The following is a 140,909-nucleotide window of genomic DNA, read 5'->3' on the forward strand; positions in this document are numbered from 1 at the left end:
TCACTTCAAAACAACCGGAGTGGAAAAGGGAGGGGGGACATGGAATACTGTAAAATATTGAAACAGATACAGTGACACAAAACCAAGGCTGGAAAGACATCCCAACCCACACAGAAACCAAAGAGCACCCACTACTACTAAACCCGAAAGTCAAGGTGGCAAAGTTGTACAACCTATTCACAATGTGGGAATCCTAAATTTAAAAAAATAATAATACATTTTTAAGAATGGTATGGAGTACAAACTGCCCCACAACATGGTGCTGCAGGGAAGCTCCTAAATTAAAAAAATATATACAGTTATATCTATGGCAAAAAGGAGGAAAAACCTGTACCAAAGAGTGCAGAAACACAAGTGGTATTTTTATATTTGTTTTATTAGTTGTACTCAACAGACTTAGAGAAATTATTCAACTCACTAAAAATAATGTCTCTGTGTGTGACATACCACCACACAGGTAATCAGCAGACTATTCAGGCACTGCAGAGTAGTTCTAAGATACAATTTAAACCTGTATTGGATACAATTGAAAGAATACAGTTTTATAGTTGAAAAACTGATTGAAAAGTCGTATTTAAGTTTAAGCACAACGGCAAGCACAGAACCAGGAGCCCATTATCAGATATGGTCACAGACACTGTTACTTCCTGTCTGGTCCAACACAGCTCTCAGCATTCAGCACTTCTGCAGAGCTAAGAACACAGAAGCATCCATGTACCAACTTGCACATGATCCATGGCTAATTTCATGTGCAAAACCAAATCACCCAGGCCATTTCTACCATGAAAAGAAGCAAAACTCCATAGCCCTATCACAGCTAACACTGTCATGGCTGCATAAACATTTTCCATTAGATGGGTTACATGATTCTAGCCATGCTGACAGACATCATAACGCCAAGCTAAGAGAAGTGTTTAATCTAATAAAAGCCAGCAGTGGATCTAAGGGTTTTGGAAATCAGACTGGAGAGCTGGAGGAAAGTGCAGATCAGATTTGCCAGTACAGCAAGATCTAAAAAGTGCAAACAGTACTGGTACTATACTCAGAAGAACCAAATTCTGTAAAGGCTACATACATAGGGAAATAAATGATTTGTGAAAATAACATATATTGTTTGATGACAAATGATCACTTTTCTTAGCTAACTATGAAATACAAATTATTTAAACAAATCATTTAAATCACTTAAACAAAGTAACTTCCCTCAGAGCTTGGACAGTACATTAACTGCTGTATGTTCAGTCATTACACTTAAGAGTTGAGAGTTGATAGACTTCCTTATTCAATTCCTTTTGCTTTCAATTCTGAGCGAACACGCTGCAGATAAGAAGGATCCGGGTAACCAAAACTAGAAGAAGAGAAAAATTGTTTGGGTTATTTCTGGATGAAGCACTTGACAATTCTACAGAACTATCCCATCAAAAACCTTTTAGAAATCTCTTTACAAATTTTATGCAGTTCTTGCCCTATAGAGAAAACAGACCCATATTACCAGTCACAGAAGTGATACAGACAACATAAAGCTACAAACTTAAGGAGCTACTACATTTTGTTGTCCAAAATTAAAAACTTGATTTTCAAAGGTGCCTGGGTTCTCACTTCAAAATGATAGGGTGTTTGGGTATACATCTTTTTAAAAAGAAACTCAGACCTGAAGCATACCCAAGTGAGCATTCAAATTTGAAACATAATGCCACCTCTGGACTTGAAGTAGTGCAACACCAGAACTGCGTATGAAGCAAGTGATAAACAAGAGAGAGAATTTACAGAGCGGAGGAAAAAGTAAAACTGATGAATTTTGCTCTTTTAATGATCCTAGCCCAGCCAGGAGGATCTGGACACAAGCCTTTAGAGCTTGCAGGACACCACCCACCCCTTAGAGGCTGCAACAAGCTTGGAAGGACTGGTCCAAAACTCCCTGTGGTCTCCGCTGCAAGCAGCTCACACTCAGTACTGGTGATTGCTCCTTACATTGAAGTGCAGCAAGTCCTCAAGAAATAGTGGATAGGGCTGTCATCTACTCAGAAAGTCCTCTGACAGCTTGAACAGCCAAAATGGGGTAGCCTTTTTTAAAGATGGGGCTGGCACTGCGTCCTGACCCAGTGCTCTGACCTGTTAAGTGCTGCACAACTCATGGTTCCTAGCATCTAAAAGGGCATCACCATACCTGTACTACAATCTCACTTCCTGCTATTAGCTCTGTTAAGCAGAATTTCAAATCATGTTTTACAAAGTCTGAGTGCCATCTTTACCAGGATTATAATGGACGAGCACCTCCTGGTGCAGACCAGCAGATACCAGGAGAGGCACAGATCAGGAGTCCAGCCTTAGGTGTCATCAAGAGCTTGTTGTCCTGTATGTTCTAATCAGAACAGTTATTAACTGAGTGCCTTACAAACTCACTGGTGAATGAGTACCCTGAGAGACAACAGAACAATAAACTCATCCTTGTTCCAACTGTCCAAACAGGGGAAGGTGATTAATGTCTGGATCCATAGGACATTCCAGAATCACTGTCAGTGACAAAATCTGAAAGCTCTAAATGTGGAATATATTCAAGGCAGCCTTCCTCACATATCTGAGTAACAACAGTATTGCATAAGGAAACTACTTACTGGTCAGGTCCTCCGTCTATGGAAGTTTTGTGGTGAATATCATTCCATGTGATAACACTTTGTTTGCCAGTGGTACGTGACTGCCCCACCGTGAAAATCAATTTTTGGTTAAAGGCCCTTCTGAGGAGCTGCAGAATTTCTCGTCCCTCCTCATTGTCAGGTAAATATGCTGTTCGTAAAGCTGGCATATACTGCTGCCCTGGGTTTGGATGGCTTTTCTGTTTTGTAGAAAAACAAAACAAAATCACATTGTATATCATAAATCATTCAGAAGGACAGAGCATGACTGATAACTGATTCTGAGATTTTTTTCTCTTTAGATACTTTCTTTCATACAAATTTCATTCACACTTCCTTGTCATCACTCATGCATCCACTGTTATTTTCAAATTTGTTTTTCCCTTTTTTCTCTTCCAAATGCACAGTGCTGCACCTGTGACTTTTTAATTTACTCCATTCTCAGTCCTAGTCACAAATCCAAGCACAGAACATTAGGAGATTTCTCACCTGGAAAGCTCTCACCAAGCCAACCCACTCTTTTTGTCCACTGGTATCCACAGCAAAGACAACACCCCAGAAATGCTCATTATACTTGTAAAACTTTGCTTTATCACTGCATAGATTTCAGTTCAGTTATTCCTAATGTGCAAATTAAAGACAGGTACCTGTGCCCTGGCATATAAAATGGAGGCTGACCATCTGACCATTTCATTTTTACTGCATACACTTAATTGCACACAAAAATATTGAATTAAACATTTGCAGATTAGTACAAAACAAAGAAATATCTTGCCTGAACATGCATTAAAAATGGGAAAATAGTTCATTTTATATTCAATACTGGTTTTGTTGTGGGAAAAATATCTTTAAGAAACATTTAAGTATACTTACAGTTTGAATACCACCTTTCATAGAATATTCAATTTGAATAGTGCCACAACGGGGATAACCAGGAAGAGAGGAATTGTATTTTTTAACTGACATTGTTCCATCTGGCTGGTTTCCTGTCAGGACTCCACAGATAGAATTACAAACAGGACAAGCTCGCTTGTAAGTCATGGCTTTGTCAATGCAAACTTTGCAAAATGCATGTTTGCACTTTTCTAGTGTTTCTTTATTTGTAATTCTGTCCATGCAAATCGGACACTCATCTTCTTTGTTTTCTTCTGCCTTTGCCTGAGTTTGTCCTTCAGAAGAAAGTTTATTCTTTTGCCTAACACTGGACTTCTTAGATGCTCCTGTAGTTTCTTGAGAGCTGAGATTAGAGGACAGTGGTGTACTATTTTTAGTGTGTGCTGAGTCTTCAATGTTAAGAATGCCCTTCAAGTACTCTTCAGCAGCACAAAGATCATCTGGTAAACCACTTATGATTAACTTATCTTCATTCTTCCAAAGTTTTACATTAAGATCTTCAAATTCCCTAGCATTACGTAGCGTATTTAAAATTTTCTTCTGATCTTCTGAAAGCTTCACGCTGATGATTTTTTTCCTCAACATTGCACAAGCACTCTGAAACGCATTGATGAAACTTTCAGTAGCATGTGAAGACATATCAGAAGTTTTGGGTTTAGACCTAAATATTACAACCTTCTGGCCATATGAACCCTCTTTTATTTCTACCAGTGTATCAAATTTGTGATTTATGTTTTCAATTTCTTTGCTTAGTATTTTTTCCAACAATTTAAACATAGAAGCATCAACTTCAATTCCATTCCTGTATTTGTACCTTTCAGATGATATTTTCATATTCTTTTCAGCTTGGCTGTTCTCACCTTCCTCTGCTAGGAATTTTCGGGCAGCTAAAATCTCACTCCTTGGACCACGGAGTAGCAACTGATTCCCTTCCTCTTTCGCAAGAAGATTTCTAAACCTCTCATTTAATTTCCTTATTTTCTCTTCTAATGTGTGACTGTTTGTTATGGGAACTTCTTTCTGTGTCAGATCTTTGGTAGTTTCCTGAAAAGTTTTGATAAAAAAATCACTAGCTGCTTTTAACTTTTCAGGACTTTTATCAGAAGATAGGTATATTAATGTGTTTTCCTCATCATAATCTTTAATTCTTAGACATGCTCCAAACTTTTCCCATAGTTCTTTGATTTCTTCTTTGCGAGTATGATTAAAATACTCATAGAGAGGTGTCACAACTGTAAACTCATTAATTTCTTCGGTATTCAGGCCATTTTCATCTTTCAGGCCATTCTTACATTCAGAATGTGAAAAATCATGGTTTGGGTCTTTGCCTGAAAGGATATCCTCAAAGTAGTGATAAGCTTTTTCAATATCTGTGAAATCCCCTGTCAATTTCTCAGAGCCATCCATGCCAGGGTTTCTTTCTCTCTTTAAGTTTGGACACATAATGGTAATTTTCTCCCTTTGGTCTTCAGTGAACATACTGGTATTCAAAGTAGCAGATACTGTAAGAAATATCTAAAGAAAAGACAAAAATACATCAACATTAGTTTTCTCTAAGATTCTCTGCTTGCTACTTCTGTATTTTCAGTAAGGAGAAGCTCTGTCAGACTACACAAACAAGTTTGTACACACTATTTCTTTTATGTCATGTACACTAACAGTACCAACAGGCAAGTAACACAATATGCTTCTAAGTCAGCAGCAAAAATGAACTGTTTTAATGTCACCAGCAGTGCAGGAGGAAAGAGAGTAACTCTGCTACTTAGGCTGAGACTGTGACCAGCACTCTCTGCTCCCAACCTCTGACAACAGGGTTAGCATAACTAAAGGCAAACAACCTCTGTGGCTGAGCTCATTGTGTGTTAGGTCCTTTTCCCATCGTTATCAGGACCTAAAAGTCCTGCACACCAAGCAGACAAAACAAACAGATTTTTTCATTCCCTCCCTACCATCCTCAAGGTTTCTGGGCACCAGGCTGAGTGCTGCCCTCCTCACTGGCCTTGAAGGTCTCAGGTACTGCCAACCAGGTGCTGTTGACCCCAGCACAGAGCAGGCAGATTTAATGGCACTGCCATCAAACAGTTACAAGTCCTAACTGGGAATCTGGACCACAACTGTGGCTGGCCATGGGACCCCTTGGTGGCCAGGGAGACCCCCACTGCCCTCTGCTTCCTTTGAGGACTGACTGGATGACACATATGCTTTTATGTGTTTTCAAGTCTAGATTGTGATTGTTCTATCAATACAGCAACCCAAGTATTAAGATTTGACATGATTTGCAGAGGGTCCAGAAACCATAAGCTACGCTGTGCTATCAAACACAGTGCTACACCAATTACAAAGCTGTCCTACACTGATTCTGCTTGTAGAAATCCTGTGGTATTCTGATCATTAATTCTATGCTACAGTAATGATAAAACCCTTTTTAAAAGGCAGAAAGCTTTAATTGTAACTACATCTTAGTGCCATTGTTATTCTGCCAAGGATGCCCCTCAGAGCCAGTTTACACAGATACAACATGTTTTAACACAACCCATAAGCTATATTTCATTGTTCTTATTAATATTAGGCTTTTTACTTTTCCCTTATCATCTTTCTTCAAAACTTTCCCAAAAGTCATGCTTTAATAACTCCAAGAGTTAGGGCACAAAACAAGATCCTGAAAAACAACAAACATGTTCGCTTATCTACTTTACACAGACAGAAGGATAGGGAAATTTGCAGTATAGATGCCAGGTAAACATTACATTAGTACATACTATACCTCAAAAGCTACATCTATGTTACCCCAAAAAACCGACATCTGAGCCAGATATCAGTGTTTTGGAAAAGCCACATCCACACCATGTAGCCCTGTCCCATGTTCCTAAACACAGCTGATCTTTTCTGTGTAACTTTTAGTTCAAAGTGTCTGAAATCATGTTTGCAGTGCTACATCACATCACATCACATCACATCACATCACATCACATCACATCACATCACAGCAGACTTTTTTAAGGCTGAAGTAAGGGATGGACATGGTTAGGGTTGCCTCAAGGTGCAAACCATGTTGAAAGAGTGTCAGAAGCCTGTGTAGGTGGAAAGGACCCAAATCTCATATAATTCTTCTACCTTTTGAGAGCAGCCCTTGATGCATACTACCCCCTGAAACCTGTCAGAGTGCTGCTTTGGGGAATAGTGGATGGCATGTGCCAGAGTCAAGCTGGAAAACACACTGCCTGTAAACATGTACAGTTTGACTCTTAGTCCTGCACTCAAATGCCACTCCTTACCCCCATTTTATTGACTAAGATCACATAACTGACTTTTTTTTGGCACGAAATATTGAAGTGCAACATGAAGGACTCATGGAACTACAAGCAGGGCTGGCTGTGACATTGCTCTTCCAGATGTACCTTTTTGGTAAGGTCTTCCTTTGCTGTGGCCCCACGGCCACTGCTGTCCTGCTGTTCCTGCTGGGGCAGGGCAGGGCTGGCAGAGAGGTCGCTGTAGCTGGCAGAGACGTCGCTGTACCTGGGGGAGAGGTCGCTGTAGCTGGCAGAGACATCGCTGTAGCTGGCAGAGATGTCATTGCAGGTGGCAGAGATGTCGCTGCTGCTGGCAGAGACATTGCTGCTGCTGGCAGAGATGTCATTGTAGGTGGCAGAGACATTGCTGCTGCTGGCAGAGATGTCATTGTAGGTGGCAGAGATGTTGCTGTAGGTGGCAGAGACATTGCTGCTGCTGGCAGAGGCCTGTGCTGTCACCTGGTTCTTGCCCAGGTCCCCTTCTCCCGTCAGGATGACTATCTCCACGCATTCTGCACCCAGCTCCAAGGTGTGTTTCGGGCGGGATTCCACGCTCTTCCTGTCTGTGGTAATTCCAGAACGACAGAATCACAGAACTGTTATGGCTGGAAGGAATCTCAGGAGATCATCCCCCCCAATCCCAGTGCCATGCAGGATCACCTGGAATGTCTCCAGAGACAGAGACTCCATGACCTGCCTGGGCAGCCTGTTCCACTGCTCTGCCACCCTCGATCTAAAGAAATTCTTCCTCGCGTTAACGTGAAACTTCGTGTGTTTCAGTTTATGCCCTCTGCTCTTTGTCCTGTCGCTGGCTATCACCGAAAAGTTTGGCACGCTTTTGAGGTATTTATACAGGCTAATGAGATCCCCTCTGGATTTGGACAAAGGCACCTAAGGTCGATAAAGTTTCCTGAACGCGCGATCGCTGCTGGCGGCCCCAGCGGTGCCGGGGCGGCCATTTGCAGTCCCCGCACAGCCCCCCCGGCCCGGCCCGGCCCGGCCCGGCCGTACCTCGCTCCTCGGAGAACTGCACCCAGAAGGTGCCGAGCCTGGGGCCGAAGCGCACGGTGCACTCGCCGCCCCCCGACCTCCTTGCCGACTGGAAGTACGCCTGGAGCTTGAGGATCGCCTTCTCCTCGGCGGCGGGCGCAGGGCTGAGCTGCACCAGCAGCGGTGCTGCCGCCATGACCGCGCTCCGCCGCTCGCTTTCGCTTTCGCCGCCGCTCCGCCGCCCGCTTTCGCTTTCGTTTCCCGCTCCGCCCGCGGCCCCGCGCCCCGCGCCCCGCGGCAGCTCCGAGCGCTGAGGATCCGCCCCGGGCCGGCTCATGGGGGTCGTGCAGGTTAGCGGAGCGGGGCCGGGGGCGCGGCGGGGCTCGGGGTGCAGCGGGAGCTCCCGGCGGGGCTGAGGGGAACCAAACGGAGCAAGAGAGTCCCGTGCTCCGGCCTGGAGTGACTCTGCCCGGCCTCTCGCCGCAGCCAGGGGAAGCTGTGCGTAACTTCACCCGCAGAGCTCCGAGCAGCGTTTTAAAAACCAGAAAACTTCGGGCAGATGTTTGAAAAGTTGGTGCTGCCCGCTTGATTTGCAACAGGATTTCTCCACGAACTTTGTTGCTTGTAACATTTACTTTCTCTTTTTTCTTTTCTCTCTTTTTATTACGATAGAGTTTAGTTTCAAGTTTCTTCGAAGGGAAGCCCGCTGTAGGTAAGGCTCTCATTTATCTTAGCCGTCTGCGAAATGTGTACTTGTATGTAAATTGAAAACTGCCAGCAAACTGGAAAACAAAAGTCAAAAGAAACCTGAAATGCATAATTAATGTTAATAGACACGGTTATGAATCAACATTATTATGAATTACTTCAAGGGACTTGCTTGCATTTCTCTTTTAAAAGCAAGAGCTCAGAAGTGTTTTGATGAGTCGGCATGTATACTTTTATAAGTGCAAAACGCCAGACTTTTTACAGGCGGGTAGCATAGCCTAGAGGAAAGTTCGACTAAACTCACAGAAACTGATTTAACAAGTAACGGAGCTGCTGCACTGTAGTGCTGCTGACATCTGCCAGGAGAGGGCTGTATAGCCGTAGTAATCATGTAAAAACGGTTCCTTAAAAAAAGTGGTTCAAAAAGCCTTTCTGAGCTCATGCAGAGTTACATACAAAGAAGGAGCTTGCTTGTGGGCTTTAAATGCAGACCAGGTAAAAAGTCACAGAATTAAAACTCAGTATAAGATCTCTGTGGCACAGTTAAATGAACCTTCTTCAGTTTTCTAAACCTCTGAAAAGGGGAGAGAAAAGATTAGAGTGTATTAAAAAATATTGTTTAGCAATGACAGTAGGATAAAATTGAGAGCTATAAATCACACTTCTAGATAAAAAAATAAATGTTTTGGTAGTAATAACTTCTATTTCACTTTACATTCTGTATCCTAGGGCCAAGCATGGTAATGGATGAGGTCACTTTGATGATCCCCATCAGTAAAGATGCCTATGAAGCTCTTAAGAGAAGAGACAGCTGTCTAAATGATCTCCTTTTCAAAAAGTTTGCTTGTACATTGGCGTTCAGAAAAGCAACAAAAAGCACTGCTGAAGTATACTGGAAAAAAGTAAGGTCGGGCATTGACATTTGTGTTTATAAGGATGATCTCACAAGACACAAGGTCGATGCTGTGGTGAATGCAGCCAATGAGTATCTTAGCCATGGAGGTGGTCTTGCTCTTGCCCTTGTAAATGCTGGAGGGCCAGAAATAAAAGAGCAAAGCAGGCTTTTTATTCAAAGGAATGGAAAAATCAAAGTTGGCAATATAGTAGTGACAGGTGGAGGGAAGCTTCCTTGTAAGGAAATTATTCATGCAGTTGGTCCAGTGTGGAATCCTTTTGAAAAGGACAGATGTTGTTACCTGCTTCGGGAAGCTATTTTGAATATTCTGCGATATGTTAGTGCTCCAGAAAAAGATTTAAAGTCTGTGGCTATCCCAGCAGTGAGTTCAGGTATCTATGGCTTCCCAGTTGACTTGTGTTCTCAAGTGATTGTAATGGCTGTAAAGGAATTTGTTGAGTCAAGTCCACCAAGCTGTCTCAAGGAAATCCGCCTGGTGAACATTGAAGAATCTACAGTTGCAGAAATAAAGAAGGCCTGTGAAAAGTTTCTGAGTGATACCAGTTCACCTGACATGGTGTCAGCTTCAACAAACCAGTTTCCAACTTACCTCATATGTGGAAGCATTCGCTTGCGCATCATAAGACAATACCCTGAAAATCTGAAGGTAAGTCTGCCCTGTAATTTCTGGAATATGGTGTTGCTTCCGAGTCTTTGCAGCATTTGGAGCCCAGGAGTTCGGAACACGTTTTGTACCAGTCCACTAAATGGTTTTCTTCTCAGTTTGATGAGAATTTATACATGGTAATTAAATCATAGTAGCAAGGAGGTGGTTTTTGGCCAAATGGGTATTGAATTTTAGAATGTTTTCATTTTCATTTTTGTGTACATGCTGTTATAATAGGAAGCAGCTAAAGATTGAACGATTTAATAATTCATCTCTGTGTTAAACTTTATCTTCTTGTTATGTAGGACTTCACACTTTATCCTGCACTCCATAGAAGTATTCTCTTATTTTCTGCCTTGCTTTTTTTTCCCTATAATTTATGTTCTCATAAGTCCATTACTAGAATTATTCAGCAAACATTGAAACAGCAGAAGATAACTTACACAGATGTGCACCTTGCCTTTAAATAGGGCATTACTTAAATTGATTAACTTTTTAGCTAGAAAATCTGGTGCAAAATATATAACCTCAGTCATAGGAATTCAACAGAGCTCTTAGACTGCAAGGTACATCACAGGAATGGCATTTACTTTTAGCAAATACTGTCTTAAAGAAAGTTAGTTTTTTTGGTGTAAGAACAAAGGATTGCAAAATTGACCTTGCAGGGAATTTTATTAACCAATTCTACAGCACTGAATGATGCACATGCCCTCAGTACCGTGAGGAAAACATGTTCTTGTGTCTTTAGATAATATTCAACAATTACGGTTAGAACAATTACTGCTGTTATCAGCATTCTATAAACAAGTTTTTTGTGTTTTCCATATTTGAAATACAGGGCACCTACTGTAGGAATCTGCTTTTTCCACTGGGTATTGAAAACAAACATAGCTTTGCAGTTCCCTTGTGTGTACTGACACCACTAGTTTGGTGATGTGTCCTTGCTACCCTAAGGCTGGGATGACAGCCATATCCATAGCTCTCTCCTGCTGATAGTGAGAGTAATAATTCTGTTCAATACACTCTTGATGACTGGAACAGCTTTGTGCATGTTGTTGGTTTCTGAACTGCCACTGCAAGGTGCATACTTTGATGTATTCCAATGCTGTAGTAGTAAGTAGTAGGAAAATTCAAGCAGCTGATCTGTGGCAGTGAGGCTGTTGTACAGGAATTGTGCTTAGAAAGAATTCTCTATAATAGCAAAGTTTGCAAATAGTCAGTTTGAAGTACATGGAATTTTGCACTCTTTCCTTGCAGAATACTGCCATTGTTAACCCCCTGAATGCAAAGGGTGAGCCTTCCTCTCAATTTTCAAGACAACTGCTGGAAGAAGAGAACAAATTTCAGTGTCGTCTTAAATATTCAACACGTTTTAATGACCCCATGGTAATCAAAAGGCATGAGGTGCCCCCTACCTTTGTAATGCACGTGGCATTGAAATACGAACATCCGGTGTTACAGTGTGAGGTGACCATTGCTTACTTTGGATTTTAATGGATTTCCATGTTGGGTGATGTGAGGACTGAAAAGTTTTGTTTTTCCTGCAGGAACTGAAGGAGGCAGTGATAAGATGTCTGGGCTATATTTGGGATCGGTCATCTCCCTCAATTTCTTTTCCAGTAAATTGGTCACCAGTGCTGCCTGTTGACATAGTGGCAGAGACCATGACTGAAGCAGTTTTAAATTTTGCTAGGGAACATCCTACAGAGAAGAAAGAAGTGCAGTTCGTCATTTGCCCAGATGACATTAATGCCTATGAGGTAACAGATTTGCTGTTAACTACTCATAAGGAAAACACAAAGCTGTAAAAATATTTCCATAGGTGACTAAAAGTTAAGATAGTCTATTCTGTACTAACAAAAGCTGTGAGCAGCAGGTCCCTTTATGAAACTATTACTGTCATTAACAGATACTCAATCTTTGCAAATACTTTTTTTCACTAAACTGGAAGTCTTCAGCCTGTAGTGTGATAAAAAGGGGAGAGAACTTCAAAATTCTCATGTCTGTCAGTGAATGTATAAGAAATAGTCTACTCAACTCATAAAGGAACAAATGTTTCTCCTCAGTCAGTTTTGATTTTTTGTATGGAGCTCCTAAGGCAAAACACTATCAGCAGATTATATGAGCTAACATAATAGAAGGATTTCAAGTAGACAGGCAGGAGAATAGTCTGGATTTTAAAACTGAGTAAGGATGCATCAGCGTTAAACTGCAAGTAATGAACATCTTTATCTTATGTGATTGCATGAGATAATGCCACAAGCACAAGGAGTTGGTGAAGTTGCCACTCAATGTGTAAGGTGTGTTACCTTAGGAGATGCAGAAGAACAGGAATGTGTTTGATATTTTCAGGAATAACATTTTGGGAAAAGCTAACTAATGCCAGTGTTAACAAATCCAGAATTGGGGGTGGGGGTGTAAACTGCTTGTCAAACAGAGTTTTGAAAAGATTAATTTCATATTTGTTTAAGAGATTGCAAACTGCTCCTAAACTTTTATCTTTCAAGGCTGTCCTGAGAAAATTTCATTCAGCAAAATACAAACTGGACAACAGAAGTGATCCTTTGAGTAAGTAATGAACAGAAGGGGCATTTCCAGTAAATGAGTACTCCCAATCAGAGAATCTGTAATCACATTCCTTTAAAATAGGGAATTTAGTATTTACATATGTGTCTTGGGGAGAGGAGGAAGCAAAAACTCATAAGCATTTTGTATTTTTACATTTATAGGAGTGGAACTGTGCAGTCCCTTTTAAGACTTAAAACCCATTGTCATTGCCTAATTTGTTGGAAGTCTCTGAAAGGCAGATAAATTCTCTGTATGTGTGTGTGTATCCTGGAAACCTCCTTGTAGCTAATCTCTTTTTTGAGCATACCTTGTGTTTCTTGCACTGTACAGCTGGGATTACAAGTAGGAATTTGTATCAGCCTTTGAAAGCTCCTCACTCTTTCAATGCACTTGTATTAAAAAAAATATCTTTTTCAGATACAGAGTCAGGCAGTCAGATTGCAAAACCGACTGCAAGCAGTGAACCTGTGATTGAACTTAAAGGGAACACACCCACAGCACTGGAAGCAGCAGAACTGTGGCTCCAAAATGTAATACAAATTCAGGAAGGTCGCCATGCTCGTATTGAAAACAACTACATTTTTTGCCTTGGTAAAGAGGAGTTTGCAGAACTCTCTCTCAAGCAGCCTTCTGGTGTATGTGTGTCAGAAGAAGTGAGAGATGGACAAGCCAGTCTGATATTTCAAGGCCCTCCTGATGTTTTGATTGATGTGGTGCTCGCAACTGAAAAATTACTGCTTCGTATGCAGGAGAAGACTATCATTGAACAAAAGAAACTGCTCTGCTCAATGTGTATGTAAAAATAGTGCCTAAACACTAATTAAGTAAGTAAGTGCCTACACAAGGTCAAGTATAAAGCAACATGTATTGCTGAGAGTGGACAGACATCCATTCAGTTCACAGAATACTGAATATTGCTTTAATTACTGATATCTCTGTACTTTTATCATGTGAGCCCCTGGAAGATCATTTGTTAGCTGTGGTCACTCACTTGGCAGTATTCCATAAACTGTTTATACAGGGAGTGGCCATGATGCATATCCAGCTGTAGTGGAGCTCCCTCCAGGATGCCTTCACTTTGAAGCCTGGCCACTGGAGATTTACAAAATTTGCACTTAATTAACACACGCCTTTGCTGAGCTCTGGATGGCTACAGCTGGACCACTGTTGCAGGGCTCAGCAGTGGACTTGTTCTGCAGAGTCCTTGGCTGTCATGAACAATTGATACAACTAGTAGCATTACAGGAAGCCACTGAGTGATCAATTTTAATTCATGTTTGGATAGTCATTCAATATAGACACCTTTATATGAAAGCTCAGCTGTAGAGAGTTGGGATGGAGAACATAAATTGCTTTTCTTTGGTTTCCTCTCTCCCTGGTTTCTTTATAATATATGCAAAAAAATAGAATACATTTATATACATTTATATATATATATATATATACACTAGTCCCTCTCAATATTAGCCTCTGTCATTATTTCAGAGACTATGTAACATTCTTTGTTCTTAACTAAACCACCAACTAAAGTAGTGGATCTGCCTCCCTTACCTTTGCTTCAGACATTATGATATATAAAAATTCTACTCCCTTATTCATATCCAGGCCAACCAGTAGCAGACCAGCTTTCAGCAGGAGGCTTCCACATGACAAGAACTGCTGACTACATCCACATTTCACAAGTAGAATGTCACCTCCAGGAGTTTAAAGACAGACAGAAAGAGTTTGAAAAAGCTGGACTTCGTGTTCTTCGGGTAAAGAGGATATTCATGGAAAATATGAATCTCAGCTCACATATTTGAACTAACATATTTAATGTTAAAAAATAACATAAGTAAGCTTTAAAAATTCAGATTAACTATTTCAATGCATTGCTTTTAACAATTACGATCAAATCAACCTCATCCTTAAAATAGATCCAGTCTTTAATCCTAATGAAAAATATTTTAAAAGTAACTCAAATAATCACTCAAAAAGGGATTAAATTCTGAGAAGTCTTTTTAATTGTACTGTATGTTCTCCCTTGTACTTCATGCTTCAAATGCCTCTTCATATGACTAGAGAAATACAAGATTGGTAGGGTAAATTAAGTACAATATTCCAGGACACTAATTCAGTGTCTATTTTCTTTTTGTGAGTTTAACACCAAAAATTGCCACCTGAATTTGCCAGAGTCCTGATCTGATTATGTGTTAAAGCTGGAATCATACTTGGGTATCACTGCTTTACTGAAGAGGAAGTGGGCTCAATCTCTTCAGTACAACTCAAGTACTGGAAGTCAATCCCAGTGATTTCAATGGGAAGCATGGGATAGTGGTGCGGTTCTTTTCTTGGATCAGTTGCACACTTCAGATACTCTGTCCACTATGTGGTCAATACATAAAGGCTAATGCAAAGGTTCTTGCATTGAAGAACATAGCCTGAATAAAAGCACTTATGGATTTCATAATTGGTCTCCATCTGCTTATGCTATACTGTTATTTATGTTACAGATTGAAAAGATACATAATAAATTTCTATCTGCTGTGTTCCAACAAAACCAAAAAGAAGAAGATGGTAGCTCCAAATCAACTCACAGGTTGTACCAGGATGTTCCTGCTGAGTTCTGTTGCTCAGTTTGCCAAGTTGGATTTCACAGGATGTATTCTCCATCAAAAGGTAATAACTTGCTTTGGCATCTTTTATCAAAATAAACAATGACTATTAAACTCAGGTTCAAATTAGAAAAAATGTTATTCCTAAACAAGAACTCTTTCTTGTATTTAGATTTATATGAACAAACTTTATTATATACACTAAGGTTTCCCTTCCTGATACTGTAGAGCCAGCAAGGCTCTAGGAAGATAAGCCTGAATTCAAGCCAAGCCCAAATACTGGACAGAATTACTAGTATACACTTAATTCCATGTCCAGATTTTGTTGCATCACTGTAAAGGAAGTCAGTGTCCTTCTGTAGCTGCTGCAAACATACATTCAGCAGTTTGGTGCTCTAAAGCATGTTCAAGGGCATCCCAGAACACTGAGGCTGGAAGGGGCTTCTGAGGCCTCTGCTCAGATCAGGTGTGGTTAGAGACAGCAGAAAATCTCATTGCTTGGGCTGCCATTCAGCATAAAGTACACTTGGAGGAAAGTTGTGAATCCATTAAATATTGTAGTCCACAGTGTAGTAGACAGATGCTTCATCCTGCAGTAAGTGAAGTGTGTGATACTTTTCATGTCAGCTGCAGAATAGGATTTCAGGCAATAAACTGTTCAAAAAGTGGAGCTTAGCCTTTCTTTGTCTGTGCAATGTACATGACACATTTCCACCTTTAAAAGCAATAAAATGATGGTCTAATTTTTTTGCAGTTTTCCAGCTGATACTGTAACAGCACTTCATGTGACATTTTTCATATAAATCTCAAAGCTTTGTTTTGTAGTTTGCATTATTGAGATCTTGCTGCCTTTGTTTATCAGAGTCCCTCATACATGATGATTAAAGTGTGAATAATTTACTTTATATAAATTCTTTAGACCTCGATGATTCAATCTGATTAACAGATAAATCTGAACAGCTAGCACTGGAGCAACAGTTAATTGGAATGACCATCAGCTCAGCTGTCATTGCTCGTGGTTTCAGTGGGATGGCAGTGCAAGCATCACTCCATGCAAATGAACTTCCAGAAGGATAGCACACACTGAGCATCACATCATTGTAACCCTGAATCAAACAGCAGTCTCTTGGAATTAACACCCTGAAAGAACCAATTGCTAAATGCTCTGTCTTCTGAAAATTTTTCTTTTTCTTTCCAGAACAAAAATACGGAGCTGGCATCTACTTTACAAAGAACCTGAGGAACCTGACCAAGGGTAAAGCTGCACGGGAAATGGGTTCTAAAATGTATGTGTTTGAGGCTGCTGTAGTAACTGGCTCCTACACTACAGGCAGCCCATCTTGTATTATGCCACCAGTAAGGGACAGGAATGCCTTTACATTGTATGACAGTTTAGTAGATAATAAGTTCAATCCTGAGATCTTTGTCATTTTCAATGGTTTTGCAGCCCTTCCACTGTATTTGCTGACTTGTTCCCCAGTGACTGAGAGGTATGTAGCTCCTGGAGGAAACAAGCAGGATCCTCACTGGGAATAAAGCAGAACTGTAGCTATAGTGAAGACCCTCTGAGAGCAAAGTCTAGTGCTTAGATTTAAGAGGATGCTCTGCTTAGTAGTGTGCTATGGTCAGGGTGCTTCCTGAAAAGCACTCTGAAATACTAATGAACATAAGAGTAAGTTAATAACTGACGGAGATAAGGACAAAATTACCTTTGAATGGAGGCAGAAGGGAAAGCATCCCAAAATAAAATGTAACATTTAACATTAACATTTAACATACCTGCTCATTTACTTTATTCCTTAAAGTGATCTCAGCTTGTGACTATATGCTTGATGTTTGTGTAGGCTGTCATTCTTCCACGGTATTTACTTAATCTGAGATAGTGCAGATGTCAGGGAAACACAAATCTTGGTTGTGCCTTTTGAGTCTTAAGTTTTCTTTTGACTTGAGATAGGAGAATGTAGTACATGAGAGCTGTTTTCTGTTTAGAGACATGCTATTAAATACAGTTTTGACAAACCCAAGACAATACTTCATTATTTCTTACAGTGGTTGCTGTAGTTTTATTAGTTACTTCAAGCATTGTAGATACACATATTCAAAATAAAAAGTATGAATGTCACTATCTGTTAACTTGTATTTTTCTATAATCTTAAGAATGTGATTTGTACTGTACATGGGCTTCAGATTTCTCAGCAATATTCAATCTCTTTGAAAGGCTACAAAATAGTAGAGAACTGGCTCAAGCTACAGCTTGAAATTATTTTTCAATTAATCTACCTTTAATTACCTTAATCTTTTAAAGATTACATTGTCAGCCTTGTAGCCAGGTATCCCCACATTGTTTCTCCAGTGACCTGAAGCAAATACACAGAAAAGCCTGAGAGTTGTTACAGTAATTCCAGTGTAAAAGGGGATTCAGTCCAGCACCTGGGTACATGGAAACTTCCTCTAGTACAGCCTGCTGATGGGGAGCAGTATGATCTCTAAAACACAGATGAAATTATCATTTATTAAAACTTTTCAAAATAATTTGTTAATGGATTCCCAGGATGCTTGTACTGCACCTGCAACTCCTGAGCTAGCAGATGTAGTGTTAGGAACCACTCACAAGTCCAAAAGAAATTAAGTTATAAAAGTTTATTTCTGAGGTTACAAGTGGAAATTTTCTTTAACCATTACAAAAGAAACTTTTAGATTAATATATTCATATTTTGACTCTTAAAAATTATTTTTAAGATTTTAAGATTGCTCTTGCCAAGGGTAGTTTTGTAGTGTAAGTCTCTATTACAAGAGCTTGTTCTCAAGAAATCCAAAGATTGCTCTTAGAAATTATGCTGCAATTCTGAAAACAGAATTAGTCTATTCCTATCTTAACTGTTCTGTTAAAGTAATAAATTGTTTTACATTACTTTCCCCTTTTCCCTCATATTTCTTGATTCACACATTACTGCCATGAAAACACATAGTGGTAGATCTAAGATTTGTTAGCACTGAACAAAAGTAAATTCTTATGTCAGCATGCTTCAAGAGATGTTATTTTTAAAGGGGTTTCATGGCAGGAATTTCTTTTCCTTCTGTTTTCTTTTTAGAAAAAACTAAGTAAAGAGTTTCTGAACTACAGCATCTGTTTTCAGAACACCTAAAGAAATATTATTTTTGGCACAATGTAACATCTTGCTCCTAGTGGGAGTAAAGAACAGCTTTCACAACTCAGTATTAATTTAATACTGTAACACAAATATTGGTAACTATATATTCCATTATTAACTTTGTCACTCCCCTTAACTGCATGTGAAAAGGTCTCTAGCCAGTTTAATAGAAAAAATAATTATAGAGAAAGCTTTTAACATCTTACTCCTGTGTCCAGTACAGGCTTTCTCCTCCCTTCATATACAGCTGCAGGTAAGAATTCAGTGTTACTGAATATTTATCTTTCATTTTATTACAGCATGATTTTTCCTGATGTATAATTTCTATTTCACCAGTGTTCTCCACACGTAGTGATATGCTATATATTCTAGATATATATATATATTTAAAAAACTGGTAATGTAAGAGGTTGTACCTAATTATTTTCATCTGGTCCTCAAAAAGAATAATTTCATGTACAGAAACTAGAAAATAACCCAGCACAAACTAGATGTACCAAGTAGTACATATTAAAATAATTACCACAGTAATTGAAAATTCCTGATCTTAGTCCTACCATAATCAGTTAACCAGAGGCTATTCCACAGCCTCTGGGATTTCTGTGTTGTCCACAATCAGGGTATGAATAATTCCTTCCTTTCGTTTCCCACTACTGACAGCCTTAATGCAACAGCTGTGATCAGCAACAGTGAAGTGAGTTTCAGTCCCATCTTCCACAAATTCACCCTGGGAGAAAGGAGATTAAAAAAATAAAACAGACAGGTGATATTTTAATAAATGAAAAGCTCGAGTGCATCAATGTCAAGATCACTTGCAGTTCCCACAGTTAGAGCAGCTTTAGGTACCTGTGACAAATAGTGCCTGAAAGCTGAACAAAGCTGCTGAATCTCAGGCAGGGCTCTGTCAAGGTGCCCAGTTAAAGATTTGTTGCCATTAGATGACGATGAAAATTTCACACAATCAGAAATGGTAAAGTTGAAGTTTGTGAATCAATATTACTGATTCACACCAGTAAACAAAACCAGAAAATGGAGCATCCTGTCGAATTGTGCCCCACAGCCAGCAGGTTCCACACAATGCTATGCCCAAGTGGCAGTGAAAGGTGAAGTATTTAGGATGCCTTCTACAGCAGATCCCTGAATCCAGTACAACAATTGTGTATCTTGGATACACATCTCCTGCTGCAGTTCTGTAATTTCCTGTTACAGATTCTGCCAGCATGGCTGTGTTTATGTCATGACTGCAAGGACAGCTCTGAGTGCTTTCAGTACGTTATAGAAAACACTGAGCCATCAGAAGTCCTGATTTACTGAGAGAGGAGGTTTCTTCCACTGATTACTAAGCACACATTTGGTGAATCTTTTCATCCTGCTCTCAGGTATAGCAGAACTGTTGATTTTACAATTTGTACTCATCCAGGGGCTTCCTTGTGGCAGCAGTAACAACTTTGAGACTCCCCTGGTGAAAGCACATCCTTCAAGGATGGGGAAGCCTACCTGGGGTGCATGTTGAGAACCATCAGAAAGACACCAAACAGATTAAACCACCTAGCTGTCAGCCTGCTCTAAAAATTAATGCAGATGTGATCAAGATAAAAGATTTCCAATGAGGCTTTTAAGCCCCAAGTATTAGGAACATCTCTAGATGGAAAAAAGCATGAGTCAGACTATATGTCTTCAACTTTCAGTGACAAGCAGATTTGGATGCAATGGCTCTACAGTCTGCATCAAACTCAAATACTTCCCAATTCCCAGAAAGTTTTCTGCCTAAAAGTCCTGCACAACTGAATCACATTTCTTTTGTTTGTCTAAAAAGGATAAAGAAAAGCATCATTTATCCTTTAAAAAGCAGATGTTTGGCATCTGAACTGAACTACTGCCCATTATAAAATTCAGTTAAGGTCATTTGGAGCAGACCAGGAGCGTCCTGGCTGCCTTGGCCTCTGTAAAGTGAGATAATGTGCCCCTCTGGGGCTTAATTCTGCCATGCTTTGGTTACATATCCATAGCCTGGGAAGAGCCTTTGGAAAGGATCACATACCGCCGTTTCCATTTTTTCACCGTTGCACCACACATCCATAGTGTCCTTTTCTGTGAAGGAAAAGGAAAACAAGGTAGAACAAGGCGGGTTTTTTTCCCTACAAACAAGGATCTAAGGTTTTAAAAAATTGTTACTTTCCATTCCCAAAAGAAGTTCCTAAGTAGCCATAGTACCTGAGCTACAGGGTTTGTTCTCACATTGGAGACAGAGGAGCTCTGTCATCAACTTTGCTTTGAAGATACATTTTTACCCCTCCCTAGTGCTGGCTATTAACAGTGTTGTTCTGAATAGTGCCAGAGATACTCTGACAGTCTTACACTGAAAAAATTAAAAGACAGAAAAGTGAAGCAATTTCTGCTAATTATTTGAGTGCTCTTTATTCAGTCAAGCTCTAACTCTTTTTCCAGGTCAATATAATTCAAAAGCAGCATTATTTAACATTCATCAAACTGTTTGTATTCTTAACATCTGGAAAGCACAAAGTACCACTTTAAATATCAAACTTAGATTTCTTTTTGCATTTGAAAGAGAATATTCTTTTACTTATCCCAGCACATCCTCCTTAAATTACTTTGCTCTAGAATTCCCTTTACTGACACTGTGATTCACACATCATCAGCAGAGTGCTGAACCCTTGCTTGCCTTTCCAGTAAGCATAGGGAGATTAAAATTCTGTGAAGAGACTTATCTGTTTCTGGCACTAAAACTGTCTTTCTTCATTGCTCCCCTTCATCTTAGGGCAGTTCATTCTGTCCTGAGGTTTAAGAAGAAATCATAGTTTGAGATCTGTTGTCTCCAGCTCTAACCATACAGCAGTGCCCAAGAGGAAGTTTTCCCAGTAGATGCCATGGACAAATTCCTCAAGGGATCCCTTCCTCCCACCTGCTTGTAATGTAACTGGGAAAGAGAGGGCAGAAGAGAAGCAATGTATTGCCTTGCTATTAAGAAAGTGAAAGAACATCACTGGAAGGTTTTAGTTTAAGTTTGTAGATAAGAAGCGATGCAGAAGAAAGGATGCTCATCAATGTATCAGAAATGTGGAATAACATTGTTGCACTTCAGATAAAGACTTCTTGACCATGGCTGATGATTTTTTAAAGGAAAACCTGGTTACTGGCTGAACAAACTTAGACACACATGAGGTTTGATGACAAAGCAGGTAAAACTTCTGTAACAGGCTTCATCTGGAGAACTGCCTTGCTAGGGCAGCAGTAATGCCTCCCAACTTTTTTTTTTTTCCCCCAAAATCTAGATCATGCTGCTATAGGCTCAAATGTGTATTAACAAGACCATTATTTTTCAGACTGTCTTTGGCATCTCATTCCAAACTTCCACATCCCCCAGGACTTTATACTGCATCAGAGCTACCCACTGAACTGTGCTTTCTCCTAATTACCAGTTTTTAAATGCACACAAGTTTATTCAAAGGCGGCAACGTGTAGTCACTCAATGTTTACTTACCTAGAACAATTCTATAGTCTGTACCTCCCAAGTTCAATATCCAAGTATTGGTTGTTTTTAACCTATTCTCTATATATTGCTTGAGACTCTTTCCATTGATCTCCAAAGTATATTCATATGCAAAACCACTGACTGCATCAATGTTAATAGCAGCTTTTGTTTTAGTAGCTCCAACAGTGAATGTTTCTTTACCCACTAATTTAAACATCCAGTCTCTTCTTATTTCTTCCTGTAGAAAAAAACAAAGACAGTGGGTATTAATTGAAAAACCTGAGTGCATGTTTTAATATTAAAAAATTGAACTGCAACTCAGGAGATAGCTCAGAACTGAGCTATTCTTTAGGAATGAATGCATACACAGTGCTTTGTATGCAGTGCCTCTGCCCAAGGACAGCAAAGCACTTCATGAATACTCACACCTTAATTGGAACTGAAAAAGAGAATGATGCAGTTTATTAAATTAGGTAGTAAACTGAATATACCTCACTCGCATTTATTAGTCTGTTGTTTGTTGTGATGTGTGTTGCATGGAAGTGCACTTATATAATCTGTATCACAGTGAATTTTGAGCACATAGCAATTTCACCTTTCCATCAACATAGACAACACGCTTTCCTGAAGTGGTCCCATGTTCAAATTCAATCTTATGAACACCATCACTTAAAGCTACTTCCCAAACAGCCACCAAATCTGTCATCTTCTCTAAGTGGCTGTACCGAGACCTAAGGAGAAACCAACAAAGCAAATTAATTGTCATTGAAAGTTCAAGTCCCGATGTCTGCAGTTCAAAGCTTTACTACTTCTGGACAAGTCACTTTTTGCACATAAAAAAATGAGACTTGAAAGAATAAGCTTCCAGAACTGCTTATATTTTCAAGTTTTGCAGACATTCAAATATGACAAAACATCACAAAATACAAACAGTTAAACAGACTCACTTTGCCAAAAAATACAGACACAGCAGCTACCCATCTAACCTGTAAAACTCCCATTTCAGGTGACAGTAGGTAACAAAATTATATTTATTTTAAGATACTCCTAGACAGTTCTGCTATTTCTTAGTTAGCATTAAAATACATTATTAGATTGGTCTCAGAGAAAATGTTTCAGCTTTTTAGACTTGAAAAAACAGTATGACCATTTTAGCTATTTGCTGTGTTAACAGATTTGTCTGTAATCTCATAAACACTGCCTACATCATTTGGATATGCAACTCTGCACACACAGACACAGGGGACGGGATCTGGCAAGATATCCTTTTATTTAAGTAGTTTTTAAAGTTTAGATACAGTCATAAGTGACCACTGGAACTGTTGATCTTTCCAAATCTGCTCATACCACAGTTCTGATTTTTTACCTTACTTCATCGTCACAGACAGTAATCTCCTCACCGGATGCCATAGAAGCCAAAACAGCTTTTAATCCAATTAGCAGCAAGAAAAAATAGAAAAGCAGAATAGTAGCAGAGAAGTGCTGAGGTCTAAACTTTCGTCATATTCTCCAGCTAAGATAAAGGACATTTTTAAAAGCATCATTAACTAACATGCAGTGCTGACGTATATATGATGAAATAAAAACACTTAAAATACAACCTTTTTTCTCTAAGAAAGGCAAGTGTATTTTTAAAGTATTATATTTTATAGAATCGAGTAAGTGCAGTTAGGACAAACTTTACTAGCTGCTCATAACTTTGTCAGTTACTGGACAGAAAAATGATTTGTGAGACAAAGCTTAGAAATGATCAACTTGACCAAAGCAGGAACCCAATCCAGAGCTGCCCATCTCAGTCCCAGACCGTAATGAATTTGGAACTGGGAAATAGCACTGGTAGTAATTTCACATCCTCCCTTTTCTAAACCACTGTAGCAGCTTTCAACAAACACATTAGTAAATTTGACCTGGCAATTCAGTCACAAAATGTATGTGAGCCACAAGGAACTAATGTCTTAAGAGGATTGCAGACCTTAGTGGTTTACAATAATGTATTATTTGCACTCATTAATTTCATCATCATCTCCCTTGTCTGTGCTTATCAATAAACAAACAGATAATAAAATAAGACGTGCTAATAAATGCCGAGGAGATTGCTTTGGCCGTTCCTGAAGTTTCTGGTTCCTGCCAAGGCGGGCACACGGTGGGAGCCGGGCAGGGAATGCTTCCCTCCTGCGCTGCAAGGAGCAGCCTGGGCACAGCCCCGCGTGTCCCCAGCCCCGTGTCCCCGACAGGCACAGCCCCGTGTCCCCGGGCAGGCAGCAGATGCCAGCAGAGGAGTCGGGGACAGCTCCCAGCCTTCATCACCCCGCGCAGGCCGCAATCCGCGGCGTGGATTTGGGCATCATTTGGGATCAGTGCTGAAAGGGCCAGGAAGCATCCCGGAACACACACAGATTATTGTATTTTTTGCCCCCTCAGATCATGATAATGAAGCAATACGCATTTATTTTACACCAAACCCGAACACGGGTTTGCTGCAGGCCAGCCGCTCCCCCGCATCCCAAGGGAAAGCCGTGCGCTGCTCCAGGAGCCTCCGGCCCCGCTGCTGCGAGCCAGGGACACGCAGCAGCGCTGCACCCACCAGCCCGGCAGCACAAGGCCATATTTACTCCTTTACAGCAGGGCCCGTTCTAAAACCAGGCTGGGATTACGGCTCCCAGACCATCCACCTAATCCCGGCAGCGCTCATCGCGGGGCGGCGTACCGGGAAGCGCGTGAACTCCGAGGACCTCCGCAGATCTGCTCCCACCGAGCTTTTTTCCCCCGCTTTCCCCCTGTTTTTATTTTTTGTTTTCGTTAGCCCCGCGCCCGCCGCTCTCCCGCCGCGCCGCCGCTCCTACCTCCGCCCGGTCTCCTCCCCTCGCCTCCCGCGCCGCAAGATGGCGGCGCCCGCGCAGCGCCGCCCCGCGCGCCCCCGCTGACCCCCGCGCGCCCCCGCCGCTGCGCTCCCCACGAGCGGCCCCGGGCCTGAGGAGCGGCCCCTCTGCCCCGCGGCCCCTCTGCCCCTCCTGCTCCGCGGCCCCTCCCGCCCCGCGGCCCTCGCCATGACCCAGGTACTCTGCTGGCCCTGGCTGTCGCTGCGGGGTGGTTGGAGCAGACAAAACGCGGTGGGACGGCCCATGACCCCCCCCAGAGCCGCCGCCGCCGCCCTGAGGGCTCCGCTCGCGGCGGGGCCGCTGCGCCCCGGCTGGGCTGGAGGGACCCGAGGGCCGCTGGTTTGGGTTTCCTAAAGAGGGGAATTTAACTCATTGCGCGTTGTGCTTTCAAATAGGGATCGGGAAAACTGGTCATGGTGTGCGTTGTTAACTATGCTTTTCCCCAGTGTGCTTTGCAGATCTTATTGGAGCTTCTCGTAAGCCTTCCTGTAGTGGTCACTTGTAGTTTCTTGGTTTGATTTAATTTGTGGGCATTTGGTACCTTCTGCTGCACAGCTGATGCGAACAACTCAGGTTTCTGCCTCTTTTTCCCTTTCTCCCAATGCAGCAAGAGAAGGCAGAGTGGGAAAACCTGAACAAGATATTAATGCGCCATGGGTTGAAACCTGTGAGTCTTGCTGCCCACCAAAGCTGCTGCAGAGATACCTCAGGTAAGGAAATGTAATTTCTGTGTGCAGAAATAGTAACCCTAAATTCATAAGGCATTTCCAAAGATGTCACTTCCAAGTGGCAGCAGACAGGCAATCTTCTTTGGCTGTTAAAACCCTTTCATTGTGACTTTGCTTATGTTTTGTATCTCCAGATATGCTTGTCCTAGACAGTCAGTCTTCTCTAGGAATAAGACTTGCATTAAAAACGCTGGTGGAAGACACTGAGCGACAGCAGAAGGTGATGCAGGGACTTATGGAGGCAAATCGATGTCTTAGGTAAGACACAGCGGAAAGAATTTACCTGCAGAATAAAAGCATTATCAGTGTGCATCTCCAGCCTGGTGGAGATCTTACCTCACCGTTGGCCTAAGACCTTTTTCCTGAGGTTATTTTTCAATATGTTGTCCCAGTTCCTTTTGAACTCTTCTATTATTTCATCTGCTGGTTCTTCTCATATCAGTGAATTTCCCGTACCTGCTGCCACAGGATGTTATCAGAGGTCATCACATAATGTCAGGCGTGTGCTTCCTGCACTGTCTGTAGTGAAATGAGCTTAATTTAAAATCAAGGATTTATTTCTTTTTTCCAGAGATGTGGTACGACTGGAACAGGGTCGGGCATCTCGGCAAGAGCAACGGGCTAATGATTTGGAAAGTGTGGTGAAAAGCATTAAGGCCAAAATTTGTCAGCTGGAAGATGAAACAATAGCTAAAGCATGCGAGCAACAGAGCCAAGTCAAGGAACTTCAAAAAGAGCAACAGGCTTCACAGGTAATTCAGATAGTGCTGCCTGAGGATTCAAACTTTTGACTTATAAAAGGTTTCAGAATATTTACATTAATCTAAATAAACATGTGTGTCAGGTCATAGGGTTAGAACACTGTTTATAGCTAAGTTTTTTCGAACTATGCAGAATTTTCTAGAAATAATTTAGAAAAACACCTCTATCTCTCTTCCACTGTCTCTTCAGCACAGCTAAAACCCAAGTGGTCATTTTCTTTGGGACTGTATGTACCTGGGCTTGTACAGTACACTCAGCTTGTGGGTCAGAACAATTCAATAACACTCCCATTGCTTGTTCACAGGTAAAATACCAACAGCAGCAGGAAAAGCTGAAAGAACAGGAAGAGATTATTGCCCGCTTGCAGAAGGAGCTGAGCAGAGTTGGGAGGGAGGAGCAGCAGCGAGCTGCCACTCAAAACAAAATGTTTTGTCACTTTTGCAAAAGAGTTCCCATGTCTCTCCTGAATCACCGGTAAGCAATTCTTTTCTATTGCTGAACCACCTGTAACATTGAATGGAGAGACAGATTTTAAAGTAATGCTTCTTGATATTTATACGTGAAAAAACAATAATCTGCAGACTTTAAGATTACAGAATTAAATATATATTCTTGAGAAGGTACCTCAGTGCAGTGATATTTTTCTTATGTGAAGTTGTAAGCCAGGTAAATCCATGGCAGAAATTTAAAAATTGCCACCCAGTGCCCACACTAGATGTCAGCAAAGGGAAGGGAATGATTCACTCTGCTCTGTAGCTGCAGTGTTGGCTAGGATGATCTCATCCTGGGATTCTAGCATTTAAAAATGTAAGTTAAAAATAAGCAACCCCCCCAGCAAACACCATCCCTAGCCCCCCAAAAAGGAACCTTGTCAGTTTTGGGAAGTGATGTTTGCAAGTGCTGACTGCTGCCTTACTGTGAACCTCCAAGTACTTTTGGGTAAGTTCCCAAGGTATCACAAGGCTGTGTCTCTTGCTGGAGGGATTTCCACAGCTCTGCTACAATCAGACATTTGCCAGTTCCTAGGCCTCAGGTAGCCATTGCTTTATTGTGCTGATATCACCTGGCTTTCTAGGCCTGGACAGCTTTTAAAAGGCATTGTGTGTGCTCAGCTGTTGTCTTGAGTCCTCGCTGTATCAGAGGAAAGATCACTGAATTTGGTTCCCTGTCCTCTCTCATATGTCCCTCCAAACCAGACAATCTCAGAGTGCTCAAGACACTTTATTTTGACTGTGCTTCTCTGTTAATCTTGCTGGGTAACCACAAGTGTAAGATGAGGAGGCTAGTGGGCAGACTTATTTCCCCCCTTGAATATTTTGCTACTTCTAAACTAGTACAGATTCAATGTGTCTACTTTTCCATTTTGGCAAAGTGTGACCATGTTTGTGTAGTGTAAGAGTAACTCCACTGTTTGGAGCAGCCACTTCCAAAGTGCTGACTTGTTCCTCTGGGTTGGTTACAGTATGAGTTTTGTGAGAATATCTGAAATTCAAAATTAACATTTTTCCTTTCTTCAGGTACCTTTGTCTAATTGATTATTATGAATCTCAAATTAGTCAGATTAAAAAGGAGCTGAGGTAGGTCTCATTGAATGCCTTGTGGTTCTACTGTTCAAAATTTTCTTAGGCCTTACTGTTCTTAAATCTTTTAGTGGTAAATATTCTGTGCTCAAGGTATCACTAGGATGTAAGAAACAGCAAAGGGTTATAATGGTCATGGAAATTTGGATTTTTCCAGAGAATAACTGGCAGTCAGGCTAAGCAGCTTCTCAGTCAGGAGACCAGGACAGTTAGGAAGTTTGGGGTATTGAGATACTTGAACTATGAGTCTTTGATTCCTTTTCTTTTTTTTTCTTTCCCTTTCTCTTTTGCTGTGGTTCACAGGCAGAATTACTGCATTAGCCATGCCCAGTTGATTGATCTCCAAAAACTAAAGGTTTTCAGCTCTACCCCACTGCCTGCATGGCACAAAGCAATAAACATATACCTGAGATATTCCTGTATCTTGAGATTACTATTGAGAAAACTAAAATGGGATTTGCTTGTACTGGAGTTTCTCTTCTGCATAAGTGCACTCCATTAGCATATGAAACAGCTTTCCCAGAAATTAGAGCATGGATCTTAGGGCAGAATTTCTATTCTATTCTATTTGCTTCATAGTTTGTGGAAACACTATTATCATAGATAACTGCTAACTAAACCAACTTAAATTTTCGAGCTAATTGAACTGCAGTAAGCTGAACCAATTTATTTTTCCCAATAGGCAATATAAAACAGATGAAGATGAGGTGCAGAGAGAAGTAAAACACAAAGAAGAGTTCTTAAATCTAGATGCTACTCCTAATTACAAAGCACTGCTCATGGTATGGAACTGCCAAGAATTAGTCAGTGCAGATCTCTCAATGGTAACCCTTCAAGAGCCACATAGAAACATTAACATGTTTGATTTCTGTCCCTTGTTCTTCTCATGTCTTCTGAACTTGTAACCTCTGTGGGCAGAGTTCCCTATCCTTGTGCAAAGATTCAGCAAAATGTTGTGAGTTTGCTGAGGATTGCATTGCTCCCTTTAGTCACAGTGCTCCACCTGGGCTCTAATGCACCTGGCTCTTGGTCTCACTCATCTGATTCCTCATCCATGCTGTTTTGCTGTCCAGCCAATTGGGAGCCCTTCTTAAATTGTACATAAATTGTTGAAACTTGTTCATTATGAAATGAGTGTAATAAAAGAAATAACCCAGTCTATGTTGCAGTCTTTCCAGAAGCAGCTTACTGAAACAAAAGCCAAGAACAAACAGCTTTTGCTTGAAAATACAAATCTCAAGAAAGATTTGGAAATAAGGTGAGAAAGGATAAGTATCATCCTTTGTAAGGCCATTTCAGTAGATTTTGCTTTAGGAAGCACCAGCAACTGTAAAAGTGAAGTGTAAATCTGTGATCAGAGAAATGAGATATGGCAGCAACAGCTACACTCTTCTCTTGACACTGTTAATAACAGCTGCTAATGGTGAGTTTGCTCTTTGTTGCCTGTTGTCATGTAGAAATGTGGGAGAATTTCATTTCCAGAGTGATGTTTTGGCACTGGCAAAGCTTTCTTACTTTTTTTGCTTGAATGAATTTTATAGATACCTTCCAATGCAAGACATATAACATGGTACTTTTTCTTTCTAACAGACCAACTGCACAGGAATTAAAAATTTACAAGTACCAAGTGAAGAAACTACAGAAAACTTTAAAGCAAACTACCCAGTAAGTATATTCTTTCAGGGACTTGAATCCTCTGGACTTCTGAGGGCAAAGTTACTCTGCAACCTGTAGTGTAGAGAGTAGCTTATAGAGCATGTACCTTATCAGCATTCTTAGGAGTCTGGTTATGAGCAGCAAGTGCTGCTGGACCTCTAAAGCTCTCTGCATTTCTGAAGTGATGGCAGGGTCTCCAAATGGGGGCACATTTATTTCATTTTGTCTTTCTGCATTTGGTTTGAGTCCTTTTGCTGGCAATATGTACAGGACCATCCATGGTGTTTGCTGCTTCCATGAGCTGTAAAGGAAGCTACTGGTTTCACTGGATTATGAATATGAAAGTGTGAGTTGGCAAAACGTTGCAGCTACTGAAGTTATGTCCTTATTAGTCTTAGAAATTGACTTTTTTCTGAAATATTGCTAAGAAAATACATGGAAGATATGAAAGATCCAATACTAATGAAGTGTTTTTATCTGTAATTTCACTTACTCATTTGTCCATGTGTATACTGAATGTTAAATATTTTATAGCCTGAAAAAGACATCACTTAAACTTTAAAATAAATATGCACATTGTATATATTTAAATGGTCTATTCTCTCATGCAGTAGGTATCATTTAGATGGAGAATAGTAGTGAGCTTTGTATAATAAACCAGGAAAGATGTTGCAGCAGAAGTGGGTAACAGCTGACTTTGGAATTTGAACCTTTAGAGTAAAATTCTGTATTTTAAGTCTTCAGCCATAGCAGAACCCTGGCAACAGAAAAGCTGGTGGTGACCCTTCTAAATCAGCAAGCAGTCTGGCATAGCCTCAGCCTGGAGACTCGAGATAAATGAATGATATTCACATTAGGTGTGGTGGTGTCAGTCTGTGCTGCTTGGGTCTGATGGAATTCTATTGGCCAGCATCATGACATGGATATTTACTTTGTATGTTTAAGTGCTGCACTCCTGGTTCTTCCACCGAGTTAAAAGGTAGCACCTCCTGCTAAGACTGCTTGTGTGACCCACTGTGTGTATTTTTGTGCAGATTTTCAGGGTGCAGGACTGGAGAAAAAAGAGAAGAAAAGAAAGACTCTGGGAGAATTGCAGAGGTGGAATTGCAGGCAGCTTGCCAGCAATACTTGCAGGTACCCAAATTATATCTGTTCTGCATGTTTCTAGCAGTGTTACAATGAAATATTATTCCTGTTCTGTTTAGCTGTGTCAACTGGAGCGTACTGGTCTGAGGCTAAGAATGCCTATCAAATCCTCTGTGCAAGATGAGTCATGCTCTGGATTTGGCAGTCAGTGTAGGCTGATTCTTGTTCTGTCTCAGGGTAAACTACCTGAAAACACAGCAAGACAGCAGACACTGGGCTGGTAAATACGATTTAGCTGAAGTCTGTTCAGGACAGGGCATTTACTCAAGATACTGGGCAACAGTGGCCTTTATTTTTCTTGTAATTAAAAAACCTAAGTATAAAAAAACTTAGCAAAATGTAAACAATGCCTCAAGTGGATAAATGTTAACTATCCCTCAAAGGGAAGTATGTACTTGCATTACTTTTAAATATATTTTAGCTATGTTTTACTATATGTTTAATATATGTTTTATATGTTTTAATCTTTGAGTCTATTCCATGTTGAATGCATGTGTAAAATTCATCGTAGTAATATTGGAACTATTTATGACTTAATTTTAGGCAATCATGGCTGTGATAGAGAGGGATTTTATTGCCAAACATCATGCATATTTGAGCAATAATGTTTGTTATTTGTTGTTGAAGGTTTTGTCCAATATTGATTCTATTTTGCGAAGCCCAAGAGCTCCTTCATTAATATTCCAGCCCAGCAAAGGGCCAGTGCAAAATTACGTTAAAGAGAATGGACAGGGATGTGGATTTGAGCACCTTCCACTCACTATAGAGATGTGGGCAGATCAGCTCATAGCCCTAAAGGTAACAACACATTGTTGTGCTCTGCTTCTTGGTCTTTTCATCTGCTCTGCACTCCTCCTTCCCTCCCTATGAGTAGCTGTCGGGGCTTTTGTGTGTAGCTTTTGTTATTGCCCGACTTGGTGATAAAATTTACAGTAATCTGCTGTCCATGTGAAATATGTACTGGAGATATTTCTCTGTGTAAATATTTTATTTCATTTTATTAACTGAGTCCCTGAAAAGAAATTTGAGCTTTAGAGTCTAAACTTCACACATTAATGATGATGCATTCTCTTCCTTCCTTTTGCCTGACCAGAACAGTGACTTTTTTATCCAAATACAAGTGAAATAGTTTTGTTTAAAGCCAAACTCTTTGTGACCAATACTTCCTGTTTCACTGAAACTGTAATACGTAGCAAATATAATACTTTTTACTCTGTTCTTTTCAAATCAAAGAATGTGAGCAAGACACTGTCCTTAAATTCATAAAAATTAAAACCTTAACCTCTCCAGTGCTGGAATGTTACTGCATATGAGAAACAGAAAAATGCCTTTCTGTAATCAAAACAACTTTAAGCAGTTTCTAAAATAAGTTGGCTCCCCTCCCTTCTTTTAAAAGGATTTGCATAGGTCCTTGAGAAAATTGTCTCTGGAATTGCTGCCTTGGAACACTAAAGATCCACAGGATAACAGAGAATCCTTACGAGTTGAAGACCTCCAGCTGATGGTAGATGCAATTTTGGAAGAATTACAACGTAAGGAAAAGGTAGTTTTTACCAGAGGTTTATAATCACAAGTTACTGTGGAGTTCTTAAATGCAATGTGTGAAATTCTTCACACAGTGATTAGATCAGTGCATTTGAAAGCCTTGCAGCATTTAAGAAATACCTGTTTGAAGAGATTCAATAGTCAAAGATTGTTTTAACATAATGGATAAATTCACCTTGGGGGAGACTGCTTTAATCAAAGGCACTTGACCAGCAGTGAATTTGCATTGCCCTGTAGTCTCAGGAATTATCCTGTTCTGTCTCTCAGGGCTGAGAAGACATAAATGCTTCTCTCAGCAACAGAGAAGAAAGCTTTTAATACAGTATTTTGAGTTTGGTGTATGTTTATCCTTGAAAACTACTGAAATTATGTCTTCAGATTTAAAAATACTTGAAACTCTGAGATTTCATAAGGGAAGTTACACCTGTTCTCCAGACTGGTTCTAAGAATGTTTCACAGCTAAAAGCACCCTTGCCTTGTTAAGCAGTGCCATTGATGAGTTCTTCCTGCTTGCTCCAGAACAGCCAGACACAGTCCTTGCACACCCTGTCTGCCATAGTCTCTCACTTCCAGAAGTTGTTTGATGTGAATTCTCTGAGTGGTGTTTATCCACGAATGAACGAGGTTTACATGAAGCTGGGAGAAATGACCAATGCCATGAGGAATCTCCATGAGCTCCTGGAACTAGGTAAAGACTTACCACCTGCTGCTTCTTCACACCATTCCAAAGAAAGGAGACAAGTGAAAAGTTGTCTTCCTTCATAGAAAATAATGTTGAGCTATTGAGAAATGAATTAACTAGGTGTTTACTTCACTGGGAAGATAAAAATACATTCCTGCCAATTTACAGTTCAACCCATTATTTGTAAGCTTTTAGACTTGCTGAGGATTAGCAGGGGAAATAGAATTATTTTTTTTCCACAAAGCATTTTCTTTGGTGAGCTGACTTCATAATTTTTGTTAATTTTCCACTTGAAAGATAACAAGTTTAAGGAAGAAAATAACTTAGCCTCAGATTTCTACTCAGTAATTCATTCAAGTGTAATTGGGTCCACTCCTCAGAAAGTTCCATGTTATGCTGCTAAACTTAAAAACCAAAACAAGTTGTTGAATGTCAAAAGCTGTCAGTACTCAGAGGTGTAGTTGGTTATTTCCCTTCTTGTGGGAACTTTTGTAGAACAGCAGCTGCTGCTGCTCCTGGGTTAAAAGGCTGGTAAGATGTCTGAGCCTCATTCAAGGAGGGAAGCAGTGTTCCTGCCTGCAGCCAGGATGGGAGATGAGCAAACCTCATCTCCCTCTAATAACTGCAGCTCAGAGGATGCCTTGTCCAAGCCTAGTTCTGCAATTGAAGGAGAAAAGGACAAGGGGGCTGCTGCCTTCAGTCCCAGCACTACAGACAGGTCAAAATTCAATACCAAAACAAGTTCTGGGTGTTAACAGCATGTCTGTTAAACAGGTTCCTTAGTGGCCTAGCCCCCATAGTGTGTCTGCTGTGTCACAAGAACTTAATGAATAAACCCTTCTCTCTATATATAATTTCAGTTGGCTGATTTCCACTGACATTGTAAGGGTGTGCTTTAGTACACCTTCTGCTCTGAACACACAGCTCTGCCAAAATTTTTTGGGCCACTAAAGGATTAGTGAGAGAATCCCCATTCCTAGCTAACATTTGTTTATTTCTGAGCATGGCCACTCTGTTTTCTCTGAATGATAGAATGTGTATGTCCAGATCTATGAAAACCAAATAAAATCTGTGAACCTGCAAGAATTCAACTGTGTCTAAAACACTTCCCTGTTATTACTGTAACAAGTATCATGAGGTGTTTGTTTTTCCACAGACAGTTCAGCTCCACCCACTGTGGTAGTGGATACTGTTGGGAAACTGTGTGACATCATTAATAAGAACGTGACTGAGCAGGTACAGCAGCTTCTGGGCACCCAAGACATCCACAGGTATGTGGAGCTGTTCCACTGCTGACCATTCTTCAAACATCAAATGTAGTAATTAAGAACCGGCAAAAACTGATGCTGAAAGAAACTTTCATCATTTGCTACAAAGTCAGTGAACTGTGACAGCACAGCAGTTGGTTACTGCTGTCCTGCTTGAAACAAATCTTGCATCCTATCAAAAGGATAAAGCTGACAGAGGGAAAAATTGAGGCCAGAAGGTTCCAAAACACCCTCTGGTTTGCATGGATAATGTGATCAAACAAGCCTTAATGGAATATGTGTTTCATCAGGAGACAAATCCTGCACCTGGGTGGGGAGGAGAAAGTGATGCAAGTTTCAGATGTAGTATTGAAGTGTTCTAGTTGCTAAGGCAGGGTTTGCCTCAAGCTGTCTATAAATACTTTAGAAACTGGACAAATCCAGTTATATGTTCAACAGATGACAGCCACATCTAGGTGGTAGCAGACCCTAAGGGCTTGTATTCGGCATGTGCTTCACAGACTAAAAAGGGAGCAGGCAGCAAGTCTGACACATGCTGAGTTAACAATACTCACTCCCTCAGCCTTTCTGCAGTCATTTCTCATGTTTAACTGCAGAACAGCTGCTTATGAAGCATTTCTTGCTCCACCTTGCCACCCCCAGGCAATATATTTAGCATACACAGACAAATGTTCCAGGTGCCAGACTACCTCGTGCCATGTGAGGGGGAAAGGAAGGATGTGTGTACAGCATTAGTAGTGAAATCAGAGATTCTCATGACAGCTCCCTTGTTGGCTGCAGGGTTCAGAACTGGACAACAGAATATTGGTGTCCATAGTTTTATATAGTAAGTGCAGTATTTTCACAAAGTCATGGCACAGAACAACAAAATGACCAAGGGGATGAACTCACCATGTCCTTTGCACCTTTTACCTGATAGTCTCACTTTCCATTGCAGTATCATCAATAAGCTTGAAGAACATGAGTGCTTCTTTCCTCCCTTTCAAGCTCTCATTCAAGATTTGCTGTGTCTTCTAGGTAATATTTGCAACAGTAATTATCTTCATGCCAATGCTTCCTCATAGAACTCTAAGCAGTTAACAACTGTTTTGTTTACTCCTGCTGTGCTAAAACAGAAGGAGGATGTGAGGGAAGGTGCTGCCTTCTGCCTCATTCTCCTTTCCACCTTTCCTCAGGAAGTGACCAAAACACTTTATTTTCATTGGACATGGGGTTGCATTTACTTAAGCTTATTATTTATAAGCTAAACTGATTTTTTTCTGAAAGCATTAAAAGGTCTGAGGAGTTTATTTAATTCACCAGCTGTTTAAGTTAGAATTTTGGTTGAACTCAAAGGTGTTCTGGGTTCATAAGCCTTACCCTTTTGCTTTCCATTCTGTTGCAGAGATCAGTAATGTGGATGATATTTTACCAGCAGTGCAAAACCTGAAATGGGGAGCTGGTAATGGGTGACTCTGCTCTTCCTGAACAAGATTTCTCTTACCTGTGAATGTACCTGTTGGTGCACATGACATTGCAGCTACCTCCAAGCACTGTTACCCTAAGCAACAATTCCAGATTTTTTAATATAAATAAAAGTTGCTGCATTTTTTAAGTTTGGTGGGTTTTTGTTGTTGTTGGGGTTTTTTTTTTTGTTTGGTTTGGTTTGTGTTGTTGTTATTTGTTTTTTTAATTCTTGGTCAATTTATGAAAAAATGTAAATGCTGTCAGCTGGTCTACTCAGTGCCAGAGAGAGAGCCAATATACTCTGTATCAGTCCAGGAGACTGAACCCAGCACACCAGCAGGCAAACTCTAACCACTGACCATTTTCAGTGTTGCTGTAAATATGAGGTAAAGATGCCCTTACTGCCACAGCCATCACCCTTACACAAATGCTCAGTCTTGGTTTTCTGGAGAGCCTCTTTTAAAATGTTCTTCACATTTCCAGATCAGTTTGGGATGGGAACACATTTTTACTCAGTGAGCATTTTCTCTGATTATGGACTGAGTCAGACTGGATTAATGTCATCTAGGCCAAAAATACTTGAAATTTGCTTCAGGTGATGGTTTGAAGTTACCATCACTGTATTTCAAAAGTCAGTTTTAGAAAGGAATAGATCAAGTCTCTTATGCAAGACAATTAGGAGTTTATTGTACAGAAACAAGTACACCAAGCTTCCAAAAATATTTTGCCTCCATATTATTAAGGCTTAGTTTACAAAACTTTGCTGTTCCTTGGACAGAATCTGGGTTTACAAGATTTTGAAATGTACTGTAACAAAGGACAAAACCAGTTAAGGCGTCACAAACTAAAACCTTAATGACATCTTGGTAAATTCATCTCCCTGCTTTTGGAAGCTCATTATTTACATACCTGCAGCCACAGTCTGCTAAGGTACTTCTGAACAGTGGATTACCAACTTCTTAGTTTCTCAAAAAAAAAAAAAACTATTAAAGAGTTTCTCTTTTAACAGGTTCTGTAGCCCTAGAGCTGAAGAATACTGTTTTAAATGTATTATTTTAAAAGTACACCACTTCCATGTTAAAACAACATGAACAAGCTCCTAGGGCCATCAGACTGCCAAGCAAAGTAATGATACTTGGCTGACAGTCTAAAATCTCCCCAGGTACAACCCTTCTTTAAGAGAGGTTTCATACTTAAAGGTCCTTTGAGGGGGGATTTGCCAGAAATGGCAAAAATAAAGGACTTATTCTTTAAGGACAAATTATTCCCTGTGTGGGGGAAAATATGCTTAACTTCAGTGAGAACTAATCCCTGAATAGGATCATTAAATTTGCATGTCCTGAGCTGGAGCCTGCTTCATATTTGCAATGATTGTGCAAAACACATTAATTACAGGAGATATGTACATTCATATAAAGTTGAAAATTAGTAACTTATGTACAGGAGAAGAAATCAGATTTTCTTGCGTCTGCTCTTTGTCAGCTCATACCTGCAAGACAGACACAGTAAGTAATTATAGTAGTTGAAAACTTTTAAAAAAGTTTTAACTGGCACAGTAGAGAGAACTTGGGCTACTTTATTGCTTGTGCTTCACAGGCAGCACAGCAAAAGAGGCTCCAGAGATGGCCTCAGACTTCAGCTCTTCACCAGGAGCTTTGGGTGTGTCCTTTTTTCCTCTTCTCATAATTGCCCTGGGACACACACACACAAGCTGGCCAGGGAAATGTGGTTTTCCTACTGGAATATTGGCTCACTGCCTGTGCAGATGGCAAGCTCCTGGACTACCCACACTACATTCCTTGGGCTCCACTGAAGGAGAAAGAAGGAAGAACTCCTGCCATTAACTAAAGGCACAGAAGTGAAGAAGAACATCCAAGCCTGGTTCTCTGTTCTGCCTCAGACCAGGAACATCCAAACCTCAGAACCACAATGAACGCACAGGCAAAACTCTTAAGTGGCTTATTATAATAGTTTCTATAAATGCTTTGTAATTAAAGTTTTATCATACATATATATTGCTGATCAGAGTATTTAGTTGAGATCTTTATTCAAGTTAAAATTTGTTGCAAGGTTACTTTAATAAACAAAATTATTTTGCTTATGCGCCCCTGTGGCTTTTATGGCAACTTAAAATATGCTGAAGACTATAATTGACACAGGCATCTCATTAAAGCTGTCTGACAGGGCAGGCATTGCACAGCCAATGGATTAACACACAACTTAGATAGAACCACCAGATTAGCTCAAGTTAGTCCTGCCTTTGCAGGTCAAATATTCTCCTTGCTCACCCAAACACAGCCCAGTTACCAGCACTCACTCCCACAGCAGTCAGGCAAGCTCCCAGCAAAGCAATGGGCAGGGTTTGGAAGTATGGAGATGAGCACTTACCATTGTGCAAAGCCTTTTATTAAATCCTCCTGGGACAAGTCAATGCGCACCTTTAAAAAGCAAATTTTATTTGTTTGTAGGTTATTCAGCATATAAATTGATTAGCTAAGCTACCACTCCTCCCAAGTCAGACCCACTTTCCACTTGTGGGGCTGCAGCTCAGGCTCCAGGAACAGTGGAGCTTCCCACATTCCCAGGATGGTGCAGGCATGAAGCAGCTCAGTTTCCTATAGCATTACTTGGAAATTTATCTGTCACTGAAGAAGCAATTGCAGTTTACTTTTCACAGAATCAAAATTGCTCACAGAAAGCTCAAAGCACAGTTGGAAAATTGTGGGGTTTAGTCCCAGGCCTTTCTCAGTGTTTGTGCTCTTGGAGCCATTCCCCATACAGGCAGCACCAGGGCCCAGGAACCAGGGCTTCCACATGATACAGCCTCATTTCAGATGAAAATCTGGCAGGAAAAAGTTGTTTCCAGATTGCCAGTCCTATTACTGAGAATTGGTTACTGGAGCCAGATTTCAGGAATAGCCCAGAGTGTTCAGCTCTATTATATCTGTAGTGGAGATTCTTTAAACTTACTTTCCCCAGCTCCTTCCTCTCCTGTGAAATGAACGGCCTGCTGTTTTTCACTGCAATGTCCAGTGTCCTTTTCTTGACATTTTCCAAAGATTCAAAAAATTCAAACCTTGAAATAAAGTTTAAAAAGAAGAGACTTAAGGCAAAAACTAAAATCCTGTGAGCACCAGTGGGCAGAATATAGTGACAGAGTACAGCATCAATGGCCAGGACTTTAACAGGGAAGGAACACACAGAAAAGGCAATTCTAGAGTGTGGTTTTATTCACATTAGAGGAAACCTGTTCCAGGTCTCATGAAAGATGACAACACCGTGTTCAGACTGTCCACTGAGCCAGGGGAAGGAGGAAAACGTGCATCCATAATGAAATGCCATTTAACATCATTTTCCCCCCTCCATGGAAGATCAGCATGTTTTCCATGCAATGTTCATTACTCAAGAGGAAACAGTCATGAGCCAACCCCCAGGTTCACAGAGCAGCCTTGCACCACACCAAGAACAGACAAAGGCTGAAACCTCTGGCAATTAAATTCTTAATGGCTCTGACTCAAGTCTCTGGCACACATGGCTAATGTCAAGTGAGTTTTGTCCATGCTAAATCACTCCAGTTCTGCCCACCTGAATAGCTTTTCCTCAAGTCAGAGCTGTGAAACAGGTAACATGTTTTGGAGCTAAGCATTATCCTTAATTGAGGATTTATCCTTAATTAAGGATGTACAGGATACGTCAGTACTGAGGATGAGGAAAAGGAGATGCTGTTCCCAACTGCTGGGATGGCACTAAATCAGTGCTGTTATTTAAGAATAGACAAAAGTAGAATCTCAGCTTTGGTGCTTTGAGTGTTAAGAAGAAATATTTTTAAATCTTTTCTCTATTTCTGACTTACACAGAAAGGACACAACACAGGGAAAATATAAGCCACCCAGGATCACCCAAAGTTCATGTATTTTCATGTGTACCTTCCTCTAATTATGGGATTAAAACCACTTCTCAAAAGAGCTCTACTTCTAAGCATTACTGGGTTTGGGTTTATGCAAAACACATTCCATTTCAGTGGCAGAGCTGTGACACTGCCAGCAAAGAGGTGGGAGCATTTTACCCTACTCCCACCAGGTCTTGATGACAACATCCACCTGTGTGCCTAAAGGATGGTCCAGTCTCAAAAGGCTCTGTGCTGCAGCCTTAGACCCTTGGAAAGATGCCAGAATAAGCATCAGGAAAAGCAGTGTGAACAGAGCAGCAGGCCCTGGGAGTACCTGAATGGGCAGATTGCCTCTGCTGTGACAGGGAGTTAAACATGGTGGGAGAATGTCAGTTTGCAAAGAAGCAAATGCAGCCTGGGGCAGGGAAGGGGCAGGGAGGGTGTACCCTTCTGGGGGACTTACAACACCACAGGCAGAGTAAGGCCAGCCCCAGGTACTTGTAAATCACAGTCAAAGTGCCATTTGTTTCAGAAAAGCTGCAAATGTTCACAAGAGAGTCCTTAGGAGCTAGAGCAGTACACCTTGGGAAGTCCTGTCATTACACAGAGATCATAACTATTCCAACCATACTCATAATTTACATTTTCTTACTTCTCATCGTATTGGGGGTTCAGAGTTTTTTTCTTAACAGAAGTTTTCTTCCTGCTTGTCCATCTTCTGTCTGGAAGCAGGTATATACGAACATATGGATCAACTCCACGATTGGAAGAGGGTACCAAGTTTCTGTCAAAAGAAATACAGACAAGCAAGGCAGGCCATTGTGTGTTTTAATACCTTGGCTCTCTTGGCATTAGATCAATCCTTCACAGGCCAAAAACATTCATCTCAGGAGTCGGAACATAAGTAAATAAAACTTTAAGGTTGTTTAATTAAAATTTTTATTCCTGAGGGTGTGGCTGCTGGGGTTCCTAAATTAGCAATTTAGTATTCAGTCATAGGTATCAATCCATGTCACAATGCCTATCCCAACATCCCAAGACACACACCAGTTATCAGTGTTGTTCAGAGAAAATTTTGGGTGGATGACAGTTAAGTATCTCTACTACAGTGAGCACAACTGGCTGGGTTCTGTCCCTGACCTGCTGCTGGCACTGACCACAGCTGGGCACAGAAAGGCTGCACAGTTGGAAGCCAGCCAGTGCTAAGGCTTCTCCTGCTGCACGTGGCTCTGCTCCAGCTTTGCTGGATGACTGACACAGCTCAGAGAGCTCTTCCCTCTGTGAGCCATCACAAGCTTTACCTGCAGCCGTTGACCAGCACGACGAGGCTCTGCCGAATGGAAGCGTAACGCACCGTCAGCTGGATCTCCCCCAGAGGCATCTCAGTCCCGCTGCAAGACATGGCACAGGCAAGGCTTTTAAATACAGCCACTCAACAGCCCACAGGCAGACTAAAACCAGCTTTCAGGGCACCATCCTTCTTCCTGGCACCCTAAGGTTTGCTGTCTAGGAAGCAGCTGGACCACAGAGGTTCCACGGAAGTCCCGTCCCTGCCTTCTCTGCAGGTACCCGATTTCAGTCCCACAACACAAACTGCCAAAAAGACCCTACATGGCCCACTGTAGATAGAGCAGCAAAGTACAGATTAGAGTGTTACACATTCCTTTAGGAATGTCTGTATATGCAAAATGGGACCTTTTTCATATTTCATTTGGCATGTTATTAAAGTGGCTTAAAATCCAAAGCATTGCTTATAAACAGTTTAAAAATGGTTTATAAATTAAGCCCTGTTAAGAGCTAGAGAATGCACCAGTCACCAATTCACCAAACTGCAGCTGGAGCTGAGTTTGATGTTCGAGTTTGTAACTACTCTGTTGCTCTCTTCAGCGAGGTGAATCTTTGTAACCTCTGTTCATCAAGGATTCCACAAGTTCCATTCTTGTGCCCCAGGAGGGACAAATCCTTCCCTCCATCCTGCCTGACAGCGCAGCCTCATTCTGAGCACTGTGGGAAGGACACACACAAGCACATCTATCCACAAAAACTTTGTTCACAGCATTATCAGCCTTAAAATGTGTTGGATAAACACATTCAGAGTTTTAAGCAGCCAGAGGTGCCTATCAAGTGTTTAAGTTATTACAGAAGTGAGATGTTTGGACTTCCAGTATCCTGTTGCTAAATGAGTGTTAGGAAGCACTTTAACAATATAAAGCCAACACATGCAGCATTCTTAGGAAAGCCATAGAGTAAATGCTTTTCCTTTACACCTGCTCTGACAGTGCCTTGTAGTTTACTTTGCTGTTGACTGGAATACTTAGGTCAATTCTTTGTAAGGTGACTAGAGACCCAAGACCCCAAATAGCAGCCTTGAATTCACCTCTATGCAACAGTAATACCTAAACTTTCACAAAAGAAGAACAATTCAGCTGGAAGAAAACTTACTTATGAATGTCCAGGTTGCTGCTACTTAATTCAAAGCATGAAGAAGGCAGGGAGCCCAGTGAAGTGACACTGGGTGCCACCCTCATTTCCTGCAGGACAGGCAGTGTGGGCACGGCCACTGCTCCGCTGGGCAATGCTGATGGCGGGCCATGCTCTGCATTTGGCTTGCCCTCTGCTTCATTAAGGCCAGACACAGTTTCACTTGGTACAGGGGCTCCTGAACTGTCCTTAGTGTCCAGATCTTCTCCACTGTCCTTTTTTGGCAGAGATTCAACTGCTGCAGTGTCTTTGCTCATGGGAGGTACTTTTGAGACTTGTGGTGGAGAGGCAAACTTCTGCTGGCTTCCAGCCTTCTCCGTGACATGCATGGGACCTGGCTTCGAGGCATTGACACCAGCCTTGACTCTTTGTGGATCAGGTTCTTCAACATTCAGTGCCTAAAAATCACAAGGGAAGACAGTGAGTGCTGCTCCCATAGCACTGGGATGAATGCCAGTATTACCACCCAGGAGGAAATTTCACCACAAAACTCTAACAGCAGGAATCTGCCATTAGAGATGAAAGGGGCTCCTGGGATTCACTGTGGTGTTCTCTCCTCTTGTCCTACTGTGTTTGTACTCGGCAATGTATAAACACTAATCCACAGCACCGTGAGGAAACCACTCCTAAGCATCAGTGCTGATTTCCCCAGCTTAGATTTTCTCAGTCCAACTCTTTATTGTTGTAAGAAAATTTTCAGGCATGGCACTGCACTAAGTTTTGGGAAGCCTCAGGGATACCTCTCAACTCCACCATACACTCCTAATTTCACTTAAATACCTTGTCACACTTCTACTTTCTACTCACCTGTGAAGCAAAGCTGCCTTTCTTTGCACTCACCTTTCATCTCTTTTGCCTGGTTACAACTGGAAGCTTCTGCAGGGGAACAGAGTAACTATGGGAAAGAACAACTTACCCGCAATACAAGTTTCATCTTAATGAAGCTGTCTGAACTGGAATGGTCCAGCTGGAATCTCTGATCCAGAGTCATGTTTGGGTCCTTAAGTAAGTGGGAGAGACATACCACTGAAGTTCCCAGGGCACTATCCCGCTCCTTGTCTTTTATCTGGAGGACAGAAGAAAACAAAAGTTTCTATTAGCTGGCAACTGGGAAGCACGTCAGTGGGAACAGCAAAGCAAATAGGTATTTCAGACAGAAACCAAAGTTAGCTTGTTTGCTTCAGTATGGTTACATCCAAATGGGTGATGCCATTATTTCAGGAGTGCAACAAAAAAATCCCATCTCTATGTAGAGAAAGAAATGCTTTAGCAAAAAAACATGCTCCGAGATGTACTTGATTTTCCTTACTTGCTTTGGGGACAGTGTCCTAAGCAGCTGAGATGGCAAGTGGCCTAAATCTTCTCATGTATTTTAAGTAGTAGCTTGTTTAGCCTATTTAACCTTAATAGACCTTCCAAGTTCAATCCCTTTCTGTATCCAAGTGACCAGCCACAGAACTGGCTGTGGCTGCAATGCTACTAATGAGAGAGACAGGGCTACTTAATGAGCCAGAACACAGAGGTGAAGAGGTAGGGCTCTGGTTGAGAATCATGAAGGCTGCAATTTCTGACAGCAAAATATTTGTCTTTGCTACACACAGATCTGTATGAAATGTCCTTTGCACTTTGCAACCAGAAACATCCCACATTGTGAACTAAGATACTGCACATTACATGATGCTAGAACAAAGGTAGACACCAAAAAAGGGAGATACCACCACCTAATACAGAATTGTCTGTGCAACAGGTGCTTCTTCCACCTTGATGTGACAATCCCACACAGGAACAACCAGCACTGAGCTCCATAGAAGAGGTTTCTCCCTACAGATGTGCAGTTGGTTTTCAAAGAAAAGGCTTTTCTCTCACCTCAATGTGGAGTGACTGGGAATGAGCACTGTGGACAAAGAAGGTGAAAGCCTGGCCCCACTTGGGATCTTTGCTGAAATTGCAGGTCTGCAACAAGAACATACATTAGCTTAGCCTCTGAGAAGCAAGAATCCAGTCCAGGACACTGATCATGGGCCTGTAGTGATGCTACAGCTGTATAGAGAGGGTGGAAATTCCAGGTCAGATGCATATGGAAGCGAAGTCTCTGGCAAAACCAAAACAAGTTCTCTGGGGTGTGGAAATGCCAAAGAACAAGTCTGGTGAGCTGCAGTTGGCCCCACCAGCACTGCCTGGACCAGCAGCCTGCCTCACCTACATCAAGGCACGGCTCCCTCCCTCCCACCTTCCCACCCAGGGAGAGCCAGAGCACTGCTTCCAGTCTGCAGCACTCCGAGCCAGCTCCCAAAGCTGCAGTGAGCTGACAGGGAAGGGCAGGAAAGCTGGAGGGGCAATTTCAGGGGTGTATAACTCGTGGGAAGAGTAGGAGGGCACAGCTTCAGCACCATCCACTTCAAAGATGAAAGAGCATGGAAAACACCCACAGGCCATGAGTGCTGGTAGCAAGTGGAAAGGAGCAGGGAAAGCCTGGAAGCCTGACCTAGCTTAGGGTAGGCAGGTGATGTAGTAGGGAAAGGAAAGCCACAAAAAGTAAAAATGCAAACAGAACCCAATTTCTGGGTGGAGCAGATGGAAGGAGCAAAGGAAAATCGGTGCCAGTCCTGTATGCTGATGTGTAGCCAACAGGATTCATTCCTATTTGCTGGGAGTCCAAAAAAACAAAAGGCTCATCCACATCCAGCTGCAGAACAGTGAACACGTCAGCTACTGGGAGAGCAGAGCTCAGCTGCTGCTCATATTCAGGACACAAAAGTAATTTTTAAATAATGAAAAATTAACTGAAAGTGAAGGAGATGCAGATCCATCTTGTCTGGGTTTAAAAACAAAACAAAACAAAACAAAACCAAAACAAAACACAAAATAACCCACAAAACAGTAAAACTGTGATATGCAGGAGCCAGCAAAGACTCTGAGGAAGGAATGAAGGCCAGCTTGATGCAAATGACACCCTGCTCTGAGAAACCATGAGCTGGATTGGAGATTTATAGAACTAGAGTGTCTGGGCCAACATGGACTCTTAGACACAGGAATGGAACAACACATGCACAGCAGCTGATCAGACACCCTCCACCATCATAACTCAGTGATACAGTGGTTCCACTCTGAGGCTCTGCAGCTATCACTAGAACTACAGCTCTTCACATCAGCTTCAGAAGAAGTCCTTCCCTTCCTAGGGGATACTTGGAGACAGTCACCAATAAGATGCAAAGTATCTAATGAAAGTAGAAGAAATAAACAGCCTCACCTTGCTCTTCTGAGTCTTGTTCCCAACTGTGAGCAGGACAAAGGAGGAAGGTTCTCGTTCCATCTTCTGTCATTTATCAAAGGAAGAAAAAAAAAGGCAGAAAAAAACATTAAGAAATTTATAGTTTTCAGGAGGCAATATCAAACCACTACTCTTTCTTGAAGTAAATGCTGGAAAGCTGACAGGATTTTCTGGATGTGGGACATCTGAGGAGTGTAGCACACAGGAAAGCCTCCAGCCATAACACAGCACAGTCGTACCCTCCACCCCCAAGAGTACACAGTTAAGCCAGTTTTATGTATTTAGGTTTTCACAGGTGAGTTGTTAAAAATTTGTCAGAAGCTGGGAGGAAACAGAGAGGAAAGCTGAAAGCTCAGTGGGAAATCTTGATCTTTCCTGACTGAAACAGGACTCTCAGAATTGGTTTCCAAGGCTCAATGTCAAGCTAGAAAAGCTCAGAAAGGGAAGAAAGAGCAGCAGTAGCAGAAAGGATATTATGACTTAGTCTGATGTCTGGAGGCTCTCTTTTGCGTAAGGAAGAAAGAAAAACAACCACACACACAAACATTTCTGTGGTAAATTCCCACTTTGGCCTCCTAGACTTTCACTGGGGTGGGGGCTTTCAGTCACTGTTTTGAACCCCTACTCACTTAGATTCTGACAGTGGAGAGATTATTTCTTTTTAACCACTGCCAGTTTCAGTTCCTATGATATCACAAAATCCAGAACATTGTTTTGCAAGCATGGGAGAAGAATATAAATTTTACCTTGAGGTACTTGTTATTTTTGATCTTCTTTGCTCCACATTCACCATTCGAATACTCAAAGTGGTTTTTCTGAATTAGTGAAAGAATATTTAAAGCAATTAATTTGTTGTCTTCAAAAAAAGGAGGTTAGGAGTGAAGGCTGGTGTCTGGGATTTGTACTTACAGGAAGGTTGAAGGCACTGTCCAAGTAGACAATCAGAATTGCTGTAGACAGACCCTTCTTATCCTGTAAAGGCAGAGAAAGATAAAACAAACCAAAACACAAAGTAGTCATGATCACCCACCAAGGACAGTGCAACTCATAGCAAAATTCCAAGGACAGCTTCAGAAGGCTAAGCAGTTCTCTGCTTTTCTCCTAAAACTTGCAATTTAGAGGAGCCCATGTTAACACAGCATGACACTTCTAAGCAGACCAGTAAGAAGATGTGTAACTCTTTTCAATGCATTGCCTTTAATGCTTGTCAGTCTCTCTGTGCAGAACTGGTTGGGTTCTCCAGTGCAGCAAGACATCTAGAAACATGTTCTACCACATGAATCCAGTGTCAGCAGAACAAAGCATGGGAACAACTTTGTTTACTTCAGTGGAATTCAGATGGTTTTGGTTGGTTATGAAGAAACAGCCTGTTTGGAAGATGGGCTTTATCCAAGCAATTCTGCTGGACAAACAACACATCATTTGGAAACACAGCTCTACCAAGCACCAGTGCTGGGCATTTGCCTGTAACTAGTATACATTATTTCAGAGGTCCAGGATCCTACACAAATCGTAGATTAAGAGGGAGGAGACCAATTGTGAAAAGAAAAGAACCCCTGAGAAACCACTTTGCAGTGAGTCAAACAAAGGTTTGCTAATTCAAGCAAAAAGCACTGCCAGATATGAGTTACTCCTGAATTGCCAAGAGACCTGGGGCAAGCAAATGCCCTTCCTCTGCAGGAGTGGCAGGGAGGGAATCACATCAAAACTTTACCAGATAAAAATAAACTCTCCTGAGTTTGCCTGGGGTTTCTAATTTTACACACTCCTTTGTTGATGACTGGACAGGGATCAGAGTAGCTGAATCCTTTGAGCAAATACACTCACCTCATGTAGCTTTTCTTGGTCGTTTACTAGTGAAAGCCACTCCAGTTTTAAATGCAAGTGTCCACTTGTCGTCTTACTTAAGGGAAACCACTACACGGAGATAACAAAGAGCAACTTGAGAACTGAGAGGCAGAGTAGCTGTTATGTATGTGTTGCAGACTCTGAGACTTACACACAACAGACAACATGAATTTTACTCTGAGCACATTAGCTTGCATTTCTGACACTTAGACTGTAGCATGTCCATCTACTTAGGTACAAGGCAGAAGAAAATTAAAATAAGACACCCATAAACAGGCAAAGCATGTGGTATTTCCAACCAGCAGCAGCACAAGACAGGCACCCTGGCATTGTTTGTAGAGTGCTGGGTTGCAGGATGAACCACATTAAGGTCAGTTAATTTCTTCCCTCAGAAAGCAGGCTGCTTGACCAAACTTTATCTGCAGCTTTGTACAAAACATTTGGTACACATGGGACACAAGGTATCAACAAGATATCCCAGTGCTGGCTCAGTGTAACCTCAGGGCTCTCTGGGATTACCAGAGAGCCATAAAATTATTGTAATGGCTACTTGGGTAATATCTTTTTGTGAAAATACCACAGTGCAAGTGTGCAAGGAAGCTTTAAGTACAAAAAACCAGTGCAGCAGCAGAGAAGCAGCACAAAGGAGTGCATGTAGGCATACACCACCAGCCACACTCAGAAATAAGCTGTGATCTTTACCTCATCAACTGTTCTGTCATTCATTACATCCACTAGGCCTATCAGCAAGCTGAAAGGCAAAAAGCAAATTTCAATACATATAGAGGCATACAGCACAAACCACCAAAAGAGCCCACACTCAAGTCTGTTCCAAATAACAACTTCTCCACACTACCTGTGTGCAGGAACATGCTTATACTCCTGAAGTCTCCCCCTTGAAATATTTCCAAAATTAAAATAAACTTAAAGTAAATCTCAAGTAACTATTACTTCTAATGGCTTTCCAGGATCCCCTGAAAGAGTGTAACCTTGTTCAACATTAGTTGCACTAGGAACTAATTACATGGGATCAATATCTGTGCAAAGGGAATCACTTCCAACAGTATTAAATTTCCAGTATAAATAATTCAGGTGTCCCACAGCAGAGGCTACTGGACCCTGATCAAAGGTCTTGCTAATTTACCTGCCCATAAAATCATCTTTATCTGGATCTTCATCATACAAATCCACTTCTAAGTCCTGACCAGGCACTTCATGAACAACAAACTGGAGGAGAAAGAGGTATCAATTAAAAATAAAAAGCATTCACATACTCAGGTTCAGGCTGTGGACAAGAATATGACACTTGACAGCTGTCCAACACATTAAGGACATTCCCTGTCCTGTCTTATGGTTAAATGCATAACAAATACAATTGATTATAGGTGAAAATATTTCACATTCTTTTTGCTTGTTTTTGAGCTACAAGTTAAACCCTTCAAACTGGTATCCCTAATAAGCAGAGAGGAAGCAATGCTAGAGCAGCCTGCAGCTGCACAGGCTGATGCATTGATTGATATTTAAAGCAGTGCTTTGCACCTCCTCCAAAAACCCACACATGTAAATCAGATCAACCTGAATGACATTCCAAGTTTACAATGTAAATTTGAACTTGGTTAAGGGACACAAATGCCTCAACCAAGAAACAAGGAAGTCCACCTGTCCCAGTGCAGCCAGCTAAGAGAAGGTCCTGCAAGCACAGGGATGTAAATGGCTGTGTATCCTACAGATGGAAAGATCAAAAGGTTCAGTACCTCAAATGTCTCATTCCAAATGGGATTAAGATCTCGGGACACTGTCTTGCTTCGATACTGCACGGTGCCAACGCGGACGAGAGCGTACGGATCAGACTTCCCCCTGATGGCACCAAGGAAATTGTCTTTCTGGACAAGGTTTTCAGCTTCTAACAGATGAACTCTGATTACTCCCTGGATAAAATAAGATACAGAATTGGCCACGAAAATGCAAATAATTTGAATAATTATGATATGCTGCCTCCTAAAACTGTTTATTTCAGGCAGCAAGGGTAGTCACCATGACAGTTCTGCAAAGACATGTCGTTTGATGCAGTACATTCCCAATGACAGCTGTAATAAAATACTTCTTCTACCATTTACCTAGAGGGGGAAAACAGCCCCCTTAAGCAGAGGCACAATTCAATCTAGATAACTGTGTAGGAAATATTATTAAATTTATTTTAAAATCAGAAGTATACATATGCATACAGCATTACAGCCACAGTCAAATCAAGCGTAAAGATCAACTCCCACTGACTGAAGGAGGAACTAAGCACCCATTGGCAGGTTCTTGTTTTATTGCACAGGAGCCATTCCACTTCAATTTAGTGATGCAAGTTTGCAACAGGGAGCATGACTTTGTCACTCATTTATATTTATCCTCGTTAGTAAGTATATTAGGTATTTGATGGATGAAGGAGATTTAAGACTTGGCTACGTTAAGTATTTATGAGATTTTTTTCCTGTAATAGATGTCATCCTCCAAGTTCTCTATATACACCTCTTCACAGCATTAGAAAAAATATTAAATAGCCTGACTCTCATTGCTTATGGATTTATCTTCTCATTTGCATGTACCACAGATCTGTAGTTACAGACTAAAAGTTTAATTGGTAAATGAGCTCAGAGTACAGACTCCTTATGACATGTAGAGAGGGTAGGAACTCCCAGTGCCCATGTCTCCTCCTCCCAAATTATGAACTGTCCAACACTGCTTTTATATTTCTGAAATACTACCTACTGAAAGCCCACAGTTCAGGTTGATGCAGCATCCAAAGACACTAAGCTTGGTGGCAGCTGCACACTTAGGTAGATAAACACTATGTCACTGAAGAAACAACTCACCTGGGGGATGGGGAACCTCAAGTGGGCAATGTTCATGTTCTTTTTCAGAGGCACTGTGATCCTGTTTGGTAGAACCAGCCGTGCAGCAATGAAGTCTTGAATCAGGGAGTCTGACATTACACTGCAGGTGGGGGAAAAAAGCAACCTCAATCTCCACAGACACAACTCAGAACGGAAAAATGAGGGACAGCAGAAGAAATGGGCATTGCAAAGTGAGTGGTGAGGTCTAGCTCCCCCCAAAGTGCTGTCAAGCATTAGAACAGGACATCCAGGGAAATGGTTGAGTAACCATCCCTGGAAGTATTTAAAAGGCCTGTAAAAGGGTTTAGGCATATAGTTTAGTGATGGGCTTGGCAGTGTTAATGTGTGGACTTGGTGAGCTATAAAGGCCTTTTCCAAAGTTTATGATTCTATGAAAGAGCTGCAGAGTGGCCATTCAACTTCAATTTTGTGGTGCAGGCTTGCAATCTGAAGCATCCCTGTTGCAGGGTGTGAATTTGGCTCATCGTTGTAAACATGAATAGAAGCTTAGGCTGTGTGAAATGTTCATATACACACCCAAAGGTTTGACACATTTTAAAGAAAATACAATAGCCAAGTTCGTTTCTCAGAGGAGGTTCTGGATCTCGGCAGATTTTGCGCTAAGAAGGAAAATTTCCTTTGAAGTACCTGGAGATCACACTAGGTGAATTGAGGGCACTATCTTGGAGTTCAAGGAGCTTTCTAGCCTATTTACAACTTGCACATTTTTAGCATTTCAGTTCAAATCTTTTCTTTACAGTTGCTTTTTGTACAGCAGGTACAAAAAGTATATGGCTATCACAGATGTCCAAGTACTCTCCAGGTGATTAATGAGAAGACACCACTACAACCTGGTGTGAACAAAAAACAACATTTAGAGGAAAACCCAGGTATCTGAAAGACTCATCCTCTTGATAGATCTAGTGCTTAGAAGGGTAAGGCTGTGTAATAAAATTGTCCCAATTCACAGAGGAGGGTGGATTCACACATAAAGAGCATAAGGAAAGTCTTCTACTCCAAATGGTAAACCAGGATCCTTGGTCAGGTTCTTGGTTTTCCTGTAAAAAAAAGCCCCACAGGAATGTCCCAGAATTGTCCCCTCTCTCAAGTCTCAGGGTACACCCAACTAAACACAGTTTGTATGTGAGGACAGATGACTGCATCCAGTTTCTTTGCTATCTTAAGTGAGCCAAATTAATTTGACAGGGAGGGCTCTTGTTCAACCTGTACTTCAGCCCATTCATGGTCAGGCATGTTTTGCTCCCAGCTTTCATTGCGCTGCTGAGGAACAAGCAAAGTTTCTGTGTGCAAATCCCTGTGGGAGAACCAGGCAGTAAAAATTTAGGACACCAAATTTGCACTTAATTATATGAGAGGCTGTAGGCTGGAACACCTACATGCCTTCTCCCAGTAAGGATTAGGGAAACCAAGTTAGAAAAGAACAGATTAATTCCTCTGATAAAAACTGGAGCTCTCAGGCTAAACTTCAGGGCAAAGGCCACTCAGGCCTCAAATTAAGAGAAAAAGGAAACTTCCTCTCATTCAACATCAAAGGCCTTCAGAGGATCTTTAATGCATAAACTGGCACCCAAAGTGGCCAGACACTTCCTATGAGTTTGCAAACCATGAGCTGCAGGGGAGCAGAGAACCGAAGTGTCTACATTTGCAGTGTTTTTCTGTTGTGCAACAGAATTTTCTCATTAAAGAACAAGGACAAACTGAAACTCCCATCTGGAAAAACAGTTTGAAACAATACTGAAACACACTAAGATTTTCATCCTTGCTGTGCAAATCTTATGTGTGTAATACTAATCCAAGAAGCACTGGAGAAGAGTTACACCTAAAAGGTGAGTAGATTACATAGAAAGAAGAAAAGAACTTTTCTCCTTATAAATCTGGTGCAGTTCTCTTTATCATGGATGGTACCTGAGTTTTCCAGTTTGGCAAATCTGTGATACCTTGCCTTTTTACACTTTACTGTAAATAAAAATAAGCAGACTGCCAGTCTAAACCTACTTCATCTACCTTTGCAAATAACTGGCACATGGGAATCAGAAGGGCTTGTTTGTTAATTTATAAGTCGTTGTTGGGGAGATTTACTATTTCCATCCTAAGTGCAATGAAGTGACAAACAGTTTTGACAGAACATAAAAAGAACCTTCCTCAGGTTTTGCCACAGCCAGATATGATGGGATGAACATCAGCACAACACCTTGCACATAATGCTCTCAACAACAGCTTTAATGGCTACCCAGGAACTACATCCCAACTTCCAGAGGTTTTTCAGAGAATAAAGTAAAGCAGACACTCACTTAATCCCTGGGACATCCAGAAGGTTGCTCATGCCTGCCCAGTTGATTTCCAAATGCTACAACAAGACCAGGGAGAAAATATTATACAGGTCTATTAAAATTCATTTCAAAATAAATGTAGACTTTAAAAGGGAAATGCTTCTAGAACAAAGTCAGAAGACTAAAGAAAGGAAAACCTGCACCACCAATTGCATCTGTACATTAGAATCAACAGCTGGTATCAATTCCTTTTTCTGTTTTATCTGCCATCCTGAATTAAGGGTATCACTGGAACTTAACCTCCAAGCAGAAGGAAAGTCAGCATTCCATCCATAGCAACAGCCACTGGCAGATGCCCTGGAGTCATTAAGGAAATTCAGCAACTCTAGTAAGACTTGAAGTTGTTTTCTCATCCTTTCACTTAGAGGGTTGGCCTATGTCCTGAGGCAGGGGGATTTACAAATACCACCAGTTTCAGGAGTCTGTACTCCTATTCATACAATAAACAAAAAGAGAGTCTTTCATGTGCTAAAATAATGCTGCTACATCTAAACACAACACCTTATTCAAGATCAAAAATGTATGACTTTCATGAACTCCAGCAGAGCATAAACCACAAGCAAAGCTGTGTGCTGCAAGATAGCTGGTTCTTACAAGACTAGAAGGTTTGTCATATTTTATTAAACCACAATTGAGTACAAGGGACATGACCTGAAACAGGCAAGCTTTCAAAAGGCAAGCATGACTGAATGGTGTCCAAAAATGACTGCATTTAAAATCTATGATGGGAAGATTCACCAGCCAGAAACCTTGCAGCAACAGCTCCTTGCCACCACAAGACAGCCCTCCCATCCCTAGAGTGAAGCGAGTAACTGTTTAGACACTACTACAAAAGTATAGAGAGAATGAATTCACATCCTCCGGACTTCAAGAGGGACACTGAACAACTAGAAGTTTGTCATTGAAGCACCTGAACTGTGAGGCATTCACAGTTATGCAGTTTGGGTTATCAGTGATTGACAGCTTGTGTCCCTCACCAAAGACCAAGCACTGAAGACCAAGAAGCCTGCAGAGAACAGCTCACTCCTGACTCACCGGTTTCTGCATAAAAAACAAGGTCACTGCTCCAACAAAAGGTGCATCGGTTAGGAGAGGTTCCAGGATCACCCTCAGTGTCCCATACAACTGCAAACAGAACAGGAAAGTGTTAAGTTACTCTATGATGCAGCTTCAGAACTGCGAGCTTTTCAGCAATAATTTTAGAAATCCTACTTGAAGTAATTTTATTTAGAATTTAATAAAAAAAGTTTCCCCCCAAACCATTGCTATTGATGTCAGGCAATGCTTTCTGCGTTTGTGGGGTCTCTCTCCAATCCTGTCACACAATGGAGTCATTTGTCTACTAGCTTTTAACATTCTAAGAATAGGTTGTTGGTTTAATCTATACCAGTTTATGAACATCTGAGCTCCTCTGAACTCCAGTGGCAGATGCTGGCCCCCACATGCTCAATGCACTGACCCATTTAAGAGTGTCACTACGAAGCTTCGAAGTGGTATTTAAGTGCTTTCCATGGAAGTCCTCATTTCCCCAGCCAAGAACAAGGAGATAAAGCCAATAATTCCAAGCCTGATAGCTGCTGGTTTCCCAGTTAAGTACCATGACCTCCCCACTGGGAGGTGCTACCCCCTGACTCCCACAGCCTTGAACAGACAGTGTTGGCACTGCACGCACCTGCACGCCTTTCACGCCAAGGTTAAATTTCGAAATGTCCATGTGAATCTCACAGTCCCCTATGTAACTGAAAGAAAATTCTCACATTATTCCACAGTTTGCAATAGTCCCATGAGAAATTTGGGGCTGTACAGAGTATAAATGAAATCAGTTTAAGGATGGACAACATGATCCCACAGGCAGAGATGGATTTTCAAGTGACTGTAAAAGGGAAGTTGAAAAAGGTCAGATCTTTAGCAAGAGAAACCTTGCAGTCAGCAGGGATATTGATGTACCTGTAAAACATTGAAGCAATATCTGTGTTTTCTATTCTTAACACTGGTGGTTGGCTGCAGCAAGCTTGCTCCAAGAAGGGGACCAAGGTGCTCATTCAAAATTCAGATCAGAGCAATTGCTCAATTGCCCTCTTGGTCTCTCCTCTGCCAAAAGCCTGATCCCACCCCAAAACCTTGAGACCCAGGTCCCAAGCTGGTGCAGACCCATCCTGCCATTACTTATGGGGCGCCCACATCCAAAAAACCCATAGATGACCCTTGCCCACAATCCAAAAACCCACCTGAAGGACAAATTTATCACTAAAAATAACCTGGTTTCCTTGAGGCTGAATTCAAAGACAACAACTCAGATCAGATTTTGGTCAGTTGCCATGGAGAACATCAGGCTTTAAATAAAGCAAATGCTGAATGCAGTACTTTGGCAATTTGGAAAGCACCTTAGACTTTTATTAAAGTACAAACATCACCTTATGCAGAAACCAATAGCCACTCCCCATAGAGCATAACCTGTTGATGCCTCTGGCAGAAAACAATTGAAGGGAGCTACCAAGTTCCCTTTCAGCCCTCTGAGAAACAGCTCTGGCTGCAGACACACAAACACCCTGCAGGTAAAGCAGGGTGTAAAGGCACTGCAGCAGTGGATGTGCTGTGCTTGCTGCCTGCATGCATAGCTTCACTCCATAATCAAAGGAAAAGGGTAGGAGCTCTGCTCTGACCACATGTCTATGGGCAAATAGTGCTGCAAATTCAAACTGTAATTTGCATACAGATTCCCTCCACCCCTAAAAAATGTGCCAAGACTGTGCAACCCTGTGAATTTGCCTCCACCTTTGTAAGCAAGGTTCTTTGTATATTTGTTTACAGATAGTCACCTAACAGAATTTTAGGAGCTCATAACATACAGAATAAGAGCATTCTCATTTCTTATTTCCAGCCTCATAAACCATGCCAAAATTAACACAATCTTTCTTAAAAGCTAGTGACATAATTAAACTTATTTTATGTCTGTTAACTTCTACAATTTTGACATTATCTTACAGGTCATTACACTGGGTGCTAATAGAGCATTGTTACAAATAAAATTCTAAATGAGAAGCCAAAATTACTTCCTTAATTTGCAGTAATTAATCCAAGAGGATTTAATTCGGCTTTTGCAAGTGTCTAACACAACAAGAGCTGTGGTGTTTCAATTTGCAGCCTTTCTACCTTTCCACACAGCCAAAAACTCTTCCCACTCAGTCCTAGATGTCTCTTTTCTCCAGTAAAGATGTCAGAGAAATCTTATCAGAGCCTGAGCCTCTAATTAGTCGTAAACCTGCCTCATACAGGTATCAGCCCCCTACCAGGGTGCTTGATAGGAAGGATGAACTCTTTGTTCATTAGTTTATTCCTCATTTCCAGTCCCAGCTGCTCGTGCTTCCATCTGCTCCTCTGTGCAGCATAACCCTGCTGTGCTCTCTGCTGTCCTGACACCTGAGCCAACCTCAAGCCTTGACACTTAAAAGGGTGAGGGCTGAGCCAGCACAGGACTGTGCTTCACCCACCTGTTTCTCTCCTACACCACCTGTTGCACAAGGTGATGCAGTTATGGCTGTGCTGTGGATGACAGCCTTGTTCAAGTGCATGTACCTGTGTCTCCTCTATGTGGTTGGAAAAGCTGGGCCCAGTGTTTATGACACAAAAGCAATGCACTGGCTGAAGGCAGGGTTCTCACCAGAGCTGGCAGGTTTAACTGACGTGGATGTCTGCATGTCCCTTTAGAAAAAGCTCAGGCAATTCCCCCCCTGTAAAGTAACCACCCTGGGTCCCATCTTCCCATGCTGAAAGCCCCTTTGGGACAACCTTCCCAAGTGCTTTGTAACACAGACTATGCTTAGTCTGCCTCTGGACTTGGACATGAACACACAGAATTACACAAAGTAGAGAGATAAGAAAATATAACCAGGCAACACAGGGTATGAGAAAAGCCAGATCACCTCTGCCTTTCCTCTCTTCCTGTCCAGTCAGGCTTCTGGGAACAGGTATCCCTTTTTGCTCAAGACTGACCAGTTTCCAAAATGCTTTCAGTTTCTTTTAAGAGCCTACAAACTTAGTTATCTCAAACTCCACTAAAGCTCAAAGTACTGCTGCACATTTCTTTTGACTTCTTTCATCAGAGACTGTCTTTCCAGCTCTCAAAACTTGACAGGAAGTCAGAGATTCTCTTCTAAGAGTAAATTGCAATCAATGAATTTTTACACATGCCAATTATTTAACTATTCTCCTATGACATCTCATGTGTTGTAAATGCCACAGAAGATCACGCAAAAGAAAATTCAGAACATTTCCAATGAAAAATGCTTGTGAATACTAAGTCATATTAGTGAAATAGGAAGAAACTGGATTGCAAGGTGTTTTTCAGGCAGATAATAATGCCTTCAAGTACTTAGAAACTCTGATGATTTTAGTCTATGATTATATGGCTATGCAACAGCTCATGCAGTTGCAAAATTTCCTGTGGAAAGGAAAGCAGCTGTAGGAAGTCAAGGGGCTGCACTTGAATTTTGAAAAATGGAGTATATAATCCTTTTGCATGACACAGTCAAGACTGTAATAGGACTGTTCTCTATATAACCATTCCCAATGCTCTGGTGCAACAGCTATGTAAGCTGCTGTTAACAGAAGTAAAGCAGCTTCTCAAGTTCTTTTGGTAACTTCATGCAGTTCCAGATCTCTTGCATCCCTGACTCTGTTGACAACTACAGCCCATACAAATAAGGGACGTCTAAGTGTTACTTTTCACATTTCCCAAAGCAAAGGGTAACTTGTGATACCACAAACTTAACACAGAGGAAAGGAAGCTCCTCTTCCCATGGCACAGAACTGAACCACAGCATTCAGTGCTCCTGATCTCACCATCATGTTGGTGAGATCAGCAGCACAGGCAAAGCAAAGCCCTTCACAGACCACATGTCTGTGAGTGGCTAATAAACTACACAAATGGTTCCATACAGACTGCAAAGGAAGGGTAAGAAGAAAAGGTTTTTTCTACTCCTACCCTCTTCCTTTCTTCATGTCAAACCAAAGACACTGGGCTTCAGCAACTTCTTGATAAAATTGGAGGAAAAAAATTAATCTGTCTTCCTGTAGTATTGTGAGACTGAAAGCAAGAAGAATCTACAGAGCACTGAAACCTAACCCAAGAGTACTGCGGTGCCAGCACAGCACAGTGCACCCCACAGGTGCCCACAGCACATCACATCACTCTCTTCTCCAGTGCTGTGATGCCAGCACACAGCCCTGAAAACAGATCAGTCATTTAAACCTCACCAGCACAGTGATCAAGAGATAAAGTGAAAGGCAGCCTCACACTGGGGCAACTTGACTGCATCTCCCCTAAGCAGCAAAAAACCCTGTTCTATTGGTAATCTAGAAAAAAAAGTAAATAATAGCACTGATTTAGCCTCTCCCTGTTCCTGAAAGCAACATACAATCCCCTGCAGACACTGCAGGATGCACAACACAGCTTAGTTGAGACCCTGATGTTAACATATAAACACAAGTGAAGCTGAGGCCTTAATGCAGCCCTAGAGAAGAGACCCCTACCACAGAGGCAAGGCAAACTGCACACTCCTGTGTGATTATAGAAAATACTGGGGTTATCAGGTGGCATCAGCTCAGGTTAGGTTATCAGCATCAGCATGAGGAATGGAAGTGCTTGGCCAGTTTGGAGACGTTGATGGGTCTGCCAGAGGGACAGGAATGTGGAGGTGGGGGAATCCCTCTGCAGGGTATTGTCAAAAGACAGTGAAAATGCGCACGTGGGAGAAGCAGTTTAGCAGAGAACAGCAGCAACCTTCTGCAAGGCTTAACAGGTATCAGATCTCTCAGTCTCAACATGGAAAACACAAATGATTTGCCAAAGGCCCTAACACTGGCCTGGGTATTACAAAGAGCACTTTGCCAACAGCACTGAAACACCTGACTGAAAATCAAGCATGTGAATTTGCAGGGAGCAGTGAAGCTCTGCCAGGGCTGAGGATGCTGCCATGCCATTGCCACATTAAGCAACAAGCACAGCTCTGAGGAGCTCTGTGCTGTTGCCAAGACAGTCCATAACTTCACAGCTTTTTCCTGGCACAACCATGAAAAGGCATTTATACTAGGCAGCTCAGTCACTCACTAAACTTACAAAGCTACAGCAGCATGCAAGTGGTAATTCCCCCAGCAATTCCATTCTCCAGGGCTAAACCAGGAGAGAGTTTAGCTCTGCAATGGCTCTGATGTTAACAAAACATACAAGCTCATTCAAAACAGCCTGGGAGGTATTAAATGTTTCATCTAATTTTGTTGTTGTTGTTGTTAATAGAGCTAGAGGCAGTATTCTGCTCAGAGAACAGCTGTAATCAAAAAAGCAAATGGGTTGGATGGCACATAGAACAAATGATGACTAAAATACAGGATTAATCTAGAGGAAGGAATTAAAAAATATATAGTGCAAGTAATTCTGGAAGAACTGGAGAAGTTGAACTAGTGAGAAACCATGGTGGGCAAGACAGACTGAGCACCTCCAGACCTGAGAGCTTTCCTGAGAACAGCAAACACGGTTTGAAAACTTGGGTTCTCACTGCCATCAATGGCAAAGCCAAGGGACACATGCTTATACCCATGGCAGCTGTGATGGACCAAAATAGGTAACACTTAGAGCTGGGCAGGTTATTTCTGGTCTAGTGGCTGATGCACATTTCACTTCTGTAACTACTGAGGACATCCAGCTGGGAGATAGATTATCTGATGTCATTCTAGGCTCATCTTAGTGCACCATGCCCAGTCAGGATGACACATACACAGACAGTAAGTCAGAACCATCAACATAATCAATGAGGCAATGTTACCAGATCTGCAGGTCCAAGGTAACTTGTCTTCTATCAATTTCTTTGGTGTAGGCTTTTATTCCATTAATTCTGGGGCACTGAAAGAGAGACAAACACGATACAACATCTATCAAGCTAAGCGCAAGTGAAAAATCCTACTCACTTTGTTGAATTTGTGTACAGAAGCATTAATTAAATACTGTACAGAACTGCATGTAAAATATGAGCATACCATGTTAGGTTTTTTTTTCTTTAAAGACAGAACAGCCTTGGCAGTCCTCAAACACAGGGCTAGTTGCAAATAGCCCTAGGCCATCCTGCAAGCCTTAGAGAGCACTGAAAACTCCTGTTGCAAGGGTACAACAGAAATAAATATGGATAGGGTCCTTTTTTTCCTATCTCCACTCCCAGGATACTGACAGCAAGTGGGAAGAGATGTGTTTCTTTCCACCACGATCCTTCCTTCATGGTGAAGATGCTCAAGTTAACATGAGGAGGCAGCAAAGCTATTACAGAGCTGAACATCTCACTCCCCTTGCACCCGAACTTTTCAGAAAAGAGCAAACCACAAGAGTTACAAAAGATTGCCACTACCTTCTCGCCAAAGTGGATCTTGGTAAAGGTGCATGTTTTCAGATGTACACTCTTTGCTCTGATTTTTGGTTCAAGAACTTCTTTAAATGTTTTTTCCATGATTGTTCCAAAGTATGGCCAAGCCTGTACAAGGACCTAAAGAAAAGCAAAAGCAGGAACACACTGAAGATTCTTTGAGTAAGACACCTTTTGTTGAGAAACAGGCACACCCATTACAGACCCCTGGCCATTAATATCTGTCCTTCTAAAACACCAAGCCAACTTTGTGCACTTAAGTCATCCTTATGGAAGGATCCATCTCTGTTCCTCAGAACTGGAATTTGTTTCAGGAACCAAAGGGTGAGTTTTCAGCACCATAGAGACTGCTTCTAACCACAGGAGCCAACAAAGCCCAGGGTTAAATTTCTAAAGTACAATAGTCCCTAATTATTCTAAAGTGTCACAATGTTCCCCAGAGTTAGGTTTGTTTGGAGAGGATTGAGATGAGCTTTTATATAGAAAAGAAAATTTGCTAAAAAAACCCACCAAAAAAGAATGCTAATTTGCAAATTCAGCTGTTTTGCTTTGAGAGGTTGACCACACCTGCTGATGGGAGCATTTGCCTCAATGCTCTCTGGAAATTTCCTGGTAAGAGGAGGTACCACTAGGTTTGCTACAATAATAATAATAAAAATACATGTATGTATCCATATATACAGACAAACACTAGCTTTTTCTTTTTAGTCTCAGAATGAAGTGTTGTTGAATTTATCAGACTTATCAACCAGGCTCACATTGGCTCTCAACCTCAGTGGCAATAGCACACTTAAGCGACTCCATACTTCAGTACAGACACTGATCAAATTGAACTACACTGTAGTCATTTGATAACTCTCAGACTTGTCCCACTGAGTTTGGATGGGAGGGATGCAGCTCAGAGGTGGCCCCATCAGCTGGAGTTCAGAGCTCCTCACCTTGTTCAGCCACTCCACTCGTTCAACATCAGGAAAGTGAACCTGGATGCAAAGAAAAATAAAGTGAGCGCCATGTGCCAGCTGAGCACACTGGAACACATGCAAAACATATCATGGAATGTGGAACAAGTGTTAGAGTAAGTTGAGATTCCCCTGCCTTCATACATACATCCTTTATAATTTACTACGTCGTTGAAAAATTGTAATATGCAAATAAGCCAGTAAAGAATAGTAAAAGGCAAAAGAACCCACGTGCACTGATGTATCAGTATGCCTCTGGGCACATTTACATGATTAAAGCAAGTGTCACATCCTGTTCATGATGTAAAGCAGCATTAGATTTCTCATCCTTCTCTTTGTCATGCCTTGGGAAGCCACGAGAACCTACTTCCCTTTAAGAGCATGAGCTGTGCAGGACCTGTTTCCTGTACTTGCTCGCCTCAGCCAGGACACCACACTCTGGAAAACAAGAACCTGCTTGGGAAACTCAATTTATTGGTTGTGGCAGCATGTCTCTGCTAATATCAACATGGTGCCAGTGACTTCAGGGAAAAGAAGCCCTGTAAGAGTTCAATCCTATTTGCATACAGTCCAGTGTTTTCACCTTTCAGAACTTTTTAAGAAGGTAAGGACAAATTAAAATTAAATAATCACTTATACATCATGTTTTCAAGTTAGACACACCAAATGCCAACAAGAAGTGTATATGCCCATTATAAAACCCCACCATTCCCCTGAAGTGATGACTTGCTTAATCACCATCAGGACAACTGGGTATGAGACCACTCTCAAGTAACTGATCTCTCAGACCCCAGCAAGAAGCTAACCTATTACAAGGTTAACACAAACTAAAGCCTTATGGATGTGATATTTACAGCTGGTGTTACAAGCTGGTAGCAGGTTACTGCAGAAGGGAAGGACACTGCAGCAGCTTCTCAAAAACAAACGAAATCTGACTATCATCTAGCCTGATAACAGTAATTGGGTAGGACAATACCTCCTCCTACAAGAGCTGTGAATTACACTTTTCAGGCAAAGGTTTCATCAGCTTTCAGAGAGGTGCTTAGAGATGTTTGGAGGGAATGGACAGCAGCCTGCTTTTTAGTACAGCTTCACAGATGATTAAAGAGCCCATTTTCCTTGCTCAAATAATGCTTCAAATGATCTCATTAAAAAAATCCAAAGTAGTATTACCATACTCTTTATAAGAAATTTCTTTTGATGCTCTAAATAGCAACTTTTCCATTAAATAATACAATAGAAGTTCACTGAAATGTCAGCCTGCACAGGTCTATTTGCACAATGAAGAGAGAGCTCAGCACCTGAAGGGACAATCAACACAGACAAACTGCTGCTGACATTTTACAGTGAGGCAGATTATGTGAATCAGGGGACCTCCACTTCACCTGCCAGCCTTTCATCTTCCACCTAAAGGTTCTCCACTAGGGCACATAAATCCTGGGTTCTCAGCTCCAATGCAATTGCCAAGCGCCAACATCCTGCAGCACTTGGGCCACAGCTTGGGATCAGATGTAGGAAGGATAGAACAGGGATGGAAGCAGCATGGTGAGCTTGTTCTTCAAAAATCCTTACAGACAGGAGAGGGATGTGACCCAAAAGAAAGGACAGGACAATAGTTAGGCTACCCCTTCCCAGTGAGAAAGTCACAGCCCATAGGTGTAGGGGAGAAATGAGGGTCATTATAAACCATTAAAGTTATCTGGGATTATTCACTAGAGGCAAGGCTCCTAGAGACTTGAAACAACAAAAAGGGGCATCAGGAAAGAGGAAAAAATATGAGAATGAGGCTGTAAGAAAAAGTAAAATTGAATTTATTATTTGTGCCACAGACACCTGAACCACTGACAGCCCACAGCAGACCCATAAAGCAACTGAGATGAATCACAGTGCTCTGTGTCACACCTCAGATGCTGTGATAGCAGACATCTGTGGTACATTTCCACCCCACCTGACACCCCCTCATTCAGGTGTCTGCAACCCAGCTCCTACCCAGACATTTGGTGCCTCATTTTCCTCTGACAGATGGAAGGAATGGTACTGCTGGAGCTCAAAAGCTGGGACCAAGGACCACCAGGTGTTCCTGGGCTGACACAGCTGGGCTTACATCACAGAAACTGGCTGGTTACATGACTCTGGTGAAAACCAGCTTTCTGCCCTTCATGACAGGCCACCAAATTTCAGTAGGTCCCAATACCAAAATTCAGCTCCACTCAATTGTATGAATTAAAGGAGCAGTTCTGTGAGGAAGCAGAGCTCAGTATCCAGGTGTTGCAACTGCATTATCCACTGTGTAGGAAGGCATAAGCTCTGAGCAAGTCCTTTCCTACCCATGGAGCATCCCCATAACATGCACGCTAGCTAGCATGTCACATGGCTAGTTCTGCCCAGTGACACCACCTAGCTCTCTACCAACTATTTATTCTAAGTATTTAATGCATCCTAATATGTTTTTAAAATAAAATCATCTGCAGTTCCATACTTCTTGGTTCACACAGAACCATATGCTCTGGACTGCAGGCTCACTTCTGGCCCTTGCTATTAGTGAGAGCCTCGCCAGCAAGGTCTTGCCCCGAGTTTGTCATCAGTACAGCACAGGTAGGAGGAGCCTAAAACACTTCCTACTAAGCCCAGAACCAGACACTAAGAGCTGCCAAAGCTAATACTAACACAGAGTAAGATTTAATCCTGTAGCCTTGGGCAAGTCCCACTATCAGAAACAGTTTTACCCACCTACAAAAGCAGGCATACTTCTTGCCAAAGTTTAAGGAATGCAGCAAAAATTACTTAGCATTTGAAAAGAGCTTTGAAGATCAAAAGCACTAGGTAAGGGGCAATTACTATCAAGTAAAAAAAATGTGTAAATTCTGCATGACTCCACCTAGCCCTGGAGCAAGCCACACCAAGGATCACAGCAACAACAAAATCCATGTCTGACACAACAGCACCATTCTGTTCAAATACAACACAGCAATCTATCCATCAGGGTTTGTTTTGAGTTTTTGCTTGTTTGTTTGGCTGTTTTGGGTTTTGTTGGGGATTTTGGTGTTTTGTTTGTTTCTTTTTACAAAAACCAGCATTTTTAGCTACTCATACAGGAGATAAAAAAGAAGTGTAAACAAGGTTTTTGTATGAACAAGGACTTAAAAGGCAACATTTTAAAAGGACAGTTCTGTGTCCAGAAGTATTTTGCCTGGTAAAAGTTTAACATCAGGAAGCATACTTGGATTCTGCATGTGCAGCCAGGTAACCAGTGGCAAAAGCAACACGGAGCAGTCACTACAGCCCCGGAGCTGGAATGAAGGTGGAAGCCTGGATACCTCTGCTCTGATCACTGCCTGCTTGTGCAGAAGACATGCTAGAGGCTGCAAAGGCTGAAGTCAGAAGGTCTCAGCTCTCCAAGACATGGATTTGACTGCCTGGCATGAGCAGATTTCCAGCCTGGTTTCCTGAGGAAGCACAGCCTGCCCACGTACACTGTCTAGCACAGGAATGTGTCTATTCCAAACTCACTGGCTGGTTTCAGCCAAGAAACTGGTGCTGCAAAACAATCCTGCAAATTCTCCAAAACAGATGGTTGAGTAGATTAGGGAAACCCTCTCAGCATCCCCCTAAAGGAAAGGCTGCATTCTCTATATCTCCTAACAACTGATATCAGGACTGAGCAGAATCCAAGCCAATTTAAAGAAGCTACTTCCTAGGGAGAACAATTTTTAACCAACAGCACAATCAATGATTGCTCTTAACTCTTCATTGGATGGATCCCCCTCATTTTATTACAGACCACATGAAGAGACAAAAATTTATGAATCTCAAGACACTGCCATCATTTCACACCTTCAGAACATTTCCTAAGATTACAACACTGCAAATCCAAGCCATGCTCCCCTTGAGCTGTATTCCTACTGCCACCTCTGTGTGACAGGAGAGAAGAACTCAGAGGACAGTTTTAGAGCTCCCAGCTGAAGATCCATGAACACTGGAAGACAAAAACAAAAGATAAAAGAGACAACAACACAGAGAATAAACTGAATAGACATCAGGTGGGAATCAGCCTCCAAGATGGGCACATGGAAGATCAAATAGAGGATGGAAGGGAATGGAAGGAAAGCCAAAACTGAAGAATTACGAAGCATCAAGGACAAGTGTAATGTGGATGCAAACACCCAACTGATGAACAAAAGTTACCAACACACAAAAGGAAAGGAAGTGGCAATACAGATAAAACTAAAAGCACACTGTGCAGCCTCTTTATCATTAGGTCCTACATCCTGCCTTCCAGGAGTAAGGTCCAAGAATGCTCAAGACCTCTGGAAAGAGTCTGACTCTACCATCTCTATGAGCACATGCTGGGCAGTGGGAGACAGAAATGAGACACCTCTTAAACCTTCCCTTTTCCTGAAGGAGGCTGAACAGCTCCAGTGCTGTCAGAACCAGGTGCTCCAGCCCCTGACCATCTCAGTGGTCTCTGCTGCAGTCCTCCCATTTGCCCAAACCTCTCCTGAGCTGGGACACAGAGTGCTCTCTGTGCAGCCCTGTGAAGGCCAAGTACAGGGCAATCAATAATGGACCACCCGCTCCCCCACTAACGAAGCCCGAAACTTCCAGCCACAAAAGCTAATGGAACTTTTTGAATTTGTGTGCACTGTGGGGGCAAGGCTGATTTTTCAACAGTGACTAAGAGGCTCAATTTCTGGTTACAATGATTCAGGGCACTTGAGGATAAAACACAACACTGCTCTCAGTATCAGGACAAGAGCTGACACCACCACATTCATTAATGCCCTGGACTGGTTTTATTTATGCTCTGTCAATACAAACAAGCAGAAACCTCATTCAGAGACAGACTTCTGTGCCTGGCAGGAGGCAACATGTGCAGGGAGCTGCATCAGCCCTGGCAGGAGACCCTGACCTCACTCCTCAGAATGCCAGCTGCCTTCATTTCCCACAGAGTTAAGGAGAGCCAAGTGCTGTAGGCTACATAAAAGTTTGCTGACTATAAATGCCTCCATGCAACATTCCTTACAAGAAAAGCATTTCCCTACCAGTCCCTGACAGATTTTTAAATGCTAAGTAAATGATGATAAAAGAAAAAAGACCCAAACACCTCATCATCCTTTCCATTAGCCAATCACGGCTGCCCAATAAATAACCCAAGACACAGAACAAAATGTGCAGGCGGAAATTCTAGTTTCCTTGCTTTAAAACATCGGGTGACTAGAAACAAATGTGAACAACAAACTGGGGTTGGCCTTCTGTACCATACAGAGATGACTCCTTAAAATTAAATATTTGTGTTTTTAGCAGGAAGAGAATATTATGTTTACATATTTTTGTTTCTTTTCAAACGACACTAAAGCGGAGAAAATCTGCTGGTTGAGAAAGTCTAAAATAAGTATCTTCAACAGCAAAACACCTGCAATGCAACAATGTATATTTGAAGGGAGGCGTCCCTGGCGATACACCGGTCTGCTTCACACACCCACTTACAGCACATCTGGGCTAAAACAACTTCTAGTTTAATCCTCGCTTTCCTGAGCAAGACTTCAAAATCAAAAACGGCCCAAAGCATCACCGCCACCCCTTCTGCTGCTCGCTCGGGGACACCCCGCTCTGTGTCCCGCTCCCGCAGCACGCCGGCGGGATATGGGGCACAGCCCGCGCTCCTCACTCACCCAGGCCGGCAGGTGCCGGGGTGATGCGGGGCACAGCCCGCTCTCCTCTCTCACTCACCCAGGCCGGCAGGTGCCGGGAGGATGCGGGGCACAGCCCGCTCTCCTCACTCACCCAGACCCAGGCCGGCAGGTGCCGGGAGGATGCGGGGCACAGCCCGCTCTCCTCACTCACCCAGGCCGGCAGGTGCCGGGGTGATGCGGGGCACAGCCCGCTCTCCTCTCTCACCCAGGCCGGCAGGTGCCGGGCGGGATGCGGGGCACAGCCCGCTCTCCTCACTCCCCCAGGCCGGCAGGAGCCGGGCGGGATGAGAGGCACAGCCCGCTCTCCTCACTCCCCCAGGCCGGCAGGTGCGGGGCGGGATGCGGGCACAGCCCGCTCTCCTCACTCACCCAGACCGGCAGGTGCCGGGAGGATGCGGGGCACACCCCGCGCTCCTCTCTCACTCACCCAGGCCGGCAGGTGCCGGGCGGCCAGGCCCCGGCACACCGCCTCCCGCTCGTCCTCCAGCAGCGCCAGGGCGGCGGCCAGGCGGTCGCGCTTCCCCCGCCGGTTGAGTCCCCAGCAGAGCCATAGCGCCAGCGCCAGCAGCACCCAGCTGCCGCTGAGCCCCAGGTAGCCCGCCAGGTACACGGGGCCGAGCCAGAGCAGCGCCCGCGCCGCGGACGAGAGCAGCAGGCGCGGCAGCGCGGCGGGGCGCGGGGCGGCCGTGCGGGGCATGGCCACAGCCCGAGCCAGGCTGGCCACACCGAGCCGCGCTCGCCCCTGCCGAGTGCGCTCGCCCCGCGCCGCCGCCGCGGCTCCTCCGCCCGCCCGGCCCCGCCCCGCCCCGCCGCACCGCCCTCCCGGGCAGCCCGGTACCCGGAGCCTTACGGACAGCCTGGGACCCATCGTCACGGCTGCGTGTGCAGCCACACGGGCCACACACCACCTGTTGGTTCTGGACACTTGCGGCTTTCCTTCTCCTTTGGCACTTCTCGTCCTCTTTTGATTTTGATGGGGATGTTGTGGGAGTTTAGATTCTGAAATACTGATAATCATGGAATCATTGAATCATAGAATCATCAGGGTTGGAAGAGACCTTTAAGATCAACAAGTCCAATCATCAGTCCAGCACTCTCACCCCTAGACCACAAGAAAATTTTTTTTCTGACATATAATCTGAATCCCACCTGCCTCAGCTTGAGGCCGCTGTCCTCCAGGCTCCCCACTGCAGGCACAGTAGGAGAGACTGATCCCTACCTCACTGCAACCTCCTGCCAGGTAATTGTAGAGACTGAATAGGTCCCCCCTAAATCACCTCTTGACTCAGTAAACCCAGCTCCCTCAGCCATTTCTTGTAAAACATGTTTTCTAAAAGACACTTTTTGAGATGCTTTCCCCCCTAGCAATATTAATTCTATACTTTTATATACATGCCTTAACAGACAGGCTGTAATTGTACAGTTTTACATCGTGTTTTCCACTGCAGCTTTCCCTGCATCAGGCAAATACCACTCTTTGTTCTGTGGATAAGTCTGGAACATCAGTGTATAATGCCAGCCTTTATTGTGGCCCCTTTTTGATACTGGCTGCACAAGATAACAAATGATGAGCCAGATAAAAACCTCCAAGAAAAAGAATTTGACCATGACTGGGAGAATGAAGTTTGGTCTCTGCTTTGCTATGGAATTAGTATTTAATTATGGGTCAGTCAATAAATCAAACAACACCACAAGTGATCCTCATTTGTTTGTTCATCATTGCACATGACTGCTCTGGGCCAGAAATCAGTTCAGGCATCTGAAAACTCAAATGCCTCACATTAGAGAAACTCATGCATGAGACATCTATTAACAGGTGTCTTTGGAAACAACCCTCCTAATCTTTCCCTTCTGTCAAATGAGGATGACTATGCTCTTCTTCCTGGGGATGTTGCAAAGATAAATCATTATAAAACACACTTAAGGAAGAACTTCAGTACACAGTGGGCAGTAAATCTCTAAAACTTGCAAGAGGCTGCAAGGCAGACGGTATCAACGGATTCAAAAAGGGATTAGGTACATTCTCAAGGAGAGGGCCCATAAGTGTATTCCCTAATATCATAGACATAACAGCTGTGGAAGCTGGGGGGAAAGAACTGCAGGAAATGCCTGGGCTCATGCCCTCCCCTAAACAGCAACACCACAGAGAGCAAGTGGACAGTGGGCTGACCCCAGAGGGCATTTCTGTTTGTACAGCTGTGAAGGAACGTCCAGAATCTGACAGAAGCTGAAGTAGTACCTGCTCTCCTGATACCATGCATTAAAAACCACACAGTGGTTTGTTTGCACAATTACACATTTCAGGAGATAAATCTACATTCCCAAAACCACCTGGTTTTGTCCTAACTGTGACCAAAGACTGACGTGTTGCTTGTTTTTCCCCACTGTCATTTAAAGCTTTGTAAAACATATTCATTAAATAATTTCAGCCATGTGAAGCTTCATAAGGATAGACTCGGCTCCACCTTTCAGAAAAACAGAAGCTTCTAAGAAAAAGTGGGCACTTTTAGTGATTTGAAAACTTGAAGACTTGAAGAAGGTTGTTTTTGTCACTAAGAGAAGCTATAAAATGCAGATTTAGTGTTTTCTTCCTTCACATTATTACTCTTACTGAGTTTGAGATATTTATCTCAAACTCTGAGAGCCATGAAGTTTAGAAGCATCAACAAGTGTCAATTTATTGAGCAGGAAAAACTGTGAGGCTGCAGTGAAATACATACTGGCTAATATAATACATTAAACTTCATAAATAAATAAAACCACAGTTTTTGTAAAATGTCTTATTCTTCACTCAGCTGATCACAAGAACCTAGGCTGAGGTTTAAGGACAATAAAAGCACTTGGTCTGTACAAATGACCAGCACACTTCCAGTGCTGCAGCACTGCCCACAGCTGCTCTTTAGAGAAAGAGATGCTTCAATGAAAACAGAACTCTGAATTCCTTCCTCCACTGTCCTCTAAGACCCTGAGCTTGGAAACAGCCACACTTTCTCAGGCACTGTTTGCTCCTTTACTGCCAACTCCTTACCCTGAGAAGAGAAAGTATCTTTCTGTAATTAAAGGGATTTTAGGAACTTTAAACAATTATATAAGTAATATAAAATGCCACTAAACTTTAGATCACCCTACTTAAATTTTTAAAAGATGGACAAAAGAAAAAGAGTAGAGGTGAAAAATTACTTTTATCACATCAGGTTACACAGAGAGGTGTTCTCAAACCAAATACTGTGCTGATGAGACCAGGACAAATCAATAGTCTTTGAGATCACTGTTAACTCTGTTTATCATGGATAGTAGTTACCCTTTAAAAAATAACCTTTAAAATACTAATTGGTTTCTCTGAGTTTCTGAAGTGCCAGAGGAAATACTGAATCACCAATCAAGAACACAACTTAAGATTTATCAATTTTCTCCTGGGGAAAGTACGACCTTGACTGTAGCAGGTTACTTCCAAGCACCAGACATCTGAGCTAAGCTTATTTCCAGTTACAGAGGAATTCCACAAGCTCTTTCACCTAATATTCACAAGACAGTCACTAAGGTAATGACCCAAGGCTATTGTTCTGGCCTGTGACAATCTTCTTATTGATTAGGCATCACCACTGTGCTTATCAACACTATGATAAAAGTATATCTTGTAGCTGATTATGACACTGCAGAGATTTTACAGAAACTGCAGAGATTTGTAAATGTATTAGTACTAAATTTGCTGTCTCTCAAGCTGGCCACGGTAACTAAGGCAACCCATTTTAAAGGTGGGGAGTTATGAAAAACTGCCAACGCTTTTTAACTACAGAGAATATGCAAAGGAATTAACCTGAAGAATCAACTGAAGCACAAACCAACAAGCCATCAAAGTGTTTATTCAAGATGACTTTCTAACATAACTTTCTTGTGGCTTCAGGCTTTGTTACCACTGTGAAATTCCCTTTTTAATGCTAGCAAATTGTTAGTGGTGCAGTATGTCTTTTCTCTGTGCCTCCACAGCAAAATATAAAACACTTATGTAAGGCGAAAACCTAACTTCTTATGTTAACAGAATAACTTCTGTATCAAGACCTGTTTAAAGCTATTGTCCCTTTTGGTGCTCCCAGTCACTTGACAAAGCATTTTTGTTTAGTTTCTTCTGGTTTCATACTTTCCATCCATGCACTGTTCACTCTGTCAAGCAAGGCTGGGTCCAAGGCTTTTGTCCTGGCTATCATGGGGCAAAAACCTTGTATTCACTCCTGTTGTCTCTGCTCAAGTAAATCTGGAGAGGATTGCTCCAAGGAAAGTTGGCTGATTCTGCCCAGAAATGAAATATGAGTTGAGCAACTCAAAAGAGTCTGGGTTACATTGTTCAGACAGGTATATTACTGTGGTTGGATATTTGTAATTCGGTCATGAAAATAATTATGTATATATATATGTCCTGTTTTGGGAATCATTGCATTGTCATAAAAAAATACAAATCTAGGACCAACTGGTATTATCTATAAATATGGTCTGGACTGGTAAAGTTAATGGATCTCTTATCCTGTGAAAAATAACCACAAGCAGAAGACTGCAATCCCTGGACTTTCATTGGGAATATGTACAAAGGCAGTCTGGGAGTGCATGACCCTTGCTTTAAGGGCTCTGCTCCACTGTGCTCACTCCCCACACTGCACCTCGTGCCTGCCTGGCTGATGGCTCCTCACTGCTTTTGTACAGCAGGCAGCAGAGAGGCACTGCAGAGCTGGGACTTTTGACAAGATAACAAAGCCAGTAACAGCAATTTATTTCACATATCCACTTGTTCTTTTACAGCAGCCATTAATGCAAGGGGTGTGCAGGAGGATGCAGAGGTAAGAGTGGTGTGGCCCACGGCCTCTTGTCCAGCCTTGCCCCTCTTGCCAGCAAATTCCACAGTGCCCTGGCAATGGACAGCAGGGTTAGCAAAACACTGAGAAAAGCTCTGCCTTGTATATGCACAAATTATGTAACTGCAGAGGTGAGGCACAAGAATGTGAAAGAATACAAGCACAAGATATGTTGTCGTCAGAGACAGTAAAAAAAATAAACTTCCCTTACAGTGAGGAGGGCATTATCCAGTGCTGCTGGAGGTGGCCTGAGAGTTGGAGCTGTCACTTCCCTGGCTCTGGGTACCACTCAGATTTTCACACAGGGGACATGAACACACCTTGGTGTCATCCTGGAGCCAGCACTGGTCATGGGCAGCTGGTGCCACCTGCTGAACATTGCAGCATTTATAATCTGGATTGAAGAAAAATAAATTCCCACCGGAAAAGTAAAATCTTGCTGAAATTAGACTGCATTTTACACATAGAAGAATCAGCAGAAAGCTGCAATGAGCCCAAGAAATTCAGTCTATTTTTTAAAGTCTTTGCCAAGTACAACTTCTATTATTGTACTATATATATCAATCTCAGAAGCAAAGCCTGTTAAATCTGTTTGGTTGAAATTTTACCATTGCTATAACATTAATTTATTCAATTTTTGTGTTTGAACAATTGTTTCTGCAACAGGATTTGTGAGTACAATATACAATGTCTTTGGTCTAAAATTAGCACAACACATTTCTTGGAGGATAAAATATTTTCTAGATTTTGTTGTTAGTTAGTGAAAGGCAAGCAAGAAAACCCTAGGAAAAAAACTGTCTTCCCATCCTTTTAAATCCTTCTTGATTGTGCTGAGTTAAAGAGCTTGCTGGTACAGGGTACTGACAGACATTGGGCTATAAAAATTGCCTTTCAAGTGCATGATGAATTTCCAAAACAATCTTATATTAATAATCTACAGCTTAGTCTCCAACCTGTACAATTTAGATCTTGCTATGTTTCAAGTGCTTAAAGGACTCGACTGAGCTCACAGAAGAATCTTAAAGGAATTTGAGTGCTCAGTCTTCATGAAATACATTGAAAGTGTATCTTGTTCAGCTGGTGCCTTCCACTTGAAGTGCCACAAAACAAAAGATGTTTCTCAATAAACTGTCCCTTATGGCTCTCCACAACTACTTGAAAGGAGATTGCAGCAAGATGGGTATTTGTCTCCTAGAATAAGTGGCAAGATGAGAGGAAAGGGCAAGTTGTGCCAGGGGAGCCCTAAATTGCATTTTAGGAAAATTACTTCACTAAAAGGGTTCTCAAGCACTGGAACAGGGTGCCCAGGGAACTGGCTGAGTCGCTTCTGGAGGAGTTTAAAAGATGTGTAGAGATGGAACTCTGGAACATGGTTAGTAGTGGGTTCAGCAGCATTGGGTAACTGATTGGACTTGGTGATCCTAGAGGTCTTTCTTATCTAAATGATTTTATGATTCTGTGCTTTACCTAATAACACCATCCCTCTTCCAACAGCATTTTTTACACTCAGGCTTTGAAGAAATAATGGATACATTATCTGCTACCTTCTCTCCCCAGACTGAAAGGAGACTTGACACTTTCTGCTCCTGTCTTCTGCAGGATTCAGACATAACAACACCTTTAAAGTGCATTGAAAGTTCAGATTTGCCAAAGGATTCTCCGTGTCTGTGGTCTGTGCCTGTCTCAGCAAGGCACACAGATCACATTCAGACCCACAGAGTAACAACAGGGGCAGTGCATGTGAAACTGTGAGGAATGCTGTTCCCAGTTTTGCCTGCTCAACATCCCTTCAGCTTAATAGATCCTGACACAGGAACATCCTGCCTGCCATCTCCCACTTGGAGTGTGGGCTGCCAAGGACAGCACAGGCACAGTTTGCAACGGCACACCAGCCTGGCACAGTGCTGGGAATCCACTCAAAAGCCTCTGACCTTGAGCCAACTTATTGCAGAAGAGCCATGACAGCAACTTCCCCTCTGTGAGGCTGCACCTCCCAGCTCCTGCTGAGTTTCTGCTTAGTGAGCTCAGCCTTTTCAGCTGATTGTACCAAACTGCACGGTGTAGTTACAGACTCCTCCACAGCACTGGGCGCGAGTAAAAGAGTATCTTGGACCTCTTTATATCAAGAGTTTTTCCATCTGCACCTGCTCCAGCTCATTGCTGGCAAGTACCAGACCACATAGAGGAGCAGATCAGCAGCAAAGGCAATATTCATCCAAAGGTTATTTTAAAAATCTTGGGAAGTTTGAAAAACCTCCCCAAAATTCCTTTTTTTTTGGGGGGGAAAATCCTGATCCCAGACACTATCTCTTTAGCAGTGAGCATGCTGAACTACAAGGCCTCCAGGATCTTGTACAGCTCTTCCTATGATCTTTTAGTGGCCTCTGCTGGCCAGGACTGAGATCCCGGCATCTGTTAAGTGTCAGCAGTCCCGAATCCACTAAGATTTAATAGATATTTTATTGGTGACAGTAGCAGAGACAACATTACAAGACTGTATTAACTATCAGCAGAAAGTTCTCACTGGAGATCACTGTTCCACTACAGCTGATTGTTTTAGACTTGAAATATTTATGGCAAAAAAAAATCTTGATGGGTGCAAATGAAAATCACTGAAGACAAATTTTGGATATGAGTGCTGCCTTTGGATTTGAAATGGAATAATCTGTTAAACCTTCAGCTTTATGTGATGTTGAAGGAATAGCCCAAAAGAAGACAGACTGAGAGTGTGCATGGCTGGGAGTGATTTACTTTTCCAAGAACAGCATTTTTATGGTAAAGGTGTGAACAGAAGTGCTCTCAAAGATATGGAAAATATCATTCTGATTACTCAGCACTTCAGCTGAGAGATCTTGCCAAAAAAAAAAATGCATAAAGCATATGTCTGCTGTTTACTGAATATCAGAAAAACAGGGCTGCTTTCCTGGTGTTCTCCCTTAGCAAAAACTCCATTTTCCAGAATTTTACTTTTCTAGAGAGTGTAAATTCTCTGCAGCTAGAAGCATATAAAGTTATCATTATAACAGCTATTTTCCTCTTTGTTTCTCTGTGGGAATTTGGTGGTCTTTCACTGAAGGATTTATCTTTGAGAGGTAGCATAGCTCCAACTCTTTCACTTACCTTCCAACCAGTTTCCATTCTCTTATGGGCTCGACTCCACTGGTTGCCTATGGAAAAGCCTGTTGACTCAGAAAAGGGAAAGGTTAATTAATTTATGGAATAATAATGATAATAAAACCCCTTTCTCTTCTGCTTAAGAGAATTCCTACAAAATATGGGTTTCATATACTATTAATAAAACCCTATAAACTCATGATTGATTTCAAACTGGAAACACAACAATTCTTCACTAATCCTTCTCTTCATCCAAGTTTTATTGCATCTTTTATTCTTCCTGGAAATTGGCTTATAAAAACCTTTTTTCCTAGTTCCTGCATTTGTTTCTGATATGTTACTACGAAATATTTTGTTCAGAGAAGCAGGGCAAAGACCCACTAGACTTAATTATCTCCTCCAAAACTGTTCAGCTTTTCCAGTAGTACTGTGTGCTTTTGGTTGGTTTTTTTCAATGATGTTTTTTCCTACAGGGAATTCAAGTCTGGCCAAAGTGCAGGAAATACATCCACTGGAGGGCAGGCCTGAATCTGGCAGAATGTGCTGAAAAGACCCAGCAGGAAAGATACCAAAGTTACAGTAATTTCACGATTATAAGCCGCACCATTTTGACTAAAATTTTGGTCCGAACCCAAAGTGCGGCTTATAATCAGGTGCGGCTTATACATGGACAAAGAACAAAAAGTTGCTGTTTTAGTTTGGAGGACAGGTGTCTGCTGAGAAAGGCAGGAACTTCTCTTTGAAATGGAGAATGCAAACCCCCTCTCTCCAAATTATTATAATTTTGAAATCAAGGGGCTTTCAGGCAAAAATATGGGAATTAGGAATAACAGTTCTTTTCTAGGGAAATTAAAATCGAAATACAGTACTACAAAGAAACAAACTCCAAACCCTGACAAAGTCAGAGTACAACCTGACACCATCAGGCAGGGTGTTGGTAGCAGTCCCATTAAATGGTGATTGCAGTCCCCTTGCAGTGACAGATGTGGCTCAGTTGGAGCAGTGCTCCTGTACAAGGTGCAGTTTCCCTCTGGAGGTCCAGTGGTGATGTGGAGAAATCCGGTTTTCCTCTGGAGTCCAGTGGAGAAAGGGGCTCCCTTAGTGTCCCAAAACCTCTGTTTTTATCTTGGTAAGAAATGTTGGGCACTTCCCCCTGGCTGGAGCAACTTTCAATGGGATGAAGTAATTTTATCAGTCACGCAGTGGGACTCAATGGGCCATTAGCAGAAAATGACTGGCTGGAGGAAGGATGGGGTGTGAAAAGATAAAGAACAATGCCCTGCCTGGTTTCAATGGATGGCCCATTAGCAGATTATCTGCCATTGAGATAAGGATCACTGTCCCCACCCTCAACAGATGGTGATAGAACAGAAACCTTTGATCACACTCTGTATTGTAACATGCGGCTTATAATCAGGTGCGGCTTATGTATGGACAAAGAATGAAAAGTTGCTGAAACCCAGAAGTGCGGCTTATAATCAGTGCGGCTTATAATCGTGAAATTACTGTAGATTTTGCTGAATGAAAGCTGTCATGAATCAATCAGACTGGACAGTGAAGAACTAAGAGATGGTCTTTTTTCTGGATGGATTCATGACTACAAATTTATAGCCTATAAAACAGGCTCCAATAAGAGTTCATGTCTAATAAGAAGCTTCATATAATAAGATGAAGCTTCTGACATTGACTTCAATTAAAATAAACCTGAGATGACAATTATTAGTTGAAATCAGCAAATCCCAACAGGACTGATCCATGTGGTGCTGTTCAGACAGCACCAACTGCAGTCAGTGGAGCAGAATTCCAGGCTCATAGGCTCCCAGTGCTCCCAGGGCAGCACCACCCTCCAGCAGGACTTGTGATCTGAGCTCTCTGGGGTTGAAGGTGCCTCCTGGGAGGTCCTTTCCAGGCTGTGCAGGGAATCCAGAGGCACATGAGGTGCGCACAGGCAGGAGCAGGGTCTGGCTCCACCTCATGCTCACAGCCAGACCAGCCCCTGGGCGTGCTCAGGAAAGAACTGCTGTGGGTGGGCACCTGATGCCACTCTCTGGACCTGCAATCTGTGCACTCTTTACTGCCAGGCCCCCCACTTCCATGGAGGCTGTGCCTCAGAGTTAATTACATGTGACTGGACCAAGCACTTCATGCAGTAGCTGTTTCTAGTGAGGACTCCGTTTGGCTCAGCAGTTTGAGATCTTAAACCTTTGACATTCAGACATAATTTTTGACTTCGAGTGCTATCAAAATCATACAACAAAAGGAAAGCTTATTTCATGTGGCAGCTGAAGATCCCCTATATAATTCTGCCTGACTTTATCTACCCTCAGTTTTCTTTCAGACAAACTGAAAACTCAGTTTTCTTTTTGCAGTTTTCAAGGGGGTACATTAAATGAACTTCCTCCTTTCATCAGTGACTCACTCCTGGAAAGGCTATTTCAAATAGCCTAAAGAGTATCTCCATTCCAAAGGAAACAAGCTGTTCCCTCTTACATTACTCAAGTAGCTGCAGACAAACTAAAATACATTAAGTTAAAAGATTTCAAAACGCATTAGAAACATAGCTCAGAGACAGTCAGCTTTATTTCAAGTAGTTTTCTGATGTAATTCCTGCCCTCTAATGAAATCAATCAAGGCAAATATTAAAATCAACTAGAAATTTCAGGGCCTGGCTGGAGACACTTTACAACCCATGGAGTCTGTAGCTCAAAAGATGTCTCATAGTATTTAATAGTGGTCACACAAAATGTTTAGAGTCTATTTTAATCAGAATCAGGATATAAATCAGAACAACTCAAATTTGAGACTGCTAAAAGCCAGTGAGACATCTGTCCAAGTCAACAGCTGCAGTTTTAACGTATATTAGAATCTGTTTCCTGTAATGTGAATTAAAGTCTTACCTGGAGATGTGAATAAGGTGATGATATAGGTGTTTTCATTAGTAATAACTATGGATGTGTTTAAGAGTTGAGCAGCTGCTGCTGATTTCATCAAATAAAACACACTAAAGAATTCCTCAAACAGTTAAATCCCCAAATAAACAGTTGAAAGTATGTTATCTTGAAGGCATGGATCTGAGAAACAGTCAGGCTGTCCACACAGAAGAAAACCAGAAGTACAATAATATTTTTAGACAAAGATAAAAGAGAGAGATTTTATAAAAATACAAAATATCTCCCTGGCAGTGTGTAGTATAGCACAAGAAAATGCAAAACTGGCATGATACATGAAGAATGTATTTGAAAAAGACTCTTCTTTTCCAAATATTTGGCGTATTTGTAAAAGGCAACACTCCTTAAAGCATTCAGAAGTGCAAGTGTTACAAGTGACCAGGAATCTTTCTAGCTGAAGGACAGTCCAAGAAGCTCTCTGAGATCTGACAACCATTGGTGAAATCAAAGGACTGGTAATTCCAATATTACATTGAGTGATAAAAATTAGAACATTATTAGGGTCTTCTCTATGAAACTCCAAGATTGTCCTGCTGTTGGTAGTGTAAGAATTGACCTCAGGTATATCACCTGTAAACAGGCCTTCCAAGAGTGTTCCATGCCAAGGAATAATTTGTATTTATGGCACTGTTTCTGTTACACATTGCAAGTGCAACAAATACTCCAAGGGAACAAGATAAGAGATAGGCGAATGTTGAGATTACAAAACCAAACAAGAGTCTGGACATATGCAAGACTTTCCAGTGCTAAGCTATGTATAAATGACTTCAGGTTGTTCTGAGTTCTGGCTGCAGATTAAACAACAGCTCATGTAAATAGTTCTTTTGTCTCTGGGTCATTGTGTCTGGATTTCTTTATTTTCAGGGGCCTGAAATCAGATCAAACAAACATCACCTCCTCACATTTGCATATTTTAGAGACAGAGTTGTATATATTCCCTTGTCTTAATGATAAGAACTGTGACAACCTCTTGCATGGTCAATGTGCTCACTCTCATCCAGTAACTTCTGCATAAAGCCAAAAAGCCCAGTGATCAAACACAGACACCTTTTTCCATCACACATGCTCCCTTTTGTTTTTTTATATGAACATTTTATCAGACTTGGATTGTTCTGATTTGATTAAGAGACCCTTTGGGAAAATATTTTTCATGTGGGCCACACTTGTGGTCTTCATTTTTGCTTCATCCAATGGGAAGCACTTTCTCCCACTGTCTATCCCCCCTACCTTGAATATGTGTTTTAATCTAATATATAAATCCACCTCAGCGGTGACACTCAATTGCACATCAATCTCCAGCTCCTGAAGACATTGAATGAAGACACTCACTTAAATAATAATCATAAGCACAGCAGTAATTTCTTACTTCTTTCCTCAGAGTACAAGAGTAGTTTTACTTCTCCCATGTGAGATGTCAGCAGTACACAGAGTGGGGAATTTAGATGTCTTTCAGGGTACTTACAAAATTGTGTCACCATGTTTTGCTAAAAAGGAGATTTTCAATGTGATGTGCTATATTTACAGGGGAGAAGATAGGATAGTTGAGCTTTCCCACTGTCTCCTCCCTGATATTTTCCCACAGCTTTTTGGTTATTTTTAGAATGGTTAGTATAAATTAATAATGTTACTCTGCCCCTTTGGGAGTCTAGAACACTCCAGAGCAATAAGTGCAAACAACCTGTGAGGTCTGAGGGACTGAAGGAGGACAGTCCACAATCAGCAAGGCGCTGTAATGCCTGAGATTAAAGATCCCTTTGTTTGCATTCGGCACAGCTCTTACACTCAGATCTATGAAGATATTTGGATGCTTCATTGCCAGGGGCATCAGAAGGAGATAGGACTTGAATTCTTTGCCATCTGCTCCCTCAGTGTTTTGAAGCAGCATATGATGCCATCATAAACACACAAGATTTAACAGAGAACATTTAGCAGCATTTAACAGCAGAACAAAGTAAAGACTTTCCAAGGGAAGCAGGCTATTGTCAGGCCCCTTGTGTGTCATTCCAGCCTAGCAGGATGAAGTGATCTCTCAGGAACCAAGTTCCAATCTATCACCTTAAATATACGACTGTGTCCATGGCAAGTGTTTAATGCAGTGAGAAACATCCAGATCTGAAAGGGCTAATGCTAATGGCATTGATGCCAGTGACATTGCCTTTTGTTTTCAACCAAGGCACATCAAAGCTGAAACTCAGAACTTCTGAAGACACTTCAATATGTGGCTTTAGCAAAGCTAACTTTCCTTTTATCTGTCTGTTGGTATAAACAGTCTTCTAAATAATACATCAGGATAATGTATCCAATAATGACTAGCAATAGCCACAATAAACAAGATGTGACCAGAAACTTGTGACCAACACAATGTTTGAGTCTCCACAGGAAATGGCAGAAAAGTAGTTTTAATGTTAATGGAGCTCTTGCTGTTTACAGTTTATTTCTTACAGAGGTGTTCCGCTGAAGTTTCCTTGAGGCTGCTACTCCCTTGCTGCACCTTCTTTGGACCGAGGATGACAGTCAGTATTCTCAAACAACGCTGACAGGCAGGAAGAATCTATATATGTAACATAAGGTGGATTTTGCTGTCACAGCAGACACAGCTGCTTTGCTCCCTTTCAGCTGTTCTACAGGGTTAGTAAACAGCTACTGCAAATTATATTGTGTTCCAGCAGGGGATGGGAATACTCATCACATTGACATGGAGGGGTTATTAGCAGGAAGAACCAAACTTCAGAAATCTGAGATTCTCATGTCTGTATCCTACACAAGGAATCAGAAGATTTTCAGTCCCTAGCTCTGGTGGTGGACATAGTTCATCAACCCTTTGCAGCATCCTTAACTTTCCTGTACCAATATGGAAAAAACTATCCATGATTGCTCACAGTACCTGCACAGGGACATCTGTTCCTGCTGTGTCACCAGAAGTAGGAAGGAGGTTAAAATGTGATGCTGCCTGCAGGGAAAGGTACTTCAGAGGCAGGGAAGCAAAAGAGAATTGTTTGAAAGCAATTCTCTCTTGATACTTGATGTCCATTTTCAGGATAACATACAGAGAACTAATCATGCAAATCCAAACTCAAGGGAAATAAGCCTTGGTTTCTTCATCTGGTGCTCTGAAATTCAGCCAGTAGCACATACATCCAAAATCCCTGAGGTGACACAGTGCATTGTTGTTTTGTAGGCAATGCATATTGGATTTCTGGAGACTCCACACTGTGAAATTATTATAAACTAGTAATTAGTTGGTGATGGCAATAATTTGGTTCAGGATTCTGAAGCCAGATAAAATGAACAGATTAAAAATAATGCACTGTTAACTGGGTCTCTTGTGCAATTAAAAACTCAGAGAAACTGACTGGAGTATTTAGAAACATAAGGAAAAACTGTAACCATTTAAAAATGCGCTCATCTAACAAAAGGTTTGAGACCTGAACTGGAAATTTTATTTCCTTAAAGGCAGAAGGACATGTTATTGCTCTTCACCTTGGAGAGCTCTCACTCACTTAAACACAGTTTAACCCTTGGATGGTAAAACATGAACATGCTGGAACTAAACAGTGCCTGGCACAAGTGAGAAACTCATCAGAAGATGTTTTCTGATGTACCAGTGCTTTGGAAAAATACTTCCTGCAGGTGTTCTGAAATCACCTGGAGTTTTTCAGGAGCTGCTTGATTTAATTTTCAACTCCCTGCTGTGGTCATACAGACATAATCTGGTAGGTCCCTCACGACCAATTACCTTCTGCAGGTGTTAAGTGGTAAAGATAGCCCTGTCAGATGTGCCTGGCTTCTTTTTTGGCCAAATTCAGCTTTCTTGGAGGACACAGAGGAACACAGCCAATGAAAGGATGGCTCAGTACAGCAATATTTATGGGAGACTTCTGAGCAATTCCAGCTTTGGAGAAATGATACATTATTTGAGAAGTCAATAAAAAGGAAGACTCAGAAGATAATTTTGACCAAGTCCTTCAGTCTGTGGGAGTGATATGAATGGAACTGCATTCCTGAGGTCCTTCTGGACAACTCAAGAGACCCTACTACTGACAATATCCCAAACCACAAGGCCCAGAGAAGGATTGTGTGACTGTAGCACTGTACTTCTGATGGTTCTCCAGGCCCTACACCAAAGCAGCTACCACTGACCACACTTTGGCAGCAGGCAGAGTGGGAGGATGCCAAGGAGGTTGCTCAGGCTGGAAGACCCGATTCCATATCAGACCCAACAGTTGCAGACACTGGTCACTGCTTTGCATTCCTCTCTGAAGGCTTTTTATACTTCAGGAAAAAAAGTCCCAAACCAACAAAAATATTTTGAGAAGGCTGTCTTAACAAGCTGCATTTGCTTGAAGAAAAGGACTTATTCCAAGAAACCAGTGCTGGTACCCAGTGCACACAGAGACTGATAGCAGGAGAAGAAGAAAATAGAGGAGAAAAACCACAATTTAAAAAAAAAATCTGCCTTAAAACAACTTCTATACAAAACCTAGGTATATCAGTGACAACTGTGATTTTTCAAAGATCATAGAAGCCTTCATATGGGCTGTTTGGTGTCTCTAAAAGAACCATAAGCATTATGAACTCACAGATTGCAGAACTGCACTTTAAAATTACACTTGCAAAGAAATTTACCCACACTTGTAGACAGAGAAGTCCTGATTCTCTACCTTTATCCAAGCCTCCTATGGAAATGACACATTTGCATGTCACCCGGTAAATTATAAACCTGCCTGCTGTTTTCAACTAAATGGAAAGAGCAAGAGAGGGCTCAGCAAGACCTAAAACTCTCCATGGTTAAACAGCTGGAGAGAAGCATTTGAGTTGTTTCCACAGGGCAAAGTATGTAATGTGAGCATACACAGAAGAAAACCTGTGCAAAAAAAAAAAACCTCAGATGACAAAAACCCTTCAACTGGACCTTGGAATAAAACAAATTAAAGGTAACAGGGTTTCTTTAGTTTGTGAAATATTCTTATGAGCTGAAAATATAATTTCACCCATCTCTTTACATCAGACTACTGTTTTTCTCCCAGCCTTCTTATAAAATATAATTAATTTACATTTTAAAGACCTTGATGGGTTTTCTCATCATGAAAGAGTAAGTGAGATTAATAATCCTGTTACTGAGCACTCAAGCTCATGGATCATTTCCACAGTAACATTTTTTTAATTTTTAAAATGTACATTTTATTTGATTTGGAGGTTAATGCTAATTTATGTAATAAGAGGGAGAAAAACTGAAGAGTGAGTCAGTGCTTATTAACCTTGCTAACAGGATAGGCTTTTTCAGGCAAAATGGATATATCTTAATCAGTAAAACGGTTGCTTTGTCATTTAGCTAATTAATCCTTTCCAAACAAAGGAAGCAGTAGCAATTCTACTTGCAGTGAATGGAAATAAACTTGTCAGCACATTCTGCACATCAATTTACACATTTTGACTTTCCCACTTGTATCAGTGAAATGCAGCCCTTTGATTCCCCAAATAAGGCACATTTTCCATTATATCACTCCTTTTTCTACCAATTAATTTTCTGCACCATCAAACACTGAACACAGAACTGTGAAAAGCCATCAACTGGAGGTTATACTTCTTAAGGTTTATGTCCCATTTCTGAAAGTGTTCAGCAGTCAACCAGGGGCTGACTTAAGTAGTCTCATGAAAACCTAAGACTTCAGATTATTTAGCCAAATATCATGTTTTTTGACATAGCTGGACTGGCTCTCATGGCTTATCACCTCTGTGTCCTGGAGGGATATAAAGCACAGACATCGGCACACTGCCATCACTGCCTTTGAATTTTAGGAAGATCTTAGTGCAAGATAATAGTATTTTCTTACCTACTCTGCACACTAAAATCTGGGCCTTAAAAACCTTAAAACACAAAAGGACGATGACTTCTACAGAAAGGGGGTTCATTTCTTTGAAGGCTGCTGACTGCCGCTGGAGAATGGAGGAGCAGGATTAATTTCCATTGCGATGACCAGGAAACTGTTCCAGAGAACGAGGCAGGGTGATACTGCTGTAAAAAAAAAAAAAAAAAAAAAAAAAAAATAGAGATTAACTTTGTTTAATCACTATTATTTCTGGACACTTACTCCATCTTTACTAGATTAGATATTTAGCTGATAGATAACCGTTCCAAAGAATTATCTATGCTTGATTTACCTAAACAGTAAATTATGAACTGTGAATGCTTTCACTGTAAACTGTGATAATGTTTGTGTCATGGTCATGATAACAAACATACTCAACTCTTAGCTCATCTCTTAAAAGATCAACTGCTTCCCTCAGAACTTGGAGGGAAAAAAACCCAATGTGTACAAGTTCAAGCAGTTGTTTGTAGTCAGAGAAATCTGCTGCTAACCAGACCTGCATTCTGAACAATCCCTTGTCAATTAGACAGTTAGCAGAAACTTAACAGCTTTTAATTTCGTTGAAGGGAGCAGAGCTAGTTTGTAGCTAGCATAATACAGGCTATTCTGCAGCTTTTTAAACCTGCTTTCCCATTTTCTATCTCCCTGGGCTTTTTACAGCTCGTCTACACTGATCAGGCTCTGAAATAAACTTCTTTTCTTAGGGACTTTAAGTATGCCTGGAAAGAAGTATGGCTTCTAGGAATGTAGTGTGTATTGTTGCAATTTCCACGCCTTTTAGTACAGCAGATTTGCTTTCCAGTACAAACAGCTTGCACCACTCTGGAAAATGAGCAATCAATCCACTATGGACGAAAACAATTTTGTCTGAAGTCCAGCTTGCTGACAAGAAAGAAGGAGACATCTCAGCTGCAAGATGATATGTTGGGAAATCTCCTTTCCTAGGAAATACATCCAGAGCATTATAGGTTTCTCATGAGGCTCTGCAGTTCATTCACTCAACCCATGCATGCTTTTGCCAAGACCTGTGCACTGAATTAAATCCCTGAACAGCTAATGAGAGTTGTTTGGACATTGTCTTTGCAGACAGTAATGGTGTTCAAGGCTTCCTTTTCCTTAAAAATATCAAATGTATGGTTTACTGTCAAGTCTGAGATTTAACAACTTACCTGTAGAAATTCAAGCACAGGTCACAATTAAAAAAACAAAATCAGAAGATTTTGGTCATGAGGTCTTTTCACATTTTATTTGAAAACGGTGGGCTGTAAATACATGGTAGTGCTGAGGTTTTCTGGTCCTTCACACCACAACCAAACAAGCAGGTGCAAGGCTGAGGTTTCTCACTGGAGTAATTATTGTGTTTGGGGTAGAGGGCACAGTGAGAGTCCTTGATAGAGGTGGCATTACTGGTGGTTCTCTTCTCTTTGTATGTGAAGTTGCTGACCTCATTGAACAAAAGTAAATGTAGCTGGGACAGGGAAGGCCTCATACATTAACAGGGTAAGTGGGGCCAGGCCATGCACTTTGTAAAATTACTCTTATCCCAGAATAAGGGTTTTATTAAGTGCTTTCTGCTTCAATGTCTCCAGACGTTTTTGAACTTTCTCTCCGATCTTGTTCGGGAGTTGAAAATGTCCATCTGGACCTTTGCCTGAGTCTCTGCAAGAAATTTAAAGCATTATTTGTATTTATAATAATCAGGGAAACTATTTAGGAATGTCTTCAAAATCCAAAGAAAGAGGCACTCGTGATTTCTTTTTTCATAATTAACACAGAGGATATTCAATTACTTATGCAGAACTGGAAAAGTAGTGAAACTGTGGAAAGAACACTTAACTCTTGGCCAGTTAGAAAAGTTAACCATCTGACAGGTAAACACAACTGACTGAGTATTACATTTTATCCATGTAAGAACACATGCTGTGATTGCCAGAACAAGAGCAGCTGTATGAAAAACTGATTTTCCTCAAGAACAAAAATGCTGAAACTGCTGTAGAGGAGCAACATGCTCTCTGTCATCTATTGAAACACCAATCCAGTAACAACAAAGAACCATTCAGTGACAACATAAAGGACTGGGACTTCACTGTTTGCTAAGAAATTTTTACTTCCCTTTTTACAAACCCACATAACAGGGAAGATTTCATCAAGTAAATATCAATATTCAAAGTTGTCTAACATGAAATTCATTTTTTTTTTCTGAAAACATCTAAGATTTAAGAAAGAAACTTAAGGTTATAAAATGACTCGTGCAGGAATAGCTCCATCCAGCACTGTATCACTTTGGAGGAAAGAAGTCACTCTAGTTACACAAGCTGTCCCAAATCCCCATGTTCTGACAACCAGTGTCAAAAAATGTAAAAACCAGCACTGATTGCAACACATCTACATTTTTACAGTAAATTCTTTTCAGTCAGTGCTGTAGTAATCACTAGACAGCAATCAGTGTTTTGTCAGAGAGCTCACAATATACAGCACTGTTTTAAAGTTTAATGGCTGACAGCTGAATGGAATTTCAAATGCCCATATCAAATGGGAAATCAAATTATCCCCCTCTAAAAGTAAAGAAGACATTTAAATCTCTCTGATGTTATTTTGCACATCCCGGTATCTAAGCCACATCATGACCACTTTAAAGAGGAGACAACTGTTGGACAGAAATGAATTCATTTGCTCCAAGGTTGGAACTCAGCACTTTCACCTGTGTTGCTCTGCAGCCACTTGTCACCCACACTGCCTGCTGTGATGTGTGCTGGGGGAGTGTGAAGCTCAGGCAGAGCAAACATGAAACACTCTTAAGAAAAGCCAGAGAAAAGAGCACCATGCCAGGGGCAAATTCTAAGAGCGCTTTTTCTACCAGCAGTAATAAGTATGTAACCAAAAAGGTCAATGAAAAGCAAAAGAATGGTCCAAGAATGTTGAACATTTCTGGGAAAGCAAACTGCCTCAAGTGTTAGATCATACTGGTATAACCATAGTGAGAGACATCCAGGCGAGTGCATCATGTTCACAGCTGCTTTCTGAAGTAAAATGCAGTGACTGAATGTGCAGTGCAAATTTGCTCAAAGTACTAGATCTGCATCCCACTTGTGGCTGTGCTCTAGGAGCCCCTAGAACATCTCATTATGACTTTCCATGCAATTCTGAAAGGGATGCTTGACTTCAGGTTTCATTCCTTTCTCCTAATTTTAAAAAACACCTACCTTTCTTTTTTTGCTGGTTCTTCTTCATCTTTTCCTGAGAGTTCCCCCTCAATCTGTGGAAATTCAGCTTTCACCATCTCTGGAGTAAGAATCATGTTGAACTCAGCTTCATCTGTCCCACTAAAAATTAGTAAGATGATGAACAATTTGCCTTCATCCTTTTGAGAGCATTTTTTAGCCATAACAACAAAAGTATGGTTTATGCAAAAGAGACTTTGTGCTTTTTGCCTTTGAGGATCTCTTGGGACAGGTTTTGAAACATCTATAGAAGTAGTTTAGACACAGTCAATAACACCATGTACAGAATAGAGAACAAACTTACTGGTCAATAATGTTCTCTTTGTCTCTTTCAGGTAAGTCATTCAGCACTGGTGGCACATCTCTTGGAAGCATATCTAAACTGTAAGGATCCCTGTGATGGAAATGGTATTAGTTTAATGTATTAATGCTAATTGTATTTTCATATTTTGAAGCTTCACAGCAGTTGCAGGTACAATGAAGATGACGTATTTTTAAATATTCGTGGAAAATCTAGTGGGGAAAAAAAATCTAGAAACTGCTGTGATATGAGGGAATGTGAGACTGAGAGATGCTGGCTACTGGGTGCAAGTGTCCAGAATTTAAACAGACAGACAGAGTTTGTACTACCTCCTGGGGTCTTCTAGGACTGAGTCAACAAGCTCTCAGGAATTCTCCTTCCTGGGCTTGGCATTTCTTCTAATGATATTGTTCTTAACCCACCCTTCTAGGAGTTCAGTAGGAATTTTTTCTGTTGGTTTTGGATTTCTGAGCAGCAATTAATTCCACCTGTAGACCCACTTCGATCTGTGGGACTAGTGACTGATCAATATAGTTACAGGCAGCAGAAACTAGTTCAGGATAGAGGCACTGTATATTCAAATTCTTTCTTACCTAAATGCTGTATCTGTCAATGTGGGAATGTTAAAAAAAGTGGAATACTCCAGTGGTGAGAATTTCCTCCATTCCATTACTCCACAAATCACTTCCTGAAATGATAGGTGATACACTGATATCATTATTTAATACATAATGCTTTGGAGAGAGAGGCTTGCAGAACAGACCATCTTGGCTGAGAATTGAATTTGGGGAGCTGAATATTCCAAAGATCCTTCCATCACTGTAAGGACATGAAAATACAACAGTGAACCCATGGAAAGAGCAAAGAAACACTTAGGCATAAATAAGAGACATGGATAAAGCCTAACTGGAATTAGTTATTCTAATCCATGTACTGACTATTTAGCTACATGCATAATTTATATTTGGAAATATCTTCTATCTAGAATGACTCCACGTTCCATTTTGATTCCTTAGAGCAAGTTCTCAGGAAGAGCATACCCAAAACAGGCACTCATGAAATAAACCCAAAAGGCCATACCTTGTGATCCAGAAATTTCTTTTGTGTGACTGAAATACTGGATCCTTTGGGACATTCCTTGGTAATGGTGTATTTTGGATGAGGACAAAGATGATATTCAATATTTGATTCACAATAGGCCAAAGGAAGTAAAAATTGAACTAATCCTGGAGTGGGGTTCTAAAAACAATGAAGAGATTATTTTATACAATTATACAAATTAATGAGAATTAAGTTCTTACAACTAATATAGTCTTCCCAGATTCACAGCTTTGTCTCATTGTGACTGTTCTGTTTGGTATGATCCTTTATTTTCTGTATCTTCCCCTCATCCTACAATCTTGTCTGATTTATTCATGATCTCTGCTGTCTAAAATACAGCAATTTAGATGTTGTCTCCAAGTCTGGAAGAAAAAATTATTGCCTAATTACTCTGAAATCCATTGCTGATTCTCTGAATAGTTCAGAATCCAAGAAGGGAAAATGGACTTGCTATGGTGGAAGCCAGTGAACATTTTGCCATCCATTTCCCTGCACTAGCATCTGTTTCTGGATAAAGCCCAGGGCAGGGTAGTGTGGGATCAAGCTGTGCCTGGCTCTTACACTGATGTGACAGGAGATGCACAGAGGATCTGATCAGCACTGGAGTCCTGGCTGCATGTGAGGAGGACAAGTCTACATCATAGATGTTCTGCCAAGGTCACCAGACTGGCACAGTGGGCTCTGGTCCCTTGCAGCCAGGGAGGGCTGGGAGCCAGAGCCATCCAAGGCAGGCACAGTGCCATGCTGGCTGGGACATCTGCCTGTGCCCATGCACAGCCCTGCACTGAGCCCTGCAGCTGTCCCTGCCTCAGAGGCACCTGGGGACCTCCAGGCTGTGCTGCACTGTGGGAAATACCTCCTGCAGCTGGTGCCAAGTAGCATAATCTACATGACAACAGTAACAGAAAACTCTCCCGTACAAGTGCCAGTGATTTTTTTGAATCTCTGTGCCTAATAACTTGGAAACGTGGTTTGAGATGCTGTGAGGACTCCTAGAAACTGTAAAGACAGCAGTATGCAATGTGAGCAGAGTTTGACTTCACTTTTTTTAGTTTACCCAAGGATTAGGCAGATCTGTAGTCACCTAGCTGAACAGCAAGAAAAGACTGAACCTGTCCTACATACTGGGGCAAGAATGTGACACTACAGATGGACTGAGATGCCAAATGGACAAACAAATGGAGAAGAGGGAGGGGTTCCATGATGTTCCCAGAAATCCCATGATTATTGATCATTTGTGGAGTGTCAGACTGGAAGAGTCTCCAGTTCTCTGCTATCACTGCAATTTTGCCTTATCTTCCCTCCCCTGAACTGATCAAAACCCACCCTAAACTGAAATGGTGCCCCTCTCAGTGGGATGAATTCTGTGACTCCTGTCTATCAGAGCTTGCACCATGAAGGATTACTCTCACTCTGGGTAGTTTTATAACCAATCTGAGTAAGAAAACTGCCTACACATTCCACACCAGGTTTCTGATGAAACAAGCACACTTCTGTTCCTTTCTTAGGTTCTTTATGGAAGTCAACTCCTACTTACAAAAATGCGAAGAGGGTTCCTCTCTGTCGGCTGGACTAAAGCTTGGGGAGGAACCAGGTTTACCAGGCTAATATCCCCTTCTGCTGCTTTTTTGTCAAATTCTGTCCTCTGAGAGAACTGCACCTCAGGACAAGGAGCTAATTCAATCAGTTCATCCTTGAAAAACACAGACATCAAAGATTTTCAGAGCATAGTAAATATTTTGGTATAAAATATTGAGACAAAATTGATCAAATAACTGTGGAATTTTTTTATTTTCTTTTTTTAGGTTTGAGAGTGACTTTGTTACCTCAGCTCCTTGCCTCAGTGGTCGGGGAAGTTTTACGGGTTTGTAACTTGTAGCTGCATAGTGTGTACAAAATGGCTGATACTTCATAATGTTGCAATGCTGAGGAACCTAAGTGCAAAGAAAAAAGATGTGCTGCAGGAAATGACAATAATCACTTTCAGTTAACTCACAAATGGACTGGAACATTTGGCTTTTTCGTGGATACATCACATCTCCATGGTCAAAGACACTTGGAACATTCTCCAAGAACATATATAACCAAAGCTTCAAGAAGTCATACTTCACCAGGGCTTTGATCTTTGAGATACAATAATTTCAGCTGAGGTGATTCATCTCTGTCTGGAAAGAGGGGCTATTGCTGGCTATGAGTTGGTCACTTATGGAAACTGGTGAGATTTGGTTTTAATAAAACATGCTAATCATACAGCCTTATCAAGGCAACACTTACTGGGCTGTGCAGAGGCCACTGAATCAGGCTGAAAACATTTAACTGGACAGGTAGGAGAAACATGAGGGGGCTGCACTGACTCACCTTCAAGTCGTAAAAAGGAAGAACGTGTTCAACTTTCACATCTACAGATTCAATAGGAACTAGGCCAAGAGCATCAGGTGCCTGAAACAGAACAGTGTTTAAAACCAGTAATATGGTGGGCATTTTGTTTTGTATTGGCAGCAATCCGTGAGCACAGCTAATTGAAAACATATGGAAATAATTATGCAAGTATTTATTTTATATAGTTTGATATTTCTGCTGTTCTTTCTTGGACTCCAGCATTTCAGTTATTTTTTTTCTTTTCTTCTGAAAAATGCATGTTAGCTAACTCTGAACATTAACGTATTGCTCACAGTTTTAGGATACAATTAAGAGAATTAAAAGATTTTTTTTTACTGTTTTCAGCAGAACCTTTAGTAAATCTGAAGTCCTGAATTAATTTGTCAGAACCCCAGAACACCAGTCACACTGTGAAATTTTTATAAAAGGACTACCAACCCTGGAGTCAATGTCTTCCACAAAACTCTATCTAGAGGGCTGACTAACATTTGAATTAATGTACCTACCAGATAACTGTCTAGTTTACGGGAACTGAAAAAGGGGAATGCAAAAGGCAATATACGATCTTCAGATATGCTGAAAGAAAAGTCCTTATGTTCTTCACTCTTCTCTGCTTTGCTGAAACTCCTGCTTTCTGTCATAAGTGGAAAACAAATATTAAGATTCTGTAATATATCTTAATACACTGTTTCAGAAAAATAATCAAGCCACAAAATGTATTTACCTTTCCCTTAAACCAGGATGTCTAGTAATTTTAATATAAAAAGTAAGTTAATACTTCCTAAAGACTTTAAATGTCACATCTACAAGATAAGAGCACAGTACCTTGAAGAGCAGACAGATTTAATTTGCCCTTTCCCAAATAGACATTTCAGCCCACTCCTTCCAGCAAGGCTGAGACAAGTCAGAGGCCTCTCTGCAGAAGCAGGAAAAGGCCTAATATAGAACAGTGTGTCTCAGGAGCTGTCAAATTGTGTGTGTTCACAATGGAGTGGGAAATAGACTCAAATTCTTCTCTGCCTCCCTTTTACCCAACTGTGACTCCCATCCAAAGCCAGTTTTCTTCTATAATATTAAACAACAAGTCACTTTTCCAGACTAGCACTATCATTTCAGTGTAAAAAAAAAAAAAAAAAAAAAAAGTGATTGATTAAAACACTTCTATGAGAAAACAATGAGAACAAAAACTCAACCCAGTACTGGCCACCTGGCAATGTGTCTCATGGTTCCTACTGTCTCATTTCACTGAGTTCAGACATCTTGCTTTCTTCATATTCAGATGTCTTTCCCCCTTCCACCCCCTGCAGTAAGCTCCTCTCATCCTATGACTTTTACCTCTTGGGCTCCACCTGATCTGTTCATCTCCCTGTCTCTCACACACTCCTGTCTGCCCTTTCATTGCTCCTCAGGCCTACACATAGAATCTCAGAATGGTTTGGGTTAGAAGGGACCTTTAAAGATCACCTAGTCCAACCCTTCTGCCAGGGGCAGGAACATCCATCACTGCATCAGGCTGCCCAAAGCCACACCCAACCTGGCCTTGAGCAGTCCCAATATGGAGTATCCACAGCTTCTGCCCTGTCATTAAGCAGATAAACTGCAAGGTTCCTAAGAAGAGTTAAACACATTTCTTAAACATGGTAAATAATGTGTACAGAAAGTAGATGCACCTTGACTGCAGCCATTTCTACCTTTTACCAGGGTCTGTTGCCATAGCACAAGTGGTAATGGTTTTGAACTAAAAGAAGGTGGTTTCACACTAGATGTAAGGAAGAAATGTTTTTGCAACAAGGATGGTAAAACACTGGAACAAGTTGCCCCAAGAGGTGGTGGATGTCCCATCCCTGAAAACGTTTAAGGTCAGGCTGTACAGGGCTCTGAGCAGCCTGCTCTTGAGTGTTGAAGACATCCCTGCTCATTGCAGGGAGTCTGGACAGGATGGCCTTTAAAGACCATCCAATCCAAATCACTCTATGCCTCTACCTTGTCACACTTCTGTTTTTTTCTGGAAGGCTCCTTTCTAAGGACTCTGTCTTTATGTTTATATGTAATGCACCTGACACATTGCAGCCCAACCTGAATTATCATAGCCCATGGCCAAAATATCAGCTTGTTCCTCTAATCCTTACCAGACACAGACCCTTCCTCCAGACCTCTGGTCTCCCTGGTCAGTCCACGGAGCAGAAGCAATAAACGATTCAGGCGAATCTGAACCAAAACCTGAGAGAATGATTTTCAAATTTAAGTCAAACACTCTAAGATTTACAGCCATAGAAATACTGTATATGTTACACCTGTATTTATTCTCCAGAGCTCACTTAGACATCTCTGTTTTAGAATTTTTAGTATAGTTTTCTGTTCAGGAGAAAATGGGAAGGAAAAATGTAGAACAGATCTCAACTCTATAATGACATGGCACAATAAATACAGTTTAAATTTTTAATTTAGTCTTACAGGTTAATCAGACTTCTTTTTTTTCTAGGTCCTAATCCTTTAGCTGTGTTTACTGGCATATACAGATTAAATAGAGGGTGAACAATCATTTAACCAGGGCCATATGAATATTTTTGGCTCTGAGAATGAGGAGAGTAAACAACAACCTGCATTGTGTTTTTGCCCATACACTACAGGGTAAAAATGAAGAATCCTAGGTGTTAATACCAGATGGGGAAATTTAGTCACCTCTTTATTTGTACAATTCAGAAAAGAGCATTTAATTTCAAGACCTCAATATTATTAATAGATTGAAGAATACCCAAACTGGACACTGGAAGAACAGGCCATTTCCACCTTGCTTGCTACATTAAGATTTACTGGGGAAAGAGCAGTGGTAATGCAAGATAATATTTAAACCAAATGAAATAAATTATTTTACTGATTGGTCTTTAGTTTCTGGGTCTATACCTCCCCTATTTGAATTTCTACCTGTTGTTTCCCATGTTCCCATCATGCACCATTGCAAAGATCCCCCAATATCAGTAACCACAGAGGAGTTGGAAGGTGCTGCTCTCTCCCCCTACTTTCCCTCTCCAGGTTAAGTGTCTCCTTATAGTGTAAGTGCTCTAAATCCTGAACATCTTGGTAGCTCTACAATGAGCTCACTTCAGCTTATTGAAGTGTTTCTTGTACTAGGGGCCCAAAACTGGGTGCAATATATTTCAAATCTTTTTTGTACAGAAGTATTTTATATTTAAAAAATCTGAATTTAATTTGTTTAGTATCAATTGCAATATGAAAGATGAGTTAAATACAAAACTCACTCCAGATCCTTATTTCCTGATGAGGCAGGGGCATATTTATCAAACTACCAAATCCCTACTAGCTGTGAACACTCTTGCACTCCACTCCTTTTGTGCTGTTTCCCAGGTGTCATGCCCTCACACTTCATTCTGGTTGTTCACTTTACCTTGTATGCTGCTTGTTGGAATTTCCTGAACATCCTCTTTCTGCTGTCCCAAGGGTTATTATGGAGCAAGTCAAATGTGGGATGGACACTTGGTTGCTGCACAGTGTATTTTTAAAAAAAGGAAACAGAAAAGAAAAAGGACAACCTTTTTTACAACTAGATAAGGGAGAAATTTTCTCCATCCCAAGCCATTCTTCGGCCTGAATCTGTATGTTATTTCTAAATACTGAAATTAGGTCCAGTGAAAATATTTGCAGCATTGGCAGTTAACCAGAAGCCTTCACTGCAGGGCTTAATGGGAGGTAATCACCAAGTATTTGCAGATGTAGCACAGGGAATGCAGAGATAATGTGGCATGGTCTGCACCCACACAAATGACCAACACAGACTATGACTTTGATGCATTCCATGGGCAGTTGGACAGCAGAGACAATGGACAGGGGCTCTACCAAACACACACTTTATCTTGCACAGACATGAAGTTGAAATAGCTGTAAGGAATCAAATCAGGCACCCAGCAAAACCTGTATCCTTTCTCCAATAATTGCATATACCCAAAGAAGAGTGAAAGACACCAAAGAGAAGGCAAAAAAACCAAAGTACCAGAAAGGTTTCTGCCAATCTGACCTGCAGGTAAAGGTTGGAAATCTTGTGATATGCTTAACCTTACAATGAGGCATGAGAAATCTCCTGAGAGATCTTTCAGAAACAAGCAGTACAAATCTCAGGTTAGGCCTGCAGATTTCCACTTGACTCTCATATAAGATCAGAACATTAGAAGATGAGTGCTTGCCCTACCTAAAAGTAAAATGGGAAATAAGGCACTGACAAAGAAATAGGAATATCAGGAGGAAAATATTCAGTGTCAAACACCTATGGCTATTTGTTAGTTTGGGAGGTCATAATTTAGCATGCATATAGCAGGTTATAAAAACATGAACAAACCTGGTCAACTTGCCGGGTAACACGTCTGAAGGAAACTTCTACTTCACCCCTCTGAAACTCCTGTTCTATGATTGGATCTCCTCTTTGGAGCTAATTTAAAGAAAAATCACATTAGCACAAAGCTTGCAATGAATTCTTTCCTGCACTACAATTAGGGAAACTCACAATGTAACACTCTGGAGGTGTTTAACAAAACACAGACTTCATTCTCTTTTAGGGTGTGATTATTGCAACCCTTAAGCAAGTCAAACAAATGAAAAAATGTCTTTTCAGGTCTGAGTTTCAATCAAATCTCTGTCCTAATGAAACATGGTTTGCTTTGCATAGCCGTATCATACATCTAATTCAGTGATACATCAATCTCACAATTTAGATATTTTTTCACTAATTTCCTTCTTTTTAGTATTAAATACAATGTTCTATATTGCCTAATTCAGTGTATAGATCAAGCCTTTACCCTATGTAAAAATAATTTCACTCCCACAAACAGTTGGAAGTCAGTGGGATGTCAGAAGCTACTTGAATACTCAGGAGGCAGGATAAGAGGAACAGGCTCCACATGTCCCTGAGGGCTGTGACACCCTGGGAAAAATATTTCCTGCTACCAAGTATTGTTTATTGCTGCTATGGAAGAGGACCTGCAGTCTACAGTGACTGGGAGACACCAAAGAGAGAAAGGGTGAAAATGCAGAAGTGCAACCTGATGAATTATCTCCCCATAGCTCTGTGTGGAAGTACTGACTGGATCTAGATCTTGGAATGTGAGCCATCCAGGACAGCAGCTCCTCAGAGGTACAGTACAAACAGAATGTTGGATGTGGCATTAGTGCTGACAGGATTATGCTGGAATGTGGCACACTGATGAGTTTGGGTGGCTGGGTGCAAATCTGCTCATTTGGGCAAATATTGTCACATTTCTGGTAATACCTTCCCCTTCTCTCTACCTTCAATATAAGAACACCCCTGAAACAGTGATGCACAGACACAATAAAGATGTGACTGCAGTAACAACTAGCACAGGTTTGCACTGATTCATGAAGAAAAACTGAACATGCAGAGAGCTTGATATAATTCACAGTGCACTGAATAATCTGAAAGTATAAATTTGATTTTAAATTTACGGAAAAAACATCGAAGACTAACCTTGTATTGTTCTTCTTCCCTTTGTCTGTTTTCAATAATCTCTTTTTTAAACTCCACAGATATTGGCTCACTTCCCTTATGAACTTGCCTGCATTTACAGTGGAGACAAGAAAAATGCTTTTCTTAATGCACAGTTTATTTTACTCAAAGGCTAACAGACCTATTCCCCTCCTCCTGTGGTGCCTAGGTGTCCATGACATTCAGTGTATGAGCTGATCTGTGGATTTCAAATGAAACCATGATGTGCTTACAGATTCAACTGTGTTCTGCTTTGCACCATTTGATGTACAATGGAATAATGAAATCACTAAGGTTGGAAAAAATCTTCTAAAATCATTGAACCCATCTATTAACCTAATACTGCCTAACACTCCACTAAACTATGTCCAAATCTATCAGCACATGTTTTTGAACACTTCCAAGTGTAATGCTGCCCTTACTCTATTATTCATTTTAGCCTGGATTTATTGACAACCATGAAAAAATATTCCTTTGCCCTTAAGTGCACAAGATGAGATGCCTGAGAACCAGGTTAGGTGAACCAGGTTTTCAGCAGGTTCCTTTTTGATGGAACAATAAGGCAAAGTCCCCATTGGGTATTACATGGATTACTACTGAGCCTGCTCTCAGCAGGAGAGGGAAAAAAACAACCAAATAAAACAACAGTAATTTTGGCTTAAAATAAACATATCAGGATGTGAAATGGCAGCATTCTGCACTAGTGGATATTGCATACACCATTCATAGAGGCCTTGGTTAAGCAAATCCCAATCTTGTTAACATGGTTAATTAACATGGTTAACTAACACTCACCACTTCAGATGATTTGCTTCCTCCTCCTGAACATTTTGTTTGACTTTTTGTTGAAATATAGCATCCTTCATCTGTCTGGATTTTTTCCCTTCTTTACCTTGGGACAGGGCTGCAGGAACACCAGAAAGCCATATCACACCCCAGTCTAGATTTGATTTTTAATTGTGAAAACCATCCATTAAGATAACAGTATCCATTAATACCTAAAGCTAATGTGAGAGTTCTCACAGAAACAACAGTCTCATCAGCAATTCTGAGGCCAAGCTCTTCATCAGAGCTACAAATAATGCTAAGACCAAGTATATGCTACTTAATTACTTTACCTTCTTTTATATCCTTTGACTTCAATTTGCCTGGTTCCTGAATCAAAACAGTAGCTACAGCATACGGATTTGACAAGTCTGTGGGGAATCTGAGGTTCTGGTATTCAATTTCCTATGAGATATAAATTAATAGGAAGAAAAAGACACATGGAAGATTTCCAGCCCAGAAAAGTTATTTGTAATTATTATCTTTTCACACCTTTAGTTTTTGAATAGGCTTTGACTGTAGCTGGCTGAACTGGCCTCTCCTCCACAACACAGGTTTTCCAGGCACAGCTTTTTTCTCTGGATGACTTTGTTGTTCATCAAAATAGTCTTTTCTAGATGTCAGAAAGATACATATTCCTTTCATAAGTACTCTCTAAATGGCATGTAAGTCCAATTTTTTCACAAAAAAATTAAGTACAGCCCAAAAGTCTTAAAACCTCCTGCATCTTGCAAGGCCTCAACAATAAGAATAATGGGTAGGAATGACAGAAGCTGAGGATGCTCAACATTTCTTGAAGGATATGTAACGTCTCATTATATTTATTTTGTTTGCTTCATTTCATACAGATTAAGGATGTTCTAAACCAACCGTGTAAAAAAGCAGATACATGTATACAACAATAGAATTACATCAGTGCATTTTAAGTCTCCATGGAAACCAATGCTTAAAATGATCATAGCAAAATTGTATGAAATCCTACTACATTAATATCTTTTAGAACTGGGCAAAAACCTCAAAGACCAGTCAGCCACACATACTTCAGAGCCAGATGTGGTATTGATGTTCCTGTGAATACACACACATAGGGTTTTGACTGAAACTCTGAAATCCGTAACTGCATTGCCATTTGTGCTGTTCCATACTCAAATGGGGAATACTTGACAGTCACTTTGACTTTTCCATTGCCTGGAATGATTCCTGTGATTAGAGGAAAAAAAACCAGTAAGAGTCCATATATCATGAGCCCACTTAAGTGTGCTGGAATTGATTCTAGGCTACTTTTATTTTAAAAACAACTTAATTGCTTGAGTGGATGGCAGTAGGCATGGAAAATCTTTCAGGTCTCAAAGCATCTTTTAAAAACCATCTGCTGCCAGATAACAGAAGATATTTTGCAATAGCATAGAGATTTGACACTAGGGCTATAATATTTCATACTGCTGTGGAAATGACTACCTGTTTATATGTAGAAATTCTGCACTTGCATCTGCTGTTCTTAAGTCTTTGGCACTTTCTGCTTTCATGGGCAAAACATTTATAAACATTCCTCTGTGCTTTTCCAAGCTAGGGGACTCATCTGGATTTGATGCATTACCTCTCTCTGCTTGACCTTATTTCCTTACTACCCATTCCATTATTTTCTCAACCACCTTAACCACCATTCATATCCCTAAACATTCAGGGCCTTTCCCAACCTAAGGGATTCTATGACACTATGACTGCTCTGAGCACAATGGCTTTGAGTAGGAGCTGAAACATTTTAGTGCTTTTCAGATGGCCTTCAGCCATAGTTTCTGACTCAAGTTTTACTGGGATTACCCTTTTTTCAGGGATATTCTTCTGTGAAGATAAAGGCAGCACGGACCATTTGGAATATCCCGTATTTTGTCAGAGCTGGCATTTTGTCACAGCTGGGCATTGCCTAAAGGAACTCACAGCCAAGAAGTCTATTTGCCATGAGGCTGCAAATGACTGGCAGCATTTACTTGCAAAAGCTTTGCCTGAGGCAGAGGTTTTTTCTGTACAGCACTGAATACACTGTCACAAGTAACTACATTTAATAAATACAGATTTAACATTTAGAATTTTAGAGAAGTCAATCTACCAAATGTTGGCTGGACAGTGAAGGCTCTGTGAGGCTGAATAATATCAATGTGGAATTCAAAATCTATGGGACAGCTGCACTGCAATGGGATAACATACTCCTTACTGAAAAGAGATAAAAGAAAAATTAAATTAATCAAAGTACAGTCGTTCATCAGTTACAAGCTGGGAAATTGTATTGTACATACCATGCATACACTAAATTACCCAGAGGGGTGGGGTATTAATGTGAAATTCACAGTTTCTCACCATTCCAAAATAGCAATATATTTCAGATCTTTCATCCCCCCAGGAAATAAGAGCTACTTCTTGATTTGAATACTGGACATTACTTTCTCCTACCCATAAAGAATTTAATTATGGAAAAAAAAGAAAAATTACTTTTTGGAAGTTATTTATACCCATCCTCAAATTCTTACACTGTAATATCTAGCAAGTCAAACAATGCAAACTGGAGGAACAATGAGTACAGAAACAGAAATCAGCCTTTTCCCATGAAATGAGAAAAGAAAGTGTTGAAAACTTCAACACAGCAGAATGACTGAACTTTAACCACTGTAGAAATAATGATGTTGGGTACTAACTTTCAGAATAGCCCTTTATGTCTCATGCAGGTTGTGTGAGGAGTATTAGCACACATCTTTTGAACCTGTCTTGGCTTTGCATGCAAGTGTTTTCACAACCAAATGAAACACAAAAGCATTGGTGCACCACCATTCATCACCCTGCAAATCAAGACCCATTTACACAGGCTTATTTCTGTTTTTTATCAATTCTCTGACTGAAATCCTACCCTACTGATTAGCAAAGAATGCATATTACACACAGTGTTCCTCTAGAAAGCACATTTTAAAATGCCTAAAGAAATAAGCAATAATAGCCATGCTCTTTTTTCTCTGCCTGTTCACAAAGAAGATGCCATGGCAGACTGGGCAGGCAATTGGTTTTAGGGTATAGTGCAGCTTGAGTAGCAACCAAAGTGCCTTAAAAACAAACCAAATATGCCACCTGTTGCCTGATGGTCCTTCTGTACCTAAAGAGAATGGTGAGTGGTAAATATAGATTTTATCCTGCATTATGGAAGTAAAAGACAATTTTTCCTTTGACTTCATGGGCTATGGATTGAGCCAAAATTCTCTTGGGTTCTGTAAAATACCAGCTATCTCAGAAAGCTTTCATTTTTAGAAACTTTTAAATAGTTTAATGATGAAAAATACTGGTAAAAATTAAGGTTTGAAACCACAAACTTTGTCTTCAGGAATTCTTCCAAATTTCCTCAGGAGTATCTTTGAGCATTCCTGATGTGTTGAAAAAATAGTTCCCATTATTTAAAATTATATTTTGGTCTCTTTCTAGTATTTTCTCTGTATTCTGAAAATATGAAAATTCTGTATACTCCAGCATGAAAATGGAGCAAATAACAGAATCACACTGTGCCTTGAGGCCCCAAAATATCAGGAGTTATGTTCAGTCCTGTGAAAAATTCTCAATGTTATGATTCAGTGAAGTTTAACAGACTAAAGAGGATTAGAAAAACAAACAAACAAAAAGACACAAATGTTACTCTGCAATGCTGGGTTCATTTTTACTGCAGAATTTTGCATGTTTCTTGTATGTGCTTTCCTTATTCATATTTCTGTGCTTCAGTAAAATTCATGAGTAGCTTTCAACTCATAGGTTAAGACAAAACCAGCTGCTAAGACTTTCACTTCCTAGGATTCATCAAACCTTTACACTAACACAAATTACCTTATTTACAACTAATATAACAAATACACTGCACAACTAGGCCCTAATAAACAGAATCTGCCTTCTCCTTTTCCCCTTCCCAGTTCCTATTAACAACTATTACTGATTATTTCATGAGAACAGTCAGGGCTACATCCATTCAACAGACAAAGTAAGATGAAGTCTAGCTCATTAAATACTTTTAAATACAAGAAGCAGAAAAACCCAGCCCCATCTTTGTGTATGTTTACCTTGCACAGTAGTTACTTTACAGTGAAAATGCACCTGAAACAGTTCATATACAGAATCATTTTGCAGTCCAGATGGTAGTTGAGTTTCTTAAGGCTTTCAAGACATTATGTTGTTTGAATAGAGGAAAATGGGATTTTTCAGGGTTTGGACGTCTCGCAAAATGTAGACAAACGTGTGTCCTCAACTCACCTCTGACCAATCGGTACATCAGACAGATTTATAAATGATGGAAATTCTACAACATTTGTGGTAGGGTAAGCATGCATGGGAACAACTAAGGTATCACCTCCCTACAAACAAGCAAACAAACAAACAAAGTGCAAATATTTATATCTTACAATCAATAAATCATAGAATCATATCATGTGAAGGGTTGGAAGGAACCTTAAAGATCATCCAGTCCCAACCCCCTGCCATGGGCAGGGACATCTCCCATAGACTGGGATCACCAAGGCCTTATCCAACCTGGCCTTGAACACTGCCAGGGTTGGAGCATCCACAACTCCCATGGGCAAGTGTTCAGTGTCTCACTACCCTCATAGTAAAGAACTTTTTCCTAATAGCTAACCTACATTTCCTGTCTTTCAACTGTACCCATAACTCCTTGTTCTATCACTACAGTTCCTGATGAAGAGTCCCTCTCCAGCTTCCTTGGAGGCCCTTTCAGATACTAGAAGGCTGCTATGAGGCCTCCATGCAACCTTCTCTTCCCCAGGCTGAACAGCTCCAACTCTCTCAGCCTACTGTGGAATTAAAAAGTTTCTCTAGTAGTTGGCCAGTAAGTGGGCATAAAACATCTTCAATATTATCACTGTGTTGTTCCTCAGAACATTAATATTCTACCTGCTTTCAGTATCCTTCTGTCTTTCCATACTTTATGCAACTCTCTAGAGCTCCTTGGAGCTGCTCAGCTAAGACATTAATTACATCAGTGTGTCACAAAGACTGATCTACTGGCAGAGAATAGCAGAATAAGTGAGATAATCTTGCCTACTGTTCTGGGATATTTACAGAGAAAAATTTTTAATGCTTTAAGTTAAATACTCCAATCAAGACTCACTGGGAATAAATCTATGTGTCTCTAGAAGATTAACTCTATCTTTATCATTATCATCATGCTCTAATACTTGTTTCATTCCATTACAACTCTAACTATTTTTTGCAATCAATCCTCACCTCACAGTGAATTCGGATGCAGTCATAGTAATACCTCCATTCATCAGGGCAAAAATCAACAGTAACCACAAGGGACAAACCAGGGACAAGCCGGTGCTAGAAAATGACCCAAAACAGAAGCCATGTAAAAGCTGCTTATATGGCACAAAACCTGTGCTGCATGCAAAGAGCAGTGTGGGGACTTTCTGACACTTACTGTTTTGTTGTATTTGATCTGAAAATACATTGTCTGGGGTGGTATTATGTGGAGGTTTACTGCATTGGTAGAAATATTTATCAGCTTCTGTAGAACAAAAGAATACAAAAACCACAAAACATTTTACAATATAAAGAATCAGTTAAGAATGCCAGCTGTACATTTAGTAAAACCTTCCATAGCAAAAAAGTAATAATTTTTACTTTAGCAGAAATAATTCTAAATATACTCTGAATTTAAAAGAAAAGGATGCAAACCTTACATCCCATGTTTTTGTTCTTTGGAAACAAGTCACGATTTTAAACCAAGGAAACCAAAAGGAACAAATATTTTATTTGAAACAAACAATTTATTGATCACTTTTAGGGACAACTGAAACAACAGGAATTACATGATACTTCATGGTTCTGTTTTGGTGTACAACCAGCAGACTTTTGGAAAGTGACAGTTCAGCCTGCAAAACCTCCTGCATTTGTTTACTTTCATTATATTCAGAGAACCTAGTTCAACATAACTACCAACCTCTGTCTCAACACACTAAAAACACGAATAACAAAGGCAGACAAAGGGAAAGCAGAGAGCAGAAAAGGAAATAGCCAAACCATTCACAAGGAAAGGCAATCAAACCTATGCACAGAATTTCCTTTCTCAGAATAAATTGTTCTTGGCAAAAGACCAGAGGTGCTTTCAAAACTTTCCCACCAGTGAACATGTTTGCAGACACAGTGACAGTCCGAGGACATTTTTGAATACAAACCCCTTGTGGAGTGAAAGCCCAAATCCTTATGTGCAAATCATGATGTGCAAGTCACATATCACAAACACTGATCAGACATGGGAAACAGGGAATATAAAGGGGGGTGATGCTCACAGACTGATACTCATCTCTTTTGTTACCGCAGGACCATTGAATTTAAGTGCTGCTTTTTAGAGCACTCTGCAGGACAAAAGCCTCATGACCACAAGAAGTCAACTCAGATTCTGCTGTCCTTTTATGAGTCCCGAGGGGATCCCTGGCCCAAGACTTACCAGCATCTGTTGATGATGTTTTCCAACTTCATATCCTCCATAGTGTAACACAGCAGGCTCAGCCTGTACAACCCTGCTCCTCTGACGTTCTGAATAAATCTCTGTAGATCACAAAACAGGGAGAAAAAGATGCCAGAAACACACATGATGAGTGGTACTTACATTGATGCAGTCTAGTTATGCTATAATGATTTATCATCAAGGAAAAAAAGAATAAAGATATTATTTATCCTTTTAAGCAGGCATGAATTTATAAATGGAAAGTTATGGCACCATCCACTACCCCAACAGACCCATCCTCCCACCAGTTCATCTCTTGGTATCATGGCTTCAACAAGCCACTCCAAAACTTTAGGATCAGCCAGGAACAGCACAGTCACTATTTCTTTCCTGGCTACCCCTCCCATAATTTGGGCTCTCAGGAAGCTGCAATTTAAGCAAGAGGATGGGAGTTTCAAAATATTAACAGCAAGTGTGTCCTAGAAATGCCACAAGTTTGGGAACAGCCAGAGAGCAGGAACTTACTTGATTCCAGCAGGTGATTGGGGACAGCATGTCTTTTTTCAGGTTCCTCCACGAGGCTGCTCAGGACACTGGGTACTTTCTTGAAGGAGCCCTGAGTGACCGTGATGCCTGGGGAGGCTGACTGAACCAGGTCCATGTCAGGACAGAAACAGGCTCTCTGTGGCACTGAAATTCCTCAGTGCTTGTGGTGAAACAAAAACAACATAATGATCAAAATACCTTCTCTCACACTGGTACTATCTGTTGCCTAAAACTGCCTAAAAACATTTAGGAGAGGGAGCTACTTTTTTTCCCTGATTACTCTGTGTATGCTAAGTACAAGGAGAGAATAATTCCAGGAAACCTCACTCCCACTGTGAGGCCTAGCACTTTGGGCATCTGTTCTAAGGCTTGCTGGGGACATTTTCCTTTGTGTAAAACATCTCTCTTCCTTCATGTCCCCCAGCAGAGAGGAAGAGAGCAGGTTCTGTTAATTTCACCATCTGAACTGATTTCTGCAGTGATGTTCTTTCAATCTCTCCTGGGTGTAGAGTAGTTAACTTGCAGATTAATTTAAAATTTTAAAATATTAATATGAGAGATAAGAAAACTGGCATTTGAATCTTTCATTTGGATAGCATAATCTGGGTTATTTGTTCAGTGAAGATAACTGTAAACACAGAAAGATAAGGGCATTACAGATCCTGCGTTAAGAATGCAGAGTTATGAGGACATAAACTTCTCTAATGACAAGTGCAAATTTTACATAATAAACACACCAGACACAATCCATCCACCAGAAATTATCTTTGTAAATACAGCATGCAGAGCTCTTGGCTCTTGTATGAACTGGAGAACTGCATGCAGAAAAAGACACAATACTTTTGGAACAAGTAGTGAATTCAAAAGCCATGCTGGGATTTTCAGCCCTCAAGCAGGCAGCACTCAACAGTTTCAAAGCCGAATCATTACTCCACCTCCCCCATTACATTTTATGGTCTCATCTCTGGTATTTGTTTGATTTTCCAGTCTGCTTTAGATCTTTCAGGCACAACCTGAGAGGTGCTTCAAGCTCATAAAGTGTTGTCTTGATTTATGGCTTTGTGCAGTATTAAATAATAAATAAGCAAGAAGCTTAAAATAATGTGCTACCAGGACCCTGGCCTTCATAACATTTTCCACTCAATAACTCCAAGCACAAATTTTCCACTCACAAGAGAAACCTGTAAGAGGAGCTGCACTATTGTAAAACACTACAGTAAATTTCTTCTGAGGTAGCAAGACCAAACTCAGACAAAAACACTGCAGAAAAAATTTCTAAACATAACATTTTTTCCACTTGTGTTCTTCAACTTTAATTTATACCACTGCCACCCTCCTTCTCCTGGTCAGCATTACACATTGGGAACACAAGGTTGGAAAAGTGTAGGGAGACATAAGTCTCCTCAAAGGATTCCTGGTGTAACCTTTTCAATAATTTACAGTTATGATGCCATCATGGCTCACCAATTTCAATAACACACTGTGTGTTGCTCAAAGGGCAAATACAGGGCAAATCTTTAAGGTCTTGGAATGTCTGAATACCTGACGTTCTTAAATTTTCCAGGACAGCTGTGTTTATTGAGACTTTGTGTGTGTGTGTGAAGCCACCAAGAGCGCTGTGAAACCCACGGCGAAACTCACCCCAAACGCCCTCAGACCCGGTTATCGCCCTTGTCCTTGTCACACCCGGGCTTTCTGATCCCTCCTCGTGTCTCGGGGCTCCTCGCACACCTCAGCGCACCAAAGGATGCGGGGCAAAGCCATCACAGCTGCGGGAGGCTGGAAAAGGCATCGCTGTACACACAGCACGGACCTGCGCTCCCACAGCCCGAGGGAGCCCCGAAACAGCCCGGTTAACTCTGTCAGCCCTCCCGGAGCCCGGCACAGCCCGGTTAACTCTGTCAGCCCTCTGAGTGCCCCGGCACAGCCTGGTTCTCTCTGTCAGCCCTCTGAGTGTCCCGGCACAGCCCGGTTAACTCTGTCAGCCCTCCCGGAGCCCCGGCACAGCCCGGTTAACTCTGTCAGCCCTCCCGGAGCCCCGGCACAGCCCGGTTAACTCTGTCAGCCCTCCCGGAGCCCCGGCACAGCCCGGCTCTCCCTGTCAGCCCTCCCGGAGCCCCGGCACAGCCCGGTTAACTCTGTCAGCCCTCCTGGAGCCCCGGCACAGCCCGGTTCCTTCTGTCAGCCCTCCTGGAGCCCCGGCACAGCCCGGCTCTCCCTGTCAGCCCTCCTGAAGCCCCGGCACAGCCCGGTTCCTTCTGTCAGCCCTCCCAGAATCCCGGCACAGCCCGGTTTTCCCCCTCCCAGCCCTCCCGGAGCCCCCCGGCCCGGCCCAGCCCGGCCCGGCCCTCACGGCGGCCCCGCTGCGGTCGCTCAGCAACGGGGCCGCCGCGCTGGGCCGCAGCGCTCGGGACTGGGCTGGGCGGGATCCCCACAGCGGCACTCCAGCTCCTCTGACGGCGAAAGCACAAAAAAAAGAATAAAAAAACTTTTTTTTTTTTTTTTTTTTTTTTACATCTCCAATAAGCGCTGTTTTCAGGATTCCCAGTGCGGCTGAAGACAGAGCAGAGGCACTTCTTTACTTCTTTCCCTTTAAAAGCTCTCATCTCTTAACTCCTAAATTGTTCTTATCTGGTTTGAAACAGATTTTGAAAGGTTTATCACAACATTATTTCTTTTTAAAAAACTCTCTTTTTCTCGTCCCCCCTAATCTCTCTCCATTATATGTTCTTGCTTTCAGCATTAAAGAGCCATCCCTTGGAAAGTAATCCTGGCAACCTTTCTTCAGTGTATTTTTCATGCCACCCATACATTATGAGGATTTTTACCCAAGTGGGTACAGGGGAGAAGAAAAATCAAAGTTTTCTTCCTTTTTTTTTTTTTTCCCCTTTAGACAGGTGATCTGGACTAGTAATAAAATAATTCACTTTCAGTTTTACTAACACAGGGGTGAAATGTGTCCATAAGTGTTGCAACATTCATTTTGGAAAAAAAATGTAAGCAAGAAAAGCTTCAGATCATAAAATTCAGATCCCAGAACACAGTTCCCATACTTAGTAAGATGCAATTGCTTATGGTTAGGAAAAACTATTCCTATACCCTTGACATGATGTCTTAAATATAGGCTTAGTATAGAAAGCCAGAATTGTTTCCACAGTGAGTTTTTCCTCATATATTCCAAGAACAAAATTGTTCTCATTCAGTTTTTCTAACACAGAGGTAAAATAGAATATTTCTCCTCACAATTCACAAGTACATCAGTCTGTTTGGACAGTGACAGCTGAGTGCAAACCAAAAACCATGTCTGCTTCCCCATCAGAGGGTCTCAATGTGATGCACCTCTACAGAAGTACTCTGTAAAGTTTCCTGGGAAGCAGCAAATGAGTGGAAAAGGTAGGTGAAAAGAGAGGACTGTCAGCCAAAAAACCTTCAGATTTCCTTGAGAAGGCTGATATAAGTAAAGAATGTTAACCAGGGTTTGAATAGGTGATTCTCGCCAAAGTTTCATCTCTGTGTTCCAAATGTCAGATGAAAACCTTGTGGCTTGATTGTCAAGCTGTAGTAAAGGCATTGCAAACAATTTAATTATTTAGCAAGGGGAGGAGAAAAATTAGTTATTTCAAGCACTAGTGGAATTTTTAAGTATTAATAAATAAATATTTACCATCACAGTTGGTTAGTGCTTGATAAGCAAACAATCCTACAATCAGAGTAGAACAAAGAAAAGTAATTTCTTTTATTTACTCCTCAAGCTAAAATGAAAAGCCTTTCAAATTCACGTGAACAAATTGGTATGTTTCTTTCCCAGTTTAAATATCAGACTTGAAAGAAATTCCAACTGTGACAAATTGACAAGTTGTATACTGAGTAGGTATAAAAGCAACTGCACACAGCTATTGTTTAATTAAACAAACATCTCATTTGGGATTCTGTGAATTCTCGGCAATAATTCTTTGTAGTCTGCTGCTGCTGTTAGGTTTCCCAGCTCTCCCTATCTGTCCCACTGGGCTGGCATATGCTGTGAGCCAAGCAATGGTTTGCACAGGTGAGAATTTCCCAGGTTTTATTTTGCATAACGTCTTTCAAACGCTCAGCCTGAGCATAAATAAAATGGGAGGATCACAAATTATTAATTCACACCGTTGGTGTTTAAATCCAACATTGAATATCCAGAATCCTGGGCCTATTTTGGAAAAAACCCCACACTTCAAGTACATTGAGAAGCAAAGCTCTCTCAATTACATAAATGCAGGAAAGAGTGCTGGCTTTCAGGAGAAGATGCTGCAATATGAATGGAATAATAAAATGTTCCTTCAGCCAAAGGAAGAGAGAGAAAGACTTGGTTCCCCACTGAGATGATGCAACATTGTCAGTGTGGTTTCTTCAGACTGCTAGAGTGACATTGTCTGGCTGCCTCTCAGACCCCCTTTCAACAGTTTGTTTAACCCTTTGATATTTTCGACCAAGCTCTGTGGGGAAGCGGATGTCTTCAAGAAATGAAAATCCCTACACGTTTAGTGTGGACTAGGGCAGGGAAAACTGAAGCATTTTTCATTTTGAGGGAAAAGGATGCTGTGTGAGTGTGGCGGATGAGCAGAACAAAGCTAGGGTGCCTGATTGCTGCTCTGGGACTGTGGGGAAATATGAGGGTGGTGTGTAGGGAAAGAGGGAGCATTGCAACTCAGCAATCTTCATGGTTCACATCTAGAGATGAGCTGGAGTCAGGATGGGCATGGAAAGGGCAGCACTTGCTAGGAAACCCAAATTCCTTCATTATGCTGCTCGGCAGATGACTTGTTTCACCCAATGGCAAGATTTTCAGTGCACAGGCAATTAGCCATATATTTTTCCTAGTCATTGACTTTACTGGAGAACATCTGTGTTCTGGGCAGCCCTTCATTAAATTTGATTTATCTGGTGATGGTAAATTGGAATAGGGGGTAAAAGATGTTTTGAGTCAAGCTGAGGACTGTCATGCTTCCGCTGGTACACAGTGGAAACTTTGGCTCTTTTTTGAAGCTGTTATCAGTATTGTGCTAGAAGTCAATGTGACAAGCAGGGGTTTGGAGCACCTGCCTTGGCAGCTGGGAGCTCATACCCAGCTAAGCACACAGCCCCTTTACAATAGTTTTGCCACAGAAACAAAAAGGAGAAGGAACAACAAAGAGTGCTCTGCTGACAGGTGAGGGGACTGCCAAGGAACTGTCTTTGGGAAACTCAGGGTGTCTGGAATCTACATCCCAGCAATGAGGTACCAGTGGGATCCAAAGGCAATGACACCTTGCAGTCTACAGCATTGGGATGAAATGCAGACTGGCTGTTTCTTCAAATGCTGGATAAGAGGATGAAATTTAGGGAGTATTTGGAGTCCTCTTTGGAAGAGAAGAGCAGATTCCCTGTTTATCCCAGACTAGAAGTTGTCTTCGGCTCTGGCAGCTGTGTTCAGCTGGGCTTGGTGGGACATGCATGCAGCAGGATCTGCCAGCTTCCTGATTTCTGGCTCTCAGGGATGTGTGCTCCCTGTGGAAGCATGTGCAGAGCTGTCGAGAGCAGAAGCAGTGCAGGCAGCCTGAGTCACATTCCTCCAACTCGGCTTCTCAGCAGAGCACTTATTCCAGGGCTGTATCTCCCCTTGATTGATTGCCTCTGCCATTGTGGGGCTGACATCTTACAAGGGAATCCTGCCTGGTCCCTTATCGTGGGAGCATGAGGAATGATCATTCCCTAGCGACACCCCTCGATAGCAGTGAATAATAGCCAGGAAGGGCGGCAGACAGCAGTAGGAACATGCTCAAGAGAGGTGCTGTAATTCTTGGGACAGGGCGCTTCTGCAGAGGAGGAGGAGAAGAGCTTGCAGGGTGGACGGGAGGGGGGGTCCTGTCACTGTTGATGCTCCCTAGAGCTCAGCAGCTGGAGAGAAACATTGGCTAAGGATGGTCAGAGCTGGGAAGGGAAAAAAGCAAGGAGGGAAAAGGATGAAGTGAGAAGAGCTAGGAACCACGCTGGAGAGCATACAAGCAGCCTGCTGACCTCTGATGCATGAGGGATGAAGAAAACAGACTGTGATTGACTATGTGGACCATCTGGGTGATCTTCTGGATTTCAACTGTCCCGGTAGGTGCTCAGATCTATTTATCCCCATTTGCATGGAATCACATGTTATCTGAGTAATTCTGAGCACCTCTATTCCATGAAGTTGTGGTATCGCTGTTTAAAAAGATCTGTGTAGATCCTGGAATTTTAAAATTTTATTCTTGTTTCTGCTGCTTCCTACACTAATTGACCGTGGCCAGATGACTACACGCTGAATGCCTCAGTTTCCCCACCTTTATAAAGATGAAAGTGTTACTAACCCACTTCGACAAACACAGCAGGTGCTGTGATGAAGGAGAAAAGATTTGACTCCATTCAGAGAAGCTTTACTGTTTTACACCAGCAATCAATCCCTTAAGGGGCAATGCCCATGTCTAGCATTCAGATTAGACTCAGGTCGAAGGAATGTGAAGTGATGTTTATACCACAAAGTTTGGTTTCTTTCTTTTTAGCTTTATTTCTTTATAGAGATTTATGTGGCAGATTGTCACTGCTGAGCTCCAGGCACTTGGATCAGTCAGAAAGGAGAGTGGAACCTGGGCTGTGATCTCCAGGTTATTCAGATTTTGAATGCATATAAAACAAGGGGTGAAATATGTCTAGCTTGGGTGTGAGAAATTGGGAAAGGATCAAGCCGTTGTTTCATTTCAACAAATGGAAAAATCAATTTATTTGTCCTAGCAGGGGATTTGGTTCCAACTGTGAGAAAACGTGAGCTCTGCTTAGACATTTTCATTTCAGAGTGAATGCAATCTTCAAACCTTTTTCCTTTTGATAATCTTCTGCAATAAAAATTGTGACTGTGATGGTTTTCTTGTAATTTTGGTTGCTTATTCTTAGTACTACCTAAAGGACTTTGTAAATAGATGTCACTGCTAAAGGTGTCCCCAAGAACACCTCCTCCTATTGGTTCTTCTAATCTTTCAAAATACCTATTTTGATGTTGCCAGGCATGTTTTGCTCCTTAAATCCTCTCATTACACTAAATCCACTTATTTTAAAATGAAATGGCTGTGAATTCTGTATAATGTTTAGATCCATTAATTTCACACATTAAAAACTGTGTTGGCTGTTGCTATCAATACTGCAGCTTCTTGCCCATTCTGGAGAACTATTCATCACAGTTATATCTATTTGGAATGGGTTTGGTGTCTTGTCTTTAACCAAAATATGAGGATGTCTTTCTCTCTGTCCTGATTTCACTTGGGATAGAATTAATTATCCTTTTAGTAGCTGGCAAAGCGTCAAGCGGATCAAAACTGTCTCAGGGAACTGTTTAGGAAGAGACATAGAAACTGCACGTAGAGGAGCCCCTTTTGCTGCTCTCTCTCAAGAGCAGGGGCAGGCTGTTTGCTCCCACTTGTGGATGGTAAACAGCAGTGAGACTGAGCACAGCTGGTAGCAGAGTGGGGTTATCCGGCCACAGCATGGGAAGCAGATTTCTCATCTCTCCGCAAACATCCGAGCACTCACACCCAGCCTGCCCCCTCGGATGCCAGTGTTGGCAAAGACTGCCTCAGGGACAGTGTTGGTGGAAAACAAGGTGTTTAAACCTGCTCCTAGAAGCTCTCTGCTTTCCCTGGGCTTAAAATCCTGTTAGTTGCACATCTATTACTGAGAAGTGGTATCCAGCTGATTAGAAGAATAGGGTGGACATCACTTTGTGGGGTAAAAAAGTAATTGTAAGGCACTACCTCTGTTGTATTCCTGCTTGAACAACACATTTAGTGCAAGAAAGTAATGCTGTATCAGGTCATCAGGGTGATCTTCACAACTGGGTGTGCTAAAATTGTGTGGCCTCATTCTAATCATAAAGAAATAACACAGAAATAAATTTTTCTAAAACAGAAACTTTTTTTAGGACCAACATTTCTTAAAGGAAAACAGTGCCCACACAATGTAGAGGCTTTTTTTAGGACGGACTATTCCCCTGTTCCTGAGATCATTGCTTACATGATCCCTAGCATTTATTTTTACATATGTTCAGTATCATCTTAACAACCGGCACACAAAAACCAGAATGGTTATGCTGGCCACTTCAAATGCACAGCATTCAAATCCTGGCATCAGAAGAGAGTTTCTTTAATATAAAGTCTTTGCATGTATGATTCCAGAAAATTCATTACATTGTACAAAACCAGGTGGTTTCTAGTTCATTTATTCCATGATACACAAAGACAAGGGAGAAAGATGCTGAAGTTAAACACACCAGACCAATTGGATGAGGTATGATGCACTGTTGGAAAGATCAAACTCTGTTCAGAAACACAATGCTCAAAAAATTTCCAGCCAAAATAGTGGGAAGAAGGTCACTAATGTCTGCTATGCTAAAATTTAATTGTAGAAAAGTAATAGTTCTCATTACAGGCTTTTCAGGGATTGTTCTTTCTCCCAAATCTAATCTGAAAGTGATCAACTATGCTACAAGATTTATTATGTTGAGCAATAATATGATTATTATATGCTGGATTATCTTTCTTGAACAAAGAACATAAACAAATTCTATGTGATACTTTTCAACTAACTGAGTCTGATGACTTGCTTTTAATCTCTTCATTACGTGTATACATATATTTGCATTTATATATATGTACATAAAAGTTTCATAGTGAGAATTTATAGAGATTTTTGGTTTATCCTTTAGAGAGAAATTATCTAATTCATAATAATGGGCATCTACTTATATTCAGGTTTATTGTGTCAAAAATAATAGACACTGGTAAAATAATAGAAAGGGTAAAAGTACTTTTTTTCTGAATGACATAACTGCTAAGACCTTATCCTGCAAATAATTTTGCAATTATTTTCAGTATTTGTAATTATAATGGTCTGTATCTGTTTGGTTTTTTCACTCATTTTGGTGCAGCTGCATAAAACATAAACACACATTCAATTGCTACATAAGGATTGAGTGAACACTAACATTTCCACATAGTTTTATGAGAAAGGCGGATGGGAAGATGAGAAAATGACCTTAGGACAAGTTACCATCTAGGTTCTCACGAAAATCTGGGTGAGATTCTGCTTTCAGGTGGGCTCCTGCAGCTACCAGATGGTAGCAGTGAAACAGGCTTGGGTGGTCTGCAACCAGTGGGCATATTTGGATCACTTGTGCCCAGGAAAATGGCCTGCCAGGTGCATGGTTTAACACTGCCATGGGTGAGTGATTCATTCTCTGTTACTCTAGGAGACTCCAGCAGTGTTCTGGATGTTTCTGCAGTCTTTTGGAAGAGCATCCTGTTCATGTGCTTAATTTAGCAGAATAACACATTTTTCTCAATGTCAGTAATGTCAGCAAAAGGCAAAAGACATAAACTCAGTCTGTGCTTGTCTGCTGCTATAAAAATACAGACTTAACTGGGAAAATTATCTGCATTTCAAGGAAATATTCCCCACAATCAAATGATAGATTTGCATGGGAATATGAGTATTAAAAGGATAGATTCTGTTGAGATTTTATAAGTTTTAAGAGGAAAAATTATTCCACTGCTTTTAAAATTTGTAGATCAAAGCTATTCCACCTGTCTGTGACCTTCTGAGCGTCCTGAAAAGGGAGGAAGAAAAGTGTGTGGAGACTCTTTCCCTGGAGGAAAGGAACCAAACGACTGAAAACTATCTGCTCCTGAGCTCAGGTAAAGGCTGAACAAATGCTCATGATTAAAGCTGCTCTCACATGAGCTGGGTGCCTCAAACTCAGATACCCAGCATCCCTTCCCATAGGAGGCATGCACTTAGTGTACATCTCTCCTTTAGGAGCAGAAAAACAGGTAAGATGGGTTACAAGGCTTTGAGAGCAGAATTTTGACCTTACTGTGACAGGATGAGTTGTGGGAACCTTCTAACCCAGTTGCTTGACTGTAATCCTCACAACTAGGGAACACACCAGCAACAAAATCTTGCAAATTGCCATCATCTCTTCTTGGACAAGGATAATTTAAAAAGCCATCCCAGCAAGTACAAATTTACTTGACTATATTTACCTTAAAAATCAATAAAGACCAGTAGCCAACATTTAAATCACATGCTTTGATAGTCCTCATTGCTTCCTCCTTGTTCCAAGTTACTGTCACCTAACAGAGTTATTGAATTCAGCAAGTATTTATCATCATATAAAGGAGTTTTTTAGTCTGGGAAAGTTGTGATACTGAGTCCTCATCATGAGGACAGCTTTGCTTTCACAGCTGAGCAACTGGGGTCATGTGCAAGAGATTATTAAACTTTGCCTGTGAACTGCATGTTAGTTCCCCCAGGCAGCTGCTGGGTCAGCATCTCGGAGAGAACATTGGGTGTAGGCAGCACATGTGACTGTTTTTGCCATTGCCACTAAGGATGGGGTTGTCTCTCACAGCATCTCACAGACTGAACTGATTCTGGGTGAGCTTTATGGACAGAGTTCCCATGAGATGTGCTCTGTGCAGGATATCCTGGCCACAGATAGGCTACCATGTGGAACTAGAGTTGAGGTGTTTTCTTAGTTTCAAAGCCTTTCTCTCTAACAGAGAGTGTTGGAGACACAGAACAGTCTTACTATGACCTGGCCCAAGGGCAGAACTCAGAGGCAAGATCTATTTCCTGTTTTTTTAGGATATCTTGCATTTTTCTCTGTCACTGTGTTATCCCTGTCCCTCGCAGACTGAAGGGTGTGAGCGCAGCTTCAGGGCATTACAGCCACTAGCAGTGACAGGATACCTTATGGCAGGCTCCCAGGTACTCCACAAGGCAGATGTCTCACTGCATGTAAGAAGTTTGATGATGTGAATAAATCAGTATTGTTTGTTTCCTTCAGTGAAGAGGAGGGTAGTTTGTCAGCCTATTTCTTTTTCTGCTTTGATCTTGTGGTATGGCTCTAATGCTCAGCTCTGTGTTTCCTTGGCACCAGAGCTCCATAACAGATGCAGACAAGTAAAACTCCACAGGACCACGCAGGTGTGGACCTGCACCAGCATTAGCAGGCAGTACCATTTTACAGAGGGTCTTGTTCTATCTCAGTCAAATAGGAGCTTCTCAGCAGAGACTTATTCCAATTTTAAATTGGATCCACATGTTAAAATTCACCCAAGACCTTTTTTTACTAGAATTTTTAAACGGGGTAACTCTACCTAAAATTCTACCAAACTCTAAGAGGGGTTTGTTACCTTGGTAAATTAGGGAGTAATGCTTCTATTCTGGGAAATAACACACCTGAAAATACCTCCAGCCTTTAAGGTATCTGCGTGCCTGAAGTCCTTGTGGAGAAAATCCCATACAAGGATTTCAGTTTGAAGAGGAGAGAAACAAAGCTGAGGAATTCAGTGCATACCCTTGGTGGGTCATGTAGGGAGTAATAAAGGTGGCAGTGTGTTGGGCACCTTCCACACCTCGTCCTTCCTGCACCTGTCCCCAGATTTGACTAGCACAGGCAGGGAAAAAAAGACAAAGCAGGGGACAAGCTCCCACCAGCCGTCTCTGCTGCAGTGCTCACATCTCTGTGAAGATGACACAAATGGAATTCATTGCTGGGGAATCAGGCACAAAGTACCTGAGCAGTGAGTGTTTCTTATCCTCCTGCAGTAAAAGGGTAAAGGGACTCTGCTCTTATGATAACACTAGCTTGGGAAAGGGAGCAGTGTAATATTAACATAACCCAAGTCACAGTTACACTCTTTTTTGTGCATGAGTGAAGACAAGAAAATTCCGTTGGGAGCAAGGAGCAGGGCAGGGGAGCCACTGGAGCCCTGGCACCCCTGATTATGGTGACACCGTGTATTGCTGCTGGGACAATGCTCTGAGTGCTGCTTGAGGCAGATCCTGAAGAGTACAGGGCTGTGTGAGGGAGATGTTGCTGTGCTTTGTCTCCACCCTGAGGCTCTTTATCTAGCTGGGGGTGGGAGACACCAGCTTTCATCCATGAGGAGTGGCAAGAAGCCCACCTGCAGGAGGAATAGCTCGGCTGGTTTTTGTTTTCTCTTCCTGGATGGAAACCACCCAACATCATAATTTTGCCAGCTGTTTCTGTGCATTGGGTCTGATTTGGGGGTTTTATGCCTGTGGTGTTGGCATGAAGGTTCAATAAACCAAACAATGCAGCATGTTAAGTCATAAATATCACCCAAGGTGAAGTTTTGCTTGCCTTTAAACTTTTGCTTTGAAGTAAATCCTTTCCAAACTTATAAACATTGGCACAGGGAGGACACCAGGGCTGAGGTGCCCCCCTGGCTGTGAACAGCTCTGTATTTTCAGGCACTAGGACTGTTGCACAGGAGGAAATCAATACATTTCTAGAAATGTAAATATTTTTGTCAGGCTAATGGAGGCTGGCCTTATAAAGCATTAAGTGTTTGAGGAGAGTGCTTGGTCAGCACTTCCTCCCCACATGTCTGGATACAGCAGGCACAGGGTAGTCCTGACATGTCCCAGTGGCCTTTTTTCCCTTGTTATGTTGCAGAAACCTCAAAGAAGACTGTGCTAAAACCATTGAGAGGGTGTGGAGGCAAAGGTGGATGAGTCTGAATGATTTCAGCCTGTATCTGGAGAAGAGCAAAATAAGAAATTGTAGGATTGTAGTTTCTCCTTGGTACAAAGAGCATCAAATGTAGATCTTCTCCACTAACACTCTGCACCTCAGGCCAAAATTAATCCATGCCAGCATCCAGCACCTAAGCAAGATGTCTAAATAGAGATCACCAACATACTCTGCTCCATGAGTATATGAGAATAGTCTGTGATTTAAGTGATTTGTGGTTTAAGTATCATCCTGAAGCTGTTTAAACTCCTAGTCACAGAATCACAGAATGGGTGAGGCTGGAAGGGACCAATGGATCATCTGGTCCAACCTCCCTGCACAAGCAGGGTCATCTAGTTGCATTTTTTATTATTTACAAAAATATTATGTAAGGAAAACATTAGGATGACTCAAAATGAAAGAGTTAAAAGACTGAAAATAAGTTAAAAAATTCCCATGTGATTTCCTTCATCTTTCCAGGGCCATTCAGTAGTTACCAGCAAACAGTTAGGTAGGAAAAGGTCTGACTGTGAAGTTCAGAATTACTCTAATTGCTATTCATGTGTATAGTAGAGACCAGTGGGATCAATGGCAAGAGTGGGACAGGTGTGGGAGCTTGCTGGGGCTGGTTTGAAGCAATCAGGACCTGCTGTGTCCTATCCAGGTCTCAGCAGGAATTGCTCTGTCTCATCCAGCTTGCTCTTCAGAGCACTGTTCATCTTTGTTCCTGTGGCTGCCTTGGTCCATGGGAGATGTTGCATGGGGCTGTGCTGCTTGGGGATGTCTCCCAGTGTTTCATTGTGGGAAGAAGCTTCATGGTGTTCTGTCACTGGAGATGCTTGTATAAAACAAGATGTATTTCCTTGTTGCCCCCCCAGGCAGATGTGCTGGAATGTGGGATAACATGAGCTGCTGGCCTTCAGCCACTGTGGGACAGACTGTCAATGCTCACTGCCCTGAATTCTTCCAGATGCTGACTGGGAAAAAAGGTAATGCTAAAACGATGCTTTTCTTGCCCATGTGTTTTTTATTAAACACTTACTGATTAAACACTTTATTTTTTATTTATTTACAAAGACACCACAATCAGGTCTGAATTTGAAATGATATTTTCGTTCTTTTAAAGAACAACAGGTATTTAGCAGCTCTGTTCCCAACACTAAGCTTAACATGAAAAAGCCTGGAATTAAAGTAGCAAGATCTTTAAAGTGTTTGCTTTTTCCAGCCAGATGGAAAAAAGTGCAGGAATTAAATGCTATCCTGAAAAGCAGATTTTTAGCATGGTTTCTTAAAGAAAATGGTTTTCTCCACCCAGGTTCTGTGTTTATTTCTGTCTTTCCCTTTTAATACCTCCTAGAGTCAGTGGCTGGTCCCAGAGGAGCTTGATGGGGACAAAACCTTACACAGCATTAGGTTCCCACGAGTTTTTGCAAAACATCCAGCTAGGCAGGCAGAAAAAATCCCTTTTTTGCCTTCGTTAAGAGGAAATCTGCACTGGGGATTTCTCTTTTGCCTGTGACAAGTGGCACATGGAAATTCAGGTTTCATGTCTCACCAAACAATTTAGTCAAACAGAGGTGGGCTCAAACAATGCTTTTTTGTCCTTTTTCTGAAATATCTAAGGTAGAAATGAAGTGAAATTTACTCCCAGTAGGCTACAGTAATCATGAAGTATTAAGTAAGCCCACTTTCTGTCCATTTCTGCTTTTCAGTAATGCCTAAGAAATGTGTTTACATTTCTCTTTAGGGAGTTGATGATTCAAATGAGAAGAGGATTTTGCATTCTTCAGTTATAGGGCACAGATTAATGAGGCCCAATACTTACAGAAAAGCAGACAGATTCATTTTATGAAGGGAGGAACAGGAGACAAAGTATTAGATTGTCTAATAAAGATTACATAACTCAGAAGAGAAGCACTTAGTGCTCTTTAAATGAAATCAGACTTGAGCCACTCAGATTAAAATAGAAACCTTGCTACTTTCTGTACACACGAACATTATCTGCCCTTTGAGCCCTTTAAGCTGGTTTAAAGCCAAAGGATAAACTACACAAAGGCATAGATCGCTGAAGAAACCATCCATCTGGCATCCACATCTTTAGTGTGGTGATCCCAGCTGGTACAGCCACTAGAGGGAACTGCTCCCTGCCTCTGGCAGGGGAAGAAAGCAGGAATTTGTACATCCAAAGGTCATAATTGCATCTCAGATGTTCACTACCTTATCTTTGAGGTAGTCAGCTTAAACTTAGTTGCCCTCCTTATCAAGAAACTGATAAAATATAGTCAGTGACAGCTTTCAAAACAGAACCACAAGACCTGGTCCACCATCATCAACATCTTATTTCAGTCTCTGCATCTGGCATTTTGGGCCAAAGTCACAACAGTTTAACCTCATTCCCATGGCCACCTTCTTCTTTGATTTTATACTGTGGTTGGTTTGTGACTTCTCTGTTTATTTACTGCTACAGTCATTGCCCTGTTTGAAACAATTTTTAAAAAGAGAAACAAAGATCTGCTTGCTTCAAAAGAAAAGCAAAGGTTTTCTCTCCTCACCACTTACAAAGCAGATGGGCAGCCACAAATACCAAAGGCCCATATGTCAAGCCATGTGGATGTCTCTGAGCTCTGCCCAAACCCTGTCTCTGTGCTCTGTGCTCACATCTAGACTTGCATTTGCAGCCCAGATTGTCTGGTCCTTTTCTACACAGCAGACCAAAGAAACCAGAATTATCTGGAACCGAGTAACAGAACTGACCATGATGTCTCAGGCAAGGAACGAAGGAAGTTGTGAGAATCGTGAGGATTCAGAGGCAAAGGCCACATCAGATGGCCCCACTTCCACAGCTCTCCCTTTAGCCAGAGCTCCTTCTTGCCTAGGCAAATCTAAAGTACAGTAAAATCCAAACCAAATCCTTAGACAGACTGCAGATCCCCAGTCTGCTCTGGGTGGGCCATGCTGCAGTTTCCCCATAATGAAGGAGCATTGCTAAAATTTTCCTCATGCTATAATGCTAAAATTCCATCCATATGATGTGCCTGGCATAATCTCCTGTGCTTTTCATTTAATGCAATAGTATGTGCTCACCAACACAACTTCATCTCTTCTTGTCTGATCTGCTTTGACAGCCTCGAGCACAAAGCAGTCACAGGCATGTTTACAAGCACAGTGCTTTGCTCCAAGTAAAGTAAGTCTGACTTAATAGTTGATGCTGAAGTAGAGAATCTGCCACCACACCACCTCCTTCCTGGATGCCAAGAGAGGCTGGGGACAACCTCTCTTGTTGCACTGTAGCAAAACATAGAAAACCTGGCTTACGAAAGCAAGCCTGACCCTTTCAAAGATGCTAAGATGGAACAAGATGTTCAAAAACACATCAGAATAATAGTCTGATAAGGACACACCCCAGAGCTCTTCCCACTAAGGTTTCTAAGCATGTTTGCTGTGCCTTGCGGGTTTACAGAGGTGAGTTCAAATCAAGTGCAGACATGCTGTCACCAGCATTAGCTCAGAGATAGCAGGAGCCCTGACTCTGTCCTGGCAATTCCAGCAGGGCACCAAAGAGGACAAGCCATTGCCAAACAGGGCTGCATATGCATCTCCCTCAGTTCCCTCAGCACTGCAGGGATGTTTTGCAAGAGTCAGACACCCTAAAGTCCTCATGACTAAATGTGTGGGAGAAAAATAGACTTTTATGGTGCCCTCTGGCAAGGCTTGTACTAAGAAAGACTTCTGGTTTCATGTCCCCTTTAAATACCTGCTAGCGTTGCCATCACTACAACAAAGCCAGGATTTCACTCCATGTTTTCAAAGTGTGATTCTTAACAGACAGATCAATGTGATTAGGACAGTGGATAGTAGTCTTACTTCTTTGTAAAAGTTTCTCTTCAGAATGTAACATAAACACCTGCTAGGGCCACTTTCTTCCAGTGACATTTTAAGTGGTGCTGGGCAGGACTTCCCACTTCCTCTTTAGGGCCAAACATTAATATGGACAAGTTCAAAATAATCCAATTCAGTGATGTGCAACTTGTTAAGCATTCATCTCCCTCAGTATTAGGAGTCTAAATTCAGACATCCCAGCAGAAGAGGGTCAGACAAACTTCCCTTTGTGGATACTAATCTGAAAAATGAGTTGAATTCTGCAAATGCCCATTTTTCTCCGAAGACAGCCACAAGGGACACAGTTGGACTGAAGTTCTCAGCTTTCCAGAAGCTGAGCTTAAGTGAGGGGAATTTCTCCTAACCTTTAATTTGCAAGTAAGCAAGGAAATCAACAGTGTAAAATAATGCCCAGTGTGGGGAAAGACTTTCAGTATTCATTTAAATCTTACTGAAAATCCCTGACCATCTACAGTTTTGTGTTCTATTTGGAGCATGACAAACCACAGTAAGGAGGTGGGAACGTTCAGCAGAGTATCAGGTTTGCATGGAGTTTGGATCTGTGATTGAACAAGTCATGTGTTTGCTGATCTTGGAACAGTGGCCAAGAAACACCAGATGTACTGAGCAGTATTATTTATGTTGCAATTAATAAAAACACATCCATCACAGTCACCCCGGAGTGGACAAATAATATCATGACCCACACAAGTACACTGGGCAAGTATCAACAGAACCAGCTCAGCTGCATTTCACCTCCGGCTATGCAGAGTGCACAGCCTGGGGCAACATACTTTCCTGGCTCCTGGAGCAACCCTACATGGTGACTGAACCCCAAGGATAACAGATACAACTGGAAATGGTCATACCCCATTCTGTCTTTTTTTATTGCTGCCACACAGGTTTTGTGTACCGGAACTGTACGAGTGAGGGTTGGTCAGAGCCGTACCCGAGACCTGACATTGCTTGTGGCTACAATGTCAACGACACAACCAACGAGGCCAGAGTGAGTCTGAGTGTCCATGACCACAGGTCTGCTGCTCTGGGACCCTGGGGAGAAACACTTTTAGGAGAAACTGGTTGATAATGTGATTTAACCCAGGTGGGGTTATTGGTATTGGTGGTTTTCAGCAGGAATACCCCCTTCAAATGACTGGAAGTGGTTGCTCAGGGTGAAATATCAGTAGCTGATTTTGCAAGAAAATTTATTCATTAAATAGGAGAGGGGGGATTTTTCTTTTGGTGTGGGCTGATCTCTACTAGGCAGGCAAGGTAAAGATGTGATTATGTGTTCCCCTGCAGCGTTCCTACTTCATGACCCTGAAGACCATGTATACCGTCGGATACTGCACCTCCCTTGTGACACTGATGCTAGCCTTAGTGGTCCTGGCCTCCTTTAGGTGAGGAGAGGCATCTCTGGTTTGTGTTTGGCCAGGACTTCTGGTCATCTCAGCTGACAAAAATCCTTCTATTGACTTTTAGGGCAAACTAGAAATTGAAGTATATCTGAAAACCTTCACAGAAATTAGTGACAAAATTTATTTCTGAATCCTGTCTTCTAGAGAATATCAGGGCTGCTCATTATATGGTGCTCTCCTTTTCTTTCCAAATTATAGCTGGATGCATGTTGCAAATGGCATTTGCACCAACTCCCTGCTGAGGTCTTCCCATGATTTCAGTGTCCCTTGGGCAGTGTCTTTCCTCCTGCTGCTCTTTTCCCCACTTGAGACTGTGGCTAAAACTTTGTTGTAAGTGGCACTGCACTAACTTCTGGCAAGGTGTTTCAGGTTTCTGTCAGCAATCTGACATTCAGCTTATCTTCACTCATCCCTGTAACCTGGAATTTGTACTGTGCTGCTTATTCAGTGAAACTCATTTCCCTTACAGTAAATGTCAGGGCGGCACCTCTGGGCAAAAGGAAACCTAACTACTTGGCAAATTTATATTCAGGCTGCATGGCCTCTGGACACAGACTACGTGGAGATTTAATACAGAAAACACTGCAGGCACAAGTGCAATGTGCTGGTAGAATAAATAAATAAATTCATCCAGGTGTGAATAAACACCTTGGGTTCATGTTACTACAGAAAGGAGGGAGGGGAGGGATGCTAGAATAAGCATATTGGCATGAAATCACAACTATTGGCAACATGCAGCTTGTTTCAGTACCTGAGAGGAGCAGATGTGACTGTGGCTTTCTAAGGTCTTCTCTAGGATATTCCTCTTGGGAGATGCTTTAGTCTTCCCTTCACAGACAGAACAACACTGTTCTTCATTTGTCTGTTTGTCATTGCTAAGGATTGAAACCTGCTGTTTACAGCCACAGGCTCCTGACACTGGTCAGGAATGGCACTTCACTGGATCTCTCTTTTTGTTTTGCAGAAGACTTCGTTGCACAAGGAACTACATCCACATGCATCTCTTCACATCGTTCATTTTACGAGCCTCATCCAACTTCATCAAGGATGCTGTGTTGTTTTCCTCTGAAGACATAAATTACTGTGGGGCATACACGGTAACCAGCTTGCTCCACCCCTCAATTTCCCAGCAGGATCCTAGCAGGATTTAGTGTACAGGGCTGGAAATCTCCATCCCAGCTTTATATTTATCATGAGGGGTTATGGGAGAAGAGAGGTATGCTCTGCCCCTTCTCTGAAAACACATTAAACATATCTGACTTACACTGCAGGGTGAGACCTGATAGTAAGATAAGGGCTTGCACTCAGAGTCTGGGACCTCACAAATTCTGACATGTTTTTGCCTTTTTATTGACAGCAAACTATTTTGAAAATTTGGGTGTGAGGAGGGGTGAGCAACACTGGAGATGATTGTCAATGCTTTAAATTAAAAGATAAGAATTAAGGAGAGGAACAAAAATAGGCTTGTTTTGTTTTGATTTATCCCAAACAGTTTGTCTTTTTCAACTAATTTTCTTGGGGAAAAAAGTATTGATGATACATTCACACACTTCTCTAAGGTGATATTAGTGTTACTGGTACTAAGAAGGTGAAAAGAGTGAAATTCCCCTGAGACAGTAACCTGAATAGAAGTGTCCATGATACATTGAGTTCTTCTAGTGAGGCAGTTGATTAATGCATTTAGGAGTGCCAGCTCTGCTTTCTTGTCATGTGAAGCCCTGTCTCGAGGACACCCATTTAGTCCCCTAATTGCTATAAATCTCTATTTGCCAAGATTAATTTAGAGCTTGCTCTCTCTGTTAGAAGATAGGCACAAACCCAGGCAGGAGCTAATTACCCTCTCTTTCCTCAGGCTGGCTGCAAGCTCACCATGGTCTTCTTTCAGTATTGCATCATGTGTAACTACAGCTGGCTCCTCGTGGAAGGATTGTACCTCCACACTCTCCTGGTGATTTCTTTCTTCTCGGAAAGGAAGTTCCTCTGGTGGTTCATCGCCCTCGGATGGGGTACTGGTTCTGCCTTCAGTGAGAATAACCGGGGGTTTTCTGCCTTTGGGATGCACTTGTGAAGCAGTAACTGGTTTTTCCCTTTGCAGGAGCTCCAGCAGTGTTTGTGGCTGCATGGGCGACTGCTAGGCAACTTCATGAAAATATTGGGTAAGTGTGTGGAGGGGAGGAGCTGGCGTGCCAGGGGCAGCATGCAGCCCCTGTGCAGGCTGTTCCATGGAGTCCTGCTCATTTCTAATTGCTGGGAGCAAGTAAATCAATCAACATCCTGCTGTGGTGGGAGCCTGGCTCCTAGTGTGGGTGTGAGTAGAGGTACAGCTGAGCAGCTGGAGAAAAAGCTTCCAACTCCATTTGAGCATTTTCAAGGGTAGGTAGTAACCTTCAGGTATGAATTCAGACCACGATGTTTTCAGTATCTGTATTTAGCTTTCTGAACAGTGAAACTTTGTTTCTTTCTCTTCTCCCTTTCAAAATTTTGGACAGTGTTTGTACTTTAAGGGAAGGACCTATTTCTGTCCAGTGCAGGTGGGCAGTTTTCTGTCAGACACGTTGTACCACTCAGTGAGAACAGGAAATTACTTTTGTAGAAAACAGAATAGGGGCCTATCTAAGGTGCAAAACAGACTAAACTCCTTTAAAAATATACCAATGTTTTGATAACTGACTGCACCTTCTCTTATATTTTTACAGGTGTTGGGACATTAACACTGATGCCAATACCTGGTGGATCATTAGAGGCCCCATAGTTTTGTCTATTTTTGTAAGTCTTTTCTGGAACAAGCAAATTCAAACTACATTTTCAAATACTGTGAAGTCAGAGCTCATCTACTCAATATGCTTTAGAAGTGTGTTAATGAACTGAGCTTAGGCATGTGTCTGAACTGGTGTGACCCATGAGTGACTGCTTAAGCAACTTCTGCTCAGCAGGACTTAGTCAGTAACTAATGCCCCAAAGCTAAGTTCATAAGGAAAGCCAGAGTGTCCTCCCAAGAAGCAAGAGCCTGAAGAAGATCAGGTTTCCACATCCTGTTGATTTCACATGAATTTGGCTGTTCTGTGGAAGCTTGTTTTGGACTGTTTCAAGGAAAGCTCTGGAGGAGAAACGAGTGGCTGTACATTCAGTACAATTACTTTTGTGTCTGCTGGTCAATGCCTCTATCAGCAAAGCCAAAACCAACTTGCCTTACACGACCACTGGCTTTTGTTTTCAGGAATGAAAACAGCACAAAGGCTGCACACACCACAAATTGGTGGACAGCACCAAGGCACTGCTCAGTGAATTATGGCACAGGCATTGAAAACCAGTGTGAGCCTGCCCAGTGCAAGGCAGTAGTGATGAAAGAGCAGTTTGGTGTGTGTAACACTCAGCACCTGTGTTTTGAGCATTTGCTGATACTCTCCTTCAGAGCCTTAGGTACCAGGGGCTGGAGCTGCTGCTTGGGACAGTTGTTCTGCCCGATGAAGATGCTGTGGGTCAGACCATGCTGCAATTATGTCTGAAACCCTAGCCCAGAGATGTGAACTGCTGGTTACTCCCAAGTAACCTGCTGACACTCCAAGCGAGACCCCAAGGGCTGCTTGAGGTTTTCACGTTTCCAGTAAGAACCATTTGGTTTGCAAAACACAAACTGCAACACTTGCATGCTTCTTGGAAAGGCAGGCAGCAGAGGTGGTGGGTTAAAGTTCTGCTCCTGCTGACCAGTGAGCAATCCTGCATCCCCACAGGACAAGCAGAACCGCACAAGTGATTTGGGATCAACTTAAGGAGGCCACGGCATTTATTTTTCTTTATGAAACAACCCTCAGGCTAGGAGCCACTCAGCAATACATAAAGACAAAAAGCACAATCTTAATTTATCTTTTGGTGGTCCCCACCCGCTATTGCCTTCCAAGTGTCCTCAGAATGCTGATCCTGCTTTGTTTAGCTACCCAAGGCAGAAGCCGCCTGCATGACTCTGCAGGTTTTCCCCAAAAGAGGCTTTACTCAAGCCCATAACCAAACAAACAGCCAGATCCCAAGAACCCAGATCTAATCTCTGTATTCCTCACAGCCTTCAGCAGTTCAAAGGGCGGAAAATCAGCACCGATAAACACCTTTGTGCTCCCAGGCTTATTCCTGCGCTGCCTGCGGGCAATTCCTGCCAGCAGAAATCCCGACGCTCCCCCTTCCCCTGTGGTTCTTAGCAGTAAAAGTCCTGCTCAGCCTACAAGGCTCTTCCCTGGCCTAATGGATAAAAAAATCCCAGAATACCCAGACCTGAACCTCCTTGACCCCCCACCACCCCTGAAGTATTTTTTACTTCATGCTTTCCACCTCTAGCTCCTCCCAGCTCTATTCCTTTCCTCCTCCCTCCTCACCTTCCCCAAACTTCCAGCCCACTCCAGACTCCCTCAGCAGCCACAGCTGCTCCCTTTCCACCCAATAACTTTAAAGAACTTCAGGGATCACGATGCAAAGTTGTTTAAAGTGAGGAGAGAGTCAACACTGGAGTTATTCCTTTTGCATTTTCCCTCTCTGGAAGGGCGGATATCAGATAAAAATGCTGACCTGCTCGGTTTGGGTGCAGATGAGGCAATAACTTTAAAGAACCCAATAACTTTAAAGAACTTCAGGGACTTACTGTGTCTGTCCCATCTCCAGGACACTTGGTTGTTTTAGGGAGACCCACCCCCGCAGAGCCCTGCTCCAGCGCCCACAGAGGATGCAGCACACCTTTGTTTCCCTGCTCAGGGATGGGTTAAGGGTGCTGCAGGAGGGGCACAGCTCTGCAGGCTGTGCGAGCCCCCGGACAGGGACAGACGGACACGCTCAGGTGGCTCTGCCTCCCCTGCAGCTCCTCTGTGCCTGAGGGTCAAACAGAGCAGAAACAGCTATTGCCTCATCTGCACCCAAACTGAGCAGGTCAGCATTTTTATCTGATATCCACCCTTCCAGAGGGGGAAAATGCAAAAGGGATAGCTCCAGTGTTGACTCTCTTCTCCTCACTTTTAACAACTTTGCCTCGTGATCCCAAACCACACGGAGTGTTTTTGGCAGGGAACAAAGAGCATTTGTAGTCCCAGTTTGCAAGTGGTAGCTCCAGTGCTGCCCCTTTGCTGGCATCCAAAGTGGGGCCAGACGGTGCTGAGGCTGTCAGAACCCTACAGCCAGACCAGACCAAACCCATGCTCCTGGTTTCCCTGCCCTTTGGTGATTTGCCTGGATAACAAGCCCTGACCATCTCCAGAACTAAAGCTAGAGCAAACCAGCAAGGAAAGCAGCCACCATCCAATCCCAGGGCCAAGCAGGCTGGAGAAGCAGGAACAGAGACTGGGATGGGAACATGGAAACAGGCAGGCCAGCCCCATCCCCTCTATTCTTTCTGCTTGGTCCAAACCCCCAAAGTGGCTCTGCTGATACCTGCCACTTACAGAAGTGGATACTGGGTTTGTTGTTTGGTGGGTTGCTTTTGCATTCTTACTTTTTTTTTTTTTTCAGATTAATTTCATTCTCTTTGTCAACATTTTAAGAATCCTGATGAGGAAGCTCACCTCCCCTGAAAAACGGAGCAGTGATTTCAACCAATACAAGTATGACCCTTATATCCCTTATAAGACATTCAAGGGCACCTGAGCATTTCTTGCTCCTTCTACACCAGCTTTTCCCTCTACTTTCATTCTCAGGAGACTTGCAAAGTCAACACTCCTCCTCATCCCTCTCTTTGGGGTCCACTACATCATCTTTGCTTTTTTCCCTGAGGATGCAAGCAGTGGTACAATGGAAATTCAGCTGTTTTTTGAGTTGGCTCTTGGATCATTCCAGGTAAAATTTGACAAAATAAGAAAAAGAGGTAGAACATGTAACTCTGCAACAGACTTGAGTTTCCAATGGCAAAACCAAGCTGTCTGAATTCCCTTGAGATGCCTCATCCCCATTCAAAAGCTGAAACTGCAGTCCTGTGACCACAGTTCTTTTATCTTTTAGGGCTTTGTTGTGGCTGTACTTTATTGTTTTCTTAATGGTGAGGTGAGTTTTGCGTGTATAACATTCTTTTTATTGCTGAAGCATGCTTCAATAATCAGTGGGATACATCCCCCAATGAATTACACCTTTTGTCTGAGGGTTTTCTTCCCAGCTACCTAACATCACTGGTGAAATTCCTCCTAGACCTGGCAAGCCTAGGTAATTGTATGCCAGATGCAAACTTCACCTCTCAAGTACTGCAACCCTTTAATAAATCAGATAACATTATTACTGCCTGGGAACTGAAGGTGGGAGCAGCATCCCTCACACAGTCACACTGACAGCCGACTGGCTCTGATGTATGATACCATTATCTGCCATCCCATCCATGGCTGTTTTATTTACTCGGTCCTTAGGAGGGAATTTATCAAAAGCTATAACCAGTCCAAGTTTATTAGGATTCTTATAAGGTAAAGCTTTTGGTAGAGGAACTGTTTCCTTTGTAGTTGCATGACAACTCCCAGGCTTCTGGGCTAGAATTTGCACTCTGAAGCGCTGCTGTTTCTAGAGGTGGGGGGAAAACATACAAACCTGGAAGATCCAGAGCTAACTGGAAAGAGAAAAAAAAGCAATCCAGAGCCTAAGAAAAAGTCACTTTGAAATGAAGGGGGGTTTTGAAATACTATGACTGATCTTTCAAATGGTTCAGAAAAAATTGTGGAAAAATATAAACCAAACACTAGATTCTGTGAACAGTTTCACCTGCAATTAAATAGAAAATTGTGTGGCTGCAACAACAGTATCACTAGAAGTGCCAAGAAACAGGCCCTACCTTAACCCCTTAAACTGGGGTTTAAATAAATAAGCCCAAACCTTGGCAAAAGTAACCCACTCTCATTTTCCTGTTACACTGCTCTCTGCAGTGCAGGGTTCCAACATAAACTAGCTGAACTAAGTATTTTGTGACCTTTCTACCTAGGTTCAGCTGGAAGTTCAGAGAAAATGGAGGCAGTGGCATTTAAGCAAACACTGGCGTCAGCATCTCAGCACCTCAGCAAGCAATGGAGGAAGCGGCTTGACTCAGGAGATGCAGATGGTGAGGTCCAGCCCAGCAGAGCACAGGAGAGGAACCCTCCAAGGGTCAAGTGTGCTTTAACCCTGTGCACCTGAGGTACCTCCTCCATGCTCAGATACACATGGCTGAGTCCCACGGGCTGAGCTGGGAGTGTCGTGTCCACATCCAAAGCAGGACTTGGCTGTAGGTCAGCGGTTCCTGGAGCACATCTGTTCGTGTGTATCCTGTGCAGCACCGTGGTTATTTTGCAAAGCAGAATGGGCCAAAATATTATGCTCTTCCTTGAGTTTCTGGCCACAGTAATTTGTGTTTCTTTCCACACCTGCTGCTAGTTCTACCTTAAATGTGACCTTTCATTTTCCACGTGGCTCTCCAGCATGTTCCAGGCTAGGTCAGGCTGGTGATTTTTTGATGTTCTCTATTTCTTCTGCTGCAGAAGCTGGGAGGACATTGAATTTTATATGATGAAGGTTACATGCCATCCTCCACGGGTTTGAAAAGCAAAATTAATTAATCCCTAGACTTTATCAAGGTTCAAAGCCTTTCTGTTGTGGTGATGGATACTGAGAACATAAGTCACAGCTGAGCTCCAGTTTCCTCTCTGACTGCATATCTATTGCTCCAGGGACAGTGGCAGGTTCAGACAGGTTTTTCCTTTGCCTCTTTCAATGGTGGAGACCTTGGAAACAACGGTGGTCCAATTTGGATATTTGTATCATTTTGAAATGGTGAAAGAGCTATTACAAAATATTCCAAGGTGAGGGATCACCAAAGGGTGACCAAAAAAACTTGAGTAAGATAGCTCACCCCTATTGTGTCTGTACCTCTGAGACTTGACCAGCTTGTATTTGAAAAGAAAAAAATGAAACCTCCTGAGACATCTAAAGCTCAATTGAACTGAACAGTAGAAGCTATCTGGTGAAAAACAATACCATAGTGGCTACCAAAAATCTCTTTAGGGTCAACAGTCCCTCAGTGTACTGAAACCTGCAGGGCTGTGCACTGTAATATGCTGTCAAAAAGTATCTGAGCTATCACAGCTTTATGCTCTTAAGGACATAGTTAAGCAAATTCTCCCGTTTTGAATGAGAAAGGGAAGAAATAATTCATCTGACAAAGGAAATCAAATCTACTTGATTTTATATCCAGATTTCCCTAGTTGGAGTGATTTTTGGCTGGGTTTCTTCAAGGGCAAAGATTATTGAACTGAAAGCAAATGGTGTTTATCACTTCTCCCTCCTCCCAATCACCTTCAAGACATTGGCAAAACATGCATGGCATGTCAAATACTGCCTGAGCAGCATTCCCCAACCCCCTCTGCCAAAACTGCTCCAACAACCTTTTAATCACACCAAATGCCTGCTTGGTAGGCCTCTGCCATTTTATCAGAAGACAAACATGCAGAGAAGTTCAAAGGATATATTCAAGCTTAAATTACCTATACCAAAGCAGATTTTTGAGTGCTGTTAGCTTTATTTGAAACTCTGAGATTCAGGAAAAAAAGTCTTTTTTTCAGTGGCAGTGCTGACAGCTATCCTCCACCCTCTCAGGTGCTGCACAAGGAGGGCAGCCAGGAGAGGAAGGGACTCAGCAGCAGGGAGAGCTCTGTGCTGCCTCCAGCCTGCCCTGCCTGGCTTTCTTGGCTCTTGCAGGGCACCCAGCAACAGGAGAGCTGAACCTCTATGACCAGGAAAAAAAAAAAAAATGAGATGTAAACCTGTAAATTGGCAAGTGTTTCAAGGAATTACTTTAAACTTCTATTTTTGGAAATGGCAAGGTTTCAGGTTGACTTTGTCCTTTAAAAACCAGCCAAAACAGATATAAGGAAGAACAGAAGCAGGATCAGTCCCATGACAAAAAGGAGAAGTGAAAGCCCCTCTGTGAAGGCTGGAATGAAAGATCCCCCTTTTTGCTGACTCACCCAGACCAAGCAGAGCCTCTGAACTTCTCGGGGATTTACTCTGTCCCAGTGCATTTAGCAAGTCAGATATTTCCAAAAAAATGTAACCTTAATTTTCTCTCTGACCTATGAATGAAACCAAGAAGGGTGAAACAACTTGTATGTGTCCTCTCTGAGAATTAAACATTCATCCTTCCAGCCAAAGCAGCTGTTTGTTTTAAATGCATGTGCCTCCAACCAGCAGAAATGAAGAAATACAGATTCAGAGATACAATAACATGTAATTAATTAGATCTGATGCAATTATTGGCTCTCACACAAGGCAGTGTGAGAGCTCAGCCCTGCAGTGCATAGTGCTTCAGACCAGCACAAGATTGAGAGGAGCCCAGGCTAAGCATGATTCCTATTTGTACAGGGGCATACCATATGCCCCAGAAAAAAATGCTGCTGATTTTTATATTTTAAACCCCCCAGTTCAAGCATAAATTGTTGTTTTACATGGTGTCGTTTTGGTTTTATTTATCTTGCCTGAAATAACCAAGAAAAAGGAATTATTCCCAGATTCCATATAACATATTTGCTTCAGGCATCAAGCACAAGCCTTGTTTGTATGAAGAGCTGAGGCTCCACAACAACTCCTGGATGTCAGCTGGAATTTGGAGTCCTCAGCTCTTGGGGAAGAGCACATCCACTGAGGAAGATACCAGAAGCAGGCAGCCCCTGGAGTTATGATGCTGTGACCTTGCCTGGGTTTCTGCTGGGTGTAGGAAGCTGCTGCCAAACACCACCACAGGGGAATCGGGTTCTTACCTCCCCCAGCTCCTGGGCAGGCACTGCACAGGCTCCCTGCACTGGGGATCTTGCCTGTTTAGCTGTGCTGGAGGATACCAGAGAAAAGAGCTGCTTAGCTCTGGGCACATTGACATGTTTATAAGCAGATGAAGAGGAACAGGAAAGCAGATGTCAGTGAGCAGTGCAAAAGCAGGAGATGAAGGCACAGAGAGGGAGCACAAACTCCATATTCATAGAGCCCATCCACTTCCCTTTCAGTGCACTTGATCCTGGGTATTCACTGTAAAACAGGTGGCTTCACCGCTAAATAGGACCTGAGTACCACCTTTCACACAAGCAGTTATCATTGCTCAGAGCACTGGTGACAGCCTCTGGCTATTCAGCCCACGTGCCCTGAGGAGCCAGTTGTCCTTCTGCAAGCCAGCAGGGCTCCAGCAGCCTAAGAGCTAATGAATTTAATAGGAAATCATTAATGGATTTTCTCTCCTACACGGCAACAAGGAAGTTCCTAGCAAAACTGTCAGAAGCAAAACCCAATAGTTGTGCCGTGAATAATTGCATTGTGCAACGCCTGGTGCAGGGGAGCTGAGATGGGCTGTTTCAGAAGGGTTGGTACCGATTCACTGCGGCTGGGTCCGGTGAAGGTAAGAGGCCACAGGAATTCAGGCAACACCCCTTCCAGGACACTGCCTGGGGCACACCCTGTTTTCACCCAGAAATGAGGCTTTTCTTACATGTGCCAGCTGACTTACAAGGTTGAGAAGAAGGGCGATCATCAGCTTACAATAGGCCCCAGCAGAGGGAAAGAGAAAGCGGGTGAGGACAGACATGTAATACATCTTTGTAATCACCTTCCTGTGGCTTGCAAAAGCAAGCAAGGCTCAGCCCCACTCCCGGTGTCCCAACAAGCACAGCTGATGAACGTATTGGAGATTTAAAATCAAAATAACATGCTCTAGGGGACCCTGCTGGAGCAGGGAGGCTGGACTAGATGACCTCCAGTGCACCCTTCCAACCTTAACCATGCTGTGATTCTGGAAAAACACAGTCCAGGCAGGATACTTCCCTAGCTAGCATGCCCTGTGTCAACATTTCCTTATTCCTATCCACAGACAATGGCTTGTGTACAAGTGTCCAATTAAAGTTAGTTACTAAGTCTAAACGTCTCATTAACAAGAAGTGATGTTCATTACCCGGCTTTTAAGAGATGTTAAACTGAGACAGACCAACAACCTCTCCTGTTGGAAAGAGAGCACCAGGTGCTAATTAACTTGAGATTACATAAACTAATTCAGTGGTGTGGCTGGGAAGCTATTTTCCTGACATTTAATTAAACCTGCTAATACAGTGGGCTCTGACAAAAACACGTAAATACATTTATACTCAGATTCCACTTCTTGCAGGCCAAACAATCAGAGCTGAGGAAAAGAGCAAGGATGCTTCAGCCAGGGGTGCAGTGTGGGAACAGGAAGGTGAAGGACACAGGAAAGAGCTCTTTAGCTGGTAAACAGAGCACATGCAACAGCAGGAAATCATTAAAGCGCCTACAAGGTTATCTTAAATTCCCACGAAGCAACACAGCTGACTGGTCCTCTTGTTTTGCAAGACAAGAGAGCAGTGCTGGCTTCTTGGGCTGGTGCAGACACAGGGGAGGGAAAAGGAGAGGGGAGCATGGAGTGGCCTCAGTTCCCTTGGTCAGAGCTTGGCAGAGCAGCAAGCAGTCATTTCTTCATCAGTTTAGCAGGGTAAACACACAGAAAGGTGCCTGGGTGATCATGTAAAACCCTGCTCATCCCCTTAAATCTGTACCCCAATATCAAAAGATAAAAAGAGTGAATTACAATTCTTATTTCAAATCAATTTATTTAACAAACTTCAGGAATATTGCTTGACACTTCCACACGCTTCAGAAAATGAGCACTGACCCACTGCTGCACAGCTTGCTCTATATAAGGACGTCTCCAAGACAATGAACTCTGTTTTGTAATATTTAGCTGTCAAAATTCATCTTTTCCCAGCATAATTGAGCAGTACTACACAAAAAAAAAAAAAAGTTGGGAAAAAAAGTTACCCTATTTTCCTCAGAGAATTCCCTACCCCCAACAAAAGGCCTCTTCTTCAGCTAGCAGAGGGCATCCTGAAAATCGTTCCCAATTGCACCATGTCTAGAGTGAACTCAATGGCCAATTGTCCAGTCTCCCTCTAACCCAAGCAGGGGGCACCAGCCTGGAACCTGGTCTGGCCATGGCTGCCTTCCAAGGAAAGGGATGGAGGCACAGCCTCTCACTAGCATGAGGGAATGTACACACAAGTGATTTCCAAGCCTGCATGTCACAAAAATATCACTCTGAGGGTACATTCATGTTTCTAGGCAAGCCACAGACACCCTTACTTGTAGTGGAACTGTCTTGCCTGGCATGGGCACCACACCTTTAATTTTATCTTTGGTTAGTTAAGGTACTCCTGGTACCCCTGGTAACACCAAAGGGCAGCAGTTTGGGACCAGGTCTTGTGGGGTCTTCTTTGGCCCTAAATGGCTTTGCTAAAGCCAAGAGCAGCAGCTCATACAAGCATCTGCAAGTTCAGCCCAGCAGTGTGTTTTCAACAGTGCCATTCAGCAAATCAAAAGCATCTTCACAGTCACAGTGCAGTTTTCCAGAAACAAGTTACGGGCACAAGTCCTTGTCCTTGAGAATGGGCTAAGAAACCACATGAAAGCCCCAAACATCACAAGCTTCAGGAGCCGTCTGGGTAGCACAGCTCTCCATCATCTTTACGGAAAGATCAGCAGATTCATGTGCTCAAGTGCAACTGGCACCATCCAGAACACACCAAGTCTGAACCTGCATTGCCAAACGGGCTCAGGAGTGTTGTCTTCAGCTACAGAAGTCCAGCAAGGAATGGAGACTGTCCTTGAAAGCCAGTCCACAGGAGCACATTCAAAGTGTGACATTCAGCTCAGGCACAGATTAAGACTCTTAGCTTTCAAAGACAAAGCTGTTTACTCGTGGCTCACCTACGCAGACTTTTTGCCCTCTGTGCTATGATGAATTAGTTTCAAGTGAAAAACTGTGTCAAACTTGTTGCACAGGAAACTAAAACCTTGCTCAATAAAGTACAGGGATGAAACATGCAGAAACATTTGTTCTAAAACAAGGATATAAGCAGCTTTACCAGTGGATACAAAGCAAACAGTAAACCAGAAAACCTGAAATACTCTGAAAACACTTTTATCTGTGAGCAACCGAGTGCTATGTGTTGGACAGGGAGAACACATGTAGGGCAATCTACTCTACAAAGAGATCTTCTCTCCTTTTACATAAGACACCATGTAAAGCTGTAGCAACTTTAGAGAACTTGACTCAGACATTGGCAGGAGGAAGACCAGCCTTAGCATAATAATTTTGGCCAGGTCTCTCAATATTTCTACCAGTGGTGACAGATTAGAGCTGCACCCATCAGCCCCTCCTTAGGCAATCACAGGCTGCTTCTCCTCCCAGGCTCTGTTAGTCAGGAGAAGAAAAGGACCTGATCTGATCAGGAGGACCTAGGTCTTGCTCCTCTCCAAAAGAGATTCTATGTGATAACCAAAACGCATCTCAGAAGCTGTGGTGGTCCCTGCATGGTCTGCCCAGCCACAACACCCCATGAAGCCTCCACAGAGCTTGTCCCTCTTGCCCCAAAGAAACAAAGAAAACAAACCAGCAATGCCCTGTAATGGCAAACTTTGCAAGGGTTATGAGAGAGGCAGTTTGGTTGACCAGTTGGCACATGTCCTTCAGGGATGAGAGGAGAGTGGTGACACTGGGGATTGGCCACAAACACAGGGACATGCACTGCTGCCTGAGGAAAGGCTCACATGCTTCCCCTGCATCACCCAACACCTACCCCTGGCCCCAAATCAGCACCTCTGTCTGAAGTGTCCCCAAAACACTGACCAAGAAAAGAACAGACAAAGGGAATGTGCCAGAAGGAAACAAAACCTGTGACCAGATCAAGTTCTGTGTGCCTTCTCTTTTGAAAGAAAAATGAAGCAGTAAGATCCAGTGAAGATTTTCAATACTCCACACCAGTGAGCATGGCCAGGCAGAAATCATCTGTTCCTGAGCCAGAACAAATCCGTGAGACACACTGAAGTTGTATCACACTCTTCACAGGCTCCAGAATGTGAGGAAAAGCACAGCAACACCAAACCCACAGCAGTACAGGTGTTGTGTAAGCCTCAGATCAACATGTGGGATAGACTGCAGTCTTCCAAATCTCTGCACGTTTAACAGGACACTCTCTGCTTTAATCCACTCCTCCAGAAAACCACATTGCAGTAGCAGCCAGTCCCAGTCTCTGCTTGGCTGGTGTTGCACAGCCCTCCATGCTGACCAGTGGGTGGGTATGTCTTCTACAGGCATCAAGACTGACTCATGCTTCTCCTCCTTGCGCACAAATTAACACAGTGCATCCTTTTCAAACTTCATTAGACTCTTTTTTTTCCAGTCTAATTGGCAAAGCTGATTACACAAAGGCAGAGGTGTGTCCTTTGTGCCTAGATTTTGCCTACCCCGTTCCTGAGGTGTGTGAGGCTGTTGATGTGAAGTCCACTGATTCCGTTAAGGAAGAAGAGAAAGGCAGCAATGAACTCACACCAGTATGTCAGTGTGAAGCCTGTGAAGGTGAGGTGATCCTTCACCAGGATGGAGAAGCTCAGAACACCAGTGGCTGACAGCAAAAATGAGATGAGGATGAGAACGGAGCCCATTGCCCATTTCCTCCTTGCGTTGGCATCATCGCAGACTTGGGACACCATCAGCAGCTCCAACCCAAATATGGCAACCACGACAGCAAAGGACACCATGCTCCTGATGGGAATCACCCCCACACTCAGCCCCTCCACCTGGGCCAGGCTGAGGTCTGTGACACACTTCAGGACACTGTCATTGCTAACGGTGCAGAAGTGCCACAGTCCCAGGAGCTGCCCCCTGACAAAGAGCCAGCGGCCATCGCAGATGGAGATGGACGACAGGACCACGGCTATGGCCACGCACAGGATGATCAGGCTCCTGATGAGCGTCTCAAAGAAGGATTTCTGGGGTCTCCGGTGTGCCAGCAGGTGCTGTGCCTGAAAGGAGAGAGCGAGGAAAAGACAGAGTTAACAGGGCTACTTCAGGGCGAAATGAAACCAGAGCTGTGGGATTCACTATTTAAAAATATTTACTTGTGCACATCAAACCCCTTTCTCGCAGGGGAAGGCTGTGCACAGGAGAAAGGAAGGATGGGTGAAGCTCTCCCGGTTCCTTGGCTGCACGAACAATGCTCCCACGTCAGGGCTGGGACCGAGATCACAAAAGCTGTCGGCTGAACCAGGTCCCTGCCCCACGGGCTTGCAGCACAGCCTACTGCTGCGGCAGGGCTGGAAGAAGCCCTGGGGGGATGGAGGCCGGTGCTTGGGACGGGGGAGGCGGCAGCAGCGGGCTGGAGGGACTCCTAGCCCTCAGCACTGCCCTCCTGAGCTGCAGCCAGCCGCTCTCTCCTCCTCCGGCCGGCAGCAGCAGCCCGGACCCCGGTCCTCACCCCGGGGTCGCACGGCTCTGCTACCCCGGGGCTTGGGGAGGGGGGAAATCCCGAGTGGGCAACGCACTTCTCCTTCCTCACCGAAACCCTCCAAGTAACACGAGGCGTGATGGAAAGCCGGGCCAAGAGCCCCCAGCCCGCTGGGAGAGCCACGTGCGGCGGGGAGGGGGAGCCGCGGCCCCGGGGAGCGCCGCCGGCCGGAGACGGCGGGAAAGGGAACGGGGCTGCTCGGGAAGGGTCGGGGCTGCTCGGGAAGGGTGGGAGCCAGAACGGGCTGAGAGAGCAGGGACGGGCTGAGGCAGCAGCGCTGCAGCGGCAGGGAGAGAGGGAGGGAGCGGCGGACGTACCTGCGCCCCGATGGCCGTCATGCTGCCGGCGGCGCCGAGAGACGGGGCGGGCTGCGGCCGCCGCTCTTTATCTCCCCAGGGCGGAGGGCAGCCCCCCCGCCCGCCACGCCCGCGGGGCCGGGGCGCCCTCCGGGCCCCCCCGCGGCTGAGTCAGCAGCGCGGCCCCGACGGGCGGAGCCGGGCCGGGCCGGGCCGAACCGAACCGAGCGGAGCGGGGCTGCTCCCCCACGGCCCGGCACCGCGCGGGGGCAGCGCTGCTCTGGCCCGGGGCACGGACTCGCCAAGGCCGCTGTAGAGCACGGCTGCCGGGCAGGAGGTGTCCTGGGCGGTGGCGATGCCTCTCTGTCCCCGCCGTGTCACCGACCGCCGGCGGGCTGGAGGTGTGTTCCTGCCGCCAGGAACAGCTGGTGCTGTAGCGCCGCTGCCAAGCCGTGCTGGACGGGGAGGCTGCCCCAGCCCTGCCCGCTCGCCCGGGACACCGCAGGAGCTCCCGGGACGTCTCGGGGCTGTAGCGATGCGCTGCGGTGACACCCAGCCGGGTGGGTGCCGGACAGCCCGTGTGCCTCCCGCCGTGTCCGTGGCCCTGCTGGCGCTCCCGAAGCCGCTGGGCCCCGGGGCAGCGATGGCCTCGCACCTTGGGCTGTGTGCGCGCTCTTATCTCTGCCCAGCCTGCTCTGCCTTACCTATCTCTACCTGTGCTGTCAGCAAAAACCTCTCTGCTCACAAAGCTTTACGCCTTACCTCTTTATCTCACTCCAGTTTTGCCATCCTCTAATAAATTACTGACTATTCTACTTTTTTTTTTGTTTGTTTGTTTTTTGGGGTTTTTTTTTTTGTCTCAAACAGCTTTTAGAAAGCTGGGTGTTGCTGTGTCATCAGAAACTCTTGTTTTACTGCCTAATTCTGATTTTGACTCCAGCAGAGAGTCTGAGGTCCAGTGAACAGCCCCACGTTGTTCTGGGCCTCCCTCATGCTCACAGGGGTCAGAATTTGGCCATTCCCTTTCTAGCCAAAAGGAGTTGGTTGGATTTCTCTCCAATATGGGGTGGTATAAGTTGTTGTTACTTTACCCTTCTTGCAGCTTCAGTTTCTGAACTAATCATCTGTCTATACAGATTGTCTCATTATCTTAATCTCTACGCAATTTCATAAGGGTTTACTGTGCTTCCTTTAAAACACCATTTATGTCTGTTGTGATCTGTCTGGGGGTGGTTTCTGTAACACCATTTCTAGCAAGAGTGAGTGTTCTGAACAACATCTACTTTCGTTTTCGTACCTTTAATTTTAATGAAAAATGCTGACCTTTTTTATTTCTCTCCTCCCGCAGAATCTTTTGTTCAAATGTTTCTCTACAAAGCTGTACACAATGTTAGATTATAATCCTATCAGACACAGAATTGAGATTTTCTCCTTTTGCAATCCATGGAAATCTTGGCAAGGTCGGTCGTTAAAACTTATTTTGTGGTTTTGTGGTCAGCAACATATTTTGTTTTCTGAATGTGCTATCCAAGCGAGAAAACTTGATGTTTGCCACATCAGGTTCACCAGTTGATAGAAGATCTTTATGAACATCCTGGGATCTTTAATCCACAGGTTAAACAGCATTTCTGCCTTGCATCGTGCAGACTGATGACATGCATTTGCTGATATACCCTTCCACTTCAAAGTTTCAAATTCAACAATATATATGTATTTTTGGCTCAAAAAGCACAAACAGGTCTTGTCTTATTTGTTGAATAAATGCTGCTTGCATGTACCCATGCTGAGCAAATGCAGATGTGGACCAGACAAAATACACCAACTCTTATCTGGCTCAATCTTGCAAAGCATTAGGCAATTTGGCCCACAATTAGCAAAATCATTAAGCATAGATCTGCATTTAAAACATCTGAGTCATCCTAACGACTTCAGCAGTTAAAAATCTTAACTTTTAAAGGGGTATTTTGCTGGGGAAGATATTTTTTTTTCTGTAAAAGCCCAGGGTAAATCTCACATGAGTAAACACATGCATAAAAGTTTAGATGAATGAGGAAATTAAAGCAATTATTTTGAAACCAAAACTGCTCCCCTGTCATACATGGATTCTTTAGTAAATATATATTTATGTGCCAAGCCTGGTTTTTGAGGAAAAAAAAGTGATTTGGGATGGTACTTTTTCTGCAAATGAGAAATTGCTTTAATGTTTTGTATTTAATTTAGTTTCTCCAAATATAAACGAGAGTGAAACTAGACCTGGAATTCTAATCAGCATTGAATAGGCACTTCCAGGGTCACTTTTCTGAAGTCACCCAGAGATGATGATTGTAACAGTGAGTGGTTCATTTCTGCACTCACCTGGTTGGAGATACCTTCTGGTAAAATTGTCTGGGTTTAGAAAGCCTGTGAGAACTCTGCACCTTTTTCAAATGCAATGAGTTTATCTTCATTTCTCATTGCAAAACAAGCCAAACATAGTATGTGACTTTTAAAAAAAAAAGGGAAAATGCCTCTATACTATTTTTGAAAATCATATGTGAAAATATTTTAATTTTTTTTTCATTTTACAGTAAAAAGAGCTCAGTGCCATAAAAGAAAAACCATTTTGTTGTCTGAAAAATACATCACCTATGTAATAACAACAGAGTAAAGGGCCTTTAAAGCAGTCTAGAAGTATTTTTGGTTGTGTTAATGTAGAGTTCTTGGTATATTGCCAGTTTAATTATTTTGTTTAGAAAGTCCCTTTTCTCTATTGTTTAAGTAGACATTTCATATCCTATCCCTGGAGAGAAAGTTTTCAGGGAAATGTGTTCATAAATAATGGAAATTACCAGAGACTGTTGTACAAAACAGAAATAGGTTCATCTGGTTCATTTAAAACCATGGGAAGTTTAACACTGAAGAATCTATTCCAGTTTTTCTCCTGCAGAAGCTTGGAGAAGGTTCAGGACTGAAATCTGAGCATCACCAGGGACTTAGAGAACAGTTGCTCAATGAAGTGAAATCACTTAGAGGTGAAGCAGAACATAAGTGACTGAGGCACCACCAGTCCAGCTTCAGTCTTGAATGAAGCTGGTTACTTCTCTAAATGCATTTCTGATCACATCTTTAATTCTTGGCATAGCAACTCACCTGATAAGGCATTTAAACCCTCATTTTTATCAGATCCCTAGTTACAGAGAGAAGTGGACCTGATCTTTGAGACAAATAGATCTTGAGTATCTTGCAGATTGAGACTTTGGGAGGTGTTCAAGGTCTGCATGGGGAGGAAATGTTACTGTTTTTTCTGTATCTTCCCAAAGCAGTGAGCATGTAAAAAGTGTTATGAGAAAGAAGGAAGAGTCTGTCTCCTGTCACTGTTCTCTTGCCTTCTCTTTTTCCTGGTAGTAGGCTGAAAATCTAGGTTGAAGAAGTTGCATTCAGCTCAGGCTGGGTTCATGCTAGCTGGGCCAAAACAGAGCTTCTGAAATGGGACAAAAAGTCTGCAAGTTGCTGGCAAGCTGCCCAAGCCCAGCAGCTTCTGGGAGCACAGGCAGTCATCCTAGGTGAATCATGCCCCAGGCAGCAGCAGATATCACAAAAGGGGGTTTGGGTTGTGCCAAGCCCACACAGCTCTGACCAGCCCCTTATCACAACCACTCTACCTCAGGATTTTCCTCCCACTGCTGCACGTTATTGCAGCCAAGCAGACAATCTCATCCTGGCATGTAAAAGCACGTAAAGGGGAGAAAGCTCCTGGGCCAGATGGTTTCACTTTGCCTCCTGCCTGGACACCTCTTCTGTGCCACAGGAAGGCAGAGTGGCCACCAGACAGGGGCTACCACATGTCCCTGAGCCCCAGGCTCAGCACTCACTGCTTGCTGTGCACAAGAAGCCTGGGCTGCTGCACATGGTGATAACATCCAGCAAGACCCACCACCAAGGTCT

General features: G+C 42.3%; 9 protein-coding genes across 16 annotated transcripts; 4 read left to right on the forward strand and 5 right to left on the reverse strand.

The window, feature by feature from the left end:
- Positions 1-358: 358 nt before the first annotated feature.
- Positions 359-8,144, reverse strand: DTX3L (deltex E3 ubiquitin ligase 3L). Its single transcript, XM_033064566.2, has 5 exons — positions 7,829-8,144; positions 6,926-7,380; positions 3,507-5,042; positions 2,616-2,833; positions 359-1,348 (listed from the first exon to the last, which is right to left on the reverse strand). The coding sequence occupies exons 1-5, from the start codon at positions 8,142-8,144 to the stop codon at positions 1,279-1,281; spliced, it is 2,595 nt and encodes an 864-aa protein (XP_032920457.2). The 3' UTR covers positions 359-1,278.
- Positions 8,072-17,361, forward strand: PARP9 (poly(ADP-ribose) polymerase family member 9). The gene is made up of 10 exons (XM_033064567.2): positions 8,072-8,157; positions 8,480-8,519; positions 9,245-10,077; positions 11,335-11,544; positions 11,625-11,837; positions 12,585-12,645; positions 13,063-13,437; positions 14,251-14,399; positions 15,138-15,303; positions 16,438-17,361. The coding sequence occupies exons 1-10, from the start codon at positions 8,143-8,145 to the stop codon at positions 16,773-16,775; spliced, it is 2,400 nt and encodes a 799-aa protein (XP_032920458.1). The 5' UTR covers positions 8,072-8,142; the 3' UTR covers positions 16,776-17,361.
- A 503-nt stretch (positions 17,362-17,864) lies between these two features.
- On the reverse strand, positions 17,865-24,790 carry FAIM (Fas apoptotic inhibitory molecule). Of its 5 annotated transcripts, none has more exons than XM_033064568.2 (6): positions 24,728-24,766; positions 23,251-23,308; positions 22,480-22,615; positions 21,894-22,122; positions 20,433-20,482; positions 17,865-19,118 (listed from the first exon to the last, which is right to left on the reverse strand). In XM_033064568.2, exons 2-6 carry the CDS (start codon positions 23,292-23,294, stop codon positions 18,969-18,971), a joined length of 609 nt encoding a protein of 202 aa, XP_032920459.1. In that variant the 5' UTR covers positions 23,295-23,308; positions 24,728-24,766; the 3' UTR covers positions 17,865-18,968. The 5 variants fall into 5 exon arrangements, with proteins under 5 accessions (XP_032920459.1, XP_032920460.1, XP_032920461.1 ...); XM_033064569.2 differs by lacking the exon at positions 24,728-24,766 and adding an exon at positions 24,592-24,715; XM_033064570.2 differs by lacking the exon at positions 23,251-23,308 and having other exon boundaries at positions 24,728-24,790.
- A 174-nt stretch (positions 24,791-24,964) lies between these two features.
- Positions 24,965-27,838, forward strand: LOC116998966 (centrosomal protein of 70 kDa-like). Of its 2 annotated transcripts, XM_033065225.2 has the most exons (6): positions 24,965-25,239; positions 25,371-25,473; positions 25,626-25,749; positions 26,063-26,243; positions 26,558-26,727; positions 27,771-27,838. In XM_033065225.2, exons 1-6 carry the CDS (start codon positions 25,177-25,179, stop codon positions 27,832-27,834), a joined length of 705 nt encoding a protein of 234 aa, XP_032921116.1. In that variant the 5' UTR covers positions 24,965-25,176; the 3' UTR covers positions 27,835-27,838. The 2 variants fall into 2 exon arrangements, with proteins under 2 accessions (XP_032921116.1, XP_032921117.1); XM_033065226.2 differs by lacking the exon at positions 27,771-27,838 and having other exon boundaries at positions 24,967-25,239; positions 26,558-27,764.
- Positions 27,839-28,529: 691 nt separating this feature from the next.
- LOC116998965 (centrosomal protein of 70 kDa-like) lies at positions 28,530-35,721 on the forward strand. The gene is made up of 10 exons (XM_033065224.1): positions 28,530-28,615; positions 29,003-29,091; positions 29,424-29,498; positions 30,524-30,623; positions 31,263-31,433; positions 32,032-32,178; positions 32,700-32,868; positions 34,019-34,133; positions 35,068-35,147; positions 35,515-35,721. The coding sequence occupies exons 1-10, from the start codon at positions 28,613-28,615 to the stop codon at positions 35,580-35,582; spliced, it is 1,017 nt and encodes a 338-aa protein (XP_032921115.1). The 5' UTR covers positions 28,530-28,612; the 3' UTR covers positions 35,583-35,721.
- A 520-nt stretch (positions 35,722-36,241) lies between these two features.
- Positions 36,242-66,994, reverse strand: ESYT3 (extended synaptotagmin 3). 2 transcript variants are annotated; one of them, XM_033065251.1, is made up of 23 exons: positions 66,787-66,994; positions 60,646-60,687; positions 59,693-59,827; positions 59,120-59,196; positions 53,971-54,037; positions 53,334-53,423; positions 52,260-52,315; positions 49,927-50,047; positions 48,820-48,993; positions 48,210-48,292; positions 47,768-47,816; positions 47,045-47,134; positions 46,127-46,189; positions 45,964-46,032; positions 45,197-45,262; positions 43,813-43,899; positions 42,863-43,012; positions 41,908-42,344; positions 40,767-40,856; positions 40,118-40,249; positions 38,547-38,652; positions 37,965-38,014; positions 36,242-37,065 (listed from the first exon to the last, which is right to left on the reverse strand). In XM_033065251.1, the coding sequence occupies exons 3-23, from the start codon at positions 59,789-59,791 to the stop codon at positions 37,029-37,031; spliced, it is 2,193 nt and encodes a 730-aa protein (XP_032921142.1). In that variant the 5' UTR covers positions 59,792-59,827; positions 60,646-60,687; positions 66,787-66,994; the 3' UTR covers positions 36,242-37,028. The 2 variants fall into 2 exon arrangements, with proteins under 2 accessions (XP_032921142.1, XP_032921141.1); XM_033065250.1 differs by lacking the exon at positions 66,787-66,994 and adding an exon at positions 66,565-66,581.
- Positions 66,995-84,294: 17,300 nt separating this feature from the next.
- Positions 84,295-105,894, reverse strand: CFAP221 (cilia and flagella associated protein 221). Of its 2 annotated transcripts, XM_033065387.2 has the most exons (25): positions 105,861-105,894; positions 105,149-105,286; positions 103,487-103,667; positions 102,962-103,062; positions 101,933-102,019; positions 101,737-101,832; positions 100,750-100,850; positions 98,582-98,685; positions 97,515-97,674; positions 96,967-97,087; positions 96,768-96,879; positions 96,445-96,553; positions 95,632-95,719; positions 94,489-94,578; positions 93,544-93,639; positions 92,267-92,357; positions 90,644-90,771; positions 90,117-90,197; positions 89,585-89,692; positions 89,296-89,451; positions 87,738-87,896; positions 87,251-87,345; positions 86,661-86,750; positions 86,339-86,458; positions 84,295-84,794 (listed from the first exon to the last, which is right to left on the reverse strand). In XM_033065387.2, the coding sequence occupies exons 3-25, from the start codon at positions 103,620-103,622 to the stop codon at positions 84,674-84,676; spliced, it is 2,550 nt and encodes an 849-aa protein (XP_032921278.1). In that variant the 5' UTR covers positions 103,623-103,667; positions 105,149-105,286; positions 105,861-105,894; the 3' UTR covers positions 84,295-84,673. The 2 variants fall into 2 exon arrangements, with proteins under 2 accessions (XP_032921278.1, XP_032921277.1); XM_033065386.2 differs by lacking the exon at positions 105,861-105,894 and having other exon boundaries at positions 105,149-105,665.
- Positions 105,895-109,182: 3,288 nt separating this feature from the next.
- SCTR (secretin receptor) lies at positions 109,183-132,256 on the forward strand. Its single transcript, XM_033065402.1, has 13 exons — positions 109,183-109,621; positions 113,106-113,232; positions 116,960-117,070; positions 120,863-120,966; positions 121,263-121,360; positions 122,343-122,475; positions 123,231-123,384; positions 123,474-123,534; positions 124,075-124,144; positions 126,863-126,954; positions 127,048-127,186; positions 127,349-127,390; positions 128,307-132,256. Exons 1-13 carry the CDS (start codon positions 109,580-109,582, stop codon positions 128,481-128,483), a joined length of 1,350 nt encoding a protein of 449 aa, XP_032921293.1. The 5' UTR covers positions 109,183-109,579; the 3' UTR covers positions 128,484-132,256.
- Positions 132,257-132,937: 681 nt separating this feature from the next.
- TMEM37 (transmembrane protein 37) lies at positions 132,938-137,076 on the reverse strand. Its single transcript, XM_033065380.1, has 2 exons — positions 137,007-137,076; positions 132,938-136,207 (listed from the first exon to the last, which is right to left on the reverse strand). Exons 1-2 carry the CDS (start codon positions 137,025-137,027, stop codon positions 135,635-135,637), a joined length of 594 nt encoding a protein of 197 aa, XP_032921271.1. The 5' UTR covers positions 137,028-137,076; the 3' UTR covers positions 132,938-135,634.
- Positions 137,077-140,909: the final 3,833 nt, after the last annotated feature.

This window comes from Catharus ustulatus, chromosome 7 (genome assembly GCF_009819885.2).
Source record: "Catharus ustulatus isolate bCatUst1 chromosome 7, bCatUst1.pri.v2, whole genome shotgun sequence".
Lineage (NCBI taxonomy): Eukaryota > Metazoa > Chordata > Aves > Passeriformes > Turdidae > Catharus > Catharus ustulatus.

Excerpts from the sequence above, each read along its gene's own strand:
- PARP9 (XM_033064567.2), top strand. Across the intron at positions 11,545-11,624 it reads ATCCGGTGTTACAGTGTGAG|GAACTGAAGGAGGCAGTGAT; the intron begins GTGACCATTGCT and ends TTTTTCCTGCAG. Across the intron at positions 13,438-14,250 it reads GAAACTGCTCTGCTCAATGT|GCCAACCAGTAGCAGACCAG; the intron begins GTATGTAAAAAT and ends ATTCATATCCAG.
- DTX3L (XM_033064566.2), bottom strand. The coding sequence starts at position 8,144 with ATGAGCCGGCCCGGGGCGGATCCTCAGCGCTCGGAGCTGCCGCGGGGC. Across the intron at positions 7,381-7,828 it reads GCAGTTCTCCGAGGAGCGAG|ACAGGAAGAGCGTGGAATCC; the intron begins GTACGGCCGGGC and ends GAATTACCACAG. Across the intron at positions 1,349-2,615 it reads ATAGACGGAGGACCTGACCA|TTTTGGTTACCCGGATCCTT; the intron begins GTAAGTAGTTTC and ends CTCTTCTTCTAG.
- FAIM (XM_033064568.2), bottom strand. The coding sequence starts at position 23,294 with ATGGCATCCGGTGAGGAGATTACTGTCTGTGACGATGAAGTAAG. Across the intron at positions 22,616-23,250 it reads GTCTGTGACGATGAAGTAAG|GTCTCGGTACAGCCACTTAG; the intron begins GTAAAAAATCAG and ends GTTTCTCCTTAG. Across the intron at positions 20,483-21,893 it reads AGACTATAGAATTGTTCTAG|AAAAGGACACTATGGATGTG; the intron begins GTAAGTAAACAT and ends TTTCCTTCACAG.
- LOC116998966 (XM_033065225.2), top strand. The coding sequence starts at position 25,177 with ATGGTGTGCGTTGTTAACTATGCTTTTCCCCAGTGTGCTTTGCAGATC. Across the intron at positions 25,750-26,062 it reads GAGGCAAATCGATGTCTTAG|AGATGTGGTACGACTGGAAC; the intron begins GTAAGACACAGC and ends TCTTTTTTCCAG. Across the intron at positions 26,244-26,557 it reads AAGAGCAACAGGCTTCACAG|GTAAAATACCAACAGCAGCA; the intron begins GTAATTCAGATA and ends GCTTGTTCACAG.
- LOC116998965 (XM_033065224.1), top strand. Across the intron at positions 29,499-30,523 it reads ACTTTAAAGCAAACTACCCA|ATTTTCAGGGTGCAGGACTG; the intron begins GTAAGTATATTC and ends ATTTTTGTGCAG. Across the intron at positions 34,134-35,067 it reads GGCACCCAAGACATCCACAG|TATCATCAATAAGCTTGAAG; the intron begins GTATGTGGAGCT and ends TTTCCATTGCAG.
- ESYT3 (XM_033065251.1), bottom strand. The coding sequence starts at position 59,791 with ATGGAAAAAACATTTAAAGAAGTTCTTGAACCAAAAATCAGAGCAAAG. Across the intron at positions 46,190-47,044 it reads ACCAAGAAAAGCTACATGAG|GATAAGAAGGGTCTGTCTAC; the intron begins GTGAGTGTATTT and ends CTGCCTTTACAG. Across the intron at positions 46,033-46,126 it reads ACAGTGCCTTCAACCTTCCT|AAAAACCACTTTGAGTATTC; the intron begins GTAAGTACAAAT and ends TCACTAATTCAG.
- CFAP221 (XM_033065387.2), bottom strand. The coding sequence starts at position 103,622 with ATGGACCTGGTTCAGTCAGCCTCCCCAGGCATCACGGTCACTCAGGGC. Across the intron at positions 98,686-100,749 it reads GATGTACCGATTGGTCAGAG|TAAGGAGTATGTTATCCCAT; the intron begins GTGAGTTGAGGA and ends ATCTCTTTTCAG. Across the intron at positions 87,346-87,737 it reads AGAAATTTCTGGATCACAAG|GAAGTGATTTGTGGAGTAAT; the intron begins GTATGGCCTTTT and ends CTATCATTTCAG.
- SCTR (XM_033065402.1), top strand. The coding sequence starts at position 109,580 with ATGTGGACCATCTGGGTGATCTTCTGGATTTCAACTGTCCCG. Across the intron at positions 109,622-113,105 it reads TCTGGATTTCAACTGTCCCG|ATCAAAGCTATTCCACCTGT; the intron begins GTAGGTGCTCAG and ends TAAAATTTGTAG. Across the intron at positions 123,535-124,074 it reads CAACTTCATGAAAATATTGG|GTGTTGGGACATTAACACTG; the intron begins GTAAGTGTGTGG and ends ATATTTTTACAG.
- TMEM37 (XM_033065380.1), bottom strand. The coding sequence starts at position 137,027 with ATGACGGCCATCGGGGCGCAG. Across the intron at positions 136,208-137,006 it reads TGACGGCCATCGGGGCGCAG|GCACAGCACCTGCTGGCACA; the intron begins GTACGTCCGCCG and ends CTCTCCTTTCAG.